General features: G+C 41.9%; 1 protein-coding gene and 1 long non-coding RNA gene across 2 annotated transcripts; both read right to left on the bottom strand.

Annotated features, from left to right (window-relative positions):
- Positions 1-27,531: 27,531 nt before the first annotated feature.
- Positions 27,532-88,246, bottom strand: pkdcca (protein kinase domain containing, cytoplasmic a). The gene is made up of 7 exons (XM_078405818.1): positions 87,364-88,246; positions 68,838-68,960; positions 65,622-65,893; positions 64,200-64,279; positions 61,251-61,358; positions 31,629-31,802; positions 27,532-29,085 (listed from the first exon to the last, which is right to left on the bottom strand). The coding sequence occupies exons 1-7, from the start codon at positions 88,231-88,233 to the stop codon at positions 29,000-29,002; spliced, it is 1,713 nt and encodes a 570-aa protein (XP_078261944.1). The 5' UTR covers positions 88,234-88,246; the 3' UTR covers positions 27,532-28,999.
- A 1,737-nt stretch (positions 88,247-89,983) lies between these two features.
- LOC144596929 (uncharacterized) lies at positions 89,984-94,085 on the bottom strand. Its single transcript, XR_013547664.1, has 3 exons — positions 93,833-94,085; positions 93,690-93,752; positions 89,984-90,252 (listed from the first exon to the last, which is right to left on the bottom strand). It is a non-coding gene; the product is annotated as an uncharacterized LOC144596929 (long non-coding RNA).
- Positions 94,086-144,179: the final 50,094 nt, after the last annotated feature.

Genomic DNA, 144,179 nt, shown 5'->3' with positions numbered 1-144,179 from the left:
TGTAAGTTCTACACTCCACTCCGACACCAAACTCTAGTGGCTTCAGCATTAAAAATTGTAGGGGTTTATTTAAATGAAGGTTCAGATAAGATCAGTCCATTCAGTTTAAATTATTCATGAGGCCCATTCCTGTTATGGCAGTTGCATTTGTGACCAGAGTCAACTACAGAATTAAAACCTGTGGCTGGATCCCGTGGAAATTGGGATCTTCAGACAGGTAGTATCTGCGGGACTAATTCAGTTTAAAACCATTGACTAAGTTTCAGAATCCACTATGTTGCACCAAGATTCCCAAAAATTCAACTCGTCAAAAATAAACTTAATCATAATGGTGTATCTCCTTTAATTCAGGCACAGTTAAAAATGGGTTTTAGGTGTTTTAAAAGAATTCTAGGAAGTTTCATTAAAGCACTCAATATAGTTTGTGTGATACTGAGTTCCAAGTGCTGTTTTGAATTAGGTTAAGCACAATAACCGTGTGCCACATCCACACTCCAGCAAGGCTGGCAGGGCCCAGACTGGCATTAAGTAACAAAAGAAGCATGCATTTAATGTAAAATTCTTAGTTACACTTATCAATCCGCCTGACTGCAGCCAAATCTTACATTGTGACGTGGCTCTCAGGATTCATAAACCGAGCATTTGAGAGGAAATGAATGCGTTAAGAGTTGATGCCATTCCTGGAAGCATCTCTTCAGCACTGGTTAGTTGGAACCTATGGCTGCTTCTCACCGGTGGGTTGCCATGAAACATCACAAGTAATGGAGCAAGCATGCGACTGATCTCAATACTGTTCCTTTCTGAGAAACGAATAAATATGCTGACGCTGTCCGAATATTGGAAAACCAGACAGCTGCTGCGCACTGGAACACATCACTGTTTCTGCCGCACTGGCCATTCTGAACAGCGGCATATCTGTGCATTGTCTGCTGCTTGTAAATTGCTAATCACCTCGCAAAGCTCTTTGATGACATTAGTCACGGGTGGATTGCTGGGTCATCACTTTATCTCATCTTCATTTCACTAATCTTTGCTAATCACTGATATATCTCATTGAACTTTTTTTTAAGAAACTGCTGGGTTTGAATCTCCCAAAATGTAATCCCTTCAGTGTCCACCTTTGTCCTCTTCTGCTGCCGGCTGAGTAAGCACAGTCCCTTTGCATAAAGGTTCAGAGTTCAACCTTCACTTCAAGAATTGCCCCGTTCAGGATAGCATGGAGAAAGCTTTGGGTTGCCAATCACTTACCCTATTTGCTTGCATTATTGTTTCAAGTGGATGACACGAACACTGGCACTTTTCAAAGAAATTAAGGCGATACAATGGCGTAATGGTAGAGTTGCTGCCTTATAGCGCCAGAGACCTGGGTTCGATCCTGACTGTGGGTGCAGTCTGTACAGAGTTTGTATGTTCTCCCTGTGACCACGTGGGTTTTTTCCAGGTGCTCCGGTTTCTTCCCACACTCCAAAGACGTACAGGTTTGTAGGTTAGATGGCTTCTGTAAAAATTGTAAAATTGTCCTTAGCGTGTAGAATAGTGTGTGTGTACAGGGTGATCGCTGGTCAGGCCGATGGTGAGCCAAAGGGCCTGTTTCCAACCTGTATCTCCAAAGTCTAAAATCTAAAGTTTAAATAAATAGAAATAACTCCCTCAGCCAAAAGCCCTACAAAGAGGCCAGTTAGACATTCAGAAATGGAAATAAGGAACTGCATATGCTGGTTTACAGAAAAGGAAACAAAGTACTGGAGTAAGAAAAAGAGGAGTCTGAAAGAGGGTCCCCATCCAAAATGTCACCTATCCATGTTCTCCAGAGATGCTGCCTGACCTGCTAAGTCAATCCAGCACTTTTATCTCCTTTCCAGTTACAATTCACAAGTTCATAAGTCATCGGAACAGAATTAGGCCATTAGGCCCATCGAGTCTACACCGCTATTCAATCATGGCTGAACTATCTTTCTCTCTCAAACCCATTCTCTTGCCTTCACCCCATAACCCCTGACACCCTGCTGATCAAGAATCGGTCAATCTCCGCCTTAAAAATACACAATGACTTGGCCACCGCAGATTCACTATGACTAAAGAAATTCCTCTTCCTTTCTAAAGGTACGTCCTTTTATTTTGCATTGATGCCCTCTTTTCCTAGTTAATATTGTAACTAAGGATATCACCCAGGAACATTTTCGGCCATTTGGCACCATTGTCCTTGAAACTGCCTCAGTTGCTTGCAGATAAATTAGTCAATTTATTAATACACAACTGTAATGTATCATACATATATATATTTATACCTAAGAACGTGCTTTCATTTACATGGACACATATTTAGAAGGATATCGCTAATCTTCAGACATCTCCGTACCTGTCTACTTCCAAAACAAACACATATTTTTCTTACAAATAATGTATCAAGTTCAAGTCCAAGTGCTCGTACTTGGTGAAGATGGAGAGGGTTCCATCAGTGGAGAATCTATTTAAAAAGCTCCCACTAAGACACAAGATTGTGGAGCTGAAGTTCCATTCTCCACATGACTTTGAGCCTAACATGCATTTTAAAAACTATCCAGGACTTGTGAGTGTAAAGCACAGATAAAACGCATCATTGTATGTAATGGCCATGCGTATATTGCCCCTGCACCTCCTCCACATTACCCTTGAACAAAGCAGGCATGTCCCCCTGTTCCACATCAATTCAATGTGCTTTTCAAACAATGAAGAATTTCTAAGCTGTTCTATTGCCAACATGTTTCTGTTCCGTTGAAAGGTCCTTGGCCTGTTTCTGTCTCTGGAGATTCTGACTAACCCACTGAGAATTTCTGTTTATGCTTGAGAAACTTATCAGGCTGTCTGCTCAATGTGACCAAGCCATGCAGGCCAATACAATGCTGAATGACATAAGCAAGGCAGCAGAATACAAGTGAAAGGAAGTCTGCGTGGAGCTGTAAGACTGTACACTGAAGTGTGAGTCCAACTCTGCCAGATGAGAAGCAAGGATCATGTTTCAAGAGCTGGAGTCTTTACCTGCACCCACTGTTTTGCAATGACATTCCAGCATGATCACCAAAACTGGTTGAGGAATGGGAGCAAAAGCTGTGAAATCAGTAGAGTAAGGGTGTCACGGTGGCACAGCAGTAGAGCTGCTGCCTTACAGCACCAGTGTCTCGGGTTTGATCCTGATTGCAGGTGCTGTTTGTACAGAGTTTTGTATGTCCTCCCCGTGACCACGTGGGTTTTCACCGGGTGCTCCGGTTTCCTCCCACATTCCAAAGATGTACAGGTTTGTAAGTTAATTGGCTTCGATAAAGATTGTAATTATCCCTAGTGTGTAGGATAGTGCTAGTGTACAGGGATCGCTGGTCGGCGCGGACTCAGCGGGCTGATGGGGCTTTTTCCACGCTATATCTCTAAACTAAGCTAAAGTAGTAAAGTATCCCAAAGTTGTGTGTTACTTTTGTGCCATAAATCAGTCAGCATGGCATAATGTTATGGGGATTTAGTGTGCTGCCGTCCTCAAATAATAATAACCCAGAATCTGGAATCGGTTACTTTCAATTTAGGACAACAATACTCTGATTATTCAGATGTTTATTGCAGAGACTTAATGTCCGTTCTTTGACACTCAGCACAAAGCATGAACAGGAAGCAATTTTTAAAGTGTCACATAGAGTCCTTCATGTTACATTTATCTAATGAGTAGAGTTGTCAACACTAAATAATTCCTGGGCATCGGATTTTCCATTCTGAACCACATGACATTCTCCACAATATAAACATGACCAAAAGTGACAAAAAGCAGCTGTCACAAGGAGTGCAGATGTAGGGGGAGGTTATGGCCAAGTGCCTCTAACATATTATTTTCCTGTCCTATTTCCCTACAATTTACTTTCTCTCTGTTGCTCCATAACCCAGCATCCAATCCTCTGATACCTGTACCTGTATACAGTTGGGACAAAGTACTGGAATAAAACCACAAGAAAGTGGTACCTTTTCAAAATCAGTTCCTATTCATCACAAGAATGGAAACCAATCTAATGGGCTAAAATTTTGTCCCAATTCTACTTTACACAAAGAAGTTGTGGGCGGCACCGTCGCACAGCGGTAGAGTTGTTGTCTTACAGTGCCAGAGACCCGCGTTAGATCCTGACTACGGGTGCGGTCTGTACGGAGTTTGTACGTTCTCTCCGTGACTGCGTGGGTTTTCCTCGGGTGTACTGGTTTCCTCCCACACTCCGAAGACGTAACTGTTTGTAGGTTAATTGGCTTTGCTAAAATTGTAAACTGTCCTTAGTGTGCAGGATGGTGCTAGTGTACGGGGTGATCACTGGTCGATGCGGACTCAGTGAGCTGAAGGACCTGTTTTCATGCTGTATCCCTAAACTAAACTAAAGTTCATAAGTCATAGGAGCAGAATTAGGCCATTTGGCCCATCGAGTCTACCCTGCCATTCAATCGTGGCTGATCTATCTTTCCCTCTCAACCCCATTCTCCTGCCTTCTCTCTGTCAGGATATAAACACTGTGGCAGCATATATCACAGCCTGCGAGCACCACACTCCCTTGTTACCTTGCTTTCCATCACCACTTTAAATTAATGCTCCAGCCAGATGATTGCCATATCCATCAGGCAAGAAATGGTGTGCATTCTTCATTTTTATTGTCCTTGTTGGCAGCTTTGGAGAACTACTAAATGCTGTTTTTCAATGGCCTCACATCTCATGAGATTGAGTCACTTTAATTTACAGTACACGTGGTACTAGGGACCAGCTGTCTGTGCCACCCAAACAATGTAAAGTTGCCTCTGGTCAGTTGAATTATTCTTGGGTTGGGAGTTTTGTTAGTAATTGCATTTCTGCGTGGGAAGCAAAGTGAAGCAGAGCTCACAAAATGAGTATTAGTCCCTTCGATGCTGGAGTCCCATTGCACATGTCCAGGCATGCATCTGACATGAAGAAGCATCAAAAACTGCAGGGGAAAGTAGCCCTGATTATTGCCAAGTGCAGCTCAGGGTGTAAATAAAAATGCACTGTTCAATCTTTCATTTTCACTGTTCTTATTGTCTCATGCCCTCTCCCATTAGGCAAAAGGTACAGAAGTTTGAAAATGCATACCTCCAGATTCAGCGGCAATTTCTTCCCAGCAGTTATCAGGCAACTAAACCATCCTCTCACCAACTAGAGTGCAGTTCTAACCTAGCATCCACCTCTGCACATCTCCAGTTCAGGGGCAGTTTCTAACCAGCTGTTACCAGGCAACTGAACCATCCTATCAACAACTGGGGAGCAGTCCTGAGCTACTACCTACCTCACTGAAGACACTCGAACTATCTTTAATCAGACTTTATTGGATTTTATCTTGCACTAAACGTTGTTCCCTCTCTCCTGTATCTGCACACTGTGGACAACTTGATTGTAATCATGTCTAGTACTTCTGCTGACTTGGTGGCATGCAACAAAAAGCTATTTACTGCACCTTGGTACACTTGACTAATAAACCTATCTAAATTAAACTAAACTAAACTAAACTTATGCACCACAAGTTAACAATAAAATCCTCATGGATTAATTCTACTGTGTTTAGAATATAAACCGGGCTGCAGTTATGTGATGCAGGAAAGAATCAGTTTTATGAACAAAAAGCTTTTTATACTTTTTGCTTCAAGCATTCTTTTGGCTCGGGTTTGCCAATATTATAGCAAAGACTGGGAGGGCAGGATCTAGCATAGCCTTAAAGAGAAAAGAAAATAATGTTCTTTCTGATAAGCATCTTACCACCCACATTAAGCTGAAAACTGTGCAGTGTTTGTGTTTGCACAACTTGTTTATCGCTGGGATATGGACCACGTTGGCAAGCTTTGCAGACTTGGTATCAGATCCCTGTGGATTCTTCAGGATTCAATTAAGCAGTATCCACAAACGTGTTCCAAAGAAAACCTAATTAGGAAGCAATTTCTTATCAAACTCAAAATACGCCCGAGTCATTTTGACTGAGTTTTCTGCAGAGTGGATTTTACGGAGCAACGTTACATTTTCAATGATTCTCGATTTACAAACCCACTATAAAGAGTGTACATTGCGAAATGACAATCGGGCAGTTTGCAACAAAAATGGAAGTCATGAAGAAAAAGCATCTCGAAAATCATTACCGAAACCAAATTTTAAAATTCTGCAGGAATCTATAAAGAGCTCGGGACTGCTTGATTTGTTTTAATATATTATCCACAACACCTCTTAAAATAATTTGAATAAATATTTGAAAAAGAGAAATATAATTTCACTGGGAAACTGCTGGGGAATGCAATGTACTAAGTGGATCTGTCAAATAACCCTGGGCTGAACAAACGCCTTCAAGGTGACTTAATTCACTGGCTTCGCTGACGGTTTTGTTCTTTTTTTGGGTGTTGCAAAGCTAGGAGATTTCTTCAAGTTAATTAACAAGGGAGACATGTAGTTTAAAAGTTATTGTTGGCCTTTCCCATGAGGGCAGGGCAAAAAAAATCCATAGGACTCAAGAATGGGCCTCATGACTACCTTTATTTTCCCCTGGTGTCAAGTAATAAATAAAATCCAGCTTATTGTGACTGCCTTCTCAGTGATCCAATGTTATGTATAGAGGTGAAAGTAAGCTGGGATGAGCTAGTATTGCACACATATCACAATAGTTTAGTTTAGAGATACAGTTTCAGCCCATCAAGCTGATCACACTAGTTCTATGTTATCCCACTTTTGCATCCCCTCCCTGCATACTGGGGATAATTTATAGTCAATTAACCTACAAACCTGCACATCTTTGGGATGTGGGAGGAAACCGGAGCACCTGGAGGAAACCCACACAGACAGCACCTGATGTCAGAATCGAACCTGGGTCTCTGGCGCTGCGAGGCAGTAGGTCTACCAGCTGTGCCACCCTAGGTAGGTTACCTCAGTAATGTTGGTGAACAATCCTTCTGGTCAAGAATTGAAGTCTTTCACTCCTGGTTATGTAGCTTGTGATTTTTAAAGCCATGGATTCTAAGGAACAGCAGGAGTTGAATCTGGATTTTGTTGAAAAAGAAAAGGAATTAGAGAGATATCATAAAAAGTGAAGTCAGAACGCTTGTTTCAAAGTTACATTATTTGAAACTAATTGTTTGGATATTCATTGTGCAGCTGACAATATATTACATACCCATTATATACAAATATTTTTTAAAAATCTACTTACTGGATGTTGGCACCATGGGCAACATGAGATGATGAATCGAGAGAGAGTGGAGAAACAGGTCCTTTGGCCCACTATGTCTCTGTTGACCATTATGCCTATCTATGCTAATCCCACTTGCTTGCATTAATTCCACCCTCCCCCCCTCCCCCCCCCCCCGCCCATACCCAGCTCATTCAAATGTACGAATGTCTCTTAGAAGGCTATATTGTTTTTTCCAAAGTGATTGATATAAATTGGATTTGATTTATCTTGTGGTTGTATACTAAAAATAGCCACTGCACTAAAGAAAATGCAGCATTTATAAATAAAGAAACCTGGACAAATGTTGCACCACTGGTTCACAAGATTTCTGTTGCTTTCCGAAAGAAGTGATGACTGGGAGTGAGGGAGAGAATTCCTGCTGTAAGTTTACATCGAAAGAGTTTTATATCATTATTAAGGAGCCAAGCTCTGTTCTATGTAACAACAGGCTGCGAAAGTGGGTTTTCAGGACATTCCTGGTGATCTCGCAAATAGAGAGCTCATCTTCTGGAAAGCCAACATTTCTTTTCCAATTAAAAGCAGATATTCCAATCCCCTTGGAAAATAAATGAAGGGAATTCTCCTTAACGGGAGCTAGCATGTAAGTACTTGAGCTTGTTTTTGCAGGATGAAAGGGAAACAAAATCAGCTGAGTGAATGCATGTGAAGATGTTAATCATCCGATGACAATCTTCACTGTGCTCAGTCTACCACACATCATTGTTGTTTGCCTATGTGCTAATCTGCTCGGCTGCCTCCTGGCATACTCCTGAGGCCATAGCAGACCTCCATGAGAGGAGAGGATTAACTATCATTGTGACCATCTGGAAGATACCAAACTAGTAACAGGATTAAAAAAGGGATGAAGAAGGGTCCTGATCCAAAACATCACGTATCTATGCTATCCAGGGATACTGCCTGACGCACTGATTTACTCCAGCACTTTAGTGATTTTGGTAAACCAGCAGCTGCAGTGCCTTGTGTCTCCCAGTAACACGGTTATTTTAGGCCTGTTTGATAAAGCACCGATTCTGTAGAGATGATGCAACTGGAACATGACACTTGCACTAGTTATAAAATGAACACATCAAGCATGGAATAATCTGTGGCTTAAGTGTAGCAATTGACTTTATAGCAAAGTGTAGCAAATGTAACAGAGCAAATGTAAATGGTCGCCTTCAATACACAGAGCAAAATCGGACAAGGATTGAGAGTTCACCAATTTTATTTAGAGCAAAATCAGACAATCCATGACAGTTCATCCACACAACAAAAATTGGACAATCGGTGACAGTTCACCCATTTTATTTTCAGAATATAAAATAAGATTGGAGTGCAATTTAACTTTTTTCTCTCCAATTAAGGTTTTCTTAGACTGCCTGGACCTGAGCAATCCTTTATATCAAACTCATTGACAAGAAATTCTGCCCCATGGTATGTTTAGAAACTGTAATATACCATTGGGCCCAACAATCGTGTATTTTTTAATAGAATCCATGCATTTTAATATTTCTGCCTGTAATAGGACTTTTATTTGGCTTGTAGCCCTACTGTTGTCACAGTGAATTTAACAAAGTACAACTGATTATACGGATAACTCCAATTTCACTGAAACAATAATTAAAAGATGTAAGGGGAACCATGAGTTGCAACCATGGATGTGGATTTCTGTTCTGGGGGTTCAAACCTAGTCTGGACCGGTGGGACTGGTCGACTCCCTGCCAACTGACCTAATGAAGGGAACGGATGGCAATGCTAACCATGGTCCCTGGAGAGCTTAAAACCACTTTCACTGCAAGCACCATATTGGCAGTATTATACAGAGACGCCACAAAGAACAAAAAATATCTATTTATCTGGGAATGTTTAAATAAGACCAGAAACGGGCCCAACAGCTCCGGGAGCCCATTGTGTATCGATGCAATCTGAGTTTCAATCCCACACCTCAGCTGGGATTCACTCTGTACTGTTGTGTAAGCACCACACGATAACTGATCGCACCACTGGGGCATTTTGTCGAGCAGATGGTGATTTACTGAGGTTGGATGGAGCATTGTCATTGCAGAGTTTTAGGAAGGTTGCTTTAGGAAGGACCTGGAAGTGCTTGATGTTAACTGTGGTGCCCGAATTTCCTACCACAGCCATTTATCCTTCACTGTGAACCAATCGTCAGGAACAGAAAATATTGTCAATCGGTATATAAAAAACTCTGGATATAGAAACAAGGAGCTGTTATATCCTGAAGATAGACAAAAAGCTGGAGTAACTCAGCGGGACAGGCAGCATCTCTGGAGAGAAGGAATGGGTGACGTTACGGGTCAAGACCCTTTTCTTCAGACTCAACATGAAACGTCCCCGTTCCTTCTCTCCCAAGATGCTGCCTGTCCCATTGAGTTACTCCAACTTTTTGAGTCTGTCTTCAGTTCAAACCAGCATTTGCAGTTCCTTCGTACACAGCTGTTATATCCTTAGCTACAGTATAAACTAATTTGTTCATTTTTTCCTTTCTCGTTCACAAAAAAACATTTTCCGCTTCAGTCAATTTCCTAGTGGGATTTGACACTGTTAAAGAATGGCTGGTGTGGAACTGGGTAAATGTCCACACTGATACAGTGATTTATCAAGATTACAGCACAGATATGGTACTGGTATTAAATAAAGGGTACTTGCCTGCAAAAGTGTACGCATTGCCCATGGTGCCTGTCCACACCTTGGCATAAAGGCCCAGGCAACCTAACCCTTCTTGCTAATAAGGTGGGCAGGCTACGTACTTTTACCATGTTTCAGGAAGCATACGACTGAGCCCCCTCCCCCAACATTATGATGGCTTTTGGCAGTTTCATAAGGTCATAAGTGATAGGAGTAGAATTAGGCCATTCAGCCCATCAAGTCTACTCTGCCATTCAATCATGGCTGATCTATTTCTCCCTCCTAACCCCATTCTCCCGCCTTTTTCCCCTTAACCTCTGACACCTGTACTAATCAAGAATCTATCTCTGCCTTAAAAATATCCACTGACCTGGCCTCCACAGTCTTCTGTGGAAAAGAATTCCACAGATTCACCACCCTCTAACTAAATAAATTTCTCCTCATCTCCTTCCTAAAAGAACGTCCTTTAATTCCCTGTCTTTTTTTAAAAACTTACTTAAACGTGTTTTTAAAAAGTACAAACACCTTTTGAGAACAAGAAAAGAGGACCTGGCAAAAGTAAATTGGGACTAGATGCTTGTAGGTAAAATGAAAGTTGACAAATAGCAGTCTTTAAAAAGGAAGTTAGCAAGAGTTTAGAGTCAGCATGTTCTGAAAGGGTGAAAGGCAAAAAGAGCAAAATTGGGGAAACATGAATGCCAAAAAATGTTGAAGGTTTGATGAGTGGAAAAAGGAAACATATGGGAGGGGTAGATGGATTATCTGGACCAGGTCAGTATTAAGGAAGCAAAGCTGTCTTGGCACACCTAATGGTGAATAAGTCCCATAATGCCTGATGAGATCTATCCTGGGCACATGAATAGGGATATGAACCAAACACGGGCAAACAGGGCAGGCTTAGGTGGGGCATCTTGATCGCCGTTGATGAGTTGGGCCGAAGGTCCTGTTTCCATAATGTATGACTCTATGACACTACTCAACTGGGGTCCATCTTTCATTCCTAGGTCACGTGTATGCGTCAAACTCTTGCAAATTGACTTTTGAGATTTGGACAACAGAAACTCAGTTTCCATGTGCTTTGGTCTGAAGAAGGGCCAAACCCTGAAACATGTCTGAAGAAAGCTCTTGATCCAAAACACTCTAGCCTATTCAATCCCTCCACAGATGTTGTCTGATCTGCCAAGTTACTCCAGCCCTTGTATTTTGGTCAAGAGTCCAGCATCTGCATACCTTGTGTCTCCATGTGATCTATGTAATGTTTGCTGTCTTCTTTTTAATTTGGTGGGACTGGTAGATTTTGAAAGGGAAATTTCAGCTTTGGTGTCTTATTGGTGGGCAGGTCATAGAGCTATTCAGCACAGAATCAGGCCCATTGGCCTACAATGTCCACACCGACACCCTTACCAAGGGATAGACACCGATTATATGCCCTATCATGTAAATTCTTCGGAGACAACACCCCAGTTCAGGATCTAACACGGGTCTCTGGTGCTGTGGCACTGTGCCTAGATTACTGGTTCAGAATTTGTAGACTGTGGTTACACAACTGTCCTAGCCATTTATAGACACAAAATGCTGGAGTAACTCAGCGAGACAGGCAACATCGCTGGATAGAACGAATGGGTTACGTTTCGGGTCAAGACACTTCTTCAGTCTATGAAAAATGCTCCCAATCAACCTGCAACAATTTCTGCTAAGAATTTCCCTTTATTGTCAAAAATAAGTTCAAAGGAGACGAGCGGTTCCTAACATATTGACAGGGCAATCAATTGTAGCAAAGAATTCTGACAGACGACATTCTCAGAAGCAAGGCACAATTTTAATTAACTTTTGAAACACTATGCAGAATGTTTAAAAAGTCTGGAATTTACACATCTTATTAATGTGGTTGACATATCAGATATTCAGATGTTTTTAATCTTTAGACTTTAGAGACACTGCAGAAAAAGGCCCTTCGTCTCACCGAATCCATGCCAACCCGCAATCACCCGTACACTAACACTATCCTACATGCTAGGGACAATTTAACAAAGTCAATTAACCTACAAACCTGCACATCCTTGGAGTGTGGGAGGAAATCAGACCTCCGGGGAAAAACCATGCGGTCAAGGGAGAACGTACAAACTCTGTACAGACAGCACCCGAGGTTCGGATTGAACCTAGGTCTCTGGTGCTGTAAGGCAACAATTCTAACACTGCGCCACTGTGCAGCCCTTTTAAATGTACTTATATTTTAAAATATCTCCAGTAGGAAATTACAAGACATATACACTTCATTAGTTTGTACGAGCCAGATTCTTTGTTTAGCAGTGAAATTGTCTTGCAGAAGCTTGGAAAATAATTTCAAAGTCATGCCACTGAGCAAAAGACGTTGCATTTACCAGCGAGACTAATTTGTTAGGAGCTAAAGTACACACCAGCTCTCTTGCCTGTGGTGGAAAAGCTTGAAGGCAACAGAGGCGACAGAAGAGCCCTGATTCACAGTAAACATGACTTCCACATTAGAGTGTACTTGCATGAAAATCCCAGTGATGCCAACAGTTTCCCAGAATAGTAACAGCGAGCAGAGGCATTCTCGCTGCTATTATTTTGAAAAAAATCTAGGGCATTGATTCTCTGATTGGGCATTGATAAATGATTCTCTGTTCACTGAGGACTAAAAACAGCATTCTCACAGCAGCTTTAAGTGGAAACCCATGAGAAACAGCTGACAGCTGTCCTCTACAGTACAATGGGAGAAATGTGTAACTTTGCGAACAAGGGCATAGCTTTGCCACCATATAACAAGTTATTACATTTTACTCATTCTTGAAAAATTATTGGCTCATCCTGTAAGCATATGCTGAGTTGTTTTAGAATATTCCGAAGGGAAAACAAGTTGCAATGTTGCAAAATATGTAGACAATTGAAATACAACTACTGAATATGCGGAGGCTAAATACAGTCTTCCACAAGTTACCTAGGAGGTTGCCTCATAGATATTGTTTAAAGATTCTGCTGGTTTCCGGTTGACAACTAATAACATAAGAACATGGGGCAAAAGAATGATTAGAAACATGAAGAAGTTATTTTGAATGATTTTAATCCTATTTCCCAACCTTCTTGCTGTTGTGCGCTTTCCATTCACCCTCAACATAGACACCAGTTGTCTCTTAAGTTCATTGTCACAAGTTGCTTCAATGGCCTTCACTGCAAATGTTCGTTAAGGCAGAAACCACTCCATATAGTTCCAATTTTCACTCCTCCTCACGGACTACATTTTTAACATTGTAGTTTAGATTGGTATTTGAGCAATTTGTCACAGTGAACAAAATACTGGAGAAAATGTGATCTGCAAATAATTATTATTGCTCTATAAGTAAGTGCCTCAGCACAATTTAATAATTATGACATTATAATACAGAGAAGTCAAACCTTCTCCAGAGAAATCTTGCACTAAAATCGCTAAAGTTAGATAAATACATCAATAATGTGCTATAATGCGGAAGAATGTTTGATACATTGTCCATTCATGCCTTATTTCTTACATTGAAGCATTTAAAATGTTATAAAGATTAGTTGATGTGTTGCAGAGAAACCACTTCCTCTGGTGGGGGAATTAAAAAGGAGGAAATATAATTTTAAAATTGGAGCAATGATACTTAGGAGGGAAACCAGGAAGCACTTTCTCACAATAACTGAACGCTCAGAGCACTGTTGTGTTACAGATGCCCGGTGTGGGAGCAGCAGCTGCTTGGAGGGATACAAAACTGATAGAAGTGTTGGCTGGGTGCCACTCCCTAGTCGAGGAAGAGAACCTTTCCACCAGGATATATGCTAAGGGCTCAGCAACTTCTGAACGCAGGTTCAATTAGAACGTTTATTGAACTAGTATAACAACAAGTACCTTGCAACATTAAAATATCTTTAATATTACGTCACAAAATTAGATATTTTTTAACCTTGGTTCAACTGTGAAGTAAACGCGTGTAAAATTAGCTCCTTGAGGCTTAACATCTATTGTTCTCATTTGATTAAACCAACTTTACATGGGAGTTAGCCCGTACATTGTACTTGATGACAGACCGGTAATAGTATTGCTCACACCTTTTGCTTTTCATATTGCAACCGTTCCTTTGTGGTATTAAGCAGCTGGTGGGCTGAAAAAAAATGTTTATATTCCCTTTTAGGGCAACGTAACCTGTACATTCCAGTGGCAGGCGCGTGTCACAAACCAATAATGTACTGCGGATACTGGGAGATTTGCAGGATTACTGTCGGAGCCTCTGCCAGTCAGATGAGATTAGAGAGACTTATGTTCTGTTTACAGAATGGACCCCGCTAACAAGGAAGATAATGGGCGCGCTCTTTTTTAATTAAAAAAAAATCCTGTGTTGACTTTTATTTGTGGCTGCTCATCTTAATAGTGGATAATATAGGTAAATGTTGGAGTAAATCTTTTCTATTGAGGAATTCCCACAAACAAACTCCCCTGAGGTTCCATGGGGTAGGAGCGGCAGGTAATCTGGACCTTTTCACAAAGGTGATTATGAAGTGGGGGTGGTTCTGTGAGTGGGGTCCCATTTTGTTAATGTAGTCAGTGATTAATGTTGGTGCTTCTGTTATCAGGATGGTATTGTCTCACACAGAGATGCTTCCCCCCCCCCCCAGGCCTTACAACCCAGCGGTATAAATATTGATTGCTCCAATTTCAAGTAACCTCTGTATTCCCTCCGTCTCCCCCCTCCTCCATCCTAGTCGTCCTACTAGTCCCACTGTTTGCATCCCTGTATCCCTTCATTATCACCTCTTCCCCAGCCAGCAATGGGCCATAATGGGCTCCACCCTTCCTTTGTCATCTGTTGCCGGCCATGATTTGTACTGGCCTTTTCCTACCACCAGCTACCCCCCTTCTCCCAACTCCCCCCCTTCTCCATCCCCCCTTCTCCATCCCCCCTTTCTCCACACCCCCCCCCCCCCACAACCCCAACTCTCCCCTCCCTTTCAGTCTGAAAAAGGGTTCCGACCCAAAACATCACCCATCCGTTTTCTCCACAGATGCTGCCTGACCCGCTGAGTTACTCCAGCACTTTGTGTCTATCTCTGCTTTCCCCTTATATAACTGTTAATAGGTAGGAGCTGCGTGTGGATTTGAAACAGCTCTAATTATGTTTAGAAAAAGGAGGATTCTTTGTTGCTGCCTGAGAATGCTTGACTACCAGGAAAGCATTTTTCATGCTGGGACAGTCACATTCTTTACTGAAGGCATATTTTCCCATGGCGGGGTGAATCAGGTTTGGATCAAGGCTAGCCTCTTTTTGCAGCCCTTATTAAATTGAAGGAGACACTCACAGAAAAGCAAACGGTTCCTCCCTGTCAAGTTATCTTTTAATGAGCAATAAGATTATATCATCAGCGACTAGGAGGAGTCCCCACGTCCAACAGTGCAAGCAAGTTGAGTTTGCTGGAAGACTTGAAATGACAATGTCTATATCATGCCTGTGCTCAAGATTGCAATCACAACTGACATTAAATGAACTCCCTCACATTCAGTACAGATCTAAATCAATATCTGTTTCATGCTCATTCCCCTGATATTGCATTTACTGGTTAGATAAATTCCTTTGTAATTGAAATTATCGGAATGAAACAAAGGATTTTTTGACCATTAGTATTAATTATTCTTAATTGGCAGCCAATCACTCAGTTTTCAAGTTCCACAAAAGATTGTTAATCTAATCATTGGGAAACATTTCAACAGCCTCCCATTATATTATTGACTGAAGATAGTTAATAGGGGCATCAAGGAGACACAGAGCCTTGGCGCGTATATCATAGATACATATTAAACAGCACTGAAAAACTCCAAGGATCAAGAAGTAATACAGCACAGGAGAAATCCAATCACAATCATGCCTATTCCGACTCCAGAGCTTCCAACATTCTTTTGCTTTACCTTCAGTCTTGCAAATTGCCATTCCTTACACAGATTCCTATTAAAAATCATTATTGCGTTTTTCTACTGCCTTTTTAGGGAGGACACTGCAGTTCATTGTAACACTACATAAATGTGCCTTCATCATCAAGATTTTGGAAATACAAGGAACTGCAGAAGATTGTTTTGTACAAAAAAAGACAAAGTGCTGGAGTTACTCAGTGGGTTAGGCAGCATCTCTGGAAACTATGGACAGGTGATATTTGCATCAGGACACTTCTTCAGAGTAATGGTTATCCTTGGTTTAGTTTAGTTTAGAGATACAGCATGAAAACAGGCCCTTTAGCCTACCGATTTCGCTCCGACCAGTGGTCCCTGTACACTAACACTATCCATACACTAGGGCCAATTTACATTTTTAACCATATCCAATTAACCTATAAACCTGCACGTCTTTCGGGTGTGGGAGAAAGCCAGAGCACCAGGAGAAACCCATGGAGTCATGGGCAGAATGTACAAACTCCATACAGACAGCATGCGTATTCAGGATCGATCTCAGGTCCCTGGCGCTGCAAGGCAGCAACTCTACCACTGCGCCACCATGCAGCCACGCTATAGGTTATTGAAGATCTTTGTAGATAGCTAAGCCTGATGCCAGGTAGTTGGTCATAGTTCCAGTAGAAGTTACCTCAGTCCTTGTTAATAATGTTGAAACAGCTTCCAGCAATATGATCCAAAAACAAAACAAAAAGACTGGAAATCTGAATTGAAAAACCGCAGGTTAGACAGTATAAGGGGAAAGAGAATTATTGGCAATGTTTCAGGTTGATGGCATTTCATCAGAATTAAATTGGTAACCTCTTTTCTCCACCCATAGATCTGCCAATCTGCCCACCAATCTGCAGTTCCTTCCCACACAGCGTTTCACTGTATCTCAGTACACGTTACTATAATAAACCAACACTAATATCTATTTCACAAAATACTGGAGTAACTTCGAGCCAGCACCGCCATTCAACGTGATCATGGCTGATCATTCTCAATCAGTACCCCGTTCTTGCCTTCTCCCCATACCCCCTGACTCCGCTATCCCTAAGAGCTCTATCCAGCTCTCTCTTGAATGCATCCAGAGAATTGGCCTCCACTGCCTTCTGAGGCAGAGAATTCCACAGATTCACAACTCTCTGACTGAAAAAGTTTTTCCTCATCTCAGTTCTAAATGGCCTACCCCTTATTCTTAAACTGTGGCCCCTTGTTCTGGAACCGAAAAGACCCGAAAAGTCGACCCGAAAAGTCACCCATTCCTTCTCTCCTGAGATGCTGCCTGACCTGCTGAGTTACTCCAGCATTTTGTGAAATAGATAAAATCATGCCATACATGAGTGCAATCGTACAAGAGTGCAACAATTGTAGTGTAAGAATAGTAGATTTCACTGAAGCAGTACTCAAAGAGTTCCACATTCCTGGTGCCCTCTTGTACCCTACACAATGTATGAGGGAAGTTGGTGGGAAGAGACCACCAATTAATGAATAGTGGGGTCATCTGTTGGGCTGTTCGATATGACTTCTGCAAATGTAGTAAGAAGCATTAGTGGAAAAGAAGGTTTAAACCTTGTCTGTGGAGAGCCTGTATCTCCTATCCATGTACCTTGTCTGTGGAGAGCCTGTAGCTCCTATCCATGTACCTTGTTTGTGGAGAGCTCCATCTGCAAAGAAAACATATACAAACAATTTACCAATTTGGGTGCTCAACACTTTGTTGTTCTTTTTGCCGAGGTGGCATCTAATGGTGGATTTCCATTCATAGAACATAGAATAGTACAGCACAAGAACAGGCTTACGGCCAAGGTCTGCCAAAAGTGATGCTAAGACCATCTATAACATACCTGTGCATAACCCGTATCCTGCCATTCTTGCATATCCATATGCTTATCTAAAAGCCTCTTAAATGCCCATATTGTCTCTGCCTCAACCACCAACTCTGGTAGCATGTTCTGGGCATTTGCCACCCTCTGTATGAAAAGGTTGCCCCACATATCTCCGTTACACTTTGCCCCTCTCACCTTAAAGGTATGGCCTCTAGTATTATCATCCCACCCCAAAAAAAGAAATCAGATCCCAATGGCATTATTGAAATCCAATGCCCTATATTTATCAGAGGTCAATATCTTGCATAATATACAGGTGATGGGCCACCTTCTAGACCTGTTGCCATCCCATTTGGTGTAAAGACATTTGGACAGGTGCACGGATAGGAAAGGTTTAGAGGGATATGGGCCAAATGTGGAAAAATGGGACAAGCTGAGTTGGGGCATTTTGGTTGGCATGAACGTGTTGGGCTGGAGGGCCTGTTTATGTGCTGTATGACTGCACTCTCAAAATTGGCATGAGAAGAGAGTTGCAGCAAAGCTACCTTTCCAGGACAACATGGTGTAAGATGTTCAAGCACTGGAGATTGCTCAGCTGCATGGTTGGTGGTGGGAGAAGCGTAGAGGGAGAGCAGTAGTGATCCAGGGGATTCAATAATCAATGGAGCAGACAGATGTTTGGTTGTTGCAGATGTCTCTCAATATTGCTTTCCTACTTCCAAGGTCAAGGATATCAATGAAAAGATGCAGGGCATTTTGAAGAACCTAGAGTTGGTGAATAGCCAAAGATTGTGGTGTATATTAGTGCCGACAACGTTGCCAATAATGAGGTTGGCCTTGATCCAAACCTGATTCACCCCGCCATGGGAAAATATGCCTTCAGTAAAGAATGTGACTTTCCCAGCATGAAAAATCCTTTCCTGGTAGTCAAGCATTCTCAGGCAGCAACAAAGAATCCTCCTTTTTCTTAACATAGTTGGAGCCGTTTCAAATCCACACGCAACTCCTGCTTATCAACAGTTTCAACTGAACACCGATGTAAGGGGAAAGCATAGATAGACACAAAGTGCTGGAGGAACTCAGCGGGTCAGGCAGCATCTCTGGAGAAAAATGATTGGGTGAAATTTTGGGCCGGAACCCTTCTTCAGACCAGCATTGTCTGAAGAAGGGTTCCGACCCGAAACATCACTCATTAATTTCTCCAGAGATGCTGCTTGACCGGCAGAGTTACCCCAGCACTTTGTGTCTATCTTTGGTATAAACCAGCTTCTGCAGTTCCTTTCTACATATCATTGTTATTGATATGGACCACAAACATTGGCTATTTACCAAAGCATAGTCAAGTCAAGTCAAGTCAATTTTATTTGTATAGCACATTTAAAAACAACCCACGTTGACCAAAGTGCTGTACATCTGATTAGGTTCCAATGGGAAAAAAAAAAGAAACATACAGTAGCACGCAAACAGTTCACAGCGCCTCCTCAATGAGCCTCAAACGCTAGGGAGTAGAAATAGGTTTTGAGCCTGGACTTAAAGGAGTCGATGGAGGGGGCAGTTCTGATGGGGAGAGGGATGCTGTTCCGCAGTCTAGGAGCTGCAACCGCAAAAGCGCGGTCACCCCTGAGCTTAAGCCTAGACCGCGGGATAGTGAGTAGCCCCAAGTCGGCCGACCTGAGGGACCTAGAGTTAGAGAGGGGGGTTAGAAGATTTTTGATGTGGGGGGGGAGTGTCCATTTAGGGCTTTATACGTGAATAGGAGGAGCTTGAAGTTGATTCTGTACCGTACAGGGAGCCAGTGGAGAGAGGCCAGAATCGGGGTGATGTGGTCTCTTTTACGGGTACCCGTCAGGAGTCTCGCTGCGGCGTTTTGGACCAGTTGCAGGCGGGACAGGGAAGATTGGCTGATCTCAGTGTATAGGGAGTTGCAGTAGTCTAGGCGGGAGGAAATGAAAGCGTGAATGATTTTTTCTGTGTCGTCGAATTGGAGGAAAGGTTTGATTTTAGCTATGGTTCGAAGTTGGAAGAAGCTGGCTTTTACCACAGCGTTGACTTGCTTATCAAATTTTAATGCAGAGTCAAATATCATGCCGAGGTTTTTGACATGCGGTTTGACTAGGCAGGATAGACTTCCAAGACTGCCTGTTATCAATTTGATGGAGTCGGGGGGGCCGAATAGGATGACCTCAGACTTGCTCTCATTTAATTGGAGGAAGTTCTGTGCCATCCAACATTTTATGTCCTCAAGGCAGTGTAAGAGGCTGTTTAAATTTGACTGGTTGTTGGGTTTCAGGGGGAGGTAAAGCTGAGTGTCATCGGCATAGCAGTGGAAAGAAATGCCGTGCCTTTGAATGATTTGGCCAAGGGGGAGCATGTATAGAGAGAAGAGAATGGGGCCTAGGATGGAGCCTTGTGGAACTCCGCAGGAGAGGCTAGCTGGAGCAGAGGAATAACTGGAGCAGAGGAATAACTGCCTATGTTGATGGCGAAACTCCAAAGCATAGTAAGAGTATCAAAAGTAAGAATTGGGGTCTTGCAGGCAGAGATGAGAGAACTATAAAAGAATTTAAATAACACCTTAATGGTAGTTATTGGATTATTGCGTATGCCATGGGCTATTGAGTACAGAAATTGGAAGATAGAGCAGATGAATGCATGGCTGGGGGGATAGAATAGGAGGGAGGGTTTAGATTCCTGGGAAATTGGAACTGTTTCTCAGGGATGTATCATCTCTGCGAGGTAGACCAGGTTGTACCTCAATGTGAACAGGGCAGGGGAATCTGCTAGGACAGTTTGTAAGGGTTTAAATTCATATGGTAGAGGAAAGGAAACCTGTAGGTCAATGCTGAAGGTATGAGGAGTTAAGCTGGAAATGGAAGCCCTATAAAACATCTGCTGAAGGAGTATAACATGTAGAAAGAGAAAAGAAGGCAATAAGTAAGAGATGGCAATAGTGAAGGGTAATAACTGTGGTAACATTAATGAGTTTGTACCAGGACAGGCCAGAGTATAGAAACTAAGATTGTAATTACAAATGGAGTAGAGTAAATGATGAAATTATTTTTTTTATCTGCATATACGTAGAAGATATGCTAATGGCACAGATAGAAATACATTGGTATTATTTGATGGCTATGAAGGATAAGGTTGAGGAATTGATAATGGGATAAAGAGTAATCGCAGAGATCCTATATGATCATGTTGGATTTGTTTCAATGGCAGAAGACAGTAAAAATATCCTAACCCCAACTGCTAAAAAAAGGTGTTCCAGGATGGGAAGAGCTTAAAACAATCTCTAACACTTGAGAAAAAATACTTGGCAAATAAAGAGGCCAATACGTTCCTGGATCCTTAGACCTGCTGGCCCTAGGGTATTAAAGGATGTCTTGGTTACAATCTAACAAAATGGCTACAAAGGTAGTGGATGTCTTGGTTATATAATCTAATAAAATTCCATGTTTTCTGGAAAAGTCACTGGAAATCTGCACTATTCAAAATGGGAGTGAGAAAAAACACGGGTGACAATATGCTAGATATCCTAATATCTATTACTGGGAAAATGCTGGAATCCAACATTTAAGAGATAATCATTTCGAATATTTGGATTTCCAGAAGCCATTCAATGGGTTTAAGTTTAGATTTAGGTTTATTATTTTCACGTGACCAGATGTACAGTGAAAATCTTTGCTTGGTATGTTATCCGAACAGATCAGGTATGGAAAAATACAATCAAACCAAACTCAAGTACAGCAGGTATGGCAAAGGGAAAGGTACAAAGTGCAGAATATAGTCCTCAACATTGTAGCAACCAGTGCCAGAGACAATAGGGCTCCACGTAGGGGTCAATTTAACTTGCCATCGTGCACAGCAACATTTTTCATTGTGTTTCTCAAAAACATTCCATCATTCAGTGAAGAAAGATTGGAGAATGATTTCGAGTTATATCATCAGTTTTGACAATGGGGAAAAACACACAAAATGCTGGAGCAACTCCGCAGGTCAGGCAACACCTATGGATGACATGGACAGGCGATGTCTCAGACCGGGAATCTCCACAGTCTGAACTGGGGTCTCAGTCCCAGGTGTGACCTGTCCATGTCCTCCAGGGGTACTGTCTGACCTGTTAAGATGCTCCTGCACTTTGTGTGTGTTTTTTGTTGTTGTAAACCAGCATCTGCAGTTCTTTGTGTCTCCATTTTCACAATGGGAGAGCCTTTCACGATCAGGAACACCTTTCATTAAATCATCAACCAGAATTGACTGATTCCATTTGGACATTGCATTGATTCTTTTTCACCCAAAGTCTAAAGTTTCCACTTCTGATCGAAAGCCAGCAAAGTCTTATATAAGTCATGTGCATGGTCATTGCATAAACACATCCTCTGTTGCCTGTATTGCCCTCTGAGATAGTACAACCTACTAACTTTGATATTGTGAGTTTACATTAAACATCTGCCTAAAACTTTTTTCTGGAGGAGTCTAAAGAGCAGAGGGAAATGAGAAAAACAAATCAGACAGATCTTTTAATTTTGAGCTATTTTTCTTGGATTTACCTCGTGCTTACCACTAAAGTTTCTCAATTGTGCATGAGACTCTAGATCCCCTGGGAGGATTACAACAACTAGATGAAAGCAGATTCTTACACTGCCAACAAGCCAGTCGGCTGGGGGGTGGCTCCACTCTGTAAGTTTCCTGAACTCATGGCAGAAGTTAAAAACCTCATGGTTTTCTGCCAGACAGCTAATTGTACTTTGTGTGGGTGACTAATAGAGAGATAAGTGTATTATTTGCAGTGGAAACATCAATTCTTGTGACTGATAAGACTATGCATGCTGGAATACATAAATTTAAATCTGTATTAAATATTGCCAACAAATTACATAATGGAATGATTAGATTTCTTTAGTGATGGGCATTTATCCAGCTTGGCTGAAGGTTTCAGAACATTAAACTCATGGATACCTACAACAAATAATTCATGCTGACTTTTTCTTCGTGCACTGAGAAACAAGTATGTCAATCATTTAAAGCCATGGCCTAACCCAAGATTTAATTTATGTTTGGACAGTTAATGAATAATCTCTAAAAGATCTGTGCCTTGAAACAGCTGTCATTCGGGTTAGATTCTGATTTAGGTCAGTGAAATGAGCTAATAATATTAATAATAATAATTCAGGGCTGCTTGGCTAACATAGGTAACAGCAATTGAGAGCTGCTTTTGAATTCCATCCAGTAACACACAGTGGAACGTGTATGTGTGGACATTGGAAACTAGGGGTTTACACATCACTAGAAACCAAAGCAGTAAAATAACCGAGTTTGATTTGCACCGAAAGGGCATTGAATCTGATGAAGCTATGAACGGCAGTCTAATTTTAAAAATGACAGTAGGCACTCCATTTCATGAAACAAGATTCACATTATAGGCGTAATTTAGATGGGGTTGTGAGTTTATTTCGTGGTTGGCAATAGATCTGTGAAAAGACACAAAGTGCTGGAGAAACTCAGCGGGAAAGATAGCATTTCCGGAGGGCAAGGATAGGCGATGTTTTGGGTTGGAACCTTCCTTTAGATGTTTATAATAGCAGGGAGAAAGCTGTGAGGAGACGTAGGGCCCATACAAAGCCAGGCATGGGCTGTGGAGTTACATTTTCACAAAGTTAGGCAGAGACACAAGCCAGCATTTGACTTTCAGCAGTCACTTTGCAAACAAAGCTTTTTAATGCACATCAGTACTTGTGACAATAATGTCCAAACCTAAACCTAAAAACCTAAAAGCAGCTGGTCAGGACTGCCAGAGGCAATTCATGGCAATCGATTGCCAGAAAAGGTTTCATCACTTCACTTGGCATGCCAAGACAAACGGAACCTTGAATTAAAGGTTACTCTTGTCTAACTAGACTTGAGCAGGAATACCATCCACTCTGAAGGTCTTGTTACTTTACAGTTAGCAAATGAATCATTTAACCAATTGTCAGTCAGGGGTGGTGGCAATGGTGCAGTGGATAGTTGGTGGTGGAATGGAGTCAGGGACAGTTATAATCAAGAATAAAGTCATGGTTGAGGGCTCATTGAAATGCTCCCCAATAGCAGATATACCTTACTCCTCTCTGTTTCTGTTTCTCTCAGTGGGCTGCGTCTGTACTTGTTTGAGCCATAGGGCAGCATAATAGTGTAGCTGGTTGAGCTGCTGCCTCACTGCTCCAGCGACGTGGGCTTAACCCTGAACTGCTAAGTTGCGTGTGTGGAATTTGCACGTTCTTCCTGTCATGTAGTGGATTTCCTTTGGGTGGTCTGGTTTCCTCAAACGTTCCAAAAATGTACGAGTTGGTAAGTAAATAAGCCACTGGAAATCACACTAACCTATAAGTGATGGGTAGAATTCTGGGATAAATTTGTGTAAAAATGGGCCGTTGTTGTTTGGCACAGACGTGATGGGCCAATGGGCTTGTTTCCATGCTGTATCACTCTCTGAATCGACAATATATGCAGGTTGGTTGTGAAATTAGCTTACATTTAAAAATTAGTAGGCCCATCCAGATATCTTAGTAAATATATATCAATCTGCTATGACTATACTATTACTAGTACAATACTGTATAGCTACTCTATTATAGGGTGGCACATTGGCACAGTGGTCGAGTTGTTGCCTTCTTGTGCCAGAGACCCTGGTTCAATCCTGCCTATCGGTGTTCCAGTTTCCTCCCACTCTCTAAAGACGTACAGCTTTGTAGGCTAATTAGCTTTGGTAAGTTGTAAAATTGCCCCTAGCATTGCCCCTAGATAGTGAGGATGTACAGGGTGATCACTGGTCGTTGCAGACTCGGTGTTTCTGTCTGTTTACATGCTGTATCTCTAAAGTCCAAAGTCTAAAAATCTTCCTGTTCCGAACCATGCCTTTATCCTATGGTCAGTTTTCATCAACGGCTGTTGTTCTTTTACTGAATAAATATTATTCAGCTGCTTTGCTTTCTGATTTGTTTATCTTGTGCTCTGGATCAACCATTCGCAGTGCGCTGGATCCTCTTTCAGAGCAAGGTTCAAACCTCTCAGGTCTGAAGTGAGGAGATGTATTTAAAAAGGCAAAAGGGCAGGTCAGCCTGATTGAACTTCACAGTAAGGATAGAGTAACAAGCAATCCATCACACCTGCTCCATTCAACACAGATGCTTCATTAATCTGAAGCAATGCCCATCTGTTAACTGGTTTAACCACATTATTTGTCTTACAAATTTATCTTTTGCGATGAGTAAATTTGAAGGATAGAACAATGCTTCTCTCCCCATGTTTTAAGCAGGTTTGATGGACTGTGTAACGTTCTGGTCTATTAAAGTGTGTAATTAAAATGTGTCCCTGCTGCAAACAGACCTTGCCAGACTCAGTACAACCAAGAGCTGGTTCTTGTAATTTCCACATTCAACCAGCCCTTCGTACTTTAATTTTATCGAATGCTGTTGAAACTATTCCCTCTCCATACCCACACTCAAAACAATAAAATACTACACACCTCCACTCCCCCACGAAGTCAGGAATAAGAGACATACAACAAATGATGTTAATTCCCCCACCATCTCTCAAACTCACTTTGCACACATGGTGATAGAGGGGCCATCAACACACCATGGAACCTCCCCGTCTAACTACAGAGATCCCTCACAGAACACAGTCGACCCACAGCATGTCTCAGTTACATCCACCTCATCCGCAGGGCAGATGACAATTTATAATATAGAAACATAGAAAATATGTGCAGGAGGAGGCCATTCGGCCCTTTGAGCCAGCACCGCCATTCATTGTGATCATGGCTGATCGTCCCCAATCAATACCACGTGCCTGCCTTCTCTCCATATCCCTTGATTCCACTAGCCCCTAGAGCTCTATCTAACTCTCTCTTAAATCCATCCAGTGATTTGGCTTCCACTGCCCTCTGTGGGAGAGAATTCCACAAATTCACAACTCTGGGTGAAAAAGTTTTTTCTCACCTCAGTTTTAAATGCCCTCCCCTTTATTCTTAGACTGTGGCCCTTGGTTCTGGACCCACCCACATTGGGAACATTTTTCCTGCATCTACCTTGTCCAGTCCTTTTATAATTTTATATGTTTCTATAAGATCCCCTCTCATCCTTCTAAACTCCAGTGAATACAAGCCTAGTCTTTTCAATCTTTCCTCATATGTCAGTCCCACCATCCCAGGGATCAATCTCGTGAACCTACGCTGCACTGCCTCAATTACAAGGATGTCCTTCCTCGAATTAAGAGACCAAAACTGTACACAATACTCCAGACGTGGTCTTACCAGGGCCCTATACAACTGCAGAAGAACCTCTTTACTCCTATACTGAAATCCTCTTGTTATGAAGGCCAACATTCCATTAGCTTTCTTCACTGCCTGCTGTACCTGCACGCCAACTTTCAGTGACCGGTGTACAAGGACCCCCAGGTCTCGCTGGACCTCCATCTTACCTAATCTAACTCCATTGAGATAATAATCTGCCTCCTTGTTTCTGCCGCCAAAGTGGATAACCTCACATTTAACTATATTATACTGCATCTGCCACGCATCTGCCCACTCACTCAGCCTGTCCAGGTTATCCTGCAACCTCCTAACATCCTCTTCACAGTTTACTCTGCCACCCAGCTTTGTGTCATCTGCAAACTTGCTAGTGTTGCTTCTAATTCCCTCTTCCAAATCATTAATATATATGGTAAACAGTTGCGACCCCAGCACCGAGCCTTACGGCACTCCACTCGCCACTGCCTACCATTCTGAAAAGGACCCGTTTACTCCTACTCTTTGCTTCCTGTCAGCCAACCAAATTTCTATCCATGTCAACACTCTTGTTATCCTTGACTATCCCATCAGCCTCCTCGCCAAATACTTGCAGTTTTCTCACAGGGCACTTCCCTCAACAGGGCCGCACCTCCTGAGCAAGCCTTGCTTATACCAGATGCTAAATTGACTAATTGTCCAATTTACCAATCTTCCAATCTAATTGTTCAGCCAATCCCCACACTCACTCCTGACCTTCCTTTCTCTGATGAGCTTGAAAGTATGTGCTTTGCCCAACGTGCACACAAAGACTGCTAAAGTACCGTTTGCACCCTTTTTATAGCTGCTCTACCTGTGACTCACCAAGTCCAGCCAACAGTCGTTCTCGCTGCTGCTTTGCCTGACCTGCACTCAAAAAAATTGAATAGAGCATGTAAATGTCCTTGCATTGTCCCCAAACTGTGCTTCATTCATCCTCAATGGCTTTTGCTTTGGTGTCAAAACTGAAACAAGCAACTTTCTGACTGAAGGAGTCAGCCTGAAGAAGGGCCCAGACCTGAAAAGTTGTCTATCAACATTCTCCTGAGATGCTGTACATCCACACAGGTCCTTACATCCCTGTCTCTACATTCTAGTCCTCTCGAAATAAATGCTAGCATTGCATTTGCCTTCCTTACTACTGTTTCAACTTGCAAATTAATTTTTGGGGGATCCTGCACCAGCACACCCAATAAGGCCGGACCTGCTGAGTCACTCCAGCACTCTGTGTCTTCTTTTGTAAACCAGTATCTGCAGTTCCTTGCTTTTGCAAGCAATTTTCCCATTGTGTGATCGTTCCCAGCCACTTTGCCCGAGATTTGGTTCTTGATGCACCACAACCATCCATTTATGTAGATTAGTTTTTTTTTTAAAACACCCGATTGTATGGCAGTTGTGTTTTGTGTATAATTTTGCTCGCTCTGAAACCTCAGCAGCTTTTCCTTCCAACAATGGAGAATAGAGTGATTGGATGTAACACAGTTAATACTGTCACTAAAAGAAAATACACAATGCCTGCATGTTCACTTCAACAAGTTTAATGCTTTTTCAATAGAAAAATAATAAATAACTTTACTAAAAGTATGTATATCACATTTTTAAAAATATTAAGATGACCTTCTGACAGTCCCTTCAGTGGAAAGCCTCATGCACCAAAAGCACATAATGGAAAGCTGGCCTGATTTTTATGATGCCATTGCTGGTTGAGAAAACCGTGCACAAACCTCATCCCTTTTTCCAATATGAGCTCCAATTCTTAAAGCTTCCACACTGAAAGCTGGATAACACCTCTGGATGGCCGAAAGAATCATAATTGATGTCACTGCATCAAAAATACTTTCACAGAAAGCGAATAAGCGAGACAAACTTTGTCAATCACAATACGATATTCTTTTAAAAATGCACCTGATTTTGTTGGCATGTGCTCATGCTGTTGGGTATCATTTTGTTTGATTTCCTAAAGTTCTCCTTCCTGATGATAGTACTGAACAGCAATGAAATGATGACATATTATTTGTTTGCACCAATATCTAAGTGGGAGATTATTAAGTGAATGCTTGGAATTAGGCACGGTGTGTATTTAAAAAAAATAGAAAATGCCTCAGTCAAAATGACACAAGGGAAATTCCATCTGAATACGTTAGTTAGATTTCAATCATGAGATACCCTTAGATTCCAGGAGAAGGAGGAAATACTGCACAGTGGCGCAGCAGTAGAGTTGCTGCCTTACAGTGTCAGAGACCCAGGTTCCATCCTGACTACATGTGCTCTCTGTGTAGAGTTTGTACGTTCTCCCTGTGACCACGTGGGTTTTCTCCAGGTGCTCCAGTTTCCTCCCACACTCTAAAACATGCAGGGTTTGTAGGTTCGTTGGCTTCTGTAAATTGTCCATTGTTTCTAGGATAGAACTAGTGTATGGGTAATCACTGGTTGGCGTGGACTCAATGGGTCGAATGGCCTGTTTCCACGCTGATTCTCTAAACTAAACCAAACTAAACTAAACTTATCATGGATGTTCCGTTTCCCTTTGCCATGTATATTCCATGCATTACCAGGGAAATAAGAAGAAACTTTTACAGAAAGTAACTGACTGTGTGTAAGGTAGGGAAGGGAGCACAACATCAGGAAATGATGCCAAATAAGATCCCAGAGTTATGATATAAAATTGAAGATGCCAGGAGCACAGTGACACTTCATTTCTGTGTCCTGACACTGTGCAAACTCCAACCAATGGTTTAGCTTACATATCTCTGCACCTTGGATTGGTTTTAACAAGTGCAGGAGAATGTCAATTAAAAACAAGGGTGACCTTACATTGACAAGCCACGTAACAGATTAGCATTATTTGGCTGTTCACAGTTCCACCCTGCAGTATTGCACGTTTGGCATGAGAATTCCAGGTGTTGGTGATCATCTAGCTATTACCCCACGTCACTGCACCTTGGAACATGCAGATGGTGGCAGGAGCATCCTGGCCCTTGGCGGCCCTTGCCTTTTAATCCCTGCCAGGACAGTTTGAACTCAATGTCTAAATCTCACGCGGTGTTCAGCCTGCCACTTTCACAAATGTTATCTTCTCCACATCCGGCATGATGTGATTCGAACTGGTTTTGAAGGAGACAAGGTGTCGGCCTGTGAGCAAAAATAAACAAACAATAATGTGGTCATAATTTCATTAAAGTGAAACTTCTTGAACTACTAGTGTCCCTCCACAGTTCATTGCAACAAGGACAGCCAAGGTTATCATGAGTTTACTACGCATGGCCAAATGTATGAGTTTACTTTGACTACATACTGTAATTAAATGGCACACATTTTTTAAAGCTTCCTGTTAAAGTACAGAAAGAATATTATGCTGACAGACATACATCTATTACCAATGCTGCTCCTTTGCACATCCTTCAGTAGCTTGTAGAACTAATTAAAGCCATCTTTCAGTGAAGTGTCATTTGCAGATTTCATCAGTGCCTGGTATTTTCACGCTCTGACCTTGTACAAGCTGAACTGATCTCCCACTCACATTCCCCAACAGCTGGACTGGATCCTAGTCAGCAGCACCAGTGATCACTGGAGTGTACAACATGACAGGGAAAATTGATCACTGTTTCCTCTAGTTCACCACTGGTATGCACCTTATAACTTTCTGTGACTATTTTTTTAAACCAAACTCCCTCCCTCTGTCTTTGATCCAATCAGATTCCACATTACTTCTTCTCCAGGTATATCATTTCTTCAGCATAATGTGTTTCAACATTTGTTTTAAATGTCCCTTAATATTAAGCTTTCCTTATACCATGTTCATTTTTTATTTCCCCAAGCCGATTTGAATTTGGGTGTTCTACAATCTGACCGAATGTTTGGGCTAACTCCAGAGTTTGAGCTTTCCAAACTGCAGGGTACACCCGTTAAAGTGGTTATGATAAAGTTCATGTTCATAATTCATAAATGATAGGAGCAGATGGGCCATTCGGCCCATCGTGTCTACTCCGCCATTCAATCATGGCTGATCCATCTCCCCTTCTCAACACCATTCTGCTGCCTTCTCCCCATAACCCCTGACACCTGTATCAATCAAGAATCTATCTATCTCTGCCTTAAAAATATCTATTGATGACCTCCACAGACTTTCTTGGCATTGAATTCCACAGATTCACCACCCTCTGACTAATGAAATTCCTCCTCATTTCCTTCCTAAAGGAATGTCCGTTAATTCTGAGGCTATGACCTCTGATCCTAGACTCTCCCACTAGTGGGAACATCCTCTATACATTCACTCGATCCTGGCCTTTCACTATTTGAGTTAAAATTAGGGCAGAGGTAGCTGCAATCTTTTAAAACAAAATAGTTTTCAATAATTATAATTAGAGTTTAGAATGGAAGGACTGATTGGTTATTATTCTGTTTGAGAACAGAGTAAGGACACGTAGGATAGAGGACACTACAGCACAGGATAGGCCCTTCAGCATGCAATGTCTGTGCTGAACATGTTAAATTCAACTAATCACCTCATTTTGCATAGTATCCATGTCTCTCTATTGCCTGCATATTCATGTGCCCATTTATAAGCTTCTTAAATGCCACTATCATATCTGCTTCTGCCACTACCCTTGGCAGGTCGTTCCAGGCACCTACCATTTTCTGTGTAAAAATAAGCCCTGCACACATTTTTTAAACTATTCCTCACTTGCCTTAAAACTATGCCCTCTCGTCTCTGACAATTCCACCTTGGGGAAAAAGGCTCTGACTATCTAGCCTTTCTATGCCCTTATAATTTTATACACTTCTATCAGGTCAACCCTCAGCCTCCAATACACCAGAGAAAACAACCCAAGTTTGTCCAACCACTTCTCATAGCTAATACTCAGGTAGCAAACTGATAAACCTCTTCTCCATCCTCTCCAAAGCCTCCACATTCTTGCTGTAATAGGTTGCTATTTTTTGTTCAGATTTCCAGTACGTTGTTTTGATGTAGTTGATACATTGATGGAATCTTCCCTGAGATTAAAATTCTCCTGATGTTTTAACATTTAAAAGACAAATTGGTCCAACAAATGGACATATGGAGCTCTCCAAGAGACTCGATCAACCTGTACTTATCTTACATATTTAGGACACCTAAATATGGCATGTCCAAAAATGGTGGCCTTCCTTGTAACTTTTTTGTTCTTTAAAGACAAACAACTGAATAGAAATTACAGGTAATAGAAATCTGTACAACTAAATGTTGTTGGTGGGGTACCTATGGTCTGACCAGGTCAATGATCTCATCACATTTGCCTGTTACATCTTGTTACTCAACCATGGTGGTGGCACAGTGGCGCAGCAGTAGAACTGCTGCCTTACAGCACCAGAGCCTTACAGGCTTTGATCCTAGCTATGGGTGCAGTGTGAACAGAATTTGTACATTCTCCCTGTGACCGCGTGGGTTTTCTCCGGGTGCTCCAGTTTCCTCCCACATTCCAAAAATGTGCATGTTTGCAGGTTAATTGGCTTCTGTAAATTGCCTTTAGTGTGTAGGATGTGAAACTGGGATGGCATAGAACTAGTGTACGGGTGACTGTTGGTCGGCAAGAACTCGGTGGGCCGAAGGGCCCGTTTCCATGCTTCATCTCTAAATTAATCTAAACTATCCAGTATATTGGACTGAACTTAACCTTGATGGCAATAAGACTCACCTGTCCAGGTTGTCTGATTGGTTAAAACGAAGGCATGGCACTGGGAATGATTCTCACAGATCTCCATTGCTTCATTAATGTCAAAGACTGATAACAGACAGCCCTCGTGGTGGTAAGATGGCCAACATTTATAATTCTCCTCAGGTATAGCAACATTAGTCAGTTGCTTGTATTCTGCAAATCAAATACAATAAATCCTATTAATGTCAATGGTACATGAAGCAGATGGATAAACAATGTATAACAATTCCTGATTTTAAACTCTATGTAGCTTGTGTTGGATATCCACACATCTCAAACACACATTGGATTTATTAACTTTGTGTAGATCAATTAATTTATTTTCCCGGCCTTTTCAGTCTAATTTCTTGATCTCTCGCTGTTGCTTTTGCCTTTACAATGGTCTTGCCTTTACAGTGATCTCTTGGCTTCTCCAGCAAGAGAAATGCCGGGTGGGGCCGTATGGTGGCAGCCTTGCCAACTGTCTGTCTCGTTCTTTTCTTCTTTTGTTGTTTTTAGTTAGTCTGTTGTTAAATGTATGTTTCGTGTATCTTTAGTTATATGGGGGGTGGGGGGTGGGGGGTAGGGGTGGCGGAAACATTTAAAAAATCTCAGTCCTCGACGGAGATGCGACTTTTTCCCATATCGTATCTCCGTCCGCACTGCGGCCTAACATCATGGAGCTGGCAGTCCCTTTGCTGGGGATCGACTTCGGAAGCTCCAACTGCAGGAGCCTGCGGACTTAACATCGTGGAGCTCGCAGTCCCTTGGTTAGGGATCGACCTCAGGACCTCCAACCGCAGGAGCTTTGATCACCCCAACGTGGGAGCTTTGATCGGCGGCTGCGGGAGCTTCGATCGCCCCGACTGCGGATGGTTTGACTGCCCTGACTGCGGGGGAATAGGAGGGAAGAATATAGTATGTTATTGCCTTCCATCACAGTGTGCTGTGGTGGATGTTTATGTTAATTTTTATGTTATTGTGTGTCTTGTAGCTTTTTTGGTATAACTGTATGGCAAATAAAATTCCTTGTATGTTTTTACATACTTGGCTAATAAATTGATTACAATACAATACAATACAATACAAATTAGCAACATTGTACACATACCAGGTACCTGGCAATCTCCAAATTATTATCATCTCCTACTTGATGTTTCAGAAGTAAACAGAGGCATAATTGCATACTACAGAAAAGTGGTACTTGCTGCAGCAACCAGATAAAAGATACAATACAAAACACAACATGTCAGAGAAACTCAGCAGGTCAGGCAGCATCAATGGAGGGAATGGGTAGGCAACATTTCAGGTCAGGACCCTTCCTCAGAGCTGAAACTTCGCCTACCCATTCCTCCCTCAGCTGCTGAGCTACTCCAGCACTTTGCGCTTTGCTCAAGATTCCAGCATTCGCAGTTCCTAGTGTCTTCTTTAAGGATACAATGATCTATTATTCCTATTTCAAAGGATAACTTGTGAAAATGCATTAAAAACATATTTTATATTGTAGAATTCAGGCAATGTCCCAATCAGCAATCAGATCACAATGCTGTACTTGGCACCAGTGTATGGATTTCTCCTTGCTGGAAGCTTTCATTTTTATAAATATATCAGGTAGTTGATATTGAGAATTGAGCAGAAGAAATTGCCAATGGGTTTCCATCTACCTCGTGCCTGATGTATTTTTCAGAGTACAATGCATGTGCATTGTAAAAATGCAGGCAACTTCATTTAAGATTGGAACAGCCAGATGATCAGGAATGCATCTTTACCCTATGAGAGTACAAGTACATTGTTCCCTGAAAGTGGCGTCACAGGTCGACCGGTGCAGAAGGCATTTGGGCACTGAGTGCAGAAGTTTGGAGGTTATGTTGCAGTTGTACAAGATGTTGGTGAGGCCGCACTTGGAGTATTGTGTAAAGCTTTGGTTACGCTGCTAAAGGAAAGACGTTATCAATATGGAAAGAGTGCGGAGAAGATTAATGAATGTTCGCAGAGATAATGTTTCATGTTGTGGATCTTCCATTTGAAGAACCCACTTGGTTTTTCGGGTGGGCAACTTTCTGCTTGAACAGAAATACCAGCAGTCATGAGATTGGCGTGAAATGCCAACAGCCGATTCTCTGGGTGAAAGTTAACCATATCACTGCCCAGAAATGGTTTAACATTCAATCCTCATTTTCCTTATCTATTAGGGATTACATTGATGCTTTGATTATCACAGCTAATTGGAAGAATCACAGGAAAAATCACATCAAATAATTCTCTGGATGTATGTTACTCAGAATCTGTGTACATTTTGCTAAATAAAGATTATAAAAGGAAATAGGATTTCCTATCTGCCTGCCCGGCTGAGTTACTCCAACATTTTGTGTCCAACATTATTTTAATGCCAGCATCCCTATGATTTCCAAGTGGGAACAATGTACTCATCAGAGCCGGATTAGGCTAGTGCGAGGCCCGTAGCATATGTTATATAGGGGCCTTAAATACAGGACAAGGTGACGTCACCACCCACGCCCCACGTGGCCTCACCGAGCCAGCGGCCACGTGCTCCCGCTCCACCAATGGCAACCACCATTAGGTGGTGCCCGGGCCGATCTCAGTAATAGATGGTATCACAAAATGCTGGAGTAACTCAGCGGGTCAGGCAGCATCTCAGGAGAGAAGGAATGGGTGACATTTCGGGTCGAGACCCTTCCGAAGGGAGAAGGTCTCGACCTGAAATGTCACCCATTCCTTCTCTCCAGAGATGCTGCCTGACCCGCTGTTACTCCAGCATTTTGTGTCTTCCTTCGATTTAAACCAGTATCTGCAGTTTTTTTCCCCTACCCGTCCGAAGGGTCTCGACCCGAGACGTCACCCGTCTTCTGCTGGACCTCCTTGAGGCACTTGTCACTTGGGGGCGGGTTTGCCAGCTCCGTAGCGGCAGGAGATCCAGGCCTGGTGCCGGGGGAAGCAGCCGGAGCCAGGGCCTAGACGTGACCGTGTAACCGTGATGCTGAGGTGGTCCAGGGGGAAAGGTGACAGCAGCAGCAGCGGCAGTGAGGCAGGGCATTGGTGGAGGTGGAGGCCGAGGCCTGGGCCTGGTGCTGGGCCTGCCCTCGGCTCCCCATCCCCATCCTCTCCCCGGTCGGCTCAGCACCTTCCCCACAGAGTCCAGAGTCCAGCGGCATCAACACAGCAACATGCTCTGGCCCCCCGAGGGCCGTCAGTGGGAGAGCCACACCGTCTACCCACCGCACTGAACATCCCCGCACAGGGACGGGACAGGACTCTTCCTTCCCCCCCTCCCCACCCCCGCTCCACCAATGGTGGCCGCCCGGGCAGGGAGGTGGGTTGCTACGCCACCTCCGTTAAGCGGCGTCCGGGCCTAAACACCCCCCCCCCCCCCCCGAGCCTAATACGGAACATGGGCACTCCCGTACAGGGCATCCCAATTTAGCCCAAAATACATGATGTTCCAGGACAGTGGCAACCTTAATATAATGGCACTGGAGACATCAAGGGCAGCTCTCTCAGTGTTAATAAAGCCAGCTACACATCATGTTCTCGACTGGAGAGAGAGAGAGAGAGAGATTTTGCAGGGAGTTAAGAGGACCGTTTTAGCCTTTCAATGGGAGGAAGTGATGGGAGGGACTTTGATAAAATCTCAGAGCTGCTACCTGCTGTGAGAATTTGCCAGGTGTTCACTCCCGCGGGGGCTGGCACTCAGGAGATTTAAGGGGCGTCTGTCTCTCGTCTCTGTCCCTCTGGATGTGTGTGTGGGGGGGGGGGGGGGGGCGGTGGGTGAGGGTTGGGCAGTGAAGCGCCGGCTGCCCATTGGCTCGAGCAGCCCCGCCACCAACACACATTCTAACCGCGGCGTTGGCAACACTTTGTAACCGCGGCGTTGGCAACACATTCTAACCGCAGCGGTTGGGGTGTGGCGCACGCAACACAGCGCCCCTCAGTGGGATGCCGATTTCAAGCATTTAGCGCGGGGCCCTCGAAAGTGCGGGGCCCGTAGCAAATGCTACTTTTGCGACTACGTTAATCCAGCCCTGGTACTCATGGCTTTTGGCATGTGTCATATTGGCATTGTGTCTAGAGGTTACAATCTATTTGTGTTAGACTGCCAAAAATCATATGTATTTCAATGCTCCAAGTGTTATTTTGTCTGCTGAGCAGGGAGCAATGGCAGCTTTCCCATCTGCATTCATTTAAAATGAATCCAAGATTAAATATATGAGCATTTAGCCCTTTCAGCACTGAAACAGTGGCCTGCCAAAGTCATGTGGTCATGATGTGATGCAGCCAGGGCTGGCAGAGCTTCCAGGCTGGAGTACTCAAGTGTGATGGAGCATTCATAACGTTACATACAAAAGGGATTCTGTTGCAACATACGTCTTTGGTATGTAGCTTTCATCTTCACATTACATTTTATCTGATATAATGTCAGAAGGCTAAGATAAACAGTGCAAATAATTACAATATGGATGCTTTTTTTTTAACCTCGCCTTACTTATTTACAATTACAACAGCCAGATGGATATTTCTTTCTACATGTGATTCTGATCTACTATCAAACATTGCCAACAACATCACCGAGCAGGACCTGGAAAGATTAAACATCTATAATTACCTACTGCAACCTATGAGTCTGGAAACTCGAGGCTTTGTCCAGGCAAGTAGATTGATTTTGATTTATTTTAAAGGTAAATTATCATGACTTTATACCTACCAAATATTATCGAGGTGCCTCTATTTCTCGCTTGGTAAAGAAGTTAGTATCTTTGAACTGAGGGAGTTTAGAACTGGAGTAAGCTACTTGGCCTTTAAATCTGATCTATATCTGAACTCCATTTATCCAACTTAACCTCATAAATCTTGATTCAAGTAAACCTGACAAGGAAAAAGACAGAAAAAATGCTAAAAGGGAAAACTGTTTTCAGTCTGAATACATGACAGTGAAAACTCTCTTGGATAGTGCAACCTTTTTGGTTGGTTATATTTTAAAAAAGAACATTAAATATGATAGTTAGTACACTTACTTACACTTAGTAGTTAGTAGTTTCTTCAAACAGACTTGTGCTTGATACTCACTCTCAAGAGGTTGCAAGCCACATATGGTCTTGACAAACAGCATATTCCAACATCACTGGCACAAAACAATTCTGTGCACATAGGCATTGCAAATGGTGTGGACCTTTAACATGAAACAGCTTAGCCTTGCTTAAGCATTAGTTAAACTGTAACTGCTCTGCTCCTGGGAGTCTGGAGCAACTGTCACCTGCCAGTCAGTTCCTCCTATGTCACATACTTTGTGTTCCACAAGCTACGTCCCCATCCTCCAATCACCTCAACAGGTTGCTGATGGCTTTTTGCCTGATTCCCAATCATCTCTGCTCAATCCACAATGCCAACACTCGTTTGCTTATCTACCCAACCATGATGGCCCCGATCATCGTCCCACCTAAACCCTTGGATTGACTCTCCCCCAACTGTCCGGCCTGATCCCAACCACCTACACTTAGTTACCTACCTGTCCAACCCAGACATAATCCTCTCTCATCACATCCTGGCTCCATTCTTTCCCAGTTGGACCCTGATCCTGACTCCAGGCAAAATGCAGCCCTATCTTCTTTAATCCCACTGAACCCTACTATATTTCCCACTCCACTTCCTTGCCCCTTCAAATCTCTACCTATCCCATCAATAATCCAGAATCCATCTTATTTCTTCTGCCAGTTTAGCAACGACAGGAGTGAACAGACCATAGACCTCCAACTATTCCAGTTAAAACACGTAACTGAAGTTCCCAATTCCTGGGGACACAAGGAACTGTAGATGCTAGTTTACAAAAAAAGACACAAAGTGCTGGAGTAATGCAGCGGCTCAGCTATCCATGTTCTCCAGAAATGCTGCCTGAACCACTGAGTGATTCCAACACTTTTTTTTCCTAATTCCTGGAATTATTCTGGTAAATTTGCTTCTGCAGCCTTTACATCTTTGCTGATTTGCAGTGTCTAGAAATGCAGATTATGACCAATTCCTCTGGAGTTTCCACCCTTGCTTTACTCTGCAATCTCAGACATATCTAATCTGGACCAAGGGGTTTATTTGCTTTTAATACAATGGACCTTAATAGTTCCCCTACCCAGCATCAGTTTCTGCCTCTTTTGTAACTTCCTTCACTGTAATTCCTGCAACATCATTTTTGCAGGTAATTTCCAGTGTTATGTAGTCATCTATTACTGAAGAAGGGTCTCGACCTGAAACATCACCCATTCCTTCTCTCCAGAGATGCTGCCTGACCCATTGAGTTACTCCAGCATTTTGTGATACCATCTATTACCGAGATCATACCCTCTCCATTTTTTGTCCCTAATTGGCATCACCTCTTCTTTGGATATCTGTTTACATATCTAGAGAAAAGATTTAGATTCTCTTTTATACTTGTTACCAATCCTGTTGCTAACCATCGTTTTCCCCTCTTCATTTCAATTTGTCCTTCTCTGAACTTCTTGCAGTCAGCCTGGTTCTTAGTTATATCATCAACCTGATCTTGGTCATGTGGCCTTTTGCTTTATTTCAGTTTATTATCTATTTCAGTGGTCTTTCGGAAAGCTCTGGCTATAATTGTCCTCCCATTCTCCCTTGAGGGTACAGACATAAACCCTGCCACCACTCCCAGTTTTGATTCCAATTTATCAAGGTTTAGTTTAGTTTAGAGATACAGCACGGAAACAGGCCCTTCGGCCCACTGGGTCCGCGCCGACCAACGATCCCCACATATTAACACTATCCTACACACACCAGGGACAATTTTTACATTTACCAAGCCAATTAACCTACAAACCCCTGTACGTCTTTGGAGTTGTATGCCATAGAACTGAACATAGGCACACTACAGACCTTTTGGCCCACTGAGTCAGAGCCAACCATTAAGCACACGTCTTTTACCGCAATCCTGCACTAATTCCATTTTATCTTCCTCACATTTCCATCAGCTTTCTAGATTCTACAATTCACTGTCACATTAGGGAGCAATTTATGGTGGACAATTAACCTATCAACCTGCACGTCTTTGGGATGTGGAAGGAAACCCAAGCAGAGGGAACTTGCACCAGTTGGGTTTCCTCTCAGAGCTCCAGAGGTCAGGATTGAACTCAGGTTGCTGGAGTAGAGTAGCAGCAGCTCGACTAGCTTTGCCACTGTGCTGCAATGTTGCCTGACCTACTGAGGGTTTCCAGCATTTTCAGTTTTTATTACTCAGACCAGATCTTTTCCCATCCCATTGAAACTGGCCTTTCTCCAATTGTCTATTTTTAGTTCAAAGTGGTCCATATGCTTCCCCATACTTATTCTAAATCTTCTCATATCCTGGTAATTATATCCTAAATGTTCTGTTGCTCATTCCCTGAAAACCAATATCAAGAAATGCCTCCATCCTCACTGAACAGGGAACAAGCAGATCAAGAAAGCTCTTAGTAGTATTCTTTAGAAATACCTCATCCTTTCTGCACCTTATTTTATGACAAGCAACCTCTCCACATTATAGCAGTTTGAGTAATGGAAATTCGCCCTTATTGAATTCACAATAAAAAATTTGGGGATATGGAATAAAAATTTACTCGTAACAAAATTTAAGTGAAATAAGGTAAACACGGTTTAATATTTGTCAACTCAGATTTCTTGACACAATCACAACATTTCAGAAACATTTAGACAGGTACATGGATGCGATAGGTTTAGAGGGATATAGGCTAAATGCACGCAGGTGGGAGTAGTGTAGATGGGGCATGTTGATTGGAGTGGGCAAGTTGGGCTAAAGAGCCTATTTACATACTGTATGTCTCTGTGACTCTATGATGGGTTTGCATTACAGAAAATCATGATGCTGACCATCCATCATCTCTACACACCCTGTAATTTTATACACTTCAAAAGGTCCCCCTCAATCTCCTGTGCTCCAGGGAAATAAGTCCCACCCTATCTCCTCATAACGCCAGCATTTATTGTTAAATGCTGCCTCAGCCAAGCTAAGTCACACCCACTTCCCTCTCAATCACAACCACACCATGTTACCAACCGCCAATCTGCCTGACTGCCACATGTCATCAAACCACCTTATGAAGATGATGGTATTGGGTTTGAGGTGTACAGGTTCCATCTTACACCTTCCCTGAGAATTGGTCCTGCCCAGAAATCTAAATTCCTCTCTGCTGCACCATCACTCCGGCCTAGAGCAGGGAATCTTATTCTTTTAGACGTGAGGCACAACTGACCATTTGGAATTATCATGTTGTAGCCATGATAGAGACCTGGCCAAAAACAGACAGGGTTGGGTACTAAATATTCCCAGATACAAAGCAGGTGAAAGAACATATTGTAGAGTATTGAATTTTAAAGAGAGAGCATATCCTGGAGCAGTTAAGGACAGATATATTGGTTTGTGTTAAGATTAAGGTTTAGTCCTATTTCTACTCAGCTGCATGTTGGACTGAGAGGTTCTTTAAGATCCTGTTTCTTAAACTCGCTTCATATAAATAGGCTGCAGAATCTTATCCCCTTTTCTACCCATGTCGTTAAGATCAATATATAGCACAACTTCTGTCTCACTCACTTCCTCCACAGAATACTCTGCACTGCCTCAGAGTTCTTCACCCTTGCACTTGGGAGGCAACACACCATGTGGGTCTCACACTGGCAGTTATAAAATGCCTACCTTACAACGAGCTCTGCATATCTACATATCAAGCTCCCTCTGTGTAGGCGTTTGTTTAAAGGTGCCATTCTGTGGATGGTAAGGATTCATCACTCCCACTAATCTAACATTGAAAATGGAGAATGAGAATGGAATGCTTGAGAATGGAATGCCTTGGTGTCGTTGATTCATTGTAGGAGAGTGTATTGATTTGACCTTAATCGTAACATACCTTCAAAGAATTGTTGTGAGATTTCCTGAAGGTACTTTTATGAATGAGGTGTACTTTTGAAATTAAAGAATGCCTTGAAACTTTGTGCTGTTTCATGTAAGACATCCTTTTGCTTTCCTGGACACCCTGTTATTCAATTTAGAGGCTCTTTATACACCCACACTTCCCAGGACATGTGAAACATTCTGAGCATCCAAATGCACAAAAACTACAAGCAACAAGGCTCAGCTGCTTTTAATGATCTAAGAAACCTTCCTTTCATATTTCCTCCAAAGATAGACATTATTATTTTGTTACCCTGGTTAAAATGCTCCTATTTTTATTGCTTTCACTTTCGCTTCACAGTTTAAATTCATGATTCAATACTTTAAAAAAAAATTAGCACTGTATTACAGCATCTCTCTGCTTCGCTGAAATTTCTATCACCAATTTTCATTTTGTATCCTCAGTAGAAATTCACATTCCATGGAACCTCCACTCTGCACTACATATTCTTAAGTGAAAACTAGAGTTAAACTCATACTAAACTTTATCAAAATCTAAGCTGATGCTTTCATTTAGATCACTCATTTTCTTCCTAATTTTCTCTTCTTCTGAATAGACGTTAACATTGACCAAGATTGCGTGCTTGCCAGAATTTCTGTTGGTCCTGGAAACTAGAGAAACTTACATCGAGGCCGCCATTCAGTCCATCATATCTATGCTCACAGTTTATTCATTAACATTATTTTAATGCCTGCATTAATTGTATTTCCAAGCAGGACAAACCTACCAGATAGATAAATTATAAATTGGAGATTTTCAGATGCATGTTGTACATCTGAGGTTTTGAATTGCTCTAGAAACATACACGTGGCTAAATGCAGCTAACCTCATCTATCACAAATGCTGGATGGAGACTGCCAGATGGCATTAGCTTTCCCTTTCATCCCATTCTCTTTTACTTCCCAGTATTTCCGTTTTCTCTTGCTCTCTCTCTCTATCTCTCTTTCTCTCTTTCTTCAGCCCACCTGGCAGTGGAATTTGCTAATGCTTTCTGCTCATTTTGCTCAGTGGAGAGCAAGGAAAGCCAAGGGATATATTGGCACAGGAGACAAGATCAAAATCCCAAAGCAGGTGAGCCAGAGGGGCCAATCTCACTCAGGAGACTCCACTAAATGAGAGCAAGTTGGTTCAGTCTGATTATAGATGGATTTTTCATCCAAATTAGTTGCAATGCACAGAGACACACAGCATAGTGGGCTAATTGTAAACAGATGAATTGATATACTATGATGATTCTGAAGCATGTGTTTTAAAAACAAAATCTGGCTGCAGTCTGTCCAGCTCCTCAAATTCTTCCTTTCATTTTTCAGTGAAGCACGATCTTTGGCAAAGCAGTGCTGACTTGCCACGTGCAACTTAAATGTACAACTAACAGATTTACAGCCGTGGGACTGGGTCAGTCACATTACTCAGTTGCAAGCAGATGTTATTTTACTGTCAGCATCATGCAGTTAAGTGGGACTAGAGTATTAAAAGATGCGCTTTTTCAGCTTGGTTTAAAAAAAAGGAAAACAGTCAACCACTTAACCACTGAATTTCATAAAGGTATTTCCTTTTGTAAATAAAATGTTGATAATCTTTAGATTATTGACAAATGTCTCACTTCTTGCAAAGAATTAGTATCTGGAAAAGTCAGTACCCCCCCCCCCCCCCGAAACACTTTGTGATGGCAATGTAAATTGATATATAAACCTAATTTGGCACGGTTCAGTTTGGTGGTATGGTTTCTCCATATACTTTCCCAATTTGCTGTTTGCTCCTTAAAAGGTAGAGAATCTTTCAGAGTTATCATCACGGAGTGCACCACTACCTTGTCATATGCCCATTGTTCTCGTGTAATCCTGGACGATAAATATGAGTAGTCTAAACGTCTTCACACATTCCCATTATCCTGTTTGCACCCAGTATCCACAAATGTGCACTTACTGATAGTAGGAGTAGCATTGCAACTGGAGGAGTAAATCAGATCGGCGTTATCCCCTCCTATTTAAAAAAAATGGATAAGAGCAACTACAAGATCTTCATACACCAGGTTATAGATTTGGAATCTTCCTAATTTTTGTGGCTAAGGATCAAGCATTGGAGTACTTCTATTGGAAACTTTTAGGTGAGGGCATTAAATGTTTGACGTTTTTATATATATATACGCGTGTGTGTGTGTGTGTGTGTGTGCCTGTGTGTGTCTGTGTGTATATAAATACGTGTGTGCGTACGTGTATATTTATGTGTGTGTGGTATGTGTGCGCGTATACATATATATATATGTCTGAAGAAGGGTCTCGACCCGAAACATCACCCATTCCTTCTCTCCCGAGATGCTGCCTGACCTGCTGAGTTACTCCAGCATTTTGTGAATAAATCGATTTGTACCAGCATCTGCAGTTATTTTCTTATATATATATATATATATATACATATTGTGTATATATAGTAGGTATCATTGTAACTGTGGCATATAAGCATCACAAAGCATTTAAGAACAATTCCTACCAAGGTATATTGCTTAATATTGCTTAATCGTGTTAGGACTTAAAGTAAGGTACTACTGGTAGTTTTACTAAATTACTTAAGAATTCATGGTCCAACATAAAATTCAATTAGAAGTTCAAAAGTGAATAGATGTACATCCCAAAGATGTAGTTCTGGCATTGAGTAAAAATCTACACCATATCAATGGACAGAGGGTCCAGGTGGAAGCTGGATAATAAAGCCTGCAACCTGCATTTCAGCCTTCCTTCCCCACAATACAAGATCAATTGACTGAATGTGTGCTCTTGGCACAGTGACAGGAATCGGCGCAATGCTGTTTAGAGGCAAAATTAAGCACTTTGAAAGTGGAAATCTGCTAAAAATGAAAGCAGAAAATCTGAAAATACTCCGAGACAAAAAGGATTTTCTGTCTGACCTGTGCTAACTATTCAGCATTTTTATACATTATTTCTTTCCAATTGTTCTACAACCAGCTGGCCTTGGTCAAACAAGCAATAGGCCGATCACTTGTTTCCCAAGAGCATGCAACTAATTGTTTCTTTAAATAAAGGAGCATGCTTTGCACATTTCACCATTTAGGTGGTGACATTTCTAAGCTTAAATCCTTCAGTTATTTGCGTACAAGAAGAGGTTTATTTGGGCCCTTAATCGTCTCAAAATAACCCGTAAAAACCATTAACTGCAACTTCCAAATTGTTGTATCTGATTAACAACACAAAGATGTATCTATTGAATTCATTAAAAAGTCTACATTCTTCTGAAAAGGATGTCACAGATAAATTTGGTTCAGCAAATTCAATATCCATTACCTGATGGAGTGCATGTCTCTATTAAATTCAGCTCTCGTACAAAGAATGCAGCTTTTAATAAGTAACATCCATTCAGCTGAACTATTTCTAAATCCTAAACACTGAGGTTGATTGTTGGTGTTCGAGCTGGACTTGCATCTTCTGCCCCTCCCCCAAAATCAGAAACACAAAACTATTTTGCTTTTCTTCTCTCTGGACATGAATAGCGCAGAGGCTTTTAATTAACAAAACTTTTCTTGCTCTGTTTGACAAAGGTTTCTGGATGGGGGTTCAAATAATGGAGTATGTGAAGCATGTCGGCTTGCGTCTTGCCCAGTTCATCTGGTCTGCCCTGCTTTGCATGCTTGGCTGCCATTCAGTCTCGCTTCCCTCCCAAACTCCCTCTGTTCATCGTGTTTCATGGAAAAAGAGTCAACTTCGCTTTCTCAACTCCCCAGCTCCCTCTGAACTTTTAAGCTAAGTCATGCAGCAGCAAATTAAAATAATCACTGATGAAGATTTTTATATTTGCAGCTGTAAATGGACTACACCTTTAACCTTTCTAATTGGATTGAAGCCTTCTGTTGAACTGAGTTCTTAGCAACAAGTATCCCTCTAACGTCATTTCCACATTACAGAATTGCTTCCACTTGAAGAAGTTTTGATAATAACTTTGGCTGCAATATATAATATGCTCCATTTAAGTCATGGCTGATTAAACAGTAAAGTTAGGGGAAAACCATCATCACAGCTTTTGTTACGTGCTGTGAGTAATTCCTCATTGACGACTGGAACTCCATACCAGCCAGTGCTTTCAAAACCAATGAACAGTTAGAGTAGCACAGTGGCGCAGCAGGTAGAGCTGCTGCCTCACAGCACCAGAGACCTGGGTTCAATCCCGACTTTGGTTGCTGTCTGTGCGGAGTTTGCACATTCTCCTTGTGACTACGTAGGTGCCCTGGTGTTCTCTCACATCCCAAAGATGTGTGGATTTTCTAGGTTACTTGGGCTCTGTAACTTGCCCCAGTGTATGTAAGGAATGGATGAGAAAGTAGTAAGGAGTGTGAATGTGCAATCGACGGTCGCCGTGGACCCAATGGGCTGAAGGGCATGTTTCCATTCTTTATCTCTAAACTAAACTACTAAAGGGTCTTGACTTAGAAACATAGAAACATAGAAAATAGGTGCAGGAGTAGGCCATTCGGCCCCGAGCCTGCACCGCCATTCAATATGATCATGGCTGATCATCCAGCTCAGTAACCTGTACCTGCCTTCTCTCCATACCCGCTGATCCCTTTAGCAAAAAGGGCCACATCTAACTCCCTCTTAAATATAGCCAATGAACTGGCCTCAACTACCCTCTGTGGCAGAGAATTCCACAGACTCACCACTCTCTGTGTGAAGAAATGTTTTCTTATCTCGGTCCTAAAAGACTTCCCCCTTATCGTTAAGCTGTGACCCCTGGTTCTGGACCTCCCCAACATCGGGAACAATCTTCCCGCATCTCCAACCCCTTAAGAATTTTATATGTTTCTATAAGATCCCCCCTCAGTCTTCTAAATTCCAGCGAGTATAAGCCTAGTCTTTCCAGTCTTTCTTCATATGAAAGTCCTGCCATCCCAGGGATCAATCTGGTGAACCTTCTCTGTACTCCCTCTAAGGCTAGAATGTCTTTCCTCAGATTAGGAGACCAAAACTGTACACAATACTCCAGGTGCGGTCTCACCAACTGCAGCAGAACCTCCCTGCTCCTATACTCAAATCCTCTTGCTATGAATGCTAACATACCATTCGCTTTCTTCACTGCCTGCTGCACCTGCACGCTTGCTTTCAATGACACCCAGGTCACGTTGCATCTCCCCTTTTCCTAATTGGCCACCATTCAGGTAATACTCTGCTTTCCTGTTCTTGCCGCCAAAGTGGATAACCTCACATTTATCCACATTATATTGCATCTGCCATGCATTTGCCCACTCGCCTAATCTATCCAAGTCACTCTGCAGCCTCCTAGCATCCTCTTCGCAGCTAACACTGCCACCCAGCTTCGTGTCATCCGCAAACTTAGAGATGTTGCATTCAATTCCCTCGTCCAAATCATTAATATGACTTGAAACATTACTTATTCCTTTTCCCCAGAGATGCTGTCTGACCCGCTGAGTTACTCCAGCTTTTTGTGTCTAACTTAAGCTAAAGTTGAACCATCTAACGATCGAAACAAAATGGTGGTCTTATATTCAGGTACTCATTTTGACTGTGAGATTCTAATGCTGCTCTACAAGTATCTTTGGAGAACAGGAAATGGGCTGAAACTTCTCAAATATATTTACTTCCATTTCCTATTTTCTGAGAGAGCTTGGACTTGCTGAGAAAATAGCTCAGCAGCCTCCTGTTTGAGAATAAGGGGTGAGCCATTTAGAACGGAGATGAGGAAAAACTGTTTCAGTCAGAGAGTTGTAAATCTGTGGAATTTTCTGCCTCCGAAGGCAGTGGAGGCCAGTTCTCTGAATGCATTCAAGAGAGAGCTAGATAGAGCTCTTAAGGATAGCGGAGTCAGGGGGTATGGGGAGAAGGCAGGAACGGGGTACTGATTGAGAATGATCAGCCATGATCACATTGAATGGCGGTGCTGGCTCGAAGGGCCGAATGGCCTACTCCTATTGTCTATTGTCTGCTGCCTTTCTGAAGTGATCATCCCTCATTTGTCAGCATTGATACTAAGTATCGGCAGGTTAATGAATCGTGAAGAGCACCATCCAGCAAAATATGCGTTTTGCCGCTGATAATTGCACAGTAATCGTTGAAGGGAAAACTCAGCTGATCTTTCCCCCTTCATCTCACAAGCTAATCACATCATCATTAGAAACTTCAACACAAAGGAGGTGGCTCTAGAAATAGTGGAAGCATTGGAGATCATTTTTCAATGTTCTATAGATTCAGGATCAGTTCCTGTGGATTGGAGGATAGCAAATGTTATCCCACTTTTTAAGAAAGGAGGGAGAGAGAAAACGGGTAATTATAGACCAGTTAGTCTGACATCAGTGGTGGGGAAGATGCTGGAGTCAATTATAAAAGACGAAATTGCTGAGCATTTGGATAACAGTAACAGGATCATTCCGAGTCAGCACGGATTTACGAAGGGGAAATCATGCTTGACAAATCCACTGGAATTTTTTGAGGATGTAACTAGGAAAATTGACAGGGGAGAGTCAGTGGATGTGGTGTACCTCGACTTTCAGAAAGCCTTCGACAAGGTCCCACATAGGAGATTAGTGGGCAAAATTAGAGCACATGGTATTGGGGGTAGGGTACTGACATGGATAGAAAATTGGTTGACAGACAGAAAGCAAAGAGTGGGGATAAATGGGTCCCTTTCGGAATGGCAGGCAGTGACCAGTGGGGTACCGCAAGGTTCGGTGCTGGGACCCCAGCTATTTACGATATACATTAATGACTTAGATGAAGGGATTATAAGTACCATTAGCAAATTTGCAGATGATACTAAGCTGGGGGGTAGTGTGAATTGTGAGGAAGATGCAATAAGGCTGCAGGGTGACTTGGACAGGTTGTGTGAGTGGGCGGATACATGGCAGATGCAGTTTAATGTAGATAAGTGTGAGGTTATTCACTTTGGAAGTAAGAATAGAAAGGCAGATTATTATCTGAATGGTGTCAAATTAGGAAGAGGGGATGTTCAACGAGATCTGGGTGTCCTTGTGCATCAGTCACTGAAAGGAAGCATGCAGGTACAGCAGACAGTGAAGAAAGCCAATGGAATGTTGGCCTTCATAACAAGAGGAGTTGAGTATAGGAGCAAAGAGGTCCTTCTACAGTTGTACCACCCTGGTGAGACCGCATCTGGAGTACTGTGTGCAGTTTTGGTCTCCAAATTTGAGGAAGGATATTCTTGCTATTGAGGGCGTGCAGCGTAGGTTCACTAGGTTAATTCCCGGAATGGCGGGACTGTCGTATGTTGAAAGGCTGGAGCAATTAGGCTTGTATACACTGGAATTTAGAAGGATAGGGGGGATCTTATTGAAACATATAAGATAATTAGGGGATTGGACACTTTCGAGGCAGGAAACATGTTCCCAATGTTGGGGGAGTCCAGAACAAGGGGCCACAGTTTAAGAATAAGGGGTAGGCCATTTAGAACGGAGATGAGGAAGAACTTTTTCAGTCAGAGAGTGGTGAAGGTGTGGAATTCTCTGCCTCAGAAGGCAGTGGAGGCCAGTTCGTTGGATGCTTTCAAGAGAGAGCTGAGGGGGTATGGGGAGAAGGCAGGAATGGGGTACTGATTGAGAGTGATCAGCCATGATCGCATTGAATGGCGGTGCTGGCTCGAAGGGCTGAATGGCCTACTCCTGCACCTATTGTCTATTGTCTATAAAGCAGTGACTGAAACAGAGTCCTCCCGGTTCCTGCTCCTCAGAGTCATGATGGTGCATTAATCTAATTGAAATTGAATTGAAAGAGGTTTGAAATTAATTTATCCAATGAGAAATTTGTATCCCTTTGTTTTGGACATAACATAAGGTGCTGGCTAGTGTGGTAGTCTAATATATTGACCCACAAAGTCACTTGGCAATTTTCATGTTCCTTCATGCCAAAATTCGTCTTTGGTCAAACCTTTTGGCAACAGCAAAATCCACTGAGTAGATAAATAGTGCATTTGAATCTGGGTCATTAGATTCTCATGAGGTCAGTTTTTTTTAAAGTTTTGGCTCAGAATCATGATTTGTAGGTTGTACATTTATAACCCCTGGTTTAGATTTTCTCTTCAGATTTATGTTTCTTACTTCAAAGATTAAAAGGAAGAAGGTAGATGGTCCATTTTGTACTTGGCACCTTCTCCAGTGAGTCTCTGAAATTTTAAACTCCCGAAATAATCCAATGTTAAATTCCCTGGATGATTGAATGCACCACTCAAGTCACAAAAACGACTGAGATATCCAGTAGTGCACTTATTGTAACAACAATGACTGAGATATCCAGTAGAGCACTTATTGTAACAACAATGACTGAGATATCCAGTAGAGCACTTATTGTAACAAAAATTGATAAAGTACCCCAGGAAAAAAGTGGGCAACATAGTAAGAAAGAGCTCCTGAAGTATTTGGATTGAAATATGTTTGGTATTCCAAATGGAATAAACAACTTTGACTGGAAATAGACACGAAATGTTGAAGTAACTCAGCGGGGATTGCCAAATTGTCTGGTCTGAAGAAGAGTCTTAACCCAAAACATCACCTTTTCCTTTTTCTCCAGAGATGCTGCCTGACCCACTGAGTTACTCCAGCACTTTGTTTAGTTTCGTTTAGTTTAATTTAGAGATACAGCGCGGAAACAGGCCCTTCGGCCCAGCGTCCGCGCTGGTGAGCAATCCCTGCACATTAACACCATCCTACACACACTAGGGCCAATTTTGCACTTATACCAAGCCAACTAACCTACAAACCTGTACTTCTTTGGAGTGTAGGAGGAAAGCGAAGATCTAGGAGCAAAACCACGCAGTCACAGGGAGAATGTACAAACTCCGTACAGACAACACCCGTAGGCGGGATCGAACCCGGGTCACCAGCGCTGCAAACGCTGTAAGGCAGCAACTCTACTGCTGCGCCGCCATGCCTATCTTCGGTGTAAACCAGCAGCTGCTGTTCCTTCCTACACATTTTGATTGGAAGGTTCATTGGGGTGAGGTGGAGGAGTGTTGGATTTTCACAAATCCCTATTAAAACTACCCTTAAACAGGGTTATTACTGAAAAATATATTAAAATATGTATTGCACACCATTTGTTAGTTAATTTCATAAACAATTTTCTTCATCATGTGATAATCTGATCGCTGCGATATATTTCAGTACCTGACTCAAAACTGTGATGCAGATATTGCTTTTCAAGGAACACTAGGATGAAACATGATGGCGCAGCAGTAGAGTTGCTGCCTTACAGTTCCAGAGACCCGGGTTCAATCCTGACTATGGGTGCTGTCCGTACGGAGTTTGTACGGTCTTCATGTGACTGGTTTTCTCCGGATGCTCCAGTTTTCTCCCATACTCCAAAGACGTAGAGTTTGTAGGTGAATTTTCCCTGGTGTGTAGAATAGGATAGCGGGGATCATTAGTCGGCGTGGACTCGGTGGGCCAAAGTGCCTGTTTCCGCACTGTATCTCTAAAACTAAAACTAAAAACTAGTCATTCTTCTGAATGTGAACAATGTATGACGTGGAAAGTCTGATGAATTAAAGCTCTTTTTGAAAAGTTGATTTGCTTGTCCATTAAACTATGAATCCACAAAGACCATCATTGATGTTTGACAAAGAGAGGCACAAGAGACTGCAGACGCTGGAATCCTAAGCAAAAACTGAACTGCTGGAAGAACTCAGCAGGCCAGACAGCATCTCTGGAGGGAAACAACCAGATGCCATTTTGGGTCATGACCTTCCTTCAGTGAGTGATAGCTGAGGATGCCAGTCACGACCTGCCCCATGTGTAAAAGCTCTCCAGCACAACATGGTAATACAATTTCCCAACAATTCTCATCGTCATTCGCTGCGTTTCCCGGCTCCCATCGGCATGGCTTTCCTCTGTAGGGCCATTCTTAGTCGCACGTGTGACCAAAAATGTGAAAAATGTGACCTCACATGGTCGCACACATGACCAGTCATATTTGACCTCTGACCCTAAACAAACATTGTCAGCATAACATATAAAAATTCCACTAGATAAACTTCGACATATATAAGTCATATATACAGTACAAAACAATATACCGGTAATGCTTTCAGAATTAGGAGAGATGTATTCCACAATTTTTCACATTTTTGGTCACGCACGTGACTAAGAATGGCCCTGTACTGAATGTGTTTGCATGGAGTTACTTAAGGTTGCTATGAGACGGGCCTTCCAAACCATTGTAAAGTGGTAACATGTGTTACACAGTGCTGGAGTACTCACGACTGGTGAAGTAAGTAGTAAAGGGAAGGGCAAAGATCCAATCATTTTATGTGTTAAATATAGCAAATATTTTGGATGCTACTTCGCTATTCCCTGGATGTAAAACACTGTGTGTATATTATGATTTTACAATCTGTAGGATCCCAACCCATAACATCACCTGTCCATTTCCCTCCACCGAAGCTGCCAGCCCCTCAAGCAAGTCTGGTTTATGCTCTATGTTATAGTGTTGCTATATATATACACTTACATAGTCATTAATTTCTTTGGAGCAGATCTTCTGCTATTCCAAGTTCACCAATTAAATGCCCCAGACCACATTGTTTGTTCCAGCGTGGCACAACTTTCAACACATCAACTAAGGTGCAAGGCAGCATGGGAATTCTCCCTTTGGAAGAGATATACCGCAGTACTAGAGGTATTGTGCAAAAGGACACAAAATGGTGGAGTAGCTCGGTGGGTTCATGGAAACAACATGGAGACAATGTTTCGGGTCGAGACCCTTCTTCAGCCTAATTCTAGGTGGGAGAACAGTTGGAAAAGGGGTGAGGCATGGCGGGCAATAGATCGACACAGGTGAGTGGTAGGGGAGTTCAGAGGCAGATGGCTGGAAGAAAGTCCAGAGATAAGAACAGAAGGTGTGAGACAGTTTTAAAGAGTTGCAGATGGTGAAGCCAGAGAGAGGAGGGAAGAAATAGCTGGGAGTCCAGATGGGGCTCAGGGGAGGGAAAAATGGGAGAGGGAAATAAGGGGTGTGGGGAAAAAAAAAGAGGGGGGAGGTTAGTGAGAGGTTACCTATAATTAGAGGATTCAACATTCACACCGTTGGGTTGTAAGCTACCCAAGCGGAATAACCACGAGTTATTGCACTGGCTCACAATTTGGCAATCCCTGCTGAGAGTGATGCCAGCTGTTCTTGCAGTGAAGGCAATAGTATACACAGAGCACATTTATGAACTCTTAGACCGCTTTCGACGACAACCTATATTCATATTTTGCCGAGCAACTGCAATGTGCAATAATGGTTGCACTAGATGGGTGCAGAGGTGAGGTTCCAAACACCCATTCGGTTGTTTCCAAAATGCTGGAGTAACTCAGCAGATCAGGCAGCATCTCGGGAGAGAAGGCATGGGTGACGTTTCGGGTCAAGACCCTTCTTCAGACTGTTATGGGTGGCACAGTAGCGCAGTGGTAGAGTTGCTACAGGTGCTGTCTGTATGGAGTTTGTATGCTTTTCCCTGTGACTGCCTGGGTTTTCTTCAGTGGCCCCGGTTTCCTCCCATACTCCAAAGACATACAGGTATGTAGTTAATTGGCTTCAATCACGTCATCAGGATCAAACCCAGGTCTCTGGCGCTTAAAGGCAGCAAATCTACAGCTGCGCCACCATGCCACCCTGATATCATAATGCTAGGAAAATTAACAAGCGTCAAATCAAATGGACCTGTTAAATCAGGACAGGGCAAGTTGGGCCGAAAGGCCGGATTCCATGCTGTATGACTCTATGACTCAGTGACATAGCAGAGCCACTTGCTGATCACAAGACTCTGCAAAGCTTTCCTCACTCCACTCAGCGGTACTTACATACCGAGCATGATTTTTTTCCTCAAAAATTAACTGTTAATCTAAATTTACTTTTTCGTATGAGTCAGACTTTGACTAATTTACCTTCCTGTCTCAATGTTACCTGATAAAGAGTAATTTTCTCCGAGCAGGTCCAGTCTGATGCTAGAAGACCACCTCCCACACTGCACACATTTTTACTCCGTAAATACGCATGATTCTGGACACCGGCCAAGGCATTTCTGGTGTTGATCAGAGACACCTGCTGAAGTGCTGAGTGAGGAGGGACTTCCTACAATATAATGTGCAGGTAACGCAAAAGATATGCTTGTGTTCTAAGTTTCTGTGCATCTCCATGGCAAATCCTTTATCTCCGTGGCAAATCCATTACCTTCTTGCCCCACAGCCCCCACGAAACAGCAGCAACTCCCTCCCTTTCTCAGTCATTCAGAGCAGTTAGTTTGACAGGGCAATCTACGAAAATGAGACTAAAGATTTCCTGTGAACAATGACCAGCCTCGTTCAAAGCAGTGAATGAAGAATGTCAATTTATCAAACATCCAAGCACACTTTCATCCAGCTTTTCTCATCCTTTACCCACCCCCCATTGGAGACATTGCGTTTCATAAAACGGTCAGATTTTATTGAGGTATTCAGCCCTGAATTCTGCCTTGAGAAACCCTCACCCAAAATAATTTAATAACATTTGAAGGCTCACGACAGTAAATCACAGTGCAAAAGGCAAGGTTGCATTTTGATTTACACACTAATTGCCTTTCAAAGTAATAAATACATGTCCATCTCCAGCTAGGCACGGCAATAAATTCACACATTTCCATCTTTGTGCACTGCGTTCAAATGAACATCTACGTTGTGCTCCAATTAAACTGAATACAAAATAGGATCAACGTTGGTAAAATAAATTAAAATCAGTCATTTTAAAGTATATCCAATTTGAGCGTCCATGCCAGCACATTTCTTTGAGCTTGTGGATAAAATGGCTTTTAATCAGACCATTTAATGTTGTTTCTCTCCCTCCAATCAGCCCGTTCCCCAGACAAGGCCAGGGCAGTTTCAAGTTGTAGCCTACGGTAATATTCTCTGGCAGCTACTCCCGATTGATTTTGTCATTTCTGATGTGAATTGTCTTGGTGATCTGAGCACTTCCTTTCGCTCAGTTCCTTTGAATCTTGCAATTTCGAGGCTTTATTTAAAGCGACGCACTGAAATTTACATGATGCAGCCTCAGTGGTAGGGGGCCTGCACAAGTCTCAACTTGTTCACTCGCAAAGGCTATTCTTTGAGATTCGATTCAACTGAGATGTTCGGCTCCAGCTACAAGGAATTGCTTTTTTAATCTATTGCAGTTCATTTTCAAAAATACAATTTGAGGAGGACGGGAATCTGATAGATTTCTGGAGATTAGATGAATGGGGACAAGGCATGAAAATGAGTTTAAGCATTAAACTGATCAGCAAAGAATTTATTGACTGTGGAGCAGGCTTGAAGGGACTAAATAGTCTACTCCTGCTTACATTTCTTCTTTCTTCTGTAGTGACAATTAATGATAGCAGTAACATTTTAATTCCAGGTTCAAGCAAGCTTTATTTCTTGACATGTATATACTCTGCTTGGTTCATGGAACCACTTGTAACATTAGCCGGAAGGATAAGGAGGAGGCTTCTGCCAATGCCAATGCCAAAATCTGATTACCTACAAGTTGAGTAAGACCTAATAATGCTTTTTGTTGATTGCCCTCCCCACCCTGCACCAAGTTTTCATATGACTGCCGCAATCCTAAAACTTACAAGGAAATTGCCTTCGGCTTTAGAGACAATACCAGTCCAACCCAGATGCTAAATTGATAAAAAAGGAATGCCTAATATAGTATTATAGTATTATAGAATGTCTAATATAGTATTAAATGCCAGACCAGGCAGGTCTATCATTGAGTTCCCTATCTGTGTCGAGTTACTGATTTTAGTTAGGTTGTTGTGAAGAGTAATATCGTTGAATTCAGACACCTCGTGCTGAAGAGAATGAAGAAAATCAAGTAGCAGTGTAGCTACTAATCATTTCTAATAATGTCCAAGTTATCCATGTAGACATTCCACAAAGTTAGGTTTGGATTTAGTCGTAATTTTGTTCATAATCCAGTCCCCCAAACTTGGGTCAGGTACCCAAGATCTGCAGACTCTTTGGGAACTGTACCCCAGCAAGGTACCTTCAAAGGGGAGAAACATTGGAGGAAATAAATGCTAGAGCAAAGTTTATAGCACTGGCCTTCAGATCCTCCATGACAAATTTAATCTTTCAATCCTACCACTTTAAAAGCAAGTAGAAGTGCCCTGCAGAGGCAAATGAACATCTGGTGGATCAATTCTTAGTTCAAACCACAAAGCAAATCACTTTCCTAATTGGTCAATACTTTTTTTTTAAACTCGTAAAAAAAATTCTAAAAGTTTGACAGTAATTTCTACTTTTGATTAAACGTCTGCCTGAATTGAATTAACTTGACAGTCCTAGTTCTTTCAAAGAACAAATACCATACATCACATATAAACAGTCTTGGTGAGTACACAATGATCTGTTACAGTTTGCCTCCAGGCAAATCATTGTGAATGTGTATAGCTAAAAACCATAAGAACGATTACAACAGGCACAATTCAACAGCAATAATTCAGTCTTGCGCACGTTCTCAAGAAGCTCATGTCCCAAAAGCCTGTGGGGTCAAACAAACTCACTTTACACTTTTAATGGACTATAACAGATGCAATAGATTCTGGTCTCTTTATTCAACTTGTTTGAGGAACTCCTGAAGCTGAGTTTAATCAGTGCTAATGACCATTGACTCTACCCACAGCAGTCAGGTTGTGATTTACTGCAGACCCTGGCTGGAAAATTGCCAGCCTTTTCCCCAGTTATCACCTGCAAATTCACTGCGATTCTAGAAGTATGGCTTCAGCAAAATACAACCATTTAGCTTTCTAATAAAAACAGGAAAAAAACAACTATTTTTTGAAGATGGTGGGTCAGGCACTGGAGGCTTGGCCTCTGAATTCTAGGATGCAGACTGCCAGTGAGGTTTGGCCAGCAAGATCTTATCCAAAATCGCAAGGGCTGACTTCTGAGTTATGAGGAAAACATGGGGTCCATAATGGTGGGTCATCTACTCTGCCCAGACTTTGAGGGCACACATCTATTTTTTACCTTCATCACTTCTCCTCTATGTCCTGCAGTTCTGGTCTCGCTCCCCCTCCCACCCACCCACCCTCAGACAGAACAAGGCTAGAGTTCCCTGGTCCCTCCAGCATCTCACCCCACCAGCCCACACTTCCAACACGTTATTCTCTGGACATTTCCGCCACGTTCTATGTGACTCTACCACTGGCCACATCTGTCCCCACCTCTTTCCGCATTCCATTCTCTCTGCAACTTCTTTGTTCATTCATCGTTTACCACCCAAACCATCCCCTCCACAGGCACTTTCCCCTGCAATCCCATGACATTTAAGACAAGATCTCCCTACAGCTTCTCTCACTTCCATCCAGGGACCCTTTCAGCTTTTCCAGATGAGACAGAGGTTCACGTGCACCTATTCCATTCTTGTCTTTTGTACTTGATGCTCTCAATATGACCACCTACACATCTCATCTATGCTAAACCAAGCATAGACTAAGCAACAGTTTCGATAACACTTGAACTCTGTTCACCAAGGCCTGCCAAAGCTCCCAGTTGCTAAATATTTTCACTTTCCTTTACATTCTCTTACTGACCTTTCTGTCCTGGGCCCCCTCCATTGCCAAAATGAGCAAACTGGAAGCACAGCACCTCATATTCAACCCAGTCTGAAGGAGGGTTTCAACCTGAAATGTCCTCCAAGGATGCTGCATGACCTGCTGAGTTAGTCCAGCACTTTGTATCCTAGATCTAATTGTTTGTTAACCATCTCAACAGGTCCATGGAGTACACCGTCTCCCTTGCCCTATTCTTATTTATTGACTATAACTCAGCCTTTAACGCCATAATTACAACCAACTCATTCAGGTAGTGAAAAGAGAAAAACATCAGAGTGCAGAAGATAGTGTTACAGCGTTATAGTGTTAGAGCTATGGAGAAAAAGCAGATAAAAGAACATTGCAATGTTCAGCATCAATGTTTCGAAGACCGTGTGCCACACTTCCAGAAGAGAAACTAGACTGAGATGGGGAGAAAGTTCATCATTCAAAGGGAAATTAATCTTTGGAAACTTTGTAGGACTGCAGTCATTGAGTTAGACAATAGGCAATAGGTGCAGGAGTAGGCCATTCGGCCCTTTGAGCCAGCACCGCCATTCAATGCGATCATGGCTGATCATTCACAATCAGTATCCCGTTCCTGCCTTCTCCCCATACTCCCTGACTCCGCTATCATTACGAACTCTATCTAGCTCTCTCTTGAAAGCATCCAGAGAATTGGCCTCCACTGCCTTCTGAGGCAGTGAATTCCACAGATTTACAACTCTTTGACTGAAAAAGTTTTTCCTCATCTCTGTTCTAAATGGTCTATCCCTCATTCTTAAAATGTGGCCCCTGGTTCTGGACTCCCCCAACAATGGGAACATGTTTCCTGCCTCTAACATGTCCAATCCCTTAATAATCTTATATGTTTCAATAAGATCCCCCCTCATCCTTCTAAATTCCAGTGTATACAAACCTAGTCGCTCCAGTCTTTCAACATACGACAGTTCCGCCATTCCGGGAATTAACCTAATGAACCTACGCTGCACTCCCTCAATAGCAAGAATGTCCTTCCTCAAATGTGGAGACCAAAACTGCACACAGTACTCCAGGTGCGGTCTCACAAGGGCCCTGTACAACTGCACGTCAGCAGTTGATAGATTTTTGGAGATTAAGAGAATTGAGGAATAAGAGATTCTGCAGGAAAATTGGAACTGAGCTAGAGGATCAGCCATGATCTGGATGAATGGCACAAGAGGCCAAATTCTACATGCATTGTTGCAGTTTTGGAGTCACAGGCAGGTCAGAATGAGCAAGAACTGCTGATTTTCTTTCTTAAAGGATATTGATGTTTTTTTTACAGCAAACTGGTAGTTTCATGGTCACAAGTACTAATATTAGCATTGCATTCCATAGTTAATTTAGCTAACTGAATTTAATTTCAATGGTCCTTGTTAGATGTGAACCCATGGCTTTGAGTTATTAACATAGGCATTTGGATTCAAGCTAGTAATGTAATTAGTACAGTACCTTTCTCCAATACTTCTGAAATAACTAGCTTATAATATATGCTTTGAATCGATAATTTATCGTCTTTTTTAAATGTTCAGCGTCCTATCCACCTGACATTCACTGGCTCTTACATGAGAGTGCTTTGCCTTGCAGATGGCTCTTAAACCAGCACATTGGAGACTGCTGAAAACCAATGAGTAAATTGTTGGGATTGGATTACTCATCTTGGAGGGGCATCTGCAATATTTCACCTCGTGAATGAAGAATAACCTGGCTCATAGCAGTGGGAAAATGAATTAGAAGCTTCATCACCAGATTTTAACTCCTGGTGTGGTTTGGATTTTGAGAGATGGAAAATCTGCAGGTCCGTTTGGAATAAGATTATAACTCCACTACTTCATGCCCAAATCAAGTGGCAACTACTGGCTGATCAATGGTCAGGTGAGGGTTTGAAAGTGGCAATGGACTCTTATCATGGCCCCATAGTATTAGGACCCAGGATTGAGATAAGGTTTAGGATTAACATCAGGGTTGGCCTCGTATCTGAGTGGGAAAGCTTTGGACAGGAGAGGTCTATGTTTTCCCTGGAACCTCAAAGGTTTGGCGCTTGTGGTAAAATCTGTGCATTAGAGAACTTCATTTGATCCTAAAATTGTCTATTAAATGTAGCTACTGGAACAGCTGATGGTATCACACGAGGCAAAATCGAGCGATCAGAACAGAAATAAAAAATACATAATAGCAGGTGGGGTACAATCTACAAGGACAAAGGGAAGAAAACTGCAAAGGATTGAGAGAAAATGAATAAATAATGGGTGAGGGAAAAAGATGGGAAGGGGAGAAAGACATGGTGATCGGCAAGAGAAAGGGAAAGAGTTGGATAGAGTGCGAAGGACAAAATACAGACAAAGCTTGGAGAAAATGTGATCATAACTTTCTTACAGTTCCAGACAAGTCTTTGCTAGGTTTAGCACATCTTCCATCAACTTTTTTTTTCTAATCAAAACAGCACCCAATAGTTAATCCACGCTAGTTCAATGGCGAGTTCTGCTTTGGCACAAAGTAGGATTAACTGCCACCAGAGAAACACAACCTCCTGGCACTTTCTCACAAAGAAAATGTTTGTTATATTTATTGTTGAGCTGAAAATAAATTTAGTGTGATGACAGGCATCAGTCACCGAGAGCATGGTGGATTTCAGACAACTCGAAAGTCATTGGGACACCTGCACAGCTTTTCAAGGTAACTAATTATGAAGCAAGGTAACTGCAGAGAGTCTGGGTTTATTTCAGTTCTGTCTGACAATGAATAGCCCTTCTGTCCTCTCCATCCCTGACTCTGAATCCACAATCGGTCATCACTCAGCTTCCTCTGCCATACAGCTGCAGTGAAGCACTAAGCGACAGATGCCCAATTCAAATCAAATAGCTGCCACATGGCCAGACACGGGACAACTCGACAGCAGTAGACTCGACATTCGTCCACAAACCAAACCTGTTCAGAATTTTTCCTTACACCTACCAAGCATTTTTATTTCAGTCATTTAAACTATTTGCATGAACGTGATCAATTTAACCATTGCAACATTAAAATAGCACATACAGGAAACGCCATCGGAACTTTTCTGATGCAAACACTATCCTACATGCACTAGGGACAATTTACAATGTTACTGAAGCCAACTAGCTTACAAACCTGTACGTCTTTGGAGTGTGGGAGGAACCCGTGGTCAAGATCGAACCTGGGTCTTTGGCACTGTAAGTCAGTAACTCTACCGCTGCACCATCGTGTCGCCCCTGCTTTGACTACTCAGGAAGACAAGAAATCAGTGTGGCAATGCTGTATCTGTGGGGAGTGAGTAACAAACTGAGCAAACCAGTAAAATCCTAACATATGGATTGGCAGAATTGCGAGTGAGGCCTGAAGCAGGACTCCTTCTTTTACTAGATTCATTAAAGTCAAACTTATTGGACAGCACTTTGGCACAATGGTAGAGTGCCAGTGATCCGGGTTCAATCTTGCCTGTCGTGCTGTCTGTGCGGAGCATGTACGTTCTTGTGACTCCGTTATCCTCCCACATTCCAAAGTGTGTGCAGTTTTGTAGGTTAATTGGCTTCTGTAAAATTTGCCCCGAACAATTAGGAAATAGAACTCGCTGGACCAAAGGGCCCGTTTCCACGCTGTATCTCTCAACCAAACTAAAAACACGCCTTTCCATCCGTATTTTCTGAGCAATTTGCAGTGGTCACTTAAAGGCCACCTGCAAGAATGCAGGCTCCACTTATTATTTTTCCTAACATATGGAGCGGCAATGTAACAATGGCCAGCTTCATTGTGCTACAATAGGTATCATTCTCCTCTGTCAGAGGTTGTGTGTTCAAGACAAATTGCAGAGAGTCAATGTAAACTTTCAACTGTACTACAATGCTGCATGCGCTAAAGGGTGTGCCATTTCTCATATAATTTATTAAAGCAATGTTTTACCTGTTCTCTCCACTGGGTGTAAAAGATTACAGTGCTATTTGAAAAATGTCTGTTCTTTATTGCCTTGCTTTTCTTGAGACTTCACCCTGTATAAACTGGTGCCTATGTTTCTCATGTTACAACATGGTTTGAACATCAAAATCTGTAACAAACTTTAGGAAGCTATGAAAGATGTCACATGTAAAATGGCCAAATGAAGCTGTAGAACTGGGTACAATGAGGACGTGTAAAATACATTTAGATAGGTATGTGGATCGGAAAGATTTAAAGGGATATGGGCCAAGCACCGGCAATGGGACTGGTTCAGCTGTAAAAGCTGGTCGGCGTGGACGAGATGGGCCGAAGGGCTTGTTTTCGTGCTGAATGACTCTATTTGGTGTAAGGTACTGAACAGGAGAAGCAACCTGTCTGGACTGTGGCATATACATTGGTGTGCTTATCTTATAAAATTAGGTTTGGTAAATTAGGGGAAAGCAACTCACATTCAGTTTCTTTATCTCTCACTTTGAGAAGGCAATGTCTGGAAATTCAGCCCTGATTAGAAGTGTGGTGCAATGCACTACTGCTACGATATAATGCATTTATTGTTACCAAACAGGGTGAATGTCGAGGCAAGATTCTTTCCCTGCCAATTTTGATGTTTAATTAGTTGCAAATACCAGGCCATTTCATGCACAAAACCGTACAATGTTACCAATCCGGCATCTCACCCCTCCCCACCCCGTCCTCAATGGCAATCAAAAAAAATCCTCCCACAAATTGTTAAGGCACCACATGGATTTTGACACTAAGAAAGAAATTAAATCTCAAAAGCTTCAAGCAACTAATACAACAAACTATTTAAAATGAACCACTATATGATAAAAATTATTATTTTCTAAATTATCGCCAGCAGAGAACTAAGCATACATGCAAGGTAACCCCACCTAAGCACATACCAGGGTTAAAATATGTGGCTATTACTTTATAATTCTTCTTCTTTATACTCTGCCTTCATTTATCTCGAACCACAGTCTCTTTCATCACTGTGCTTTGAACATTTGAATCAATGAGACAATCTGTAATGAATAAAAGTTCCCTTCCCCCCTTGGTTAAACCTGGTGTTCAAACACTGTAAGTACTACAGTTAAAGTATTTGAGGACGTTTTACCTGAAGTTTGGCTTCTGGTGACATTCTGCAGATATGAACCACTCTTGAACAAGTACAGAACTTCCTCGAGCTGAGCCAATGTCTCTTCTATGCCCCAGCGTAACTCCCCTGTAAAACAAGCATCCTTCTGTTAAGAGCTTTCTTGCCCCTTTCAATCACCTGGCCAAATGGCAGCAAATGGGTGTAGGTCTGCTAGACAATGCAGTCAGTGTGGACATGTTGGGCCAAAGGGCCTGTTTCTGTGTTGTATAACTCTCTGACTTGAAATAGTGATAAAATGGAATGTATTTTGCAGAACTGCACGCTCAGACGGTACCAAATGTCCGTTCTACAGCTGGTGCATCAATAAACAGAATGTGAGGACAGTACTGAGGCAATATATCATGCAACACTGTCTGTTTATTCATAATTATGAAAACCTACAGGAAAAAGCCTTGGCCCCATACAGTTTCTCATATTGCAGTTTTGAATACACACATCCCTCTCACAGCCAGGGATATGGGAGAAGGCATGGGCCCTGAAATAGCCTAACTGTGAACTGCCACTGAATGAACCAACCATGGTGCTTTTGCTGTAGGATGTGATCAAAAAGAGCATTCTTCCTGCTCGCCACCATTGCATTTCCTCCTGTTGTTCACCTGGCTGAACACAGTGTGGTTACTTTAACAATTAAATGTTCTCCATCAGACAGCCGAGTCAGTGTCTACGCCAGAAGAATGACTGCCTGAATCATTTTTTTTCTTAAGTAGATCCAAAATGCTGAAGTAACTCAGCGGATCAGGCAGATTCTGTGGAGAAGAAGAATAGGTGACGTTTCGGGTTGAGACCCGAGCAGCAGGAGGTCAAGACATTAGTGACAAAATACATTTATGGTTAAATTGCAAAGAACAATACAAATTTGCACCTGTTTTGCAGTAAGAAGTATTGTTTGAAATACCAAACTGCTGTTGCGTCCTGATCCATAGATTCATTTTCAGCCAGACTTTTCAAATCAAGTGAATTTATTCAATTAGGTTATGTATGCTTTGGCTCATTAATATTTTGGGGTTAAAATCAAAACTGAATGAGAATAAATGGTCATAAGTAGGTACTTTTAAAAATCATAATTAAAGCAGCAACAACGTTTCATGGATTAATAAATTCCATAGTCCTTAGCTTCAACGTGTTAATTGGTATTTACATGAGACAAGGGCTTTGTGGAGTCATGCTCTTTGCAAGCAAAAGTTGTGTGGATTGTTGAACTTATTACAGTTTTGCCAATTTTCTTCTGCAACAATTTGCCCAGCCAAGGATGTAATTTTCTATGTGTTTCTAAACACCACAATCTACTTATTTCCAATAATATATACCTAACTTCCCCTATTCAATGTCCTGCAATTATTTTGGTCCTTTGTAATTCTGTGGTACATGCAAATTCTGTTCAGCTATAAATGGAAATCCCTGTTTGTTTGGAACACAATGTGAATACTGCAAGGCTGTTCCACTGCCAAATCCCCAATTTGGATACTCAGAGGTGTGGGTCTCAAATTCTGCTTTTGTCTTTCAAATAAGTAAAATACAATAGAAGCAATGCTTTGTAGAATGTCTCCTGTGAAGGCAATCTTCCTTATACCAATCCATCTCTCATTTTGCAGGCTACACTTTCTTCTTAATTGTATCATGTTTCTGCTAAAGGCAATAACAAAGGTAGTAGTTTCTGAAATGTGAGAGATGAAATTAATCAAATAAACCAATTTATCCAGAGCAGGAAGTTTGACTTCTCATCACAATTCCGTGCATGGTCTTCCTGCAAATTAAATTTAGTAAAGCTAGACGATACAATGAGGCATTTTATTTTCCAATTTATTATATTTCTCCATGTGGTGAATTCCACTGTCCACACAAGAACGGTCCCACCAAATACAAATAGTATTCTCAGTCAAAATGGGTAGGAAGGAACTGCAGATGCAGCAAAATGATGCAGCAACTCAGCAGGTGAGGTATCATCTCTGGAGAAAAGGAATAAATGGTGCTTCGGGTCCAGACCCTTCCTCAGGCACGTTTCGGGTCAAGATCCTTCCTCAGAATGAGGAAGGGTCTCGACCCAAACGTCACTTATTCCTTTTCTCCAGACATGCTTCCTGACCTGTTGAGTTACTCCAGCATTTTGTGTCTATCTTCAGTATTCTCAGTCAGACAGACATGTGCTCTTCATCTCAACATAAATAATGTGCTCCCTTGTTTGTATTGACATCAGGACTTTAAGTACCTCAGAGTTGTGCTTAATTTGCATCCCTGGCCTTACCCGTGCCTTCATAGAGAACCTCCCCTGGTCCCACACATCTATACATTCCCCATATTCTCTGTTCCACTGCACCCAGACTCCTGTAAACCAACAGGCTTTTTCTACTCTGTCAATGGTCATGTTACCAGAAACCCAAGGCTCACACTTGAATTTTCTCTCTAACCTTTCACTACTTTTCCTCTTTAAAAATGAACTCTCCTTAAAATGCATTTTTCTGTCCAAATCTATTTCCTCCTTTGGTCCTGATATTTCCCTCATGCTTCTGTGAAAGATTTTAAATATTTTTATTCTGCATGAATGATAACAAATGAATGAAATTTGTTGTTAATGTTCTCTGTCAGACAGCCAATTAGAAAATTAAATTAAATGAAATGTAAAGGAAACAAATGATAACTAATCCAGACAATTTTCATAACAGTAAGGGATTTTTTTTTGTGACCGAAATACATTTTGTTAAATGGTTTATGTGATTAAGTATAAATCAATTAAACATGTCTGATACAGTTGACTGCAAGGTCAGGATTAAAAAGGTCAAGCTGATGAAAGGTGCTTGCAAGGACAGGGGTTCGATGTGTTTCTGCTCAAATATTTCTAAAAGCACAAGATGTAAACAGAAACCTTTGGAATGACTGGAGCCAGTTATAACAAAAAAATTAATACCATACCTGTGGCATTCACCACATTATCCAGCAATGGCCGTAGACTTGATGGGGCACTGTGTGGCAGGAGATAGGTAAAGAAGAATCTGCAACAGAAGAAAGTATTGAGCTCTATTAGGCATCTTTGAAATGGTGGGTGATTTACTATTTTCTTCTATTCCTACTTATGACCTCTGCTTATTTGAAGCAATCTCAAATCTATAAATCAATTTACTAATCTGTATACGAGCATATACCAATGATATGCTGCAAGGATTAGCATTTTTACCAATGAATCTTAACATATCATGATACATTCGTTCAGTAGCTAAGACTTGGGCTTGATCACAATGTGGAATTAAAGACATTAAAGAAGTCAATATTTCAGTCAAAGTCAATGGGCGAAACAGTGGTGCACATGAGCAGCACAGTGGTACAAACGGTCGGCATGGTGGCACAGTGGTGGAGTTGCTGCCTTACAGCACCAGAGACCCGGGTTCAATCCAGTCCATGGGTGCTGTCTGTACGGAGTTTGTACGTTCTCCCCATGGCCTGTGTGGGTTTTCTCCAAGGGCCCTGGTTTCCTCCCACACCAAAGATGTACAGGTTTGTCGGCTAATCGGCTTGGTTTAAGTGTAAATTGTCCCTGGTGTGTAGGATAGTATTAGTGTGCTGAGATCGCTGGTCGGCGCAGACTTGGCGGCCCAAAGGACCTGTTTTTGCGCTGTATCTCTAAACTAAAATTTCAGAGGTACAAAATGGGTGGTATTATACAGTAACAGTATCTTTGGTTAATCAGCGCATAATTTAGTGTTCGATGAGCCTATATGCCTTCCTTTTACACTCAAACTGCTCAGAAACATCAAATAAAGGCATGTGGCCAGTAACTTAAAAAGTAGATCAGAGATTCATTTACAGTTTTGTGCACAGTCAAAGTGAATACACAACTGAAATTTCCACATCATATAGGTGTTGAACTCTTGGTATCTTAACTGAAATTCTACACAGAGATCCTCAAGAATCATACAACATCCAATTCAGGTATTCCTCTGGAAAGTTACTAGCTACATGAATGTTCTATCTCGAGTGAATCATATTGAAAGAAACTGAATGGATTAAGTTGGACATATTGGTCCACATATCTGAACAATTTTTTGTCCAGATTGTGACAGGACTGTGTAAAAAATACATTAGGATCATTACAAATGTCTCATTCTTCATTGTTTTACTTCTCAAGTCATAATAAATATAAAGTATAACATGTTTGGACATATTATCCTTTCTGAGGACCACAAAATGATGTCAATTACACAAGTCCTCTACAAAGTGGAATGTAGTTTTTAAACAATGTTGTATAGTGATGAAACGGACAACTATTCCAATGCTGGCAATGATGTTGGTTGCAATCTGATCTTCTCTGACACATTCAACAGTGAAAGAAGCATTTACCTATAGGCATTGTAGAGATTCCGCTCCTCATTCATCCTTTGACATACACCTTCCAATGAGCAGGTTAGGGTGAAATTTCGGGCAGGGAACTCCATAAAACAATCACTGTTGCTTGAACACGGCGTTTCATTGATGCTGGCATCGTCCAAGTCTGTCACTTTTAGTTCACCGTCAACAATAACAAATTGGCGAGGACGGAAGTCGAGCAATGTCACTGAGCCAAGGGGTGAATGGGCCAAATAGTGCAATAAGCGAATCAAACTCAAACATATCTGCGATGAAAACAGAACAAAAGTATAAGTCATACCATTTTCTTCAACTTTAAAGTAAAAATGCCAAATGACAGAGTGCAATAAAATATGGCTTCAGCTGTTCTCCATTAAAAATATTTGCAAGGAACGAATTCACCTGAAACTGGCCATATATTATGAATTTTCAACTAACGGAGACAGTCCTTCAATGTTGACGTAGCTGTGTCTTCAGACACCTATACACTTAATGTTAGTTTCCCACCGTCTTTTGCAAGAGTGGAGTCCCTCTGCCATTATAGAGGGGAAGTCAAGAGCAGAAAGAAGTGTGAGCCTAGCAACAGTTCTGTGTCTCCAAAGCACATTAAACTATAGGTTGCACATTTTATGCTTGGGATTCCTGTAGCAATATTCTGCTGGGCGCCCGCCCATCTTCCATAGTGTAACTAGCAGAGATAGTTTGCAGACAGCAGATTGTGGGGCTTGGAGGGAATGCTTTCAATGCAGAGGGATCCTGAACTGGGAAAAGAGATTCAAGAAAATCTCAGCTAAAGCGGAATGGGATCTCAATAATTGAATGGGGGGGGGGGCAGGGGAAGCTAAGGTCAAAAGTGACAGGGTGTTGCAAGAGGCAGAGATGATATAGAAACACCAGACGCCAGAATCGTGAACAAAAAACAAAGTGCTCGGGGAACTCAGTATCTGTGGAGGGAGTGGAAAGGAAGTGTTTTGAGTCGGGAGACTTCACGGTTTTTCCTCAAGGTAGTAGAGTCTAAAACTAGAAAGCAGAGACTTAGGTGAGAAGGGAAGTATTTAAAAATGAGTTTAATGCAATTTTGTCATAGGGCAATGACAGGAAGCTGTAGAGGTGATACAATTACAATGTTTAAAAATAGTTTAGACGAGTACAGGGAAAGGCTTAGAGGAATATGTGCCAAATGTAAGCAAATGGAAATAGGCCAGCTCGACAACTTGGTTGGCATGGACAAGTTAGACTGAAGGGCCTCCTGTGCTGGAAAACTCTTTGATCCCTGTCTGATCTGCAACCTAACCACTGTCCTCTGGTCATTGTGCAGCAGGCACCAGAACAAGTTCTTGATTAAATTCCTTTGTCAAGCACACAAAAATGTCGAGCTACACAATTTCTCAACCACTGTCTGTAGAAACAGCCTACATCTCTTCCGAAGGAATATTCTTTAAATACTACTGTAATATGCTAATCAATCATGTAAATTCTATTCTGTCCTTACATGAAGCCTATAAATCTGCTTTGGACAAGCAATGAAACTGCAAAGATAGATTAATTTCCCTTCTCCCTAATAAAGCATCCCCAATTACAGCCCTGATGTATCGTAAGCTCTGCCTAGGCTGTAAATTTGACTTGAGGTGTACTATTTGGTAGTAGTGCTGTATCGTGTAATGCATTTACTTCACAGTTCCCCACCATGTACAATTAGTGAAATACAACACTGCACCGAGGAAAATTGACTTTGTTTACACTACATTCAACATACACATCCTGCCTAATTTAAGACAGTGGTACAGTTTCAGGTATCTGAGCCCTTTGCTTTGTTTAGTACCTTATAATTCACTTTATTTAACATTTCCTGTGAGCATTACACATTAAAGTACAGGTTTTAGATTTACCAACTTTTGGTGAAGGGGCGGGGGGAGAGAGAAGAAAATTCTCTGTTGCGTAGCAATTGTGGGCTTTTCACTGATTTACTGAATACAATTATATTGTTTTCTCCTTTTGAAGTCTTCCATATAGTCAAATAATGCTGGTCTCACTAAAGGAGGTTTTCTGGAGCAGGCAGATAAAGAAAGCTCCATTCACCATAAGTTCTAAGAGCAGACTTAGGCCATTGAACCAATCAAGCCTACACTGCCTTTCAATCAAGGCTGATCTTTCCGTCTCATTCTCCTGCCTTCTCCCCATAACTCCTGACATCCTTACTAATCAAGAACCTGTCATTCTCTGCCTTAAAAATATTCATTGACTTGGCCTCCACAACCGTCTGTAGTAATGAATTCCACAGATTCACCACCCTCTGAGTAAAGAAATTCCTCCTTGTCTCCTTTCGAAAGGTATGTCCCTTTATTCTGAAGCTATGGCCTCAAATGACTCTCGCACTAGTGGAAACATCCTGTCCACATCCACTCTATCCAAGACTTTCACTACATGGTTGGGATTTCCTATATCATTAAAGTCTACCTCCCAGAAGGGTGACAGAATATCACCACTTTCAGTTTCAATAGGTGTGGGTAATCTTAGTGAATATGACCACCTGGCTGGACGTACAGGAGGCCAATGTGGGATCAAGAAAATATAGCTTTACTTTCCAAAATGTAAAGCAAATTAAAAGTTATCTTGCTTTTTTTCTGAAAAGCCTAAAAACCAGGCAGAAAAAGAAACAGGTTAGACATAGTGATGTAAATGAGCCGAGACAAGAGTTAGTAATGATAAATTAAATGGAATGTGTAACATTATATCTTGTCTCTTCCTAAACTGAATGGCGTGTCTCAGTCTGGACCCTTTCATGAATATTTTCCCACAACATTTGTGGTTCTGCGTCTGCAACATCAAGTGAAAATACGAAAGTCACATTTACGACAAGGTGCCCCAAGAAATATAAGGAAGCACATTGCTCTTACTTTAAATATTATGGCATTTTAAATGCAAGCTTCAGACTTTTTTTTAAAGAGGAGAGAAATTATATCATTATGTTTAATCAAACGAAAATCAGTTTGATTTGACCAGCAGTCTTTCAACTGATTGGAAGAATTGAGAAGACATGTTTGTTTACCAATAATGATTTAAAATTCCAAAAGGAAAAAACGTTTCAGAAACAAGATTCTTTTGCAGCTGAGAAATTTTCTTTCTCTGCTTTGCTGCATTTTTCATTCCCTCCCTCCCTCCCCCCACACTTCCTTTGCCCTCAAAGCTCAAAAGATAATCATTACTTACTCGAAATCTCTCCTCCCATGAGGTCTGTAAAAGCTGAATCATCTCCAAAGGGGATCCAAGCTCTGTAATAGTGGTCAATGTATCAGCAATGTGATTACTGTCCTGGTAGCAAAAACCATAAAGCTGTAAAAAGGAAACAAAAGCACAAGAATAGCAATATTTTAAATTGTTTAATTAAAATTGTGCTCTGAAATAACAGAAACAATCGCGGGTGATGTTGCCTTGATGTATAATTAGTGGATAGGCAAAGCATGACATTTAAATTGTATTTTCATAAAATTGACACCACACAAGGCTGTTGGCACCTTATTTCATCTCACAATCATGAAAATAATGCCTGGTTTCTTTCATTGTGCATACTTGTCCAACTTCCCCACAAGTGCATTAGTGCTGGTTCCCTCACCACTCGTTGGAGCAGTGAGAGCGCATGTTAAACCATTCCCTGGATAAGATTGCCTCTATAGTTCTCTATTGTATGTCCCCTTGTTTTCTCATCATCTACCCTATCAAACCCATTGGACCAAAGCATAGGACCCACCAACCAGCAGATACAGTTCACACTGCCTGCACTTGCCTTCTGTTTAATTCAGTAGATTGCTAGAATTGAGGATGTGCAGATTACCCACTGAGTTGGCGAATTTCTGGCCAACTAGTCTCTGACTGTGCAGCTGGAGCCAGCAATTTTCCGGTCTTTACACCAGCAGGTTGCCAAAAATGTTTAGCACCTTGGTCCCCTGAGTGGCAGGTGATCTTCAGTTGAGTGAGACCAAAGGCAGGATCAGGGCCATTCTTAGATTCGGGGCGGGCAGGCCAGTGTGCAGACATCAGCTAGACAAGCTACCATTAGCAAAATTGATCAAATGATCTCAGTGATGCCAAGTACATCTTTGAATTTCTGAATGTAATAATATCGGAAAACATGTCATTAGCTGTTTAGATAAAGCATACGTAAAACACAACAAAAATAACAAACATGGTAAAAATGTCCAAAAGCATTCAATTGTTTTACTGACTTAAGGAGCTGTGCCGTGAGATTGTGATTCAGTTGACTGCCTTCCTGCAGCAGTTTGCATGACTTGGCGTTTACAGAGGTGTATGTAACAGGGTGCCTGATTGTATGGACTTTAGTTACTACTAGACCAAGTGGACACGTTGGGCCCATTCCTCGTAGAGGGGGGACAGGGAAGGGGAGAGGGTATGATTGAGTGAGGCCTGGACCCAAAGCCTCTCTTGTATTGTAGCACCCTCAACCCCCCACTCAATCCCCCCTTATCCCCCCCTCCTCCCCCTACTAACCAGCACTTAGAGATGAGCAAGAAATTGTCTGGAACACCTCTGTAGCATAAACATCAAGGATAAACGTGGCCTTACAGCCAGTAGTAGGGCAAGGCAAACAGTTATTTGTCTCTTCAAATCAGTTTCACATCAATGGTAGACACCAAATGCTGGAGACAGGCAGCGGGACAGGCAGCATCTCTGGAGAGAAGGGATGGGTGATGTTTTGGGTCGAGACCCTTCTTCAGACTGATCAATTGATTTGAAGATCAATTATTACTTGAGACCAGTGAAACCTAAAGAATCCTCATCCATTTCCCCAAACCCAGATGTCCTAAAGTCTCAGACATCAACCAAATAAATCCAAGGTGGGTAACGAGAATAAAGTCAGATTTAAATGATTATTATAATGGTGATGGAAGAAATGTATCTTTATACCGACCAATATTTGTAGAAAATTCTCATTTCACATTAGTTAATACAGAACAAAGATTTGGATTTACTCATTCAGATACCATGGACATTGTTGATAATACCAACATTTATTGCTCATTCCCACAACTGTCCCAGTATTGAGGAAATAGTTAAGCATCAACCAAATTGACTGGCTCGGAGTTACGTATGTACAGGACAGACAAAGTAAAAAAGATAGATTCCCTTCCCTGAAATACATTAATGAAGCAGTTATTTTTTATTTCAAGAACCCAGTAGTTTCATCACTACAATACTATTCATTTTACTTAAATTTAAATTCCCCTGCTTCCATGGTGGGATTTGAAATTGTATCTTTGAATCAATGTTCCAGAATTGTGGCTTCTAGTCCACTTAGTTAAACAGTAGGTTAGACCTTCCCCCTTTCTCTCAACTGCTGTCCTGCATTTGACTATTTCAACAAATAATAACCTAATATATTTGCACCACCATATTTACAAAGGATAATTTTTGATCAATATTAATCGCTGTGCTTTAAGCTTTTAAAATCATAGTTATATTAATGGCATTTCATAGAGTCATAGAGTCATACAGCATATAAAAAGGCCCTTCAGCCCAAGTCCTCCATGCTGACCAAGATCCCCCCCATCTAAACTAGGTATTGCAAAGAAACAAGGAACTGCAGATGCTGGTTTACAAAAGAAGTGCTGGAGTAACTCAGCGAGTCAGGCATCATCTCTGGTCCCAACCCGATCCGCTGCCTATCTATGTTCTCCAAAGATGCTACGGCTTTCGGGAGCTTCAGCCGTAGCAGCTTCAACTGCCACGAACCGTAAGGCTCGATCGACCCGTTTGCAGGACCTTCATCGCCCTGCGTGGCTTGGCCGCGCCACCTTCCATCGCCCGGTGGGGGCTTAGGACCTTCATCGGCCTGCTCGGCTCGGCCCTGGGACCTTCCATCGCCCAGCGGAGGTTTCAAAAGTTGGGAGTCTCGATCGCCTCGAAGCAGCAGTTTGACTGCCTGACCGCGGGAGAAGAATAGAGGAGGAGATAAGACTTTTCTTTGCCTTCCATCACAGTGAGGGTGTGCCTGGAAGAATCACTGTGATGGTTGTCTGTGTTAAACTGTAATTGTGTGGCTTGTGCTCTTTATTGTTTATTGTTTATGACTGCATGGTAAAGACAATTTCATTCAAATCGATTTTTGAATAACAATAAAAGCAATTTGACTTGATTTGATTTGATCCGCTGAGTTACTCTAGCACTTTGTCTTTTTTATAGGAATTGTGAATCTTTCTTTAACTCTTCAAACTCATTAAGGTAAACATTAATATGCTTGAAAAACATGTTATGTATTTTACTCCTTGAATTGAACAATAATTATTTGGTGGTGCATGTGTTTAAGGCTAATACTACCAGCTCACATCAGGCCCAGTCACTGGACCTATTACATGCACCAGTGAAATCAATGCAACATGGGAATCACTGCAGGAAAGGGCTGCCAAACTCCATAGTTACAGAAGCTGGAACCTCTTTGCCAAAATGTTTAGATTGTAAAACGCTGTTAAAAATTAGAATTTATCAAGGCAGTAAAAATGCATGTTAACGAATCTAATTGTCAATTAAATTGAAGAGATATCCTATTATTCCTTTAAAGACATTAAGTATATTATGGTCTTTTAATACATCCGTGAACATTAGTTGCAAAGCAGTAAAAAATAATGTTCACCAGATCAAAGCAAATTTCAATTCCAAAACAAGGGAGTTGAATTTAACTGTTCCCACTGGATGAGAGGAAAATAAAGCAGCATTCATTAAAAAAGAGAAATCTGCTGGGTTTTAAATTGTTAGGAAAAGTTCAACTCAACCCCTGTGTAATCTCAATGCTGCTTCACAATTGTTTTATGAATTCAGTTGTTCCATAAAGAAGTAAAATCAAGGGTTATTAGCAACCTCTTTTGAGAGATGATTAGTTTCACATTTCTTGGTGTAGTGTGGTAGTGTTTACCCACTACTCATGTCTAACATCAGTGTCCAAGTATGGAGTCAAATTATAATATTGGTTACCTGCAGAGTACAGCTTTCTCTGCTTGACCTCAACAAGGTGCCTTATGTTAAATCCCAATTACATCATATGCATGACATTTCAATCATCAATGCCTTTTTCACGTTCACAAGTTATAGGAGTAGAATTAGGCTATGTGGCCCGTCGAGTCCACTCCGCTATTCAATCATGGCTGATCTCTGTCTCCTCACCCCATTTTCCTGCCCTCTCCCCATAGCCCTTGACACCCGTTCTAAACAAGAATTTGTCTATCACTGCCTTAAAACTATCCACTGACTTGGCCTCCACAGCCCTCTGTGGCAATGAGTTCCACAGATTCACTACCCTCTGAATAAAAGATCGCCCTTTCATTTTGAGGCTATGACCTCTGGTCCTAGACTCTTCCACCAATGGAAACATCCTTTCCACATCAACTCTATCTATGCCTTTTTCCTCAGTGTATTGGGCACCTGAATTGATCGCCTTATTGACATTAATAAATTGTGGGCAATTTGTATTGTTTTTACACACCAAGCTGGTGCAACTCCCAACTATTGCAGTTTACCAGTCTGTAAAATACAACACAGTTTGGTACGTTATTGCAAATTTATACACAATTTATTTAATGCTTCCAAATTTCACATCTGTGGAAAATTCTACACGACATCATATATGTTTAGCGAGAAAAAGTACTTCCATTAAAGGTTCAAATATACTTAAAAACTAATCTATTACCATCTATTTGTCAGAATCAAATAAATGAGTAAATGCATTCATAAACTGAGCACTGCTTGCATGTGGTGGAAATAAATCAAATACAATGACTTTGAACTCTTGAAGAACAAAAACAATTTAAAGAAGTTAATTTATGCCATAAATGTTCAACAATAACAACTTCTCTCACATTTGTTAATGTACTTGTGAACACTAGGTACTAATTGAAATGTAATGTTAACCGTAATTTCAGCCTAATCACTGGGTTTCCAAGTGGTTCATTCTTTACCACTTAATTATAAATTATCCTCTGACAGAATATATTTTATATTCCATGCAGAATTGTACCCATTTCCCAAGAGTTAGAGGAGCCGAGAGGAGCATGGGAGATTTAAAAAGCAGCCATTTAGGCAAGGACGTGTGAGCTTCAGAATCAAAGAGTTAGGCCTTAGCAGAGGGGGCCATTTTGGAGCGGCCTTTTGTGAGTTACAAGTGTTCATTTTGAATTGCAAGGGTTGATCCTTTGGCTTTGTGAGGCTTTGGTTTGTGAGGCTTCAGCGAGGAGGCTGAGCAGAGGAATAAGTAAGAACAGATAAAGTCTTAACTTTGCTCTTCTGATAGAGCAGGAAGGATGGCAGTTAGGACAATGGTATATTCCTCCTGCAGGATATGAGAGATCAGGGAAACTCCCAGGGTCTCTCGTGACTCCAACTTTGGGAAGTGTAGCAGCTGCAACTCCTGACTGACCTCATCAAAGGAACTGAAGCTGGAGTTGGATACACTGAGAATCAGCTGGGGTGCTGAGAGAATCTTAGTGTGATGGTCACACCCAAGGTGCAGGCTGCAAGTGATTGGGTGGCCTTCAGGAAAGGTAAAGGAAGTAGACAGAGAGAATGAGGTTTTCCTGCAGCCATTCCCCTCAGTAACAGGTAAACCTCTTTGGTTACCCTTGGGTGGGAGGTTGACCTTGCAGAGGATGACCTTGCAGCACTCTGGTCAGTGGCAATTTGACCGGCTCTGTGGCTCAGCAGGAAATGGTGGAGTCACCAAGAGCAATATGAGACTCAATACCGGGATGGTATGTCAGGGTCCAGGATATCTCGGTGCACTTACAGAACATTCTCAAGGAGGATGGTGAGCAGACAGAAGTCATATGTAGGACATAGGTAGGTAAAGGGACAAGGTCCTGTGGATGGAAAAAAGGTAGTTAGGAAATAGGTTAAAATGCAGAACCTTGTGAGTAGTCATTTCTGGATTACTCACAAATTAACAGGGTGGAGGAAAAGGCGTTTGGCATGCTTAGAAACATAGAAAATAGGTGCAGGAGTGGGCCATTCAGTTCTTCGAGCCTGCACCGCCATTCAATATGATCATGGCTGATCATCCAAAATCAGTATCCCGTTCCTGCTTTTTCCACATATCCCTTGATTCCGTTAGCCCTAAGAGCTATATCTAACTCTCTCTTGAAAACATCCAGTGAATTGGCCTCCACTGCCTTCTGTGGCAGAGAATTCCACAGCCTTTGCACAGACATGCTGCCCTTCATCAGTCAGGGCATTGAGTACAGGAGTTGGGATATTATGTAGCCTGAGAATAAGATGGTGGTGAGGCCTCTCTTGGAGTACTATATGCATCTTTGGTTACCCTGCTAGAGAAAAGATGCCAGAAAACTAGAAAGTTTGCAAAGAGGTTTTACAGGAATGTTGCAAGAACTCGAGGGCCTGAGTTGTCGGGAGAAGTCGGATCAGTTTAGGACTTTATTCCTCAGAGCATGGAGACCGAGGGGTTACCTTGTAGGGATGTATAAAAAAGTAAGAGACATAGATAAAGTTCATACAAAGTCTTTTTCTCAGGAAAGAGAAATGACAAAAATCAGGTTTAAGGTGAGAGGTGGAAGATTTAAAAGGGACCTAAGGAGAGCTTTGCACATATATGAAACGAGCTGCCACACAAAGTGGTTAAGGCAAGTACAATAATAATATTTAAGAGAGATTTGGACAGGTGTGTAGGAAGGAACTGCAGATGCTGGTTTAAACCAAAGATAGACACGAAAAGCTGGAGTAGTCAGGCAGCATCTTTGGAGAAAAGGAATAGGTGACATTTCGGGTCAAGACCTTTCTTCAGACAGGTGCATGGATAGGAAAGGTTTAGAGGGTTGTGGGTCTAGAAGGTGGCTTCAGACAGGGCTTATGAGGAAAGACTTGGATTATTTTCTCTGGAACATCAGAGTTTGAGGGGAGACTTGGTAGAAGTATAAAACATTATGAGAGGCATATATAGGGTAGACAGTCCCAGAGTTGAAATGGTGAACACAAGAGGGCATACTATAAGGTGAGAGGCGGAACGTTTAATGGAGATGTGCAGGGCAAGCTTTTGCACAGAGCGTGGTGAGGGCCTGGAAAGCAGTGACTGGGGTAGTGGTGGTGGTGGTGGTGGAGGCAGATATGATGGTGGCGTTTAAGAGGCTTTTGGGTAGGCACATGGTAGTGCAGGAAATTGAGGGATATGGATCATGTACAGGCTGATGAGATCAGTTTAACTAGCCATCATGTTTGGCACAACTATCCTGCGCTGTACTGTACTATGTACTAATGCGAGCAAATGGGACTAACTTAGATGGGGCACTTTGGTCAGCATGGACAGGTTGGCTCAAAGATCCTGTTTCCATGCCGTATTACTCTATGTCTCTTTAAAATAAAGAAAGTTTTACTTTGCAGGATACATTTTTTTCCATATCAATTGGCACCTCAAGTCTCCTCATGGTTGTTTTAGTAAAAAGCTAATAAATTATGTTTGGACAAGATTGGGCCCAATGAATCAAAGTTACTGAATTTAAACTCTTCTTACACTACTACTGAATTTGTATCTCTTTCCAAATGCTACAGTTCCCTACTATAACATGGCTTACATTCGTAAGATTAAATTATCCTCTGTTATCTCTATTAATTAATTCTAACAGAGAATCTTGTAAGTTTTCATGTGTAAGACAATCTTAGTGTAATCTGTCACAGCACGGTCTCTCAAAGGTCCTTCATTCTTCTAAATAATAGTGACACAGCTGCCCCATGCTCAGAAAACTAAGAGAAAAGGTTAGCCTGCCACACAAAGCTCGACAAGCTCATTGGGATGAAACACAAAGTGAGGACCTTATTAAGCTGTCATCAGCAAGTTAACGGCATGCAACCAGCAGCCCCTCATGAATGAATATGCAAGAAAAATGGGCTCTGTTTTGTTGTGTGAGGTGAATAGCAAGTCGAATCACTGGAGGGAGAATCTTAGTGTGATTCAGAAGTGTTCGTCTGCCAGAATCCAGCGCTGCTTTTTATTTTAAACTAGACCAAGTTGGGCTAAAACCTCTCCTGCATTGGTGCAACACCCTCTCCTCCACCCCTCCCCCCTCCACATCCATCCCTCCTCCCCCTTCCCCCTCCCTCCCTCCCCCTCCCCACTCCCTCCCCCTCCCTCCTCCCCCCACCTCCCCCTCCCCATCCCCCCTTCCCCTCCCCAACCACTCCATCCCCCTCAACCGCCCTTATCCTCCCTCCCCCCTCGCCCCCCTCCCTCCCTCCCTAGGAGATCAATTTAAACTTTAAAATGTGAATAACTTTAAAAATATAACTGATTTCAATAAAACTTCTTCCATTAGCACCAAAGGGACGACGGTGAGCAAGGTGGGCCTAAAATTGTCGTGCTATCGTGTACCGTTTTGGCTGTAGTTCAGGAACAAACAAACGAGAGTTTTATTATATAGATAGATGCACAGCACCATGGCATTTTTCTGAATTTCTGTGGACAGACATTTTTCATTCAGCAAGAGGACAAGAAGTTCATTTGAAAGGCTCAGGAGGATCAGCCACAAGATGCGCTCATTGACTCCGTTAGTGAATCTGTCAGCGCTCCCAGCTATGATGTTCAGAAAGATCTTGGAGTCCAATTCCATAACTCCCTGAAAGTAGCAACACAAGTAGATAGCATGATAAAGAGGGCATATGTTATGCTTAGGATGAAAATGCAGATGCTGGTTTGCACCGAAGATAGGCACCAGCATTTTGTGTCTATCTTAGCATATGGTCTGAAGAAGGGTCTCGACCCAAAACGTCATCCATTCCTTCTCTCCAGAGATGTTGCCTGGCCCGCTGAGTTACTCCAGCATTTTGTGTCTACCTTAGCATATGGTATGCTTACCTTCGTTGCTCGGGGCATAAGAGGAAGTCATGATACAGCTTTACAGGACGTTGGTTAGGCTGCACTTCGAATGTTGCATGCTGCTCTGGTCGCCCCATTAGAGGAAGGATATAGAGCTTTGGAAAGGGTGAAGGGGAGGTTTACGAAAATGATGCCTGGATTATGGGGCATAGCTACAGGGAGAGGTTAGACAGACTTGGATTGTTTTCTCTAGAATGCTGGAGGTTGCAGAGAGACCTAATAGAAGTACATAAAATTATGTGAGGCTTAGATAGGGTAGACAGTCAGAACCTTTTTCCAAAAATCAAATACTTATAGGGCATAGCTTTAAGGTAGACACAGAATGCTGGAGTAACTCAACGGGTCAGCCAGCATCTATGGAGAGAAGGAATGGGTGGCGTTTCAGGTCGTGACCCTTCTTCTTCAAAAGAAAAGTTATTTCCTGGGCGTAGGTTTAAGGTGAGAGGGGCAAAGTTGTGCAAGGCATGTTTATTCAACAAAGGGTGGTGAGTGCCTGGAGCACATTGCCACGAATGATGATTGGGGCAGATATGATAGTGACTTTTAAGAACATTTTGGATCAGCATATGAATATGCAGGGAATGAAGGGATATGGATCATTTGCAGGCAGATGAGAGTTGGTCGGCATTGTGTTTGGAACAACACTGTGGGCCAAAGGAACTGTTCATGTGCTGTACTGTTCTATGTTCTGCTCACCAGATAACGGAGTGAGGCATGCAGAAATGACCCCAGAGAATGAGTGTGGTGCTGCAGTATCCGGCAAATCCATCCCTATCTATCCCATCACTCTTCCAAAGGCTCGATTGTGTGTTGAGGGTGTCCATCGGTCAGGCATACCGGATTGTATATTGGCCTTCATCAGTCAGAGTATTGTATATAGAATTTGGGCAGTTATGACTGGCGAGGGCACATTCAGAGTATCGTGTTCAGCTTGGGTCATCCTACTACAGGAAGTAGTTTCCTGTTTAGGAAAAAAACTGCAGATGCTGGTTGAAATCGAAGGTAGACACAAAATGCTGGAGTAACTCAGCGGGTCAAGCAGCATCTCGGGAGAGAAGGAATGGGTCGAGACTGAAGAAGAGTCTCGACCCGAAACGTCACCCATTCCTTCTGTCCCGAGATGCTGCCTAGCCCGCTGAGTTACTCCAGCACTTTGTGTCTACCACAGGAAAAATGTTGTCAAGCTGAAAGATCTACAAGGATGTTGCTGGAACTCGAGGGTCTGACCTATAGGGAGAGGTTGAGCAGGCGGGGACTTTATTCCTTGGAGCGCAGGGGGATGAGGGGTGATCTTATAGAGGTGTACAAAATCACAGGAGGAATAGGGAGATCCAATATGGACCTGGCCAGGATTAATGAATGGTGAAGCATTTCCAATTCAGGAGTGTGTGTGATTTGGAGGTGTGGCAGGCAGTGATGTGTGTCTTTCTCAGTGGAAGAGACTGCAGGTACAAGAGGTGCTAAACTATCTTACAGAATATCCCACGGGGTTTTGGTGAAAATGAATATAGATTGACATTAGAGGCATATGGGCCAAACACAGGCTGGTGGGACTAGTGTAGATGGGTCATGTTGGTCAGTGTGGGTAAGTTGTACCGAAGGGCCTGTTTCCACACTGTATGACTCTATTCTTTCCCTTCATCTGCACATTACAAATGGTTCTGGCGAGCAATCAATAAGGCTGCACACAAACAGTTAAACAACAGTGGACTGTTTCTCCCATGGACATTTTCTTAAATTTCAAGAGAACCTTTCTTGGTGCAATATTGTGCAAAAAATAACATTGAGAGTGCTGAATGGCTTCACTCACTGAGATTTAGACTTTAGACATAGTGTGGAAACAGGCCCTTCGGTCCACTGAGTTTGCCCGACCAGCGATCTCCATACACTAGCACTATCCTACACACTAGGGACAATTTACAATTTACAGAAGAAAATTAATCTACAAATCTATACTTCTTTGGAGTGTGGGAGGAAACCGGAAGACCCAGAGAAAACCCACGTGGGTCACAGGGAGAATATACAAACTCTGTACAGAGAGCGTGCTTAGTCAGGATCGAACCCGTTTCTGGCGCTGTAAGGCAGCAACTCTGCTGTTACGTCACCGTGATGCTACAATAGGATGCCATGTACCTATGCTGCATGAGAAAAATGTCAGATCAGTGTCTGTTCCATAGTTTAGCCAGTGGATGAGGCACATGTATATGGCTCAAGCCTCACTATGATGTTCGTGGCCTGATGAAAGTTAGACTTTAGCCTTCCACTTGAAGGCCAGCAAAGCACAGATGAATTGTCAGAGTGTCATTACATCAGAATGAATCAACAACTTCAGCAAATCCAAATCTGGTAGATATTCTGGGTCTCACAATTATTGAACAGTGAATTCCATTCAGAGGTGTCAGGGGTTATGGGGAGAAGGCAGTAGAATGGGGCTGAGAGGGAAAGATAGACCAGCCATGGTTGAATGGCAGAGTAGACTTGACAGGCCAAATGGTCTAACTCTGCCCCTACAACTTAACTTATGAACTATGAATGACACTGTTGTCACATTGCAAATGGTTGACTTTGAAGGACTTTGTGAAGCAGCAGTGACATCTTGCCATTGCCTCTTTAATTAATTGAAATGTATAAAATAACAAAGGACGTCAAAAGAGTGAAAGGTAAAAAAAACACAGAGGGCTCTGATTCAAAGTAATTGCTGAAAGGATTAGAGGAAAGATGTGATATTTTCACCCAGAGAGACAGGATTTAAACATAGGCCAGGCCAAGAAAAAACACTGGCAAAGTACTGGTAATTTTATAGCACCCTCATAAATTCTAGGTTATTTTAGACATCAGCCTATTCATTTCCAATGTTGTTTTTAAAAATAATTCTAATTGTGCCATAGTTAGATTTAAAGAAATGTGCCTTTCCATTCATGATCCCTTGTCATGGTGCCATATCTATCATTATCTAATGTATTCCTGCTCCAGGGGAAATAACCTATTCCTTATCATTCATCTGAGTAAATAGGAGGAAAATCTAGATCAGCCCTTGAATTATATTCTCGATTATTGATTTGATCTTTTGGCTTCAGAATACTGCATTCATTGATGATTTATTTACCAGGTCCTAAAGTAAGCAAAAACATTACTGCATTAATCCTTTTCATTTACCAGGTCCTAAAGTAAGCAAAAACATTACTTCATTAAACTTTTTCATTTACCAGGTCCCAAAGTAAGCAAAAACATTACTTCATTAATCCTTTTCACGGGGTTACTTTAGAATACCAAATGGTGCAAAATTATGCATTATACAAAATGCTGGAGTATCTCAGAGGACCAGGCACAATATGTGGAGGGAAAGGCAGCCGTTGCCACTCCCAAGGGAGTCAGGACCGTTTCTTCAGACTGATTCCGCAAATGCAAATATTTTACTGGGATTTTCGCAGCAACATTTTCCATACTTGAATATTTTTGCATCGAAATTATGAAAAGCATGACAAACCTTGAGAAAGTCTTTAGAAATTTGAAGTGAATTGAAACAAACCCAAGGTTAGGGTTATAATTTCATAAAAAAATACAGTTTGGTTCCCGGAGACGAGGTTCATGAGCCATCAATTTGCAATTATGCCGCTAAATCTGGGTGGACCTTTTTACTGCTGTTTAGAATGTGCACTGAGAAAGAACAGCTGGATGCAGCAGTGTAAATATTGTGACCTAGTTTAAGGATGCAGAACTCCCATATTCGAAACAACACTCATATAAATGACACTTGTGGGAAGTCAAAGTGATCATTGCTTGAGAGAATCCAACACCTCGGGATTTAAGTGTACCTGATAACCAACAGTGCAAAGTGTAAGAAAATAACTGCAGATGCTGGTACAAATCGAAGGTATTTATTCACAAAATGCTGGAGTAACTCAACAGGTCAGGCAGCATCTCAGGAGAGAAGGAATGGGCGACGTTTCGGGTCGAGACCCTTCTTCAGACTGTGCAAAGGCGAGTATACAACAGTGCAAAGGTGAGTATACATGCTGCAAATTTAGCTTTCACATACCTCACACATTGTGTCTTAATCAGGTAGTAAAACTTTCATTTCCATTCTTCTTTGGTTATCTCACAATAAATGAAAACAGTTCAATTTATAACACCATGGTGCCACTCTCATCATCAGATTATAATTTTAATCTCTCGTTCCTACATTATTCAACCAAGCGGATTTGATTGAAATGTCTCTTCGGGTATTTGATGGGAATTACTATTCTGAAGAAGTGCCACAACGCCAAAATGTCACCATCCATGCTCTCCAGAGATGCTGCCTGGCCTGCTGGGTTACTCCAGCACTTTGTGGCCTCTTTTATTAATATTTATACCTTGGATGATTACATTCCGCACGTCAGCAACATTGCACGAATCACTCTCCTGTTTTTATAAAAAATATACGCCGAGAATATACGGGAGATGTTAATTTAGGGCGCCTGAAACTACAGCTCGCGTTTTCATTCGCGAGAGTTGCTGGACGATCAGGGGTTAACGGATACCGATGAATGCAGCGGGACGGACCCGATGCATTGCACAGCGCTTGCATTCAGTTGGGGGATATCTGTGCATTTCCCCCCTCCTCCCCATCGCATGAGGGTGATTGATGGGCGAGTCCTGCCGCCGTGGGGCGGGGTTGACATATCGAGGGGTGGCAATGGGCTCAGCGACAGCCAACGCTCTCAGGTGGGGTTGAGGGGACCGCGTTTGTGTCGCGGTGAAATGAAGCATATCTGTGCAAAGGAAGAGTTGACAGTAGGAGGGTCGCTGCGTGGATGGGCGGGCTGAGCGGTGACACCGGGCACGCTTGAGTCTTCCGCCGGCTCCCGCTGTGGGGCCGGGACACCCCGAGGCTCGCCGCTCACACAGGGTGGACAGGTGAGCACACCTTGACCGTGCTCCCATCCTCCCTCTCCGAGAGTCGGGGGGACAAACGACGCCCTCAGCTGCTGGTGAAATGCGGCATCTTGCGGGGTGGAAAATGACAGGCAATCGATCAATGGTAATATACCAAGCGGGAAGCAAACCCGGCTAAAGGGCATCTATCATCGGAGATAACGGATCGGGGCTAGTCCCCTTCTCCCGCCACAGCGAACCTGACAGCTTCAGTTGGCATCTAATAATGTGCTTACTGTAATGTCATCCTACACTCCGTAAAGGAATCTCGAGAATGGAAGGGCACAGTTCTCTTCAAAACAACATTGAGCCAAAACGTCACCTCTCCCTGTTCATGCTGTCTGACCCAGCTGAGTTACTCCAACACTTTGTGTCTTTTTTTTTGTTGCAAAACAACATCTGCAGTTCCTTATTTCTACATTCATTCAAATGCACAATGCTGCCACGTCCAGTAAATGAAAAAGGCCAGACCTAAAGTGTCAGGCAGCATCTCTGGAGAAAAGGAATAGGTGTATGAACGAATGAAAGGCTACACTGGGCACGTGAGCCGGTTACACTTCCAATCTGGCGGCACGTAATTTTTCAGAAAGCTCTCTTTAAATCATCCAGTTAATATATACAAATTTCAGCAACACACGACAGTGTAGATTGTGTAAGTAATGTGCACCTTTCACACAATATATGTCCATGAATTAGGCAGCTCGTCAGTTGTATCTTGTTAACTCGAGGCTTGGCTGTACTTTGTTAACTCAAGGCTCTCAGATGCAAATACTGTTTTCCCAGTGGGTGATAGAATTTTTTAAAAAGCACCAATAAGCTTCGTATATCAAGAGCGGATTAGCAGCGCCTTTAATTAGAAAGAATGCCACCAAGGCGAAAACCCATTGATTTCAGGAAGAAGGGAGTCTCTACTACTGCGACCCACCGGTGATCGACCGAGGCGCTGATTATGTTGTGTTTTCCAAATGCATTTTTACAATTCAATGCCCCCCTAGCTTGCAACGTGCGCGGAGAAAATCTCCGACATTCCTGCAAATATCCTTCAATAAATGGCGGTTCAGGGTTATTTAGTGATAGTGTACATGTTTTGGTTATATGTATAAGCATTGTTTTAGCCGTGAGACTTCTGCACGTCTTCGGTCTTTGTAAATGGTTGACGGAGTTGTAAAAATATTGGCAGAGAAATGGAAAGTTCGGAGTGCGGTGGAGGGGGTGGGAGAGCAAATGGAGGAGAGAGGACTTTCCCGCTTTAGTGACAACGCGAGTGCAATTTGTACTGACTAAATGTCTGGTCATAAATCAGTGATCCGCATCGATTTTGCCCTGGCGACCCTCCGACCCAATCCTTACTAATTAAACCACGTTTGCTGAAAGATACATCGTTGCCCCCTGCCCCGAGACACCTGCTCCCGGAGAGACGAGAAAATGGGATTTCGCAGCAAGACAACCGTATCTGCATATGCAAAACTCGTCTCAAAGAACTTAATTTAGTTTAATAAGTGACATGTGAACAATTTCTCCAAGCAAAGAATTCATAGTTTAGGTTGAAGGGAGACACACGATGCTGGAGTAACTCAGCGGGTCAGGCAGCATCTCTCGAGAGCAGGAGTGGGTGACGTTTCGGGTCGAGACCCTTCTTCAGGCTGAAGGGCAGGAGGAATCACAGAGGGGGAGCAGTGAGAGAGCATGTTGCTAAACTCACGTCGAAGAGAGGAGAACTTCTTCAAAGCAGACATACCTTGAGGAGAATGCGCAGTGGAGCGGCAAGATGTGTAGGAAAGAAAACTGCAGATGCTGGTTTAAATTGAAGGTAGACACAAAATGCTGGAGTAACTCAGCGGGACAGGCAGTATCTCTGGAGAGAAGGAATGGGTGACGTTTCGGGTCGAAATCCTTCTTCAGGTTGTGTTACTGGTTATCTGTCCCGAGATAGGCAATACACTTTTACAGGCCTGTTCGAGCCTGTTAGAGGTGGATTTTATCATTCAACCACGTTGTACCTTGTTAGAACCTATCACGAACTCGGCATCGAACAATTTAAACGGCCCGGATTATCCGTCGAATGTCGAGTGACAACACTATCAAGCTCTTCGGCCCATCCACCCCCGCCAACCATCATCACCTCCGTATGATATTCCCAATTACCAACAATAAAGCCGGAGGTTTATGTATTCCTTGTACAAAACACTGAAAGACGTGTCTGACATACAAACTTAAATGGTCTCACGCTATCAGTACATGTGAACATTAGTTATAGAGCACATATTTTTTTTTGCAGTTTATTTTAAATCACGCAAATTACATTCTCTCATCACGTAATTAATGTTATAGGGTCCTTCATTTACCGCTGTTCCAAAATACCCTCCTCATTATTCTTGGACCTTTTGGCGCTCAGTATTGGCCGGTAAGACACGCAAACGTTCCTCGACCTAATCTGATACACTACACCTAATAAATGTTGACATTGAGCCGTTCAAGAACAAATATTAGCCCAAACAGGGGATTACGCGCAAAGGAATATACAAATTAACATATATATTACAAAATGTTCATGTCCCTTAAACAGACTAAAATAAATTTACTCCTAAAAAGGACAGAATCTTCTATTTCATCCAAATGGGCCGAGAAAGGTTTGCACAGCTGAGCGATTGGATGATAATATATTACGGAGCCCAACATTTGACCGTTATATACAATGCCTTTAAATATTATACAAAAGTGCAATATTTGAACTAAAACAACAAAAAAAGACTGGAGATGCTCTACAGGTCAAACAGCACATGTAGAGAATCTGCTGAGAGTGAAAATTAGTTGATGTTTCAGGTCGATGACTTTTCATCGTTGTCGGGACCACCGAGTAATGAAAACAGAAATTTTAAAAATATTTTGCCGAGTTCTGTTTCTTTGGCAGCTTAGAATATGGTGTCTCTCTCCGAAAATATAGTGTCCTTTTCATAGTGGAAATTATTAACCTAAGTCTCAGTATAATAACAGCTGCAGTTTGCTTAAAAGTGCACTGCTCTATCTCATGGATTAAACTTTTCGCCCTCTGAACTATTTCGATGCACAATCGGCAAAAGGCAACTCAGATTGGACAAGTCACAAGGGAGAGATCGGTTTGATCTGATCTTTGTAACACTCAGTGTGCCTTTACCTTGCAAATTACCTTGCAGATTATGCATAAACCTGCCATCTGCCCTGGAATCCTTATTTAAAATTATTAAATCTAAAACCCACGAAAGGAGACAGCCAAAGAAAATTGACGAGCGGAAAGCAACACAAATTCATTCACTTTTCCACGAACTGTGACATTTCTGACTGCACAAGCGACAGAATTCTCCAAAAGTACTTTGGTGTTTTTCTTTTCCTTTTGTCATGTTATTATACAGTTAATCTGTTCTCGTTTTTCTGGGGTTGATTTAAGCACAAAAGCTCTGGAGAAAGGGATCTATTCAAATGGATTCTGAAAGAAAATCCTACCGAACAAACACGTTTCTGGCTGTCCAACGCAGCTCCGCACAATCGACTAATTGAAGGGCCGATTCCTCAACAGTTCTTTTTCTAAATTAAAATCAAATCATTAATCGTGAACAAAGCCCGAGGTAGTCACAGCAGGAAGGATCCCCCCCCGGGTTGGTAACGGGCTCATTACGGTTGACCGGGGGGAATTAGCACATTATCAGGCGACCTGACAACCAAAATGACAAGTCTTGTTTCTACAAGGCAAAGGTTGAACCGTGGTGGATTCACTAAACATGCAAAAATAAAACACGTACAGCTACATCTAAATCTTTTAAAATGCCAAGAGCCACAAGGTGATAAGTTGAGTGATTGGCTTTGTAACATATTCCATATATATTGTACCAGACTGTTGCTGCACAGTAACAAGGACTTTCTCTTTTAAACACTGGGGAAACACAGCCTTTTAGCCTCAACTGAGGTGTTGCTTGCCGGTGTTCCAATCAAGGCTGAGATTTACTGATTTCCATTTAAAACGGTAACAATATTCGTGGAAAAAGTCGGTGCTCCACGCCGTGGCGATGAAATCTACCATGGCACTCTGAGTGACAGTTGTTTCAAAACCCTTCAGAAAGTCACTTTTCAGCCCTTCGATAAGGTGTGATCGCATCTTCCAACTACCTAGTCGAGAGTCGTTAAATCAAAAGTAAAGCAGGCAGCTGGGGTCTGGAGCTGAACTGGGCACCTCTCCAATTTATCTGCTCCAGTATCCCAGAAATCTACTCCTTTCAGCGACTAGAAAATCCGAAGGGAGCCACTCCCCACAGATAATGTGGGACTAAGTTATTGCAATAAAACATAACTGCACAAAACAACAAACAAGTGGAGGAGAAAGGGTGATACCCCTTTAATCACAATGCTGATTCGTCTGGAAAAAAAACATCTTAGAAACCACAGCGCAGCTTTCTGTTTACCTGACTTTTTTACAGTGAGTAGTCAGTGAGGATTTTGACTGTTGCGCGTTAATATCATGATCCAACTCTGCTGTTAATTATGAGCCGAAATGTTGCTGAATAATTGGCCAGACGTGTTGCTGAATCATTTAATTGTTTTATATATTTAGTGGCGCAACTTCTCGGCCAATTAATTTATTGTGAAACTTAATGAAAATTTATATCTTCCATAAATTGAAAACGTTTTTTTATGCATCATTCCTTCAGTTCATGGCTTTTTACCCAGAGCACTTGGGGGAAGCCGTGACTGATTAAGGAACAGATTTTAGCAAAGTATTCATTAAACACCCGGTATAGGACTATTTTCCATTCGTCTATTTGACACGTAGATCAATCAGAAGGGTGGGTTTTGAACAGGAGTCCCTGCACTAATAATTAAAGAGCACAACAAACCAAACCGAATACTTCTCCCTTCCCGTTTGGCAACAGTTTAAATAAGTTGCCGATGAGCTTGGCAGGTCCCTACCTTAAGAATATTTGAATGCTGTAGCCGTTGCAAAAGTGTCATCTCTTTGACAAGTTTGTACGACGCCAATCGGTAGCAATCTTTCAATGTTCCAAATTGTTTAACGCATTTCTCCATGTCGTGGCCTGCGAAGTCCACCGATTTTAAGGCAACCGCCAGGGTCTGATTAAGAACCGCTTTGTATACTGCTTTTGTGTATCCAGAGCCCAAGTAATGGACACTGCTCGCGTTATTAATATCTGGACAGCTTAAAGAAAGCGAATGGAATTGAAAGTCAGTCTGCGGGCTACTGGAAGTGAAGGTGTTTTCTCCTTGAGCAGTTAATGGTTGGCTCCCGTGTAAACCCTGGCGTCTCTGCGGATGCTGCTGCTGGGGTTGAGGCTGATCCGGGGAGCTATTCTGCCTGAGGTCCATCAAGCGCCTTTCCAGCGGTCTGGCCAGTCTCCCTGCAGCCGCTGCAGGGGCTGACTGTTGCCGATAGCGGACAACCTCCTCGTACCTCTCTTTAATTTGCTTCAACAGGTCTTGGTCAGTCAGCCGGTTATAAAACACAGGCGGCTCGACGCTGTGCTGGTCTTGGGCGGTGTGCTCCAAACGCTGTTGTCGCTGCTGCTGATGGTGATGATCAAAACCGGGGATAAATAACAAATTCAGTAAAGTGCCCAGGAAGAATGAGAAGCAAAACCCAGCTGCGATGGCAATCTTTCTGCGTTTCATTTCGTTGTTAACCTGCGATCTGCGAGGGGTGCAGTGGAACAGGAGAGAGGGTGGCTGTTTGCAACTGAAGTTTTCATATGGTACAGTAAAAATCTCTACCCTGCAGGGAAGATAACGCTGGCTATTTCCCCCCTCCTTATGTATTCTACACATTGACTGCGCCCTCCTCCCAGACCTTGATAAGCAAAGCACCGTGACGTGGGGTGACTGACAGCCTGTGCAGCAGCCGAGCGGCGGGTGCCGCAGAGTAGCATGGGGGTTGTCGTCTCCCCTCCCCGTAGCTGGCGGCGCCTCAAGCAGATAGGACTACACATCCCGGCGGGCTGCGCGGCAGCCGAGTGACGGGCGCGGCAGAGTAGTATGGGGGTTGTAGTCCCCGCTGCCCGTAGCTGGCGGTGCCTCAAGTGATGTCGGACTACATATCCCAGCGAGCACCGCGGCAACCGGGAGGCGCCGAGCCCGAGAGGGGGCGGGTCCTATGTGCGGCTTTTAACCAATCGGAGCGGCGATGGGTGGTGCTCGGCAAATCTATTGACCAGACCGGATGTCAATCATTGAGAACGTTGCCCGGACGGGGGTTCATTCTCGCCCCGCCCCAAATCCTGTGCACATGACCAGTGGCGGCTCAGAGACCGCAGCGCGCCACTGCTGTAGATATGAATGAGTGGCGTGATTGGCAATGACACGCTTATCCATCAAGCGCGCATTACCTTGCTTTTAGCGACTAATTAACAGATGCAATTATGCCTCAAATTCTGGAGGAGCAGGAAAGAGGCAAAAAAAATGTTTTGATTAGTGTGGTAATAAATGAAGGGCGCGTAACCCGAGCATCTTTAGGGCAGCTTTTTACGCAGCTTATTCATTAAAGTTGTCAACAAATATTGCAGTAAACTTGCTGAAATATGTACTTAAAGTCAATGGGTCAATTCGGCCAATTTCTTACAAGCCTTATCCAATCACCAACAGGTCAACATTTGAAACGTGCCTTACGGTGATGGAGTGTTTTTATTAATATGATTAAACAGTAGTTTGACCTGTAACCTGTGAAATTCAGCCTGATCATATTCTCATAAGAAAGCGTTGACTGTTATCAGGTTTATTCATGCTTTATCATAAAACACCGAGAGTGGGACGAAAGTGGCTTTTGGTCGACTGCACACAGCACAGGAATATTTTTAATTTGAGATCGTCTGTGATCATTTCCTTTCATATTTATTAAGGCTGCTAAGAATATAATATAAATTATAACTACATTAAAATTGCACAGACAATTAAACTGTACTATTTTTGGTATTTATACGCATAATGTTAATTATTTGTAGATCATTACTAATTCTTCAAGAAACAAATTTTGCGTTCTCAAAATATCAGACAGAATGATTGTAAACATGCACTTTACTTATGCCCCTTGCCTGTTACATTGATCTCACGAACGTTGTTTAAACAATGAATATTGCAGAGGTTAAAGTACAAAGTGTAAATTGTTTGAATTAGTTACTCATCTCCCCACCCAACCCCCGTTACCACCCAGTCCTTTTGAGGCTGAAACTACAGAAACACACACAAACTAGTTGTTGCTGTTCTCTCCCCCCCCCCCCCCCCCCCCCCCTTCTTTTGACAGAACCTGGTTGATAACCGAGAGTTGCTGGTACTGTCTGTGTTTGATGTAAGTGTCTGTTGATGTTAATTGCGCTGCGAGTCTTGTCTCTCAGAAACCGTACAATTGGCGACTTATTTATAAACCCCTAAAGCGTTGCGCAATATACACTGCCCTCCATAATGTTTGGGACAAAGACCCATCTTTTATTTATTTGCCTCTGTACTCCACAATTTGAGATTTGTAATAGAAAAAATCACATGTGGTTAAAGTGCACATTGTCATATTTTAATAAAGGCCATTTTTATACATTTTGGTTTCACCATGTAGAAATTACAGCTGGGTTTTTTTACATAGTCCCTCCATTTCAGGGCACCATAATGTTTGGGACACATGGCTTCATAGGTGTTTGTAATTGCTCTGGTGTGTTTAAATGCCTCCTTCATGCAGGTATAAGGGAGCTCTCAGCACCTAGTCTCCTCCAGTCTTTCCATCACCTTTGGAAACTTTTATTGTTGTTTATCAACATGAGGACCAAAGTTGTGCCAATGAAAGTCAAAGAAGCCATTGTGAGACTGCGAAACAAGAATAAAACTGTTAGAGACATCAACCAAACCTTAGGCTTACCAAAATTAACTGTTTGGAACATCATTCAGAAGAAAGAGAGCACTGGTGAGCTTACAAATCGCAAAGGGACTGGCAGGCCAAGGAAGACCTCCACAGCTGATGACAGAAGAATTCTCTCTATAATAAAGAAAAATCCCCAAACACCTGTCTGACAGACCAGAAACACTCTTCAGGAGTTAAGTGTGGATTTGTCAATGACCACTGTCCTCAGAAGACTTCATGAACAGAAATACAGAGGCTACACTGCAAGATTGCAAACCACTGGTTAGCCGCAAAAAAATAGGATGGCCAGGTTACAGTTTGCCAAGAAGTACTTAAACGAGTGACCACAGTTCTGGAAAAAGGTCTTGTGGACAGATGAGACAAAGATGAACTTATATCAGAGTGATGGCAAGAGCAAATTATAGAGGAGAGAAGGAACTGCCCAAGATCCAAAGCATACCACCTCATCTGCGAAACACGGTGGTGGGGGTGTTATGGCCTGGGCATGTATGGCTGCTGAAGGAATTGGCTCACTTATCTTCATTGATGATACAACTGCTGATGGTAGTAGCATAATGAATTCTGAAATGTATAAACACATCCTATCTGCTCAAGTTCAAACAAATCCTCAAAACTCATTGGCCGGCATTTCATTCTACAGCAAGACAATGATCCCAAACATACTGGTAAAGCAACAAACCCGATCTGAACCCAATTGGGCATGCCTTCAGAATTCAGAATAGCTTTTATTGTCATTCGTTTTACCAATCGAAATTAATTTGCCAGCAGTACAAAAAACCAAAAAACACAAGACACACAATCCCAACACAAACATCCATCACAGCGACTCCAAACACCCCCTCACTGTGATGGAGGCAAAAAAAACTTCCTCTCGCTTCCCCCATGCCCCTCCCACGGACAAACAGAGAAAACTGAAGGGGACTAGCCCCCAAAACAGGTATAAGCTAAAGGTGGCAGCAATACAGGCCTGGCAGAGCATCATCAGAGAAGACACCCAGCAACTGGTGATGTCCATGAATCACAGACTTCAAGCAGTCATTGCATGCAAAGGATATGCAACAAAATACTAAACTTGACTACTTTCATTTACATGACATTGCTGTGTCCCAAACATTATGGTGCCCTGAAATGGGGGGACTATGTATAAACACAGCTGTAATTTCTACATGGTGAAACCAAAATGTATAAAAATTGCCTTTATTAAAATCTGACAATGTGCACTTTAACCACATGTGATTTTTTCTATTACAAATCTCAAATTGTGGAGTACAGAGGCAAATAAATAAATGATGGGTCTTTGTCCCAAACATTATGGAGGGCACTTTATTTACTGCAGTGGCTTATTCAGTGGGATGGTTAGAACCCCGCCCTGTTTATACGTTTAATGTGCTCTTTACTTTTTAATATACACCTTTATGAGGAACCCGACTTCATTTACATACATAAAAAGAACGCCACTACATTTGATCAAGTTAGGCTTAGCTTGATGGAGATGTATCTTCACCGTGGTCTAGGTTTCGTGGGACGGGGCGGGGTGCGCTGTCAGCACAAGCAATACGTGCTTTCGGAACCTAAAAGTCGAGAAATGTTCTCGCAATTAAGAAATACGCCATCTACTGTCTCACGTTGCAGAAACCCGAGAGGCCAGCATTCCGGTACTGAGTGACCAAATGAGCTCCTAGCAATAAATCCAACTCGTTTTAGAGAACATCTCAATAAAAATATCCACTGCACCAATTTGTCCGTGGTATAAACGACTATATCAACTGGATTTTTTTTTAAACTGTCATCGAGAGCTCCTCAGGGCAACATGATTTAAGGTTTTTTTTCCCCACACATAAAATGATGTTAAACCGCATCACGTAAAAACGTTAAGACAAATTTGTTATAGGTGAATCTAACGTTTAAGGATTTAACCATCAGGTAGATCATTAACTCATTTTCAAACATGAAAGATTAACGAATCAGAAATATTCAGCGATCTGTTTGTCCAAAAGTTGTTTAGGAAATATGTAGGAAGGAACTGTAAATGCTGTTTTTTACCGAAGTTAGATAAAAAAAATACTGGAGCAACTCAGTGGGACAGGCAGCATCTCTGGGGATAAACTATAAGTGACGTTTCGTGTCGGAATTCTTCACGCTAAAAGTTACTCCAGCATTTTGTGTTTAGGAAATGTGTTGAGTTAGTCACTTTAAAAAGTTGTAAATTCCTTTAAAACGAAAGGGGCTTTGTCTACCCAACCGGAATTAGTTGAAGAAGGAATAATCGAATTTTAAGTAATATTAGTTTTTTTTAACTCTTATTGGGTGAGGTGACATCATGGTGTTAAATGAACGGCCGCGTCTTTACTTTGTAATCAATCAAACCTAATGTGCCTTGAAGTCTCGAATCAGCATATTCAGGTTTTATCTTGTTAGTTTGCAAAGCAAGAGAATTGTCATTCTGGAAGCTATTTCCAGGGACATTTACTGAGCTCGGCACACGTTCACAACGGAGACCATTCAACTGGAGGGCTATAACAATCATTCAGTGAGCGAAGGCAGACAGTGTCAACAGAGTCAACAGTTAGAGAGTTCACCTTGTTTATATAGTATCCTTAAATGTCGTCGATCAATGTGCGCGTGTTTTACCAATGTCATATTTCTAGCGATTCCGTTAAAAAAATGTTGTTTCGCAGACACTGGCTTCTGTCCGATGGAATAAAATTCTGAATTCCGGACTTCAGTGCGGACCTTAATTAACAGACTCAAGAAGCATTTAGCAATAATGACCGTTCAACATATTGATCCTTTCGAGTTGCTTCTTGTACGTTGCTGGGGATAATACTGAAGATGCTCCCGTATATTTCCCGTGATAACAAAGGCGTTAGAAAATATGTGAACTTGTGCACAAAATTTAATATCTAATTTGCTGCTACTGTTTGATATATATTATTAGATCAAAACATTGATGTGCATCAAATTCATAAAAGTAGCAGCATATTAACAGCAACATATCACCACATGGTGTGTGATACAATAGGCAGTCCTCCAGTATTTTACTGTTTTTCATTCTGACTTCTGTTCATTGCGGTGTATTATTTGTAAGGACAATCTGGTTAGACATATTCGATTAAAAAATGATCATCCAATGGACTCGATACCGTCAGTGCTTTCAGATGGGTAATTTTCGTACTTTAACCATTTCCCCTCGGTGGCCACGTACAGAGAGAGAGTCGGCTTGCAGAGAAACGGTTACAGAATCTTAACTCATCAATGTCATCAAATGGAAACCAAATAAACGGATTACGTTGGTGTTAATTAGTGTTATATATCAATGCTTTAACGTGGTGTTGGTTGACATTTTCGCCGAGTAGATCCTTACCAGGCATTTATGACTCACCGCAGGAAATATACGGGAACGTACACTTATAGAACTCAAAAGTGAAGCGGAGCGGATTTCTTGCTGTGGGAGAAAGAAACAGAGTCAAACAAACCAGAGTCTGAGTATATTATTTTTACTAAAATACTACGGCGTCCACGTACGTTTTTCCAATCCGAATCATAGGCACAACTGCAATCAGTTGAATTTGAAACATTTGATGTCTGAAATTGGATTAATATCACAGGCGATTTCCCAGAGGTTTCCAAAGATGCGGGCCAACAATTAACAAAATGACAGTAGAGCTACTGCCTTACGGCGCCAGAGACCCGAGTTCGACCCTGACTACGGGCGCTGTCTGTACAGAGTTTATACGCTCTCCCTGTGACCAGCTCCGGTTTCCTCCCACACTCCAAAGAGGTACTGGTTTGTAGGATAATTAGCCGGTAAAAATTGCAAATTGTCCCTCGTGTGTAAGATGGTATTAGTGGACGGGATGATCGCTGGTCGGCGCGGACTTGGTGGGTCAAAGGCCCTGTATCCGCGCTGTGTCTCTAAACTAAACTACACTAAATTAAACAGGAATCAGATTGGGAGCAACCATTTCACAATTCAGCACCACGCGTTACAATACCGTGCTCACTAAATACAATCCAGATCACATCCTATCGTCTTGTACTATTTACTAATAATCACAATACTTGACTTCCTGCAAGTATTGGTAGTTGTATAAATGGTTCCTAACCTTAAAAAAAAAGTCGCAAAGTGCTGGAGTAATTGAGCCGGTACAATCTTACACTGAGCGCGGCGTTTTTGTAAACTATAAAATACATTGAATTAATCACATGTTTCCATGCCAACACTGATGCTTTGAGATTACAGACACCATTTAAATTTTGATTTACTACTTCAAAAAATGCTCCTTTTCATAATTTGGGGGTTGAGAAGTAAATCCATCTATGAATCAATGTTTGGATGGCGTGTCGCTTGTCCCATTCTACCAAGCGGTTTATAATATTGCACATCCGATATCAGCGAATCGGTTGCAAGACTGCTTTGTTTTCGTGTCCGTACATCTGTTTAATCTTCACACAATTTCTTATTAAAACGTCTATTAAATTAAGATCACGCAATGGGATAGAAAAGAGGCTACGTAGCTTGGATAAAACGGAGATTGAAGCGCCTGGCGATGTGCTGCTCACTGTTCAGTCAGTTAAACCATTGGGTCGGAACAAAGTTCTCTTTTTAAAAAAAAACACATTTCGCAATTGTACCAAATCCATTGGGAAGCTGCAAAAATCTTGGTGCGAGGGAAGAGATTATGTTAATATTTGAAATATATATATTATATTTGTATATAAATAATTGTACATCAAAGCACTCCTTGTGCTTTTTGAAGACAAGTTCGCTGCTTGTCAAATTAATGTAATAAACGACGTGGCACTTGTTAAGTTGTAGCAGCGGCGTTGAACACGAGAGCTGGACAGAATTCCTGTCTCAGTATTTCAGTTCCAATTCTTCGTCTAAACAGCTATTTCAAGTTGAAATGCAAGTACTGTACTGTCTCCCAGCGTCGTAGTCCCTAGACAGTCTGATTGACCAGCTGCCAAAAAGGATTTGCCTTAAACCCGGCACGAAGCTCATGGTCTACTTGGCAGCAGTGAACACCTCCCTCGTTTATGTCTGTCAGACGCAGACCACATACAGTAGGCGCCTCTGGAGCACTGGAGATGTACCACCAATGCTGCCTCTCCAACATCCTCCAAATCCACTGTTAGAATAAGTGAGCCTTTAGCATCCTCTCCCAGGCCAAAATCCTCAGTAGGGAGGCTGTAATATTCTGTAACCCCTGCATTCCCTTTCTTCCCCCCCCCCCTAATTGTCCTACCTATTCCCAGACCCCAATCAGTGAGTATAGGGGACAAATCATCCACTGTGATAATCCTCAACACGGAGGCTCTGCAAGGATGTGTTCTCAGCCCCCTTCTTTGCTCCTTGTACACCCACGACTGTGCAGCCAAACACAAATCTAATTCAATTTTAAAATTCGCAGATGACACCACCATTGTGGGCCGGATATCAAATAATAATGAGATGGAGTACAGGAAGGAGATAGAGAACCTTGTGTCCTGGTGTCGAGACAACAACCTTTCTCTGAATGTCAGCAAGACAAAGGAGATAATGATCGACTTCACGAAGTGAAGTGGTACACATACTCCAGTTTGCATTGATGATGCCAAAGTAGAGATGGTTGAAAACTTCAAATTCCTAGAAGTTAACATCACCAACAACTTCTCCTGGACTAGCCATCTTGAAACAATGATCAAGAAAGCACATCAACGGCTTTACTTCCTTAAACGACTTAGGAGGTTTGGTATGTCCCATACAACTCTCACTAATTTCTACAGATGTACCATAGAAAGCATTTTATCAGGATGCATCACAGCTTGGTTTGGGAACAGCTCCATCCAAGACCGCAAGAAATTGCAGCAAATTGTGGACGCAGTCCAGACCATCACACAAACCAACCTCCCTTCTATTGACTCCACACTGCCTGGGCAAGGCCAGCAGCATAATCAAGGCTGAGTTGCAACCTGCCCACTCCCTCTTCTACTCTCTCCCAGCAGGCAAAAAGGTATACGTGTGAAAATACACACCACCAGATTCAGGGACAGTTTCTTCCCAGCAATTTTCAGGCAACTGAATCATCCTACTACAACCAGAGAGCAGTGCTGAACTACTATCTACCTCTTTGGTGACCCTTGGACTATCCTTGATCAAACTTTGCTGGCTTTACCTTGTACTAAACGTTATTCCCTTATCATGTATCTATCATGTAAATGGCTCAAAGGTGATTATGTATTGTCTTTCTGCAGACTAGTTAGCACGCAACAAAACCTTTTAAATGTACCTTGGTACACATGACAATAATGAACTAAACTAAACTAAATTACTGGTTCCTTGTATCCCTCTTGTTATCATGGGTGGTGCAGTGGTATATTTGCTGCCTTTCAGCGCCAGAGACCTGGGTTTGATCCTGGCCATGGGTGAAGAGCCTTTTTCCGCACTGTATCTCAAAAGTCAAAAGTCTAAAATCATACCTTTCCCAGCCAACAATGGGCCATTATGGGCACCATCCTGCCTGTCATCTGTTGCCAGCCTGATTTGTTCTTGCCTTTCCTTGCATCCAGTTAATCCCCCCACCCCCTGAAGAAGCGTTCTGACCCTAAACGTCACCTACTCTTTTTCTCCAGAGATTCTGCTTGATTTGCTGAGTTACTCTATCATTTTGTGTGTATCTTCAGTGTAAACCAGCGCATATTTTGTCTGCGCCACTGTAATGTTTCAGTTTTGGTTAGTTTACTGTTATAGTAAGGAAATAGGCCCTCAGACCCACCATACACAGCAATGACCACAGTAGTTCTATTTATCCCACTTTCTCCACAAATTAGGGGCAATTCCACAAAGGACAAATAACCTACAAACCCTCACGTCTTTGGGCTGTGGGAGGAAAACGAGTTTTCAGGAGGAAATCCATATGGTCACGGGGAGAACGTGGCAGATTCCACGCAGACAGCACCCAAGGTCAGGATCGAACCTAGGTCTCCGGCGCGGTGAGGTGGCAGCTTTACCAGCTGTGCCACCGTGGTGTGCCAATGCTGATTCAAACCCTAGAACAGACTACTCTGGTCCTATACCAGCACCAGGCTGTGGAAACAAACACACCGAGCAAGAGCTTACCAGGTAGGCAGTGCACATATTCAAGGATGTTTTCAATGCTTCCTTGTTAAATTGCAACATTCCAGTGAATCCTGGGAATCTCTGAGCTATTAATACTGGGAGTGGAAAATCAGCATCTCAGATGGCTCTGAGAACGCCCAGTACCTTCAACAGGAACATGCTGCAGTTTCCAAATTCCTATGTTCTAGGAACAGGATTAGGCTATTTGGCCCATTGTCAACTACGCCAATCAATCATGGCTGACCTATCTTTCCCTCTCAACCCCATTCTCCTGCCTTCTCCCCATAACCCCCGACACCCTTACTAATTAAGAATCTGTCAATCTCCACCTTAAAAATATCCATTGACTTGGCCTTCACAGCCATCTGTGGCAATGAATTCCACAGATTCACCTCCCTCTGACTAAAGAAATTCCTCTTCATCTCCTTTCTAATGGTGCATCCTTTTATTCTGAGACTACGGCCTCTGGACCTAGACTCTCCCAATAGTGGAAATATTCTCTCCACATTCACTCTATCTAGGCCTTTCACTATCTAGTAAGTTTCAATGAGGTCCTCCCTCATCCTTCCATATTCCAGCAAGTACAGGTCCAGTGCGTTTAAATGCTCATCACATGTTCTACATTAATGATGAAAGGAGGGGACACATCACCTCCCAAACTATCCACCTCAATGGTTCAATTGTGCTTTTATTGTCATGTGTGCAAAGTGCTAACACAGTGAGATTATTTTTCTTACTAACAGTCAAGTAGAGTATTGCCATACCCCCGATCCTCAAGTAGCAATCGTACATAAATAGAGGCTGCATGCAAGAGCCGCCATGTTATGGCACCATTTTCCAAGTCCACTCTCCTTTCTTGGACGCCATGTCCCTCTCCTCGCCCGTCCTTTGTTCCCCAGGGGTGTCTCATGCAACCGACCATGAGGGTGGGTTGGCCAGACTCCAGTTCCCTCTCCTCTTCTACTAGCCTCGGTCCTCGCCTGCCGCTGTCATCACCAGTTCCCTCTTCCCGATTTCTGGTCTTCGTGGGACAAGCAGGGATCCCCTGTTCCAGGCCAGTGATCCACCAGATCCAACGTGCTGGGGATCGGCTTGCCGGGATCCCCCTTCCAGGCCGGTGTCCCGTCCGGTCCCAACAAGCAAGGGATAGTTTAGCGGGCTCTCCATGAAGCCACAACCCACCGGTCTGGGTCTTGAATTCGACCGCGCAAGAGCCGTAGACTCCTGGGAGCCTAATAAAGCATCTCCTGTCCCAGGCAGAGTCGATCGGTCCCTTGTTAGCCTCATCAGTCACATCACAGCCCACAGCGTATAATGGAAGCAAGCCATCTGCAGTCTCAAGGCACTTAAAGTGATTCCAGCATGGTTCATGGTTTTATTGCCAATATTATTTTTCCATCAAAATTTATTTTCAAATAATTTTCCTTATGTGTTGAATTTGAAAGGAACAGACAGTTGTCTTTAACCAAGCTTAGGACTTGCTCCCATCCAATCTTTCTCTTTGGAGCTTGCCCAAGAATAAAACAATCACATGTGGAGCCTTCTATCATATAGTGCCCTGGAATCATTTATTTTTCCAAATGATTTATGATTAAAATTGTTCAGGGGTGGCACAGTGACTTGGTGTCCACAGTGTATACATCCACCCATCCCCACCCCCTATTCCAATCAGTCCAAAGAAATGTCCCAATCCAAAATGTCGTCTGTCCATTCCCTCCACAGATGCTGCCTGGCCACTGAGTTCCTCCAGCACTTTGTCTTTTGCTCAACATTCCAGGACCTCCAGCTTGACAACATCTTTCCTTTAACATGGTGAGCAAAGTATGCAGAAGCCTCATGCAACAACTATAAAAAGCATCTCCAGGATGCATCAGCAAAATGCCACAGAGCTGAACGAGTAGCATTATAACTATAGACTTGTGTACGAGGGTCGCAACTTTGAAAAAATGGGCACAGACATTGATGAAACTTGTGGCATCAACATCATCAGTGATTGCATTAGGTTATTGATTTCCACCTATCCCTCCTATGGATTCACCAGCGAGTCCAGTGACACAGAAGAGAGGTATTAGGGAGAAGAGCGAGATGCACTTTGCACCTGAATTATTACTCCAGGGAATAATTTGAATTGAGTGACCAAGCTCATGAAGAAAGACGAGTACAGCTGTGTGCTTAAGTTATTGTATGTAGAGTTTTACTATTATTTCTTGGTATTTAATGTGATTTTTATTCAACGTGTTTTTAATTTATTTTCAAAATTTAACTAATTTAAAATGATATATCCATTTGTTTGATTTGTAAATGTATTGGACAATCAGAGGTATTTACAACCTCTTCAAAAAATTAGACAGTAAATAGAACATAGAAATTGAAACAACACAAGAATATACCCTTTGGCCCACGATGTCTGTGCTGAACGTGATACCAAGATAAACTAATCCCATTTGCTTGAACATGATTCATCTTCCTCTATTCTCTGCATATGCATGTGCTCAACTAAAAGCCGCTAAAATGCCGCTATCATACCTACCTCCACCACCACTTCCTGGCAGCGCGTTCCAGGCTCTCACCACCTTCGGTGGAAAAGGCTTTGCGTGGTAAATTTAGAGATACAGCGCGGAAACAAGCCCTTCGGCCCACCGAGTCCATGCCGCCCAGCGATCCCCGCACACTAACACTATCCTACACACACTAGGGACAATTTTTACATTTACCCAGTCAATTAACCTACATACCTGTATGTCTTTGGAATGTGGGAGGAAACCGAAGATCTCGGAGAAAACCCACGCAGGTCACGGGGAGAACGTACAAACTCCGTACAGACGGCGCCCGTGGTCAGGATCGAACCTGAGTCTCCGGCGCTGCATTCGCTGTAAAGGATGCAGGAGATACTGGGACCAATGTATGAAGTTGAAATACGCATAGAAAACCTCAGGAAAATAGTATGAAGACAGCTTTCTGCTCAGAGTAAAGCTTTCTGTGAATGTGCCAGATGGGATAACAAAATAACCCACAAAAATTTGTTCTGGCTAAAGAAGCTAAGAATTCAATGTGGTTTGGCTGAGTGTCCATAGGAAATGAAACAGGGATAAAATACAGGACAATAAATACAATTAGACCATGGAGAATTACAGGTAAAATTTGTAGCCTTTTAAAAGATTAAAGTTTACCATCATCATTATTAGTGTCATTACAGTAAATGAGTATGGTTCCGTGTCTCGCTGGGAACTGTAATCCTTGATGGTGTGGTTTTACTTCTTTCTGGAAAGTGAATACCATTAACCAGACCACATTTATTGGACCTCACAAACACTATGGAATGGTGTTGGAGGTCACTTTCTTTAAACTACAGTTGTGACTCGACAGTAGATGCAGCGTGGTGTTACATGAGGTTTTTTAGAAAACTCACCCAGAGTGAGTGAAAGAATGGGGGTGCATTCTCAGATTTCACAATGCAGGGAGGGTCATTTATACATACATTCACACTTTATAAAAACAATTAAAAAAACAAAACCAGTCTTTGTGCGAATGTGGAAAATAAAACACCAGCGGCTGTTGGCTTAAATTCTAGATGGAGCTAGCATTTGGAGAAAAAGTTAATGTCAGCAAAGTGGAGCATGTGCTCGCATGAAAATTGAGCCATATTTAAAGATAAAACAAATGCAGAGGAAAGTGCTTCAAGGTTATAAGTAAACACCATGTTAGGAAGTCTAGTGTTAATGCCAAATTCTTACAGTTGATGAAGTGAAGGCACCACCTCTTCAACAAAAGTTACATAGTTAGCAAATGTTAGTCGGTGGTCTTGCAGATGCCCCATATACTTCAATTGTGACTATTTCAAGTATGGAACACTGTTCTTGTAAATTCTGACATATTTTGATACTTAGCAATGACCTCAAGACAACATGCTCCTCTTTTCAAAACACCCTAAAAGCATACTTGCAGGCTTTTATTGAGGTAATTTTATTGTATCATAATTTCTTTGATTTTGTTCTAAAAGGTTTGAAATAGCAATCCTGGTTAACAAGTATTGATGTTTGTAAACTGTAACGTTGGAAGAAAAATCTATTAAATAAAGGAAATTCATTTTAGAGTGCTTACTGATGACTTGCTGATATTGTGTTCTAAAAAGTGTAAGAAAATAACTGCAGATGCTGGTACAAATCGAAGGTATTTATTCACAAAATGCTGGAGTAACTCAGCAGGTCAGGCAGCATCTCAGGAGAGAAGGAATGGGTGACAGGTTTCCTGCAAGAGGTTGAGGGGCAATGGAATGTGAAATCACCCCATTACTTCAAGTGAATGTGCACATGCACACCACGCACCCAGTTTGTCTTCTACTATAAATGGGTATTGAGTTACAACTAAAAATCAGAAAATTCATTCTGATACTAGAAGTTGGTATCCACCCACTCCCGTCACCAAAAGAATCCAGCAGAATCTTGTCATGAATCTTGTTATTAATTCCTGCAAGGGGAAAACAAATACATCCACTTGGAGTATCTTTGGTGGTACTCCCTTTCTGGTGCCACAGTTAGTGATGGAAATCTCTGAGTATATATGGCAACAGGATGTCACAGAGAGTCAGAGAGTCATACAGCATGCAAACAGGCTCTTCAAACTTGCCCACACTGACCAACATGTCCCATTTACTCTAGTCCCATCTGCCTGCATTTGCCCCATATCCCTCTAAACCTATCTTATCCATGTACCTGTCTAAATGTTTCTTAAATGTTGCTATAAAACCTGCCTCAACTATCTCCTCCAGCAGCTCGTTCCATGCACCCATCTTTGTGTAAAAAAACTTCAACTTTGTGTAAAAAAGTTATCCCTCAGCTTCCTATTAACTCTTTCCCCACTCACCTTAAAAAAAGTTAGATGAAGTCTCAATGAATTTCTTGGTGCAGTTTAGGCATGGGTCTTGAATTATGAGATGGCTATGAATGAAGTCAGAGTTTATTGTTAAAATGGTTATATAGTTTTAGACAAGATCCGCAGCCCTTGTTTGTACGGCAGGAATGAGAGTTTCTGAAAAGCAAAGGAAGAAATCCTGCAGTTGTGAGAAATCTGAAAGAGAAATGGACAATGCTGGAGATACTCAGCAGGTCAAGCAGCAGCAGCTACAGAGAGAGAAACAGCTAATATTTTAGAATAATGACCATCAATGGATAGTTTGTAAAAGTTCTAGATACAGAAGTCAACCAATTTTGTAAGAGTTAATTGAAATAGTCAGAGAGACCTTCAGGTAAACTCAGTAACGTCTGGCTGTAGATCACAATTGAAAATCTTTGGGTTCAGCCTGCTTAACTGCTTTCTTATACTTCTTCTTATACTATGTTACAAACTTATCCTTCTTTGTTCTTCCAACATTATTACTTTCTAGCTGTTCTGCAATGTTTTTAAGAATCTATAATTACTCATAAGCAGTCTCTGTCGAGGCTGTCTAAACTATTTATTGTCTCTGAGACCAGCAGGAACTGCCAGTACAGTTTACTTCAGCTACAACACAAATAAGATACTCCCTAAACAAGCAGGGATTATGAGTAATCTCAGAATAAAATCTCAGAATGGAACTCAGAATTCATTGCCACAGGCGGCTGTGGCGGCCAAATCATTGGGTATTTTTAAAGCAGAAATTGATAGGTTCTTGATTTATATAGACGTCAAGGATTATGATGTCCATATAAATCAAGAAAAGGCAGGAGAATGGGATTGAGAGGGGAAAAATAGAATAGCCATGATCGAATGGAGGAGCAGACTTGATGGACTAAATGGCCTAATTCTGCTCCTATGTTTTATGGTATTTTGTTTAGTTTAGTTTAGTTTAGTTTAGTTTAGTTTAGAGAAATAGCATGGAAACAGGATCTTCAGCCCACTGTGTCCCTGCCGACCAGTGATCCCCTAAACTATCCTATATAATAGGGACAATTCACAATTTTTACCAAATCCAAATTAACCGATAAACCTGTATATCTTCGGAGTGTGGGAGGAGACTAGAGCACCCAGGAAAACCCATGCAGTCACGTGGAGAACCCCATACAGACAGCGCCTGTAGTCAGGATCGAACTTAGGTCTCTGGCACTGTAAGGCAGCAACTCTACCGCAGCGCCACCATGCAACCCTTTAACCTTGAGAAAGATCAAGTTATTTGTGACAAACTCGAAGAATGCAACTCTAAGCAAATGCATTATATTAAACATAATTTGTGTTTACAAAAGTCTTCCCAAATTCTAATCCCAAGTTCATTTCCCTTCACAGAAGTACCTAAAAATCTGTTCTTGGCACAGAGATGGGGCAAGGAAATATAGAAAACTAGAATACAATCATAAATGCAACAATTTAAATGTTTTTTAGCACATGGAAGATGTAAAGGTGCAGCCTATTACCAAGTGGCTTATTTATCAAGCCATGTTCATTGGAATTCCAGTTATATACATGCCTGTTTTTAAAAATTCCATTACTTTAATGGAATCACTAGGTGGCTGAATGAAAAGAAGAAATTATGACTATTTGCAGCTACTTTCATTTTATTATTTCATGAGAAGGTCAACTACATGCAGGCAGAAGTCAAAGTCCAATTCTGAGAAAGTGTCTCTCACACACTCATATTTGCTCTAGCTACAGCAGAGTACAGCAGGAACAGTTTTATGTTTCAAGAAACAAAATCCTGAACAGAAATAATCCGAAGATATAACATTACTATTTCGATAGCTCAGCTGTTTTATTTCTTTGGAAGAGTTGCCTTGGCATCAAGCCGAGTGGTGTCGTAAGTCAGATCCATTGTTTGTGCGTGCCTTGTTGATTTCATTGGCACAGTGTCAGTGACTCCCCGTCCGCCAAGTAACCCAACAATGGACATATCCATGACTGTAATGAAAGATTTGCATTATTTGACTGTGGTGCCCACACAGTTTAGGGATAAAGAAAGACCACACTTTTTGCTCCTGTTTACCAGTAAAGAATTCTTGTCTATTGAATCAGATAAATTTGTGTCATCTCTATTACAGATATAGATTGCTATACTCATTGGTCATTAATACTCAGATGCCAATACAACATGGCTGAGATGCCACAGGGCAGCTAGTGAAGTCTTAAGCCCTCTCTCAAAAGCAAGTATCAATGCCCCAACTGTAGCTGTACTGCCTTTTGCCTAACTTGTGCACTAATTGCAACCTTGGTGAGAGGTTTGATGAAGAAAAAAGTACCACCACAGTGTTCTCTTGCAAGAAACATGTTGCCTGTGGAATGTGCAGCCTTGTTCAGAAGAATTGGCTGGGGTTGCAACTAGGATGCTGGGGGGGAAAGGAATGGAAGATCAGGCCGCAATGGCCTTCAATGTGGCCCCAAATCCTGGCCCTGGTGTGTTTTGTAGGTGAAACGTAAATGCATCAAGAGATCACGCCCAGACTTGTGCTGTGGGCCAAGTCTGCTCAGTAATAGTACTTGTATAGTTTTCATAATTCCTTTATCTTATATTTTTCTTTTCAGAAAGACAAATAAAGATCTGACTTTAATAGATTCCAATATTTCCTACAGCAGTAAATGTCATCTATCATAAAAATATAATTCACCATTTTATTGTAATTTGGAAATTAAATATTAGATAAGAGGACATAAATGTCTGTTCAGTATAATAACTTTCCTGTTAACAACCATGATTCCCATCTTACATCCCATACATCCATAGTTAAACTTAGTAAGAATCTATAATATCCCAACATCATGGAGATTGCTCTATTCACTGATCGCCAAAGCTATTGATCATGAAAGCAACATAAATGTAAGTTACTATAGAGATCAATGCCCAGTGCAGGTCAATTATTGGACAAGTAATTTAGAGGTCTCATGATCAATCCAGAGCCTCAAACCAAATCCCTCCTTGGCAGCACTGGGACATAGGTTCAGTTAATAATTTGGAATTCAAAAACATTAAAGAATTATCATTGGTGAAGAACACAAAGAACTGCTGGATGTCTGCAAAAATCCCATCTTGTTCACTTTATATCACTTGGAATATCACTTTAGAGAGATACAACATAGAATCAGGCTCTTCAAACCACTGAGTCTGCACTGACCAGCAATCACCCTGGAAAGAAAGCTGGGAGAAGCCAACTTATGTACCAGTGTATCCAGTGATGAGTAGCCACTGTTCTGGCAACCTAGAGCCTTTCCACAATGCACTATACGCAAATCAGGAATGTGATGGGATACTTGGTACTTCCCTGGACAAATGCATCTCTGATAGCTCTTAGGAAGTCCAATACTGTACAGGATAAAACAGCATACTTAGTCGGCACCCTATTCACCATCCTTAAGATTCACTCCTTTCACCTGGTACACATTGGTTGCAGTGTGCATGCTCTACAAAATGCACCAGCTACTCAACCTGATGACCTCCACTGCACCTCCCAAATCCATAATCTGCACTACCTAGAAGTATAATGGCTGAGCTGCATGGGAAAATCACCATCTGCCGAGGCCCCACCAGTTCATATGGCATCCTGACTTGGGACTATATTGCTGGTCTCTCAATATCACTGACTCCAAATCCCAAGGCTACCTTCCCAACAGTATTGTGGGATTATCTTCACCACCGGTTGAAGAAGATGACTCTGCATCATCTTCTCATGAGCAATTAACGGTGGACAATAAACGTTGGTCTTGCTACCAGCACCCAGATCCTAAAAAATGAATAAATAAATTAAAACATCACAGATTGAAATATGCACTCAGTGAGCATATAAACGGTAGCCATTTGCAAAATGCAGAGACTCAGTTTGGAACTCATAATCTTGCATGGATCGAATTACACATGCACTTTTCCCCATCTTTGCAACTCTTCAGGTAACAAATTAAAGCCTTGAATTAATATATAATATAAGAAAGCATCTGTTAAAAAATAAGCCTAGTTGTTTTTATTCTGGGTTGCTGGCTGCAAAGTCCAGAACATTCATTTTCGATTCCAGGAAGAACTAGGACATTCCTGAAGTATTGGCATGGTGTAAAGTTCTCAAAAGTTAAGAAGTCCAGGCTAAACTTTCAGAAACAAGTTGATATTGCTGATTTTCTGTTGGTATTGTTCACAGAGCTTTAACCGTAGGTTACATGAAAGACCACAAGTGGGTAAGGGACCACAAATGTAATTGTCATGAAATGACAGTGGCAACTCACCCTGTTGAAACACTAGCAAAGGCAGTCACTGACAATACAGGCAGACTCGACCAGAAAATCCAGCAACCGGACCTCAGGGCCTACTCAGCTATTTGAAAACTAGACAAAATATTATATATTGGCCAAGACATTAGTCAGACTCCAGGATACATATAAAATAACTCCTTGAGTGCAGTAAAGCAAGTAAACACAATGTATTAACAGAGAAAAAGAAGTGCAGCTGAAAAACTGTGGCCAGTCAACCTTGCTACAAATGAAAAGAAAACACAAAATTAGTAATTGAATCCGCTTGTATTATTTTTCATGCTGCCACGCATGCTAATGTTATGGTGGTACAGGCAATTTTTGTATTTGAACTATCCTGAATCTTAAACACAGTGGTCTCGTAGTTTCTTGAGCTGCGGTCCGACTGGTGATGTCTCTTGTGACATGGTGCACTCTGATGGAACAGATGGAGTAGTAACTCCCAGCAAAGAGAAGCATGCCCCAGTTTGTGCTCCCTGATGTGCAGGCAGATATTCTGAATGCTATAAGATACATTTGAGGTTCCTGGCGACGTTACAGACATGAACTAACTGGCACTCAGTGATATCCCAGGAAGGTCAACAGTCTCTCAACAGAGTTATAGATTTTCATACTAGTTAGTATATAGGCTTGCAGTATCATGGCCAATTCAGGACAGTCTTGACATAAACTCTATTTACATGTGCCCAGCATATTTTAGGCCTTAGCTCCCCATTCTACATTGTCTTATCTTCCAACATTCTATTCTATTCTATTCTAATAGGGCTAAAGGTGCTTGTAAACCTACTTCCTGAAAAGGTTAATGAACTTGAAGATAGACACATAATGCTGGAATATCTCAGCAGGTCAGGCAACATCTCTGGAGAAAAGCAATATGTGTATCTATTCCTCTTCTCCACAGATGCAGCCTGACCCGCTGAGTTACTCCAGAATTTTGTGTCTATCTTTGGTGTAAACCAGTCTCTGCAGTTCCTTCCTAAACTTAATGACCTTGAAGACAGTTCTATGATACATCTGAGGGTATTGGGACACTTCATCATCGCTTCCTTCTCAAAACTGACATCTAAAAATAGGAGACACGTTAGATATTTGAGAGGGTTCCTTCACTCTGATTTCACAAACATAATCACGCACAAGATTAATAATCCTTTGCTTTCACATGCAAAACCCCTTTAGCAGAACATTGGAAATATTGCAACAACACTCAGTATCCTGCTTATGAGCAATGTTAAGGTCTTCATAGATCAGTCCAGCTTGGTGCCTTACTAGTTTCACTTATATACCGGAGAGAAAGCTTTGAGATGCATTACCACCTGCAACATCTGTCAAACACGACCCTTTATTGGGCATTCACGCTTGTAAAATGAGCCATGCCACTCGTGAAATGTTGCTGGCCACACAGCAGCTGCTCCCATTCCTTCTCTGCTACCCTGAGTCTGGGCCAACAGCATAAATGATGCAGCCTCATTTCTGCTGATCTTGCAAATTTACAACTTTGTATTTTGTACCCTCCTGTCCTCTGTATTTGGTTCACGGCTCTTCATGTGTGAGCCCAAAAATAAATGGAGGCCAACACATCATACCCCTGCTTGGTCTTACTTAATTCCCCAAAATAGAGAGGAATAGGGTAGGAATAGATTGAGTAGACACTCAGAGCCTCTTGCCCAGAGTAGGGGAATCGAGAACCAGAGGATATAGGTTTAAGGTGAGTGTGGAAAGATTTTAAAGGTACCTGAGGGGTAACTTTTTCACACAAAGGGTGGTTGGTGTATGGAACGAGCTGCCAGAGGAGGTAATTGAGGCAGGTACTATTGCAATGTTTAAGAAACATCTGAACAGATACATGGATACGACGGTTTTAGAGGGATATAGGCCAAACGCAGGCAGGTGGGACTAGTGTAGATGGGACATGTTGACCGGTGTGGGGAAGTTGGACCAAAGGGCCAGTTTCCACATTGTGACTCAATGACTATGACCCATTGTTGTTGCAGCAAGAAGTACTGGATGGTGATCAGGATAGGAAACCTTGGCTGACAGTTTTATCCACTAGCTAGAAATCATTCAAGTCTTTTGCAGTCCTTTCAACTGTTTAGATGAATGTTAACCCACTCGTGATAACAGACTTGTAACTCTCCCTGTTTTTCTACCACTCAATGCTACTGGAATCCCCTTCAACAAGATACTATTTGCATATGAACTACAAGAGACTGCAGATGATGGCATCTTGAGCAAAAAATACAAAACATTGGAGGAACTCAGCAGGTGAGGTAGCATCTGTGGAGGGAATGGACCGATGATGTTTCAGGTTGGGACCTTTCTTCAGACCTGAAGAAGGATCTGAAGAAGAGTCCCGACCCAAAACATTGTCCGTCCATTCCCTCCACAGATGCTGCCTGACCCGCTAAGTTACTCCCTACACAGATGCTGCCTGACCAGTTGAGTTCCTCCAGCCATATGTTTAGCTACATAGGAGGTTGGCTAGCACTTTTCTGAATGGCCTCCCTTGCTGTATCCTCCAAAAATCAGCTCAACCAGCTCACTGCTTCTATAATCGAATTTGCACCACGTTTCACTCATTCAATCCTCCTGTGTTCACAGACCTATACTTTTTCCCAGTATAGCAACATTTTGATTTTTGTTAAAGCATATCAGCATAGGATTAATAAAGGGAAAGAGAGCTGAGACAGCAATTTTATTGAATGGCAGAGATGAGGAGTATACACTTGCTTCAATGTTTTTGTTCCCATGATCTTGTGTAAAATTCTAATCCCTTTCCTCAATCTATTTCATAGTCTCACTGCTCTTTATTCTTATCTGTGATGCATCACTTCAGATGTGAGTGACTTTCACGCATACTTTGAAATGGAGAATAATAGAAATGGAGAATAATAACAGACATACATTAAATAATGATAGATTTAATGTTAGACTTACAGACTTACACACCCCCTGACAACACTCTGATGTTACTCTCTGAGGCTGATGTCAGAGCATCCTCCAAGAGGATGAATCCAAACAAAGTGACTGGCCCAGATGGCATACCTGACCAAGTGCTAAAGACCTGCACAGAACAATTGGCTGTAATCGTCAAGGGACATGATATGTTCAATAATATTCAGGGTCGGCATGTCGGCACAGTGGTAGAGTTGCTCTCTTACAGCGGCAGAAACCTGGCTTTTATCCTGACTATTTTATACTTGTCTGTACGGAGTTTGTAAGTTCTCCCCATGACCGCATGGGTTTTCCTCGTGTGTTCCACGTCAACAATACCAAAGAATTAATCATAGATTTCAGAATGGGGAAGTCGAGATACAGTACAACACGTTTCCTTGCTGGGTCGGTGTTGGAGTTAGCAGCTTGAAATTTGTGTGCATTATCATCTTGGATGACCTATTCTGGGCCCAGAACATAGATATAATCACAAAGAAGGCACTTCTGTGCCTCTACTTCCTTAAAAGTTGAATGAGATTGGCCATGTTACTATATACTCTAACATATTTCTACCGATGCACTGCAGAGGGATTCCAGACTGGTTACATCATGGCCTGCTATGACTATTCCAAGGCACAGAAATCAAAAGGCTGGAGGGAGCTGTGGGCTCGGCCCGGTCCAACATGGGCACTACTCACCTACAATCAAAACATCTACACGAGGCACTGCCTCAAAAAGGTGGCATCTATCATCGAGGATCCCCACCATCTTCTTGCTGCTATCATTGGACATGGTACAAAAGCCTGAAGTCGCACACAACCAAGTTCAGGAACAGTTATTTTATTACAACCATAAGATTCTGAACCGACCTACACAACCCCAATCCTACCTCATCAATGGAACACTCGAGTCCACCATTTGCACTACCATGGAATTGTTTACTAATTGTGTAATTTTGTACAATGTCTTGATTTTTATTGCAGTCTTGCTCTTTTCATTGTTTTGTAATTTGCCTATAATTTATATGGGTGGCACGGTAGCGCAGCGGTAGAGTTGCTGTTTTACAGCGAATGCAGCGCCGGAGACTCAGGTTCGATCCTGACTACGGGTGCTGCACTGTAAGGAGTTTGTACGTTCTCCCCGTGACCTGCGTGGGTTTTCTCCGAGATCTTCGGTTTCCTCCCACACTCCAAAGACGTACAGGTATGTAGGTTAATTGGCTGGGTAAAATGTAAAAATTGTCCCTAGTGGGTGTAGGATAGTGTTAATGTACGGGGATCGCTGGGCGGCACGGACTTGGAAGGCCGAAAAGGCCTGTTTCCGGCTGTATATATATGATATGATATGATATGATATGATATATATAATTTATGTTTTTTTGTGTATTGTCTGAGTCTATGTGCCTTTAATGCTGCTCCAGGCAAGATTTTCCTTGTACCTGTACTTCACAATACTTGTGCATATGACAATAGACTCGACTTGACTTCAATTGCCTCATTACATACCTAATTACATTGCTCCGCCACTGGCACTGGTAGCTAGGCTGCCTGGATGCTCTCAGATTTATTTTTAAACATCACCTCATCGCTACCTCCCCATCATGATAATCATAGTGTCATATGGCAGGGAAACAGGCCATTCCCATGCTGACCACTGGACCTGCATCCATATTAAACTTATCTTCCAACACTTGTCTTTTATCCTCCTCTGTTTAGGTGATTCAACTGCTCATCTGGACCCTTCTTAATGCTGTCCACAGCCTCTGAGGCAGTGAATTCCAAATGCTCACCACTCTCTGGGTGGGGAAGAAATTGCATCCTAGGACTTTATTCCTTGGAGCACAAGAGATTGAATGGTGATCTTGTAGTGGTGTATAAAATCATGAGGAGAATAGATAGGGAGAATGCACAATCCTTTTTCCCCAGAGTAGGGGAATCAAGAACTAAAGGGCATAGTTTAAAGGTGAGAGAGGAAAGATTTAATAATGAACCTGAGAGATAACATTTTCAGAAAGGCTGGTGAGCACATGGAACAAACTGCCAAAGGAAGTAATTGAGGCAGATACAATAACAACATTTAAAAGACATTTGAACAGAAAATGAATAGAAAAAGTTTAGAGAGATATGGGCTAAAGGCAAGGTAAATTGGAATAGCTTGGATGGGGCATCTTAGTCTGCATGGATGAGTTGAGTTGAAGGGTTTGTTTCTGTATAGGAAAGAACTGCAGATGCTGGTTTAAATCAAAGATAGACACAAAATGCTGGAGTAACCACAGGACTGGCAACATCTCTGGAACAAAGGAATGGGTGACGTTTCGGGTCAAGACCTTTCTTCACAAGCATAGGCTTGTTTCTGTGCTCTATAACTCTTTCATTCTATGGCTCCAATTCAGGCACAGCAAGACTCTCCTGTAAATGTGGGATATTTATGATTGATTCATCATAATAAGTTCATTCAAAAAAATAAAACAAATGATCACAATTAGTAAATTACTTTGTATTTACGCAACCATCTCTGAATGAGTCTCTGGATTGAGGTTTACATTATTCTAAGATATTGCCACGGTCATAGTACCATGCACTCTTTTCTTTGAATAACACAACACAATACACACATTTGCAACTTAAAAGCATTCATGCCATAGGTGATCAAAATTTGACATTTTAAAAAGTCTAATATTAAAAAAGTGTAATATTGTAAATTCTTAATAGGTCGGATTAGATGTTTGGAGAAAGAAACAGAGTTAACATTTAAGGCAATCATGATCTTTGATCTTGATCATGATCATGATCTTTTACTGGAACTGGGAAGAGTTATAAATTAACGTTTAAAAATGCAGTGAAAACTACAAAGTAGGAGAAATGGCAGGTATTCCTGGGAATAATGCAGAGGTTGCAGGATCAATTTATTCCAAAGAGGTGGAAAGACTCTAAGGGGAGTAAGAGACACCTGTGGCTGACAAGGGAAGTCAGGGACAGCATAAAAATTAAGGAGAGGAAGTATAACATAGCAAAGAAGAGTGGGAAGACAGAGGATTGGGACTCTTTTAAAGAGCAACAAAAGTTAACTAAAAAGGCAATACGAGGAGAAAAGATGAGGTACGAGGGTAAACTAGCCAATAATATAAAGGAGGATAGCAAAAGTTTTTTTAGGTACGTGAAGAGGAAAAAAATAGTCAAGGCAAATGTGGGTCCCTTGAAGACAGAAGCAGGGGAATTTATTATGGGGAACAAAGAAATGGCAGACGAGTTAAACCGTTACTTTGGATCTGTCTTCACTGAGGAAGATACACACAATCTCCCAAATGTTCTAGGGGCTGGAGAACCTAGGGTGATGGAGGAACTGAAGGAAATCCACATTAGGCAGGAAATGGTTTTGGGTAGACTAATGGGACTGAAGGCTGATAAATCCCCAGGGCCTGATGGTCTGCATCCCAGAGTACTTAAGGAGGTGGCTCTAGAAATAGTGGAAGCATTGGAGATCATTTTTCAATGTTCTATAGATTCAGGATCAGTTCCTGTGGATTGGAGAATAGCAAATGTTATCCCACTTTTTAAGAAAGGAGGGAGAGAGAAAACGGGTAATTATAGACCAGTTAGTCTGACATCAGTGGTGGGGAAAATGCTGGAGTCAATTATAAAAGACGAAATTGCTGAGCATTTGGATAGCAGTAACGGGATCGTTCCGAGTCAGCATGGATTTACGAAGGGGAAATCATGCTTGACAAATCTACTGGAATTTTTTGAGGATGTAACTAGGAAAATTGACAGGGGAGAGTCAGTGGATGTGGTGTACCTCGACTTTCAGAAAGCCTTCGACAAGGTCCCACATAGGAGATTAGTGGGCAAAATTAGGGCACATGGTATTGGGGGTAGGGTACTGACATGGATAGAAAATTGGTTAACAGACAGAAAGCAAAGAGTGGGGATAAATGGGTCCCTTTCGGAATGGCAGGCAGTGACCAGTGGGGTACCGCAAGGTTCGGTGCTGGGACCCCAGCTATTTACGATATACATTAATGACTTAGACGAAGGGATTAAAAGTACCATTAGCAAATTTGCAGATGATACTAAGTTGGGGGGTAGTGTGAATTGTGAGGAAGATGCAATAAGGCTGCAGGGTGACCTGGACAGGTTGTGTGAGTGGGCGGATACATGGCAGATGCAGTTTAATGTAGATAAGTGTGAGGTTATTCACTTTGGAAGTAAGAATAGAAAGGCAGATTATTATCTGAATGGTGTCAAGTTAGGAGGAGGGGGAGTTCAACGAGATCTGGGTGTCCTAGTGCATCAGTCAATGAAAGGAAGCATGCAGGTTCAGCAGGCAGTGAAGAAAGCCAATGGAATGTTGGCCTTCGTAACAAGAGGAGTTGAGTATAGGAGCAAAGAGGTCCTTCTACAGTTGTACCGGGCCCTGGTGAGACCGCACCTGGAGTACTGTGTGCAGTTTTGGTCTCCAAATTTGAGGAAGGATATTCTTGCTATGGAGGGCGTGCAGCGTAGGTTCACTAGATTATTTCCCGGAATGGCGGGACTGTCGTATGTTGAAAGGCTGGAGCGATTGGGCTTGTATACACTGGAATTTAGAAGGATGAGGGGGGATCTTATTGAAACATATAAGATAATTAGGGGATTGGACACATTAGAGGCAGATAACATGTTCCCAATGTTGGGGGAGTCCAGAACAAGGGGCCACAGTTTGAGAATAAGGGGTAGGCCATTTAGAACGGAGATGAGGAAGAACTTTTTCAGTCAGAGGGTGGTGAAGGTGTGGAATTCTCTGCCTCAGAAGGCAGTGGAGGCCAGTTCGTTGGATGCTTTCAAGAGAGAGCTGGATAGAGCTCTTAAGGATAGCGGAGTGAGGGGGTATGGGGAGAAGGCAGGAACGGGGTACTGATTGATAGTGATCAGCCATGATCGCATTGAATGGCGGTGCTGGCTCGAAGGGCTGAATGGCCTACTCCTGCACCTATTGTCTATTGTCTATTGTCTAAATAAAAGATGTACTTAAGACGAGGAATTTCTTAATGACGCTAATGCAGGACTCTTGGCAATAGTATCTGTGCTGACCCCGTCAACGGGATCTTTCTGTGTTGTTTACTAGCCTATGTTGGGACATAAAAATCAACGTGAACCAGCGTCTTTAGATGGTGTCCACATCTTTTAATAGCTCTCTGCAGGACCAATGAAAGTGAATGGCCTGTGCCAGTGAAACCCAGGTCATGTTTCAGCTTAAAGCCAGTGTGAATCATGCATGTTTCCTCTGAAACTCCACTCTTATGCTATAATTATGCTGAAAAATGCCAGGAAACTTTGGGCATTAAGTGAAGAGGGGTTCTGTTAGTGAGGTACCCAGAAACGATAACTGTCAAGTGTAAAATTGGCGTCAAACATCTATATTAAAAAAAGCTGAATTTGCTGTGTTAGAGTGTTCCCTCAATCAGGATACCTGCAGTGAGTGCATCGTTTCATTGAGCTTGCTTCAACGCAGTTTTAATCTTTAACTGGACTGGTTATTATTAGAATTTCTAAATTACCTGGATTTTGGATAGAAATAAGACTAATGAGGTGTGAGTGTACTTAGGATGAAATAATGTCTGATGTTCTTGGAAGCAAGTCTGGTAAAATGAATGTTATCCATGTGCAGTATTTTCCTTATTCATTCTCTGACATTAAATTCCTGGCAGAGTGAATAGCTTTTCTTATACTCAAGAGTTTACTTTTCATTTGTGCAGCACTCTTGTGAAACAAAACGGCCTTCCACTCAATAACCAAAAATTCTCAGAAAATTGATAGCTGTTTCATGATAAGAAATGAAAGAAATCACATTTACCTTTCACAATCTCAAGAGAACCCAAACAACTTCACAGTCAATGAATTACGGTCCTTTATGAATTATTATCTTTGTTATAAATGGCACTAGACAAATTGGCTAGTAAGACTTGTAATGCACTGAGTGAAAGAGAAAGGGTTAATCACTGAAAGGAGGCCTAGAAATTTGGTCTCTTAATGCACTTTTTTAAAAGAAGTAAAATTGTCTATTAGGTCTCCAATTACGTGAACAGGACTCCATGGTGATTTATTGCCTGAATTATAGCATTAAGTATATTGTTGAAGCTGAGAGCATTGTCTTACAATGATCATGTCTGAACTCAATGCTACGCACTTAGCACATAAAACATTCCTCTCCCTTCTTCTCCCACCCATTGTAATCTCCAACATGGGTTTTCCTTGCTTGTAAAAGCGCTGCTTCTACCAATATAACAGGCTCATCTTCAAACATTCTCCATCAGCAAACAGTTACATACTCCCATGGCTCCCTGACTGAATCAAATGAGACCTTGTATTGAGTATTGGGAACATCATTTGTGGACAGGGATCCTATCCTTACCTTCAGATACACTAGTTGTTCCAGGCCTAAGAGTAGCAGGAGTGGAAACTATTTGTGACAATTTATCTTGCCCTATTACTTAGTGTAGAGAAATTTTGGTTAGGTTTTAAGTTCAATGGTTCAATAGTTCTTTACTGCCATGCATGGACAACACAGTGAAATTCTTTTGCACAACCACCAAATGCACAGCCGCCTTATTTTGCCACAGTTGGCTACTTCCTTCAGAATTAAAAACCTTTACTGTATTTGCCAACAGGTAATCTAATGGTGCATTTTAGCTGCACTTCTGAGGGTAGAGAGCTGCTAAATGAAGCAGTTTTCCAATGATTCAACAACAAAGAAGTCACATAAAACAATGGAATATTTCCCCAACTCTATGGAAGATGTGAAGTTTTGGAGTGGTTTAACAGAATGATTCCAGGAATGATGAATTTTTGACATATGAATAGATTGGAGAAATTGTAACAGAGTAGACTGTAAGGAAATCTGGGAGAGTATTGGCAGACCAGATAAAAGAAAATTGAAGGATATTGACAGAGCAGATAGAGAAAAACTGTTTCAATTTGCGGAGAGGTCAAGAACCAAGGAACATTGAATTATAATTAGCAAAAGAGCCAAAAGTGATTTGTTTTTACAGGAGAAGTGACTAGGGATTAGAATGTACTGCCAGGGTGAGTAATAAAGGCATATTAATCAAAACATTCAAAATAGAGCAAAATAAGTATTAGAAAGGAATTAATTTGCAGGGCTATGAGAAGAGGAAGGACAAGTGGACAAGCTCCATGCTGTAACTATTCTGTGGTTTCTAATTCAGTAGAGCACTTTATTGCCTGTAAACCAAGAGGTTTAGGTGGTATCCAGCCATACTGTCATACTCTAGCTTCCACACTATCACTTAGTCAAAAAGTTTTGCCTTTAGAAGCGTTTCTTGCTGTACTATGGAAATCTTATTTTCGGTGCCTGCAGCCCTTTGCAAAGTTGTTGCTTTTTTCAGCTACAGTGCAAGAGTTCTGTGAAGGAAGAAATAATTGCGACCATTCTTGGAAATGTGGTGGTTTTATTGAAGTCATGAGGTGCAAAATAAACTTTTTCACTTTGAAAGATCCTGCACTGGGAAATTCACAACATCAGTTTCAACTGACAATTTATCACCGCTCTGTTTTAAACTTGCCTGAAAGGCCCTTGTGTAATGCAATAGTCCAAGTCAAGTTCATTTTGCATTACTGACCTTACTTTACAGTGGCTTCAGAAAATTAAATAAAATAAATTTGCTGTGATGTTATTAAAGTAATATAGGATTACCTGGCAGTATGTTAAAAATGAGTTTCAAACCCCCTTCAAAACATATTTGTTTAACTGCGCCTATGTTTGATTTGGACTCATGCTAAAGCCACCAATTCCCAACAACTATTATGTTAAGTCCACTACCAGAAAGCTTGCTCCTAATAAGTAAATCCAAAGCATTTATAATGGAGTTGTGACCAGCTTTCTAATGTCATGGTGTGGTATCCTGTCGTGCAAGCTCTCCACCAAAACCAGCGTAAAAACAATCTTAGGATTACGACTTCACCCTTTTATAAAATCTGTCACACATTCCAATAGGATGTCCATAACCTCCCCTTGAAATATTTTATTAGGCAGAAGGTACACATTTAGTTGAGTGGATTTTATTGCCACCACTAATGTTGTCACATAAGGAACTTATTAAACTTGCCATTTATGTCAGATGGGGGCAGTATGTCCAAAATGTTCCAACGCTGGTTTTGAAGAACTTTAGAACTATAATCTTCTGGAAAATTTCTGTGTTCTCCTTAGTCATTTTATAGCTGTATTTATTTGGGTATTCAGGTAAGCATTTCTTTCAACTGTGGTATTTTATCCATTGTCCTTCAAAAGGTGGTCAAATTTATTTTTAAAGGATATTGGGGAAGCCAGCAATCCCCCATTTGCTGCCTGTCTCTAGTTGGATTGTGAACTATCTCCCTAACTCATTGCTGTTCTTGATGCATTAGTTCTTCCACAATGGTGTTGGATAAAGAATCAAAAAATGAGCAACAGCAAAGAATCGACAGTGTATTTCACGCTGGTTCATCTAAGTTTGGAGTATTGTGTACAGTTCTGGGTTGCCCATTACTGGAAGGAGAGGTAGTTTTGGAGAGGGTGTAGAAGAGGTTTATCAAAGTTGTCTGAATCAGGGGGTATAGCTACAAGCAGGGTTTAGTTTAGAGAAACAGATACAGTGAGGAAACAGGCCTTTTGGCCCACCGAGTCCACGCTGACCAGCTATCCCCGCACACTAACGCTATCACACACACACACACTCGGGACAGTTTACAATTATACCAAGCCAATTAACCTACAAACCTGTAAGTCTTTGGAGTGGGGGACGAAACCAGAGATCCTAGAGAAAACCCACGCAGGTCATGGGGAGAATGTACAAACTCTGCACATTCAACCACCCGTAGTCAGGATCGAACCCAGGTCTCTGGTGCTGTAAGGCAGCAACTCTACCGCTGCGCCACCGCAGAGGATGGGCAAACTCGAACAATGGAGGTTGAATGGATTACATAAAATTATAGGAGGCATAGATAGGATAGACAGTCAGAATGTAATAACAAGGAACTGCAGATGCTGCTTTACCAAAGAAAGGCACAAAACCCTATCAGAATCCTATCCTCACCTGAGGTTGCCTGTTGTCAGCTATGTTTTGTCTGGCTCCTTCTATCTACTGGCTTTCTTTCTTGCTTCCCCCCTGCAATCAGTCTGAAGAAGGGTCCTGATCAGAAACATCACCCATCCATGTTTTCAATAGATGCTGCCTGACCCACTGAGTTAGTCTAGTGTTTTGTATCCTTCTTTAGACAGTCAGAACGTTTTTTCCCACAATGGACATTTCAAATACTAGAGGGCGTAGCATTAAGGTGAGAGGGAGACTGTTTGAAGGAGATGGGCGGGGCAGGCCTTTCTTTGAACAAAGAGTGGTGGGTGCTTAGAACCTTTCAGCAGTGGTGGAGGAGTCAGGTGACGTTTAAGAGACTTTTAGATAGGCACATGGATATGCAGCAAATGGAGGGATATTGATCATGGGCCCGCAGAGAAAATTCATTTAACTTGGCTGTACTGTTCTATGTCAGTTTGAAGAGAAATGACATAAAACTGACATAGTTATAGTTATTCAACATAGAAACAGGCCAAAAAGCCCACTATATGCTGATCAATGGGCACCTACCTGTTAATCTTCCAGCACTTGGCCTTCATTGCTGAGTGATTCAAGTGTTGTCTAGCCACCTCTTGAATGCTATTCATAACTCTGCTTTCACCAACATCTCCAGCAGTACAGTGCAGGTACTCATCACCCTCTGGTTGGAAAAAAAACCCTCAAATCCCCTCCAAATCCTAACCCCCGTCCCCTAAGTTTATTCACCTCTGATAAGTGGAAAGATTGTGTAGAAAAGAACTGCAGATGCAGGTTTATACCGGAAATAGACACAAAGTGCTGGAGTAACGCAGCGGGTCAGGCAGCATCTCTGGAGAAAAAGGATGGGTGACGTTTTGGGTCGGGCCCCTCCTTCATAAAAGCTCAATCTTGTCTCCGCTTAAGCTGCTCTGCTTCAGGGAAAACAGACCTGAGCTCTCTAGTTTCTTCATAAAATTAACATGTTGCATCCCAGGCAATATCATGGTGAGGCTCTAATGTACTCTCTCCACTTCTATGACATCTTTCCTATCGCATGGTGACCAGAACTGCACCCAGTATTTCAGCTGTCTGACCAAAAATTTTAGAAAATTGGAGCATGGCCTGTCTGCTCTCATGCTCTCCCTTGCTGACTTTCCCATTCTTAGTGGTGAGGCTTACTGAAGAGATTGGAACTGTTGAAATCACCTTGGGGAGTTGCTGCAGTTCAACCGGCAGATAATGCATAGCACAAAACAATCTTTGGTGAGTGGAGGGAACAGCCATTAAGCAAACTGCTGCATTTTAAATGGTGCTGAGCCTGCTGTGTTGTTGCAGCTGTAACACTGACCGGAACCTTGTAAATGGTGGACGGTTTGAGATTTTTCTTCATAGATTTCCTTTTTTCTGCAAACAGTTCATTACCTTCAACAAGATCCTTTTCAAAAACTAAATGAAGAACGTCTCAAATACATATTATTCTCCACACTATTGCACTCAATGCCAACACTTAGTATTTAATTTTTTTGGCAATTAATGGCTGTGCAAATTTTTTCTTGTTTCCATAGTTATTTTTACTACATTGGCTCTACAAAACTTCTTGCCTCAACAGTGACTTTACTACATTGGCTTCTCATAGTACAATAATAGTTAGTCTCCAAGGACAAGTCTCACCCCAGTTACTCCCTCTCCCATCAGGCAAGAAGTACAGAAGTGTGAAAACACACACCTCCAGATTCAGGGACAGTTTCTTCCAGCTGTTATCAGGCAACTGAACCATCCTATTGACAATTAGAGAACAGTCCTGACCTACCATCTACCTCATTGGAGACTTTCAGATTATTTTTAATTGGACTTTCCTGGACGTTATTTTGCACTAAACGTTATTCTATGTTGCCTGTATCTGTACACTGTGGACAGCTTGATTGTAATCTTTTCGCTGACTGGATAGCACGCACAAAAAAGCTTTTCACTGTACTTTGGTAAATGTAACAATAAACTAAACTATGACAATCCATGTATGTCCTATCAAACAGTTGAAATCCTCCTTTGACTTACAAACAAAATCCAGATGGATAATTTTGATGAGTAACTATCATGTATTCTAGTCATATTGGCAAAGATGGTCTAGAGCAGATAGATGCCTAATCTTTGCCAGCATCCTCTCAAAATATGTAACATTGGAGAAGAATTCCAACCCAAAACGTCATCTATCTATGTTCTCCAAGGATGCTCCCTGACCTTCTGAGTTACTCCAGCACTTTGTCTTTTTGATAAGAGAACATTGTATTACAAGAGTATGAGATGCATTACCAGGAAAATTTATAAATTAGAAATTAATAGGAGAGTCCATGCATTTATACAATTCTGATTGAATCCAACAGTATGAAAGTTTTAGAAAGAGCATTATTCAGTGTTATGAAAGAGATCTTAAAAGTCAAAGATTAAACACAAAAGCTATTTATTTCTATTATCAGTGATATTGGACAATGCATCCGAAAGGACAGAACAAAGCCAATAATAATGAATGCATTAGAATTAACAATTGTGGATCAGGTATTAACTTTATAAAAGTATACACTGAAATCAGTCTATCTAAGAATATTACCAAATATTTCCCTTACATTTGTATGAATAACGTTCATTTCCCTTGGTGAAGTGAGTTAGAGGCACTTCTTTCTGTATCATTATTTATTTTGGGGAATTGCCAAAATATAAATATCAGATGATGTCTCCTCTCCTTGAACCTTGTGCTGATAATTGACTGAGGTTCTGGAGGGCCTGTGAAAATTATTGGGAAAGATCATTCACAAATATACCTCACTGGACTGTATCATAATGGGCAGCCTTCCAAAGAGCTGTCCAATAGATCTTTAACAAGCTTTGTAAAATGTGACCTCTTTCCCACATTCTTCTTAATAAAAGCATTTTGATTTTTCTCCTTTGAGATTATAAAATATGTGGCATATTCTTGAACCTTAGTCCCATGGACCAGAATCTAATTGTAAAAGGCCTTGTAACTTTTATGCAAGGCTTAAATTCTGTATTTAAGTATGAAGTATGTTATTTTCTTTTTGCTTTTGATATCTTATCAAAAGGAGTTCACTGTGTTCTTTGCTGGAAAGTCAAAAGTGTATCCTAAATTTCCCCAAGATTGTGCAGAAGGATAATATAAGAAAATAACTGCAGATGCTGGTACAAATCGAAGGTATTTATTCACAAAGTGCTGGAGTAACTCAGCAGGTCGGGCAGCATCTCGGGAGAGAAGGAATGGATGCAAAAGTGCAGAAGGATGATGTAGGCATGTGAACCAGAGCTCTATGTAGGAGTTTTTACAAAATGGCTGACCATCATGAACTCCCAGATTAGTAGAGTATTAACATGTGCATGTTAGTTCACAAAACAGATTATTATTAAGAAAGTAACACGGTTGGGGGGAGTTGAGGGTGTGAGGACTTGGAGTTGATTTTTATCTCTCATATAATTAATTCCCAACGCAATTACTACCAACAGTTACTTCGATACATCAGCTTTTCACATGAGGGTTTCAGCCAGAACTGTAAGAAAAGACCACAATGAAGGAGGAGCTGAAGTTAGCTGTTATTTCAGCTATTAGTCTCTCCAACAACTCTTGTTAAAAAAGCGATGAGGTCATCTTGGACAGCAGTGAAATTCATTATCAATGAATGCCAATGAAAAATAGAATTACAGAGTATCAAAACAAGAACAAGCCCTTTGACCCAACACACCCACTCCAGAATGTCCATCTAAGCTATTCCCGTTTGTCTGCATTTGACCTATATCCCTCTGATGATCAGTCATGATCACATTGAATGGCGGTGCTGGCACTAAGGGCCGAATGGCCTATTCCTGCACCTATTGTCTATTGTCTATTGTTTATTGTCTAAACCTTTCCTATGCATTCTAAATGTCCTTTAAATGTTATTATTGTACCTACCCCAACGATGTTCTCTGGCAGCTTATTCCATATACCCAACACCTTCAGTGTAAATAAGTTGCCCATTAGGTTCATTAAATCTTTTCCCTCTCACCTTAAACCTATGTCCTCTCGTTCTTAATCCACCAAGGCATCGCCATAAACTATCCCTAGTTCCCTACTTTTTTTTATGTCTGTCTCCATGTTGCAAACAAAGAAGAAATGTTCATTGAGGACCTCACCAATCTCTTGCGACTCCACGCAAGTCAACCTAGATGTCAACCTTGATCAGAAGGCAACCTATTCCCTCCCTAGTTGCTCGTTTTCACTATATATTTTTAACATCTCTTTGGATTCTCCTTAATCTTCTCTGCCAAATGTATCTCATGCCCCCTTTTTACCCTGCATACTTTCATTCTTGAGTATACTCCTGCACCCCTTATATTCTTTGTGTAGGAAAGAACTGCAGATGCTTGTTTAAATCGAAGATAGACACAAAATGCTGGAGTAAATCAGTGGAACAGGCAGCATCTCTGGAGAGAAGGAATGGGCGTCGTTTTGGGTTGCGACATTGATGAAGGGTCTCAACCCGAAACATCACCCATTCCTTCTCTCCAGAGATGCTGTCTGTCCCGCTGTTACATAGAAACATAGAAACGTCGAAAAATAGGTGCAGGCATAGGCCATTCAGCTCTTTGAGCCAGCACCGCCATTCAATATGATCTTGGCTGATCATCTAAAATCAGTCCCTCCCCTCCCCTCCCCTCCTTGGGCAAAGGCAAAAGTCTACACTGCTGTCATCTTCTAGCACAGTCATGATTTCTCATGCCGAATGGCTACCATGCAAACTTATCTCAGCAAGAATCAGTGCTCCCTGGGTAAAATAGGCAGCAAAATTGGGCGGAAATAAGATACCACATCCCATCTATTCATCCCAGCTATGTAGAAGACTTTTGCCTTTGCCCAAGATCTAAACAGTAAATGTGCAGACTAATTTGCCCATAATCCTATTCTTTTTCAGCAACATTTGGTAATCCTAGGGTTAAAATAGGTCAAGAACAATTTGAAGACCAGCACAATTACTGGGGAAAGAAACGGGATTTCAAGCAAAGTTTAACTAAACTGTCTCAAATTTATGATTACTAAATTAAGGGAGCAATTCTTTGGGTTTCTATTGTTTTTGTATATGCTCCCTCTTGTGTTAAATTAAACAGCATTATCACAGTGTCAGCCTCCTCTGCTATTTAGGTTTATTGTAGTTATTCTAAAATCACAGAGCTTGATGTTTCGAGGCTTGAAAGTGCTTTTGACCTTCAGGTAGTTGGGTGAAAACAATTGAATTGGTTATTTTATTGCAAAGCAATAACATTGTCATTAAATTCTGGTCTAGACAGAGTTCCCACCTACCTTATAAACTGAATGGGGCTTTGATAAGCATCAACAAACTAACCCTACAGGTAACAAGTGTGGCCTGACCATTCTAGTCCATGTATTCTATTAACTTGAGTGTTTACAAAGTGTGACCTTCCCCCTCAGTTTCTCAATGTCGCTCTTTCTAAGAGTGATTATATCATTGCCGTTTAAAGGAATCATCAGACCTTCAGAGAAGACAAATCATCTGCACAGACAGTACACATCTTCAGTTAAAACACTGAAAATCTGTTAATCTACAGGTAGAGAAATAACTCCAATTAAAAAGCCCATTGAGCTTACAAATGCTAAAAATAGGACAGAATATAAAGACAGTTAGGGACATTAGGGACATATATTGGGGACATTGCCAGCCGGGCCCAAAACCTCTAAAAACCCCAATAATTTAATTGTATTGTAGAAACACACGTTTGCACATTCATGTATATGTGTGTGTATTTAAAATGCCCTCCTAAAGTGGCAAGATCTTAATTCCTGCACTTATCTGGAACATAATGATTACTTCATCTGTAGAAATAACTTTGCAGCTTCCCATGAATGCCTGTATTTAAACTTCCCCCTTAATCCTGCAGGGAATATTTGGATACCATTGAGAAGCCCAGAGCATCTGTGCATGGGTAATCTTCCATATGTGCATTTATGAAATAAATGAATTCATGTTTGCTACTTTACGGCACTGGGCTCAGATATTCATTGATGTCAAGGGAACAATTGTGTGAGCCTGAAACATTCAAAGCATATTGTTGTCCTGTGTGGGTGGTCTCACCTGCACTCAGAATAATATTCACAGCAGGCGATGATGGAAACAACCATGGATCCTGATGATGGCCATCAATATTTTGTTCTGGGGGCAAAGGATCAAATATAACTTTATGTGCTGCACTTTTGGTTATATTAAAAATATAAGAACAGGCCATTCAACCTCTCATGTCTGTTCTGCTATCCAATAAGATAATTTATCTCAACATTGCCTTCCTTGATTCTCATAACTGTGTGGATGCAGGACACCATGGTCATTTTCTAACATAACTATTTTCAGAGTCGGTGCTTAACTCACATACAGTATGTCCAAGAACAAGCAAACAAGAGTGCATTCAAAACTTATTCAAGTAATCAGATCCAAACTTTATTGATCAGACGTTCTATAATTCACATCAGCATCTGTAACTGTATGGTTTAGTTTTATTTTGTAAAAAAATAAAATCTTTGCTCTCATATTTGTAAAAGCTAATATAATTCAGCCAATTTAAAATATAACAGCAAAAGTGCCTTTCCTTTACTGAACTTTTCAAAATTACCAGCTGCCCTTGTTTCTTTGTTTCTATGTAGCAGCTGTGTGTACAGGATTGCAGTTTTGCAAAGTTACTGAAGTAACTTGACTGAGCTGGATATCAACAGGCACAGCCATGTAGCCGGTAAAGCTGCTGCCTCATAACGCCAGAGACCTGGGTTCAATCCTGACCTCGGGTGCTGTTTGTGTGGAGCTTGCTTGTGTTCCATGTGATTGCATGGTTTTCCTCCAGCTGCTCCGGTTTCCTCCCACATCCCAAAGACATGCATTTGTAGGTTAATTGCCCCTAGTGTGTAAGGGGGAATGGATTAGAAAGTGGGATAACATAGAACTAATGTGAACAGATGGACTCGGTGGGCTGAAGCGCCGACTCCCATGCTGTATCTCTGAACTAAATTTCCCAATATTAGGGAAAATTCAGAACAATCTGACAATGCTGAAAATAGACACACAAGAAACCAGATGCTGGAACCTTGAGCAAAACACCAAGTGCTGTAGGAACTCAACTGATCAGGCAGCATCTGGGGAGGGAATGGCCAGGGGCATCTGGGGAGGGAATGGCCAGGAGCATCTGGGGAGGGAATGGCCAGGAGCATCTGGGGAGGGAATGGCCAGGAGATGTTTTGGGTCAGGACTCTTCTTCAGACTGATTGATGGAGAAATGGATAACTGACCAGCACACTATTGATGACTTATTCAATGATATAGGCACAGATTTATAGATTAATTAGTTCAAGTGTCACCAGTATGTCCAATTCTTCCTCCATTCGTAATCCTTTTAGCTGAATTCTTTATTTTGTGATTACTTTCATATCTTTTATAATATTTCAGATTTTGTGTATAGTAAGTATTTTCTCAACAGTGTGAACATCTCTGTAATATTTCAGGTTAAAATTAATTTTGTTGAGCAGTTTAATGAATACGCTAATTGCTTGTTGAGAATTACCTGCAATAAAATGTGTGGCTAGCACGGTCTTTTGCTAGTCATACTTTGTCAATAAATAGAAACTTCCAGAATGGGTGGAGGCTAAAATGAGATATTTGTTCACGGTTTGAATTCTCCTGCATTCTTTGCTGCTGAAAACATTTAGCAACCTCACACCTAACATCCTCACATTATGAAACACAAAAGGCAGTGTAAAAATTAACTGATATTTAAAATAGGGATACAAGCAAATTTCAGTCTGGACATGTTTCTGCCTTCTGTACTAAATATTTGAAATGTACATCTGCTAATTTGGGTCCCTATTCAAAACATCACCTATCTATGTTCTCCTGAGATGCTGCCTGACCTGCTAAGTTACTCCAGCACTTTGTACCTTTCCTTGGAAAACCAGCATTTGCAGTTCTTTGTTCCTATCTTCTGCTAATTTCTCTGTTCGTATCAATCATGTTTTTGACATTGAATTGGCTTAGCTTGTTCGCTTCTTTCCCTTTTTTCCCCTCTGGGGTTTGTGAACATATCCAGCCCGATCTGACAGACGTGTCTTCTTGGTCTGCATTTTGCAGCTCTCACATCCTTCTGTCTAAATTCTCACTCTCTAACTGCTTCCAGTAACTCATTGGCCAGGTAACCAGTTTTGATGAAGGGTCTTCATGCTGAAACATTAACTCTGTTTCTTTTCCCACAGGTGAGGCTGGCTGATGAGTATTGCCAGCACTTGCTGTTTTTATTATATGGGAATATTGTTGTTATCATGTTTATATTTTTATTAAAAAGGCTTCGGTAGTCAAGTAAAAAAAATAAGACTGGTATGGAAAAGGTTGTAGCTCCACTCTTCAGCTTATTAATAGTTCCAGATGTTATTGCAGGATATATTCATCCTGAAGTAAGCAAGCCTGAAAGATTTGTTCGTTTTATGGTACAGATTAAGTCTGATGAGAACAAGCGAACATTATTGTTTTCCTGCAGCTTTCTCTGCTACATGTGGTGGGCCTTCTCTCCAGAGATGCTGCCTATCCCGCTGAGTTACTCCAGCATTTTGTGTCTATCTTCGGGCCTTCTTACAGTCTGGCATGAGCATGTTGGCTTGGCAACCCGCAATGCTTTGAACGACCATGACATTTGGCTACTGTGCATGCGTTAGGAGTGCTTCATCTCACTGCCACCTCACATGCTTGATGCAATTACTACAGTGTGAGCTGCCACCATTGCAACCATATTGTTGCAATCGTGATATTGTATTCACTATTGCAATTTTGTGGATTGCGCAGTGACCATGTCAAATTAAAGGTACCCAAGAAGACCCAATTTAAAAAAAAAGATAATTCTGAAGTTAAGTCTTTGACAAATCCTTATTTTCACACAAGTCAGGCTTTTGCACCCAGTGGCTGTAGACCAATATAGAGAATGTTTCAAATGGCCCTTGTAAGACCCACACTTCATATTGGCATTCCTGTCTGTCAAGAGATTCATTTATATTTCACGGCCTTGGTATTGGGTTTAATTGCAGATGCGTAACAGATTAATGGCCCCGGACGAGGTGATGAGAACTCTTTTGTACAAGCTGTCTTGGTCAACGTGTCATGAATTTGGTGCTGATAGTTTACCTCATCACCTCATTCAGGATGAGTAACCCACAAAACATATAAAATAAAACCAGATGTCAAGGTTATGTAACAGAACCGAATGCCCAGATTTAGAAAAAGAGATCTTCGCGATGAACTACACTTTAAGGTCATCCCATTACACTTTGTAGCCACTGAAGTGCTTTTGAAGTGTATTCAGATCTGTAATGAAAACAATATGGCACAACAAAAGTCCCACAAAGTGCAACAACATAATAACCACACAATCTGCTATTTGATGTTGTCACAGAGATGAATAATGGTTTGACCTTTAGAGATGCAACAGGCCCTTCAACCCACCGAGTCCCAGCTACCCAGCAATCACCCCGTACACTAGCCCTATCTTCCACACTAGGGACAATTTGCAATGCACAGGTCAATTAACCTACAAACCTGCACGTCTTTCGAGTATGGGAGGTAAGAGGAGCACCGGAGAAAACCCACACTGTCACAGAGAGAAGGTACTAACTCCATACAGACAGCACCCATAGTCAGGATCGATCATGCGCCTCTGCTCTAAGGCAGCAACTCCACCGCTGCACCACTGTGCTACCCAGCCTCTGGGGTGAAGCCCTTGTTTCCTTCAACATAATGCAAAGGATGCTTTTATATTTATCCGAAAGACAACATCTTCAATAACCTGCCCTTGGTGACGCAATGGAGTAACAGGCTAGTTTTCATGCCAAAGAGTGGGATTTAAACCCAGAGTTTACTGACTCAGCAGTAAGAATTCTTCCAGCTCAGTCAAGAAATATGGCAGCAGAAGAAATAATCAAAAGTGCATCTGAAATCTCAGATTTCTGAGTTGTATCCATATCGCCTCAGTGGATGAACCCTTTCAGTATATCTCACTGAGTGCCGCCGTGTTATTTGCCATTAATAGTAACCCCAAGGAATTGGAGGTGAATAGATCACATGCAGGCAAAGGAGATTGGTTTAACCTGGCATAATTTTCAGCATGGACACTGTGGGCCAAAGTGCTCGTTCCTCTACTGTGCTGTTTTATGTCCAACGTTCGATGAAATTTCAGTTTGTTTCTTGGGAAAAATGTTAACATTGGTGACCAATGAGTTTGGATTCAGATGGTGGTGGTAGAAAGGGTTTGCTGTCAAACAGGAACATTCAGAAGCCACCTCCGGCCATTTGATTATGGGTTTTACAGAGGCAAGTTAAAGGGTGTGTTCATGCAACCCACTTTCATACTTTAAATACATTAAATGATCTTGCCCACTTTGCAGCTTTAACTAGGGCTGGCTGACCCATACCTTAGGAAACTAGCAGTTGATGCAAGAGAATGTAGATGCTTCAAGGCAATGCTAGCCATCCACAGGTGAAAATTGCCAACCCCTCCAACTACCACAATTCCCCCCTTGCCCCACATCGTCCTGAGATGAGCAAAGATTCATTTCCCCCCTGGTTGATTAATACAACTGACATCCCTCAACTAGGGTCTTGCATCCTACCAGTGCAGAACTGCATCATGATTGCTCCTGCCCCCCCCCCCCCCCCCCACCCCCATCCTCTCACCAAGCCCAGCCCTCTAGGGTCTATGGTTAGAAATACCTGGTCTTTCTTTAGTCTCCACTTCTCCATCATTTAGGTATCCCAAGGGAGTGAGAATGACTTATTTTCATGTTGGTTCTGTGGTCTCTGAAGTGAATGATGAAGTTGATGCGGGAATCACAGATACTTCTATGGATGGTCCTGATAAAATAAGAGCTGAGGTTTTAACTTTGGGTAAAGCCAGTTCTATCTAATTGATTTAACAAACATGAGCTGAAACAGTTACTTGAAAGTGACACAACCTCAGATCAATGGGATACATTCAAAAGGTAGATTAAAGGGTTTCACGATAAACCTTTCCCCACAAAGAAAGGGAGAGGACGGCCAAGTGTAGAGCACCCGGGAATACAAGGAGCACAGAGAGTGAGATGTAGCATAAAAGGGAGCTTGTGTCCGTCACTGGTGGCCTAATGCTGCAGAAAGACAATAGTGAAGACGGTGTAAGAATGACATTAAAAGAGAAGGGATAACCAAGGAAAGAGTAGGATACAAATAAAGCAGCCTCTGGCAGAGGATGTGGGGGTTGTTCTCAATGAATAATTTGTGTGTGTCTACACAGAAGAGGATGGGCTGGTTAATGCTGTGGTTAAGAAGAATATCTGCAGGCAAACCGATGGGATATACATAGTTAAAAAGCCTGTATAAACTGGTTTTACATCTTTGAAATTGGAAAAGAAATACCAGGCCTGAATTAAATTAGATAGACTGGTGAGAAACATGAAATGAACTGTCAGATGTTTATAAGTATGCAAAAAGGAAAAGACTAGGGAAGATAAGTGTGGGCGTCATAGCGACAGAGGATAATTTATACAGGAGAATAAGGAAATAGCGGAGGAATTAAACAGTTGTCCTGCATTTGTCTTCATGGAAGACACACAAAATTTAACTTGTGTATTGGGACTTAGTAAAAATGAGGTCAACAAACAGTCAGTTTAATCTCATGGATGGATGTTGAGAATCATATCTGGGGAATTGTGAAAACCTTTATTTCAAAAGCCACAGATTAATTAAGATGATTTTTTAAGGATAGTTGCACCTCCTTAAGATTTTTGAGTGTGGCTGATGAGTGTTTGATGTAGCTTCTCAGGATGTTGAGAAGATCCCACATGGCAGGCTGGTTAAAAAAACTAAAAGCATATGGAAGAGTGGAAAATCAAATTCACAACTGGTTTAGTGGAAGCAGGTAAAAAGCAACTATGTGTTTAGATGTGTCACGACCTCAGGGTTACAGACTTAATGCTGGAAGGTAAGAATAGACTAGTTAATTTTTTGTCCAACAAGCATAGGGAAGATGGGCTACTTACCCTCCTTCAGTATTATAAACATTCTGTAATCCTACGATTCCTATGAAATCACTTACAACCCTATCTCAGAAATTTATCACGACTGTGTTGAAGTATTGCAGACTCCCTACGTAACTACTCCCTTGTGGGAGTATCTATAATAAGGGAGCATATCAGCACGTTCTCAACAACAGTTATAGATTAGCAATAGATTCTGGCCTTCCCATTAATGCCTAGATCCCAGGGACGAACAAGGCATGCTGTGTGAAAATTAACTGCCATGTTTCCCACATTACTCATCAATTGCAATGCTGAAGTAATTTGTTGACTGTGAAATACTTTTGGAGTGTCTTGAGAGTGAAAAGAATGTTATATGGTTGCAGACTCTTTCTCCTATTTGAGTGGATGAAAATATTAAACCTGAGATTTCTAGAAATTCATTGCTCTCCCCGAGACATCATTTAATGGAATATTCAGGCCACTCAGATCAATAAAATGAATTCACTCACTGATCTTTGGATAAGTAGTCTGTTATGATGAAGGGCCACAGATATGAATGCTAACTGCTTCTCTTTTCCACAGACCTGCTAAATGCTTCAGCTTAAGCAATATACAATGCTTTGTCTGACTGGCTTGCCTATGTCCACCCCAGTGCCCACAACACACCAGATTATCCAACTGGCCTAAGAACAGCTCTCTAACAGAGGACTCTCTGACTTATGAGCTGTTCCAAGGCACACATTTGGAGACAGACGTCAAGTACTGCTAGAAGATCATCAACTCAGTGAAAGATGCTCTCTGATCAGCCTGCAACTTGTTGGTCTCCCTCCAAGACTGCAAGAGTATGCCCATTCCAGACTGCTAGAGTACATGCCCATTCCAGACTGCAGGAATACATGCCCATTCCAGACTGTAGTACATACCCATTCCAAACTGCAGGACTACATGCCCATTCCAGACTGCAAGAGTACATGCCCATTCCAGACTGCAGGAATACATGCCCATTCCAGACTGCCGGAGTACATGCCCATTCCAGACTGTAGGAGTACATACCCATTCCAGACTGCAGGACTACATGCCCATTCCAGACTGCAAGAGTACATGCCCATTCCAGACTGCAGGAGTACATGAGCATTCCAGACTGCAGGAGTACATGCCCATTCCAGACTGCAGGAGTACATGCCCATTCCAGACTGCAGGAGAAGGTGCTGACGGATGCACTGAAGCTTGGTACAACCAATGCCAAGGCTCTGTGAGAGAGGATAGTCTAGGATCCTTACTTCCGCTGTTGGACATTGAGGGGCCAGAGTCCAGTGAAGGGTTATCACCCCAGGGAGCCCCATGAGTGACAAGGGTGTTTTCTGTAAAGATAGATGTGAACACTGCTGGGAATGACATTACTGAATGCACAGGCACTGAGAATGTATGAAGAATTTTTGCACAGTTTATATTTTGAATGTATTATTTATTCTGAATAAAGTTTATTTCAGTAATTAAAAAAAATAATGGGCTCCAGCTGTATAGTCTGAACGGTGGCAGGTCCTTTGGGCTGAGTAAGAGGAAGGTCTCGGCTCAAAAACTGCCCTGAGGTTCTGACTGTCCCACTCCTATATTTGCAGCTTTAAAACCTAATTGGTTTTTAATGGTTTTAAAATCTCTCAGGCATCCTATAGCATTATTGCAAATAAAGTAATGAATTTTAAAAATATGTCATTTAAAACAAAGGCACAAAAATATTACATCAAAGTGAAATAATGATTGTGTAGGAAGGAACTGTAGATGCTGGTTTACACCGAAGATAGACAAATTAATAATGGAGTTACTCAGCGGATCAGGCAGCATCTCTGGAGGCCAATTCTCTGAATGCATTCAAGAAAGAGCTAGATAGAGCTCTTAAGGATAGTGGAGTCAAGGGGTATGGGGAGAAGGCAGGAACAGGGTATTGATTGAGAATGATCAGCCATGATCACATTGAATGGCTTGATGGGCCGAATGGCCTATTCCTGCACCTATTGTCTATTGTCTATTGAAATGACAGGTGATATTTCAGGTTGAGCCTGAAGAAGGGTTTTGACCCGAAACATCACCTATTCCTTTTCTCCAGGGATGCTGCCTGACCCGCTGAGTTACTCCAGTATTTTGTGCCTATTCTTCTCTTTGGTTCGTAAACTGTAACTCTACAGCCCATGTTAAAATCAACGAGGCTTCAATTCTGCAGGGTGGTCCAGGAAGTAAAGAGCTTTCACTTCTGTAATCCTGGGAGTTTCACCGAGTCTGGACTCTGGTGACAGATCTGGGGATCTGAATCTGTCAGCACATCATGGATTTCCATGTTTGACAGTGCCCTTATGGAAATCTCAGAAATACTGCTCTGTGAAGAGCTGAAGACCAACAGTTCCATTTAGAACATCTGGCATTCAATAGTAAGATCCAGACCATAGAACAGCTGGGCTTTGCACAATCTCAATGTAGCAACAAGAGCAATGGCTTACAAATCCAATTGTACAACATGTGCAAGAGCCCTATTTCTTGGCACTCCTGTAACATTTCATGGATCTTTATAACAAACAAATAGTTTATCAAATAGATAATGCATCCGGACATTATATCAATGACTAGTAGAATGCTCTCTGGTCCTTTCAAAGACCTCTAATGCTTTCATGTTTTCACCAATGTTACATAGCACTGAAGGAGCAGACAGCATCGGCTGCCTGGGCTATGACTGGGGTGCTACTACTGGAAGAGATTAAGCAACAGATAAATTGTTTCAGCTGCAAATAATGATATTTCAACTATATGGGCTCATGCTAGGGACATCTCACAAATTTTCACAGTCATGCTGCACATTAATCAAGTTTGCAAATATTTCATACATTAAAGGTAAAATGTCAGACAAGCTTAATATCTGTAAGTAGGCAATTGATCCCAAATTACAACAGTTTCATTAATGAGAATTTAATTATTTCACGATAACGATCAGTCTCCTCTGAGCTCTCGATCATTACCGCTTACTTTTTAAAATGCTCAGTATTTACTTTCAATTTCTCCAGTCATGCCAGGGTGAAACTGTGCACTTGGCTGCTCTCCAAAAGCTTGTCCAAGTGATCACTTTTCTCCCGTGTGAACAGGATAGCAACTGTCGACAGATATGGGCGCCATTACTTCCCAGCACTGTTTCATTTTTGATGTAGATATCTGTGCATAAGCCGGGGAATGGCCACAGGTGATATCGAGTAAAGGTGCTTCAGTGATTCAGTTCTGTGGCCAGAGGACAGGCTGGTTGCTTGTCTAGATAAAGGAGCAAAAGATGGTTCACAATGGTAATGGTTGAGGAAACGCAAGGAGAGATTCAGATGGAGGGTAAAGGAGCGGCCTTGTATGAGGGGCAGAGTAGAGGTGGTTGAGCAGATGATTTCAAATTGATGACCAAGAAGTCTATGAATGTGTTTTTTATTCCCTGGTCAGTGGCAAACATGAGTGTGTATTCTGTTGGTTCGTTGAACACTGTGAACTGATTTATTTTTTGCATAGGGGTGGTTGGGGAGAGGAGATATTTAACTATGAATATTCTTACATTCCACACTAGGCAAAAGGCCCACAGATGACCCAAGTGTGTATTCCCAGTATAAATAAATCTTTCTGCTTGACAGTATCCAGATTGTTTAAAAAGCAGAATTACAAGCTGCTTCTGATAGATGGAAATAGTTTACAGCGACATGAATTAGCAAACAACTTATCTCTCAAGGGAGTCAAAGGGAGCACAGTTTCTTGGAATTATATACTCTTTCAATAACCATATTCATTTTGTGCCAAATCAGATCTTGGCACATGGCAATATACAAATAACTGACAATTTTGTCATTTTCTATTGCTTAATTAACTTTTATTTCATCACCTACTCTGTCAAGTATTTTCAAGCATTACAATAACTCCAAACCATAATATTAATTTCTTAACATAATGTATAATTGTCAGCTTTATACTTGCATTGTGATCTCAGGTGGCTCTGCTTAAATTACCATCATGTATATGGATGGAGATGCTTTATATTAACAAATAATTCTTCATAGCTTCATGTGTGGGGAAAAAACTGCAGATGCTGGTTTAAATCGAAGGCAGACCCAAAATGCTGGAGTAACTCAACAGGTCAGGCAGCATCTCTGGAGAGAAGGAATGGGTGACGTTTCGGGACGAGACCCTTCTTCACCCATTCGTCACCCATTCCTTCTCTCCAGACATGCTGCCTGACCCGCTGAGTTACTCCAGCATTTTGTGTCTACCTTCATAGCTTCATGGCTAGCTTTGCAACATATGTGCTTGAAATTGCACTCCCTGAAGCTTTAATACTACCAGCAATATTCAAACAGCCAAGTGATTTACAGCAGCAGACATGAACCATCTCCACAAACTGAGCAATTGTCCTGCAAGGAACTTTCAGATGACACTAAACTTCTGATTTCGAGAAGTCAGTGAAAAGTCCTTCAATGAGCTGTTTTCCCCAGAGTGGAAAATATGCAACTTCTTAGCAATGTTGATGGGGGAAAGTAAAGCAGTTTTGGCAAGTGCATAGGTATTGTTGACATGAAACAACAAACTTACTGTATTGAACTTAATGACCTGAAATTAAAATTAAATAGATGATGGTTCAGCACAGAACAGCCAGCACTTGCCTCCATTAGTGGAGGAGAATTGGAACTGTAACAAATTGTGGAAAATCGCAAACGTCTTCAAAAGTTGATCATTTACGTCATTTTAAATCTGCGCAGAGCTGGATTGTACATTCTCATAGTTGTGCTTGCAGGTTTGCCAGGTTAGGCCTGGCCTATCTTCAGAATGTACATTCATTTCAGTGTGAAGGGAAGAAGTAAATCTCAGGCAGCTTTCCATCCATTTCAAGAGTCAAAAGTCAAGAGTCAAGAGTGTTTTATTGTCATATGTCTCGAAACGGAACAATGAAATTCTTACTTGCAGCAGTGTAATAGATATGTAAACATAGTACTCTGTAAAACCCATTGAGTCAAACAGCGTGGAAACAGGGTCACCCAACTTGTCCACACCAACCAATGTGCTCCATCTACACTAGTCCCACCTGCCTGCTTTTGGTCCATATCCCTCTATGTCTCTATGTCCTATCCATGTATAATGTCAGATTCATTCATAATAAACAAAAAAGTTCAGTATACATATAAAAAACATACAAATAAATAGACAATAATAGTCTAAAAATAAAGCCTCTAAGTTCAGAAATTTGTGGTATTTAATTGTCAATAGACAATAGACAATAGACAATAGGTGCAGGAGTAGGCCATTCGGCCCATCGAGCCAGCACCGCCATTCAATGTGATCATGGCTGATCATTCACAATCAGTACCCCGTTCCTGCCCTCTCCCCTGACTCCACTATCATTGAGCTCTATCTAACTCTCTCTTGAAAGCTTCCAGAGAATTGGCCTTTCATGTTGTCATGTTTTAACGAATTATTTAAAATATTTTAATAATCAAGCTATGTTCATTTATTAATTATTTTTGCATGCTTGTGAATGTCAGAGAATCAGAATATTGAGCAACTCTTCAGTTCCTTCACAACTTTGAAAGCGAGTTCAGTTTAGGGTATAAACAAACATTTCCCAAATCTCAGCTAACATTAAATTAAGACTACCCCAAGACTGGATATCCGACCAATTGTTTGGAAATATAAGAAAATAACTGCAGATGCTGGTACAAATTGATTTATTCACAAAATGCTGGAGTAACTCAGCAGGTCAGGCAGCATCTCGGGAGAGAAGGAATGGGTGACGTTTCGGATCGAGACCCTTATGGAATTCATGAAATTTAATAGAGTTGTAAAGCCATAGTCATATAGCAAGGAAACAGGCCCTTCGGCCTAACCTGCTCATGCTGACCAAGATGCCCCATCTACACTAGTTCTACCTGCAGTTCCTTGTTTCTAAGAATGTGTTGGTTAGTTGAATTTGCTTACTTTAAGTAAAGTTAAAAGCATTTTTGATGGCCTCACCTCTCCAAAACAATGAAGAATTATTCTAACACTACACGTCTTTTGACCATTTCAATGCAATGTTTTCTGCACGTGCTCGGACAAAGGTTTCTTCATGGGGCCAAGTGGAGGAATTCTGGTCCCCAGGGCAGCTTTACTCCCCCAACTTTTTTTGGCTCTACTGATGCATATCCTGTTTATTTTGAGCTACAGAGGGTTGTAATTGAAGCTCTAGACTTCTTTTTGTTAATTTGCATGTCAGATCACTGTTTATGTAAAGCACAACACTAGTAGATTGCTGTATAAATCCATCAGGTTCATGAATCTGCTTCACTAGGGCTAGAAAATCTGCCACTTTTACCAGGATAGACCTTTATGTAACTCCCGACCAATCAACATGGTTGTCTCTCAACTCCCTCCTTACTTGAGTTTAGTTTATTGTCACATGTACCGAGGTACAGTGTAAAGCTTTTGTTACGTGCTAACCAGTCAGCAGAAAGGCAATACATGATTACAATCGAGTCATCCACAGTGTACAGATACACGATAAAGGGAAAAACATGAATAATGTTTAGTGGAAGATAAAGTCCAGTAAAGTCCAATCAAAGATAGTCCGAGGTAGATAGTAGCTCAGGTTGATGGTAGAGAAAAGCCAATCAGCAATAGAAAATATGCCAAAACACTGGCCCCATCCTGCAAACAACTATACAGAAAAACAGATTGATTTTACCACATATATCATGCTTCTTGATGTGGCCTTAGCTTTTTATATGACATATGTTGGAAACATATAAATATGTTCCAGATGACTGCAACACTGATTGGAAGGCAAACTTGTTCAAATGGTTGCATATGCAAGCAATTATTAGCGATATTGTATATTGCTGAACCATGCAAACAATTCTCCCCAATCGAGGTCTGTTGATATGAGCAAGCCAATGACAAGGGCAAATGTTCCTTTTAATCAATCTTCTTTTTAAGGAGGCATTATGTCAGCTGTGGAAAATAAATCACTCACTGATTTCACATAAGTAAACATTCTTGTCAACAGGATTTTTGCAATTGTTACTGGCAATTAATGCGACAAAGTGCTACCCAATGTTAATAGTTGTATCTCGGATGTATTGAATGTAAGTGTAAGCTACTTTTCAGGTAATATCTGGTCACCGATTGACTGGGGCCTACATTCATTGCTGTTGATCATTGCTTTGTGCACTGGTTTAGAATGAACATTGGCATAGATTTTCCAAAACAGCCCTTTGACTTCCATAGAGTCAAGTGAAGTGCAGGCAGATAAGGGTTGGTCTTTGCATCATGTTCAGCACAGACCTTGTGGACTGAAGGGTCTGTTCCAGTGCTGTGTTTTCCTGTTCTATGTTCCAAGTAAAAACAGGAAAGATTAAACTAGCTATCAATTTGTCAAAAAAAAATTCTAAAAAGTAATAGTATTGAAGTTAGAATTGATAGGCTTGCTAAACATCAGCCATTTGTGTTTTGCAAATTCAACATTATTAGGATCAGACCCCTCCAATGGTCATGTGGGTCTGTTCATCGCTAACTCTGGTTGCCAGACCCAATGAGGAATAAACAATGAATGCCAGCATCTATCCCATCCTGCAAATGAATAAACAAAATAAAAACACAACAGCCACAAAATATTTTCCAAGAAAATATTCCTGTGGACCTCATCAGTCTGAAGAAGGGACCTGACCCAAAACATAATCCATCTATGTCCTCCAGAGATGCAACCTGAGCTGCTGAGTGACTGCAACACTTCGTGTCTTTGTTTGAAAACATTTCTTTGCAGTTCCTCATGTCTAAATTATCTAAGAATATGTTGGTTAGTTGAATTTTGCAAGCACAGAGCCACACAGTATGGAAATGGTCCCCCCAGCCCTACTTGCCAACGTTGGGAAACCTGCCCCATCCACACAAGTCCCACCTGCCTGCATCTGGCCCATATCCCTTTAAACGTAATATGTAGGAAGGAACTGCAGATGCTGATTTAAACCAAAGATGGATACAAAATGCTGGAGTAACTCAACGGGAGAGGCAGCATCTCTGGAGAGACCAAACATCACCCATTCCTTCTCTCCGGAGATGCTGCCTGTCCCGCTGAGTTACCTCAGTATTTTGTGTCCATTTTCCCTTTAAACCTATCCTATCCATGTACCTGTCCAAATGTTTTTTAAACATTGTGATATTACCTGGCTCAACTACCTCCTCTGGCAGCTTGTTCCATTAACCCACCAGCTTTGTTTGGCACCTAACATCTCAGGTTCCTATTAAATCTTTGCCCCCCCCCCACCCCTCACCATTAAACCTATGTCCTCTGGTTCTTGATTCCCCAACTCTGGGGTAATTGATTGTGTGCATTTGCCCAATCTATTCCCGTCATAATCTCGAAAGATCACCCCTCATCCTCTTGCGCTCCAAGGAATATACTCCTAAATTAAATGAAAAGCAATTTTAATGGTTTCGCCTCTCAAAAACAATGGAGAATTAGCCTAAGACGACACATCTTAACATTTCAATGTGATGTTTTTCTGGAAAACACATTAAACTTTGTTTACTTCCTGCCTTTAATCCACACACAGTTTTGAAACTAATCCTTAAACAAATCAATGCAATCCTTGGTGCCTCCTTGCTTTCCACACATCACACTCCCTCCCCCTCTATCTTCAAGATTTACACTAATTTAGCAGGGCAGGATTTTAGATTAAACTAATTACGGAGTCAACAGGCTAATCCCGTTTCAGTTCACACCTTTGATGAGAAAATATTAACAGCAGTCATTGAAGTTGTCCTTTCCCATGGGTGCAGCAAGAAAGGAGAATGCTGAGTGCAGTCTTATAGGTAGACAGTGAGCAGTTACAATCTGTTCTTGCTAGATTATGGCTTTCAAAGACACATGGCAAAACTAGATTTTTAAGCATTCTTGGGATTTTTTATTTTAATTTAAAAAAAATATGAACTGTAGAAAGTGCCATGGAGAAAAAGGAGACACGAGGAACTACAGATGCTGGTTTTCAAAATAAGGCACTCAGCTGTGTTGGAAGGAACTGCAGACGCGGTTCAAACTGAAGATAGACACAAAAAGCTGGAGTAACTCAGCGGGTCGAACAGCATCTCTGAAGAAAAGGAATAGGTGACTTTTTGGGTCGAGACCCTTCTTCAGGTCTGACTTTCCCCTGACTCTCAGTCTGAAGAAAGGTCTTGACCCAAAACATCACCTATTCCTTTTCTCCAGAGATGTTGGCTGACCCGCTGAGTTACTCTAGCTTTTTGTGGCAATCTTAAGGGCCTGTCCCACTTAGGCGATTTTAAGGCGACTGCCGGCAACTATGCTGTCACCAAACGTTCGCCGGGGTGTCGCGGGCATGATCGTGAGGAGTTTTCAATGAATCGTAGCGGATCTCGGCACGTTGCGGAAAAATCTTCCAGATAGAAATTTCTTGGCGACGGCTGGCTTGTCGACAGGTATCGTAGCTTATTTCGGGTGCTGTCGCATGCTGTCCCAGGTTTGCTAGGTTGTCGCAGATGCATTTAGAAGCACGCAATATTAAATTAAGAAAAGGCATTTGAAGATACCAGAAGATAGTTTTGTTTAACCAATTTATTTACCGTCAGGACATTTGACAGGTAGATTGGAGGCGACAGTTTGACGGTCAGGTAAGCGTGGGAATTTTGCGATGTTTCCGAAGACGGTGTAATCTCTTAGCCAGGTGCTAGTTTCACAAAAAACGTGACTTGTATAGACCTGACTCGGCATTGTCGTGGTCATTGTTGTAGGGTAAAATAAAATCTCGGCGATCTGCTACGACTCTGACAGTCACCGGCAGTCGCCTTAAAAATCGCGTAACTGGGGCAGGCACCAACAGGTCAGGCAGCATTAGTTTTTATGCACCACATCTATAGAACAAACTCCCAGAAAACTGCAGGTCTGCAGCAACTCTCAGTTCTTTTAAATCGAGGTTGAAGACTTTTCTGTTTGATGCTGCCTTTTATTAAATCAAATAATGATTAATTTCTTACACCGCACTCTAACTTTTCTTCTTGTATTCCACACGTCTTATTTTAATTGCTTTTACCTGCTCTTTAATGGTTTACTAGACCAAGTGGACCCGTTGGGCCCAAATCACTCCTGCATTGGTGCAGCACCTCCCCTCCCCCTCTCCCCCTCTCCCCCTCTCCCCCTCTCCCCCTCTCCCCCTCTCCCCCTCTCCCCCTCTCCCCTCCCCTCCCCTCCCCTCCCCTCCCCTCCCCTCCCCTCCCCTCCCCTCCCCTCCCCACCCCTCCCCTCCCCTCCCCTCCCCTCCCCTCCCCTCCCCTCCCCTCCCCTCCCCTCCCCTCCCCGTCCCCTCCCCTCCCCGTCCCCCTCCCCCCTTCCCCTTCCCCCACTCCATCTCCCTCAACTCCCCCTTATCCTCCCTCAATCCCCCCTTTATCCTCTCTCCTCCCCCCTCCCTCCCATCCCCCCCTCCCTCCACCCCCTCCCTCCCTCCACCCCCCACCCTCCCTAGGAGATAGATTTAAACTTAAAAATATGAATAACAAAAAATATAACACAGATTTCAATGAAACCTTCCATTAGCACCAAAGGGATAATGGTGAGTAAGGTGGGCCTAAAATTGTCACACTACCATTTTGGCTGTAGGTCAGGAGCAAACAAACAAACAAATGAGTGTTTAGTATATAGATGTAAAGCATTTCGAATTGCCTTGTTGCTGAAATGTGCTATGTAAATAAACTTGCCTTGCCTTGCCTCTGTAGAATATGGATTAGTGACGTTTAAAGTAGAGACCCTTCTTTCAACTGATGAAGACCACAGGAATATACTCTTGAGAAGGGTTCTTTTCAACATCTGGAGTAATTTTATGCATACTTTCAATGTTAATTTTAGTTTTGCAGGTGCACTATGGGAACAGGCCCTTTGACCCATCGAGTCCATTTTGACCCATCGAGTCCATGCCACCATCAATCTCTCTTTCACACTAGTTCTATGTTATCCTACTTTTGCACCCACACCCGACACACTAGTGACAATTTTACAGAGGTCATTTAACCTAGAAACCCATGATCTTTGGGATGTGAGGAAACTGGAGCACCTGGAAGAAACCCATGCAGTCACAGGGAAAACGTGCAGTCTCCATACAGACAGCACACGAGATTAGGATCGAACCCAGGTTTCTGGTGCTGGATGGAACAACTCTACCATCTGTGCCATTGTGCTGTCCAAAAATATATATAATTTAAATTAACGTGTGTAAGATACCTTCCAAACACATACACAGTAATTGTTGTGTGATGGGGATCTGATTTTCCATCATTTCTATTCTCCAAGTAGCATAAGAAAGTCATCTGAAAAATAACAAACCTCACTCAATTAAAGCAATTTGACACTTGAATGTATGTGACTTTAACAATTACATTAGTTTAGCAATGGTGGAGAGTGTTGATTTAACAGGTTAATGCACAATAACAATAGATAGGGGGACTGCAAAGCCCGATTAAAAATTATCATCTACATGATAGAAAAAATGTCTCTTTTTAAAGTTCATGATTTAAAAGAAAAAATTGTACATATTTTCCTGAGAAATCAATTTCCCCATGCAGTTGTCAGGAAGTTCAGGACTCCACTGTCACAATCTGGGAATGCACTACTAATCCCAGCCCATAAAATAGGTCTCCCCTTTGCAGCTGTCATTGCAACAATGCTCCAATGCTGGATTCCTCTTGTCCAGCAGTGAAGTTCCAACTTCCGGCAACTGTCCAGCATTTGTCTGCATCAGCTTTGGCAGTCTGGACATTGTGCAGAATCAGTGAGCGTAAATCAACTAGAGATTCTTCGTGGGAGGTCCAGGCTGTGTGGTATCCATGGAGCTGAATATAGTGGCCGCATCCTGGATCAATACATGCACCAGAAAATAATTGTGGGGAACAGAATCCCATGTACTCTCATAGTGACAGCTTTTCCAATATCTAATAAATCTTCTTGCTTGATTTCCACAGTTTTATAGCTAGGACTCTGAGTTCTCTTCTCTTTCCTCCTCAGTGAAGCTGAGGAAGGTCAACGCTTTCCAGCAAGCTCTTTTCTGGGCTTTCCCTTCCTCCAGATCCCACAGCTGTGCTCTCCTGCTTGGAGTTTGGCCGCACACAGGGTATACTCTGATGAATCAACTTCAATGGTTCATTGTGTAGGAAAATAACTGCAGATGCTGGTTCAAATCGAAGGTATCACAAAATGCTGGAGTAACTCAACGGGTCAGGCAGCATCTCAAGAGAGAAGGAATGGGTGACGTTTGGGGTTGTGACCTTTCTTCAGATGCATTATGGTTCATTGGTGCTTTATTGTCAGGTGCAAATGCACAGTGAAATTCATTTCTTATGAACAGTCCAGTGGAGTATTGCCACACCCAAGCACAACCCGCCGATTAGTAAAGTGTACAGAGACGGTCCACATGCAAGTGGTGCCATGTTTTGGCACCATTTTCAGTGTTCAGTCTGTGCTCTAGTTGTTATGAGTGGTACCCGTTCCAGGGAAGCCTAAGGCTGCTGTGGGCCTCCAGCCGTCATCTTCCTTGGACGTGTGGATCGACCACCTTGGGACGCGTGTCAGTCCTCATTTGTGCCCTGGGGGTGCCTTCTGCAGCCAACCTTGAAGGTGTGGTAGACCAGAGCCTGGTCCCTCTCTCACCAGCCTTGCCCCTCACCTGTCACGTCTGTCAATATCACTGGCCCCTTCCTCCTGGTCTATGGACCGGGGATGAGCAGGGCCTGCTCGGCTGCTTCCCCCCTACCATCCATGGCCCACCAGATCTTGTGTAGGAAGGAACTGCAGATGCTGGTTTACTGGTAACTCAGCAGGACAGGCAGCATCTCTGGGGATGCTGCCTGTCTGAAGAAGGGTCTCGACTCGAAACGTCACCCATTCCTTCTTCCCAGGGATACTGCCTGTCCCACTGAGTTACTCCAGCATTATGTGTCTACCACCAGATCTTGTGTTTGGCCGTGGGGGGTGTTCTGTGGCCAGCCCACTGGCTTGCCGCCAACAGACCGCAGCCTGCTGGGAGTTTCTGCTGAGCGGCCCGCTGGGAGCCTCTGCACGATGCCAGTGATGGAGTGTGCGATGAAACATCCACACACAGGATTTTCCTTCAAAGATATCCTCATCACCCATGCTACGACATGATGATTAACACCAGACTGACTACTGCCAAATCCATTCAGTTGCCTGCATCAGCAGGTCACAAAGCAACAGAAACATTGCCATAAGAAAATAAGTGCTATAGATATCAAAGATCGTTCTACCCAGGCAACTGTTCACAGAAACGCAATGATGCCCATCGAACCGGAGTCACAGCGTGTCAATGGCATCTGGACTGCACAAGTCCACCATAATTTGGACCTGGTGCTGTAATTAAGGTTGTCTGGTCATTGTCACATTGCCGTCTGTGGGAGCTTGCTGCAGGCAAAATTTGCTGTTAATTTCTGATGTTGCAAAGGTAATTAG

This window comes from Rhinoraja longicauda, chromosome 9 (genome assembly GCF_053455715.1).
Source record: "Rhinoraja longicauda isolate Sanriku21f chromosome 9, sRhiLon1.1, whole genome shotgun sequence".
NCBI lineage: Eukaryota > Metazoa > Chordata > Chondrichthyes > Rajiformes > Arhynchobatidae > Rhinoraja > Rhinoraja longicauda.
This window is presented reverse-complemented; position numbering and strand designations above follow the sequence as displayed.

Coding starts and splice junctions, on each gene's coding strand:
- pkdcca (XM_078405818.1), bottom strand. CDS start 88,233: ATGTGTAGAATACATAAGGAGGGGGGAAATAGCCAGCGTTATCTTCCC. Junction 65,894..68,837: donor CATGGGAGGAGAGATTTCGA/GTAAGTAATGAT, acceptor TTTTCATCGCAG/ATATGTTTGAGTTTGATTCG. Junction 31,803..61,250: donor CACCAGAAGCCAAACTTCAG/GTAAAACGTCCT, acceptor TTTGATTTGCAG/AATACAAGCAACTGACTAAT.